The sequence below is a fragment of the Felis catus genome, chromosome B1 (assembly GCF_018350175.1).
Source record: "Felis catus isolate Fca126 chromosome B1, F.catus_Fca126_mat1.0, whole genome shotgun sequence".
NCBI lineage: Eukaryota > Metazoa > Chordata > Mammalia > Carnivora > Felidae > Felis > Felis catus.
This window is the reverse complement of record NC_058371.1, coordinates 27,793,188-27,915,083: the sequence shown is the minus strand read 5'-3', so window position 1 is coordinate 27,915,083 and position 121,896 is coordinate 27,793,188. Positions and strand designations below refer to the sequence as shown.

The window sequence follows — 121,896 nt, the reverse complement described above, 5'->3', positions numbered from 1 at the left end:
TTTTTAAAAAAGAGGTCACTTGAGGCTTAATGCCCCCCAATAAATCTATAGATACCTTATGGAGCAGTAGAATTCTTTTCTATTCAAGTTAGTGCAAACAATTCTGGTGTTTTCTGTATCCAGAAGAGTTTCCATTTAAGGACTGTAGCACACTTGAACATATGCTATGGACATGTTGCTGTTCAGTCTGTGAACCACCAGCTCACTTCTCTAAACTGAAGCAGGTGTATGGGTCCTCCTCCCAACCATCTTGAAAAGAGTAGGTAAAATTCCTGGAGAAGTAAAGGATTCCATCCCAAATGGTCACCATTAACACCTTTCTTGTTTTGTTCTGCAGTATTCATCCTCGAAAGCACAATGGTTGAGGGAACATGATAGAGATAGCTGACCAGTGGTGGTGGTAATCGTGGTGGTGGGAGTGATAGGTTCTTATCTCATAGACTCCTAGCTTCTGGGGGAAAGATCACATTTGAGGAAGCCTTTCTCGGCTTCCACAAGCCCCAGTAACTGAGTTAAGTGCTAGTCCCCTAATTTTCTCTTGGGAGTACAAATATTCATCCTTGATGACATTAACAGGCAACTAGGATTGTTCTTCACGTTAGAAGGATCTATCTACTTCTTTTGCTTCCATGGTCACAGAATCCTATGAGATTATGCTCCGTTGATTTTTCCATGAGATCCACAATGTTACTAGCAAGAAAAGACTCACTGCCCTAAGGACTATTTTTGGTCTACCAATGTTGTCTGGAGGCACTTGAGACCATAACAACACTGTTTCCACTGTATTTCAAAGACTACCTGCAGAATTCTTTGGGATGCTTCCTAAAAATGCCAATTTGTGGGCCAGAGCCCAGGACTCTGAAATTTTATCAAGCACACTGAAGATTTCCTAAGAAAATGAAAGCTTGAAAATAACTGTCTGAAAAAGGTAGAATGTCAGGGGTTTTCTTAATCAGTTTGCCAAGTGAATCCTAAACATGAGTTCATGTTATATCCTTTAATGTCCTCTACATATCTTTATAAAACAGTTAATCTGGGGGCGCCTGGGTGGCGCAGTCGGTTAAGCGTCCGACTTCAGCCAGGTTACGATCTCGCGGTCCGTGAGTTCGAGCCCCGCGTCGGGCTCTGGGCTGATGGCTCAGAGCCTGGAGCCTGTTTCCGATTCTGTGTCTCCCTCTCTCTCTGCCCCTCCCTCGTTCATGCTCTCTCTCTCTCTCTCTCTCTCTCTCCCAAAAATAAATAAAAGTTGGAAAAAAAATGTTTTAAAAAAAAAAAAAAACAGTTAATCTGTGTTACCTTACATGGTTTCAAAAGTTATTCAGATGGCTTCTTACCCTCCAAAGTTGACTCACAAAGACTGGGATGGGGGTGAGCGGAAGCGAGAGCTGCTGTCGGTTGAGCAGCCGGTATGTACCTGGTGCTTTAAATATCTGATTTCATCCTCTCCACAGTTTTATAAATTTGCAATTACTCACTCTTACAGATCAAGTCAGAGAAATTTCAGGGGAGTATTTAGTTATTATTTTTTTTTTGTTAATGTTTATTTATTTGTTTTGAGAGAGAGAGAGCATGTGCAAGCAGGGAAGGGGCAGAGAGAGATAGAGAGAGAGAGAGAATCCCAGGGAGATTTTGCACTGTCAGTGCACAGCTCGACGCAGGGCTCAACCCCATGAGCACGAGATCATGACTTCAGCCAAAATCAAGAGTTGGACACTTAGCCAACTGAGCCATCCAGGAACCCCTAGTTTTAGTTTTTAAAAAATGTTATCATGGGGGTGTCTGGGCGGCTCAGTCGATTGAGTGAGTGACTTCGGCTCAGGTCATGATGTGGCAGTGTGTGAGTTTGAGCCCTGCGTCGGGCCCTGTGCTGACAGCTCGGAGCCTGGAGCCTGCTTCAGATTCTGTCTCCCTCTTTCTGTCCCTCCCCTGCTCATGCTCTGTCTCTCTCTCTCAAAGATAAATAAAAACCCTAAAAAAATGTAAAAAATGTTATTATGGAAAAATTGAATACATACAAAGTAGTCAGAATAGTATGATGAATTCCCCTGTACCATCAACTACCTTAAAAAATGAACATATGGTCAATGCTGTTTTGTCTATACTCCCCATCCTCTTTCCCCTACCTCCTATATTATTTTTCACCAAATTATTTTGAAGAATATGCCAGACATAATTTCATCTTTAATATTTTAGTATTTTTCTAAAAGGATCATTAAAAATGACATAACCACAGTGCATTTATCAAACCTAAAAAACAATTCTTTAACATCATACACCTAGTCAGTGTTCAAATTTCCAATTGTCTCATCAATGTCATTTATTTTATAGTTTGTTTGAATCAGGACCCAAATCAGGTCTACACATTCCTGTTGCTGTGTCTCAGAGATGATTTAAGAAACTGCCTCTTATCATTTAGATCTCAGCTCAAACGGTAGCTTCTCAGAACCCTTCCTGGACATCCTATTTATTATAGCACTTCACGTTGTTTTCTCGGTCTTTTTAAAAAATTGAACTATAATTAACATGCAATGTTATATTAGTTTCAGACGTACAACATATTGATTCAAGAATTCTATCCTCAGTGCTCACCATGATAGGTGTTGTAACCATCTGCCACCAAAGAACTTCATTACAGTATTATTGACTATATTCCCTATGCTGTACTTTTCATCTCTGTGACTTTTTAATTTTATAACTGGAAACCTCTTAATCCCCTTTATTTCACCCATTCCCCCAATCACCCCCCTCTGGAACCATCACTTTGCTTTCTGTATTTAAGAGTCTGGTTTTGTGTGTGTGTGCATTACTCTGTTTTGTTCTTGAATGCATGTATTGTTTTTCTGAACTATACATTACGTGTTGTTTGTCTCTCCCACCAGAGTGTAAGTTAGTACAACTTTAATGTTTTGTTCACCACTCTCTAGGACTGTACATGGCAAATGATGTGATCTCAAATAACAGCAATTCTCCTGTCAAGGTAATTCATGACCTCTACATTGCATAATCCAAAAGTTGCTTTGTGATTCAACAACAGTAAATACTGGTGATCTTTCTCTTTCTCTCAGCTACCATATAACTATTCTCCTGGCTTTTCTCATACCTCACCAGAGGCGACTTTTCAGACTCTTTCTAGGATCTTCTGCCCAGAGTCCAAATGATAGTGTTCTCTTAGTTTTAGTCCTGGGCCTCCTTCTTTGGCATATCTAAATTCTCTCCATATGCATCATACCTTTTCCTGTGACAATAAATACCATCTTAATTTTGATAACATAACTACCAAATTTACTTTAGCTTTGAAATGCAGACTTGTATATTCAAGTGTCTGTTTGACAGGTCTATCTGGATGCTTTATAGTCCCTGAAAACAACATGGTCAGAACAGAATTTTCTATCACCTTTATTATTCCAGTCTCATTCTGTCCCATCCCAAGTCTCCACTGTTCTGCCTCCTCTTGTTCCAGTCTTCCCCTAATTTACTTTGCTTCAGTTATATTGAACTTGTTTGCCTCTCCTACCCCCTGAATTTTGTTTTATTCACTACTGTATCCCCAGTGCCTAGAACAGTGCCTGGCAGGTCCTGTTAGGTACTGGTGGATGATCAGTATGTAAAGTTATTGGCTGAATTAATGACTATTCCTCAAAACAAAAATCTAGGGCTTGTGCACCCACTGTTCCCTAAGCCCTGAAGGACCTTCCCCTGACCTTTGTATGGCTGGTTCTTTCTCTTTCAGGTCTCAAACTTCAAAATCACTTCCTCAGCAAGAAAATGCCTCCCTAAAGTCACCTCCCAGTCTCTATTGTAATATCCTGTGTTACTTTAACCAATGCATTTATCACTGTCTATTATCTTTGTTTACTAATTATTTAATGTTGTTTGTTCTATCCCACTTCAGTGTAAGGTCCATGAATACTGGGACTTTGCCCATATCCTCCATGCCTAAAACAGTGCCTGGCATTTGTTGAATGAATGAATGAGAGAAAGCCAGGCCTGTCAGACCTCAAAGATAATGCTCCAGCACTCTTAGAACTGTTTTCTCTGACTGGTTCTTTATTTTTTTTATTTATTTAAAAAAAAATTTTTTTTTTCAACGTTTATTTATTTTTGGGACAGAGAGAGACAGAGCATGAACGGGGGAGGGGCAGAGAGAGAGGGAGACACAGAATCGGCAACAGGCTCCAGGCTCTGAGCCATCAGCCCAGAGCCCGACGCGGGGCTCAAACTCACGGACCGCGAGATCGTGACCTGGCTGAAGTCGGACGCTTAACCGACTGCGCCACCCAGGCGCCCCTCTGACTGGTTCTTTAGGTGGTAGTTTCTTCTCCTGATATTCTGTAAATTCCTACTGCCTCCACGTACAAGAAAATAGGTAGAGCTCCTGAGCTTCTGAACCACACAACATATTTCCATGCTACCTTTCACCCCAATCTTCGCAAACAGTAGTCGGACGCGAGTCATATGCCAGGCTCCATGTTAGGTGCTGAGGACAAAAAGTTTTCTAATGCACAGTCACTTCCCTCAGGGAGCTTATGAAGGTTTCCGAAATGCATAACCTAACTACACTTCTAAGATTTCGTGTTGGTTTCAATCTCTCTAACCACTACACTTTCGCGCGGAACCATTCTGAGCCGCAGATCAAACACAACAGGGAGGGGCCCAAATTTCGGCCCCGCCCACAATATCCGGCGCCCCGCCCAGGCCCCGCCCCCCGGATGGTCCGTCCTTCCCTTGGCCCCGCCCCCAGCCGCTTTAAGCTTTAGGGGCGGGGCCCGCGGCGTCCACTCGTGTTCCAACGCGCGACGCAGTGGCAGTGACGTAACACTTGCGCACGGACCTTCTCTGCGGCTCTGCAGACCTTCTCTTCGCCGCCGTCCCAGGTGCTGGGTGTCGTCGCGTAGCGGCAAGTTCCGCAATCAGGGTTCCGGCCCGCGAGCGCCTGGCAGCCGTCCGCTTTTTTCACCGGAGCCATGGCCGCAGCCGGCGGGCCAGAAGCTACTGGACGCTCTCTCCTTCTCAGCCTCCTCTTGCTTCTGCTGATCACTGGCCCTGCCCTCGCCTGGAACGACCCTGGTGAGTGCTGTCCTCACCCGCCCCTTTCTGTTGAATTCACCTAGCGTTCAGAGGCCCAGCGGGCGACCATTTCCGTTCGCCGCCGTTTGGGCCATTCTATTCTAATTTCTCATTTCCATCTTCTTTCCTAGTCGTCTGCGTCCTACCTGGCCTCTTTGCTTTTCCCAGAAGTCCTGTGGGACTGATGGGGACAGTTGGGGAGTGGGCGGGGCGGAACGACTCTATATTTAAAGATCTCCTTTCTCCCTTTCCTGGACTCCCAGAATTTGTCTACCTTCTCCTTCCTCGGACAGATCTCCTTTCTCCCTTTCCTGGACTCCCAGAATTTGTCTACCTTCTCCTTCCTCGGACAACAGCCCTCATCTCTAAGACTTAACTGGAAAGCTCGATACTCACTTGCTCATTTTGCTTTGTTGTTACGACTGTCTGATGTAATCTTCGCTGCCTGTTGTCATGGCTGCCTGTTGCTGTGGCTGACAGTTGCTACAGCACCGGTAGTCTGTGAGTCACACTTAGTGGACAGGGATGTAAACCTTGCAGGTAGGTTAGCAGAATCACAGACATGTGAGCGGAACTCATGCTTCTTAATCTGACCACTACAGTGAAGTTTATTTTGTTACGTCAGCTTTTCCCATTGTTTTTCACCGAACACTAGAATTTAAAAAACATTATTTTTTGTGTGTCATGGTATATGATAAATACTTTCTGAGAAAGGACTTTTTTTTTTAAATTACTATGGTATTAGAATTTTCTGAAGAATTTTTGTGGGATAAGTAATATTCCGGGTAATTTATACATAAACATACAGATTTCCATTTAATGATGCATGCTGTTAAATTGTAATTATGTAAGAAATAATTTTTAAACAGTTGAAACATTTTTGGTTTGGGGAATGAAGATGTTACAGCATTAAAAGTTTCAATATTGCATTTGTGACTTAGGCGATAGGAAATGCCTATGTTTCTTAAGCAACAGATTTATTTTTGTAATTTCCTATTTGATTCCTAAATGCTACAATGAGAGAGAAGGTGCTTGACTTTGAGTGTGGATGTTTGAATGTGGATGTTTTATTAGTAATAAAAGCCATGTTAGGTTTAAATGTCCATGTAATTTCCTTATGTATTTCTGGAAAGTTGTATATAAAGATCACACTTTGGTCAGAATTATAATTTAAAAACTGGATTGAAACATTAGTTGAACTTCAGTTCTTAAGTAAAAAAAAAGTTTTCAGATGAAGAATCCGGGGAATTAAAAAAAAAAAAAAAGGGACCAAATTTAAATTAATGGTGAACTGCTTCTTGGAAATCTTAGTCTACCTATTCTATACACTATTGTTCTGGAACAAAAAGCACCAAAATATTTTGCAGAGTAAACACAATTGATATTTATAAATTCTATTTTACCTTAAGTTTACTTTGAGGAATTGTTTTATGAAAGTATTTTATTGGGTTAAGTTTTATCAAGCCCTTTAGTAAAGCAATAATCACTCCCTCATTTTGTGTGTGTGTGTGTGTGTGTGTGTGTGTGTGTGTGTGTGTATACACATATATATATTTGGCTTTGGATGCACTTACTTTGTCTTTAGCTAACATAGAGCAGTAATTTGTCTGGAAAAAATTGTACACCCATTCTAAAGAGATTACCTAAGACTTTTCAAAATTCTTTATGGAATTATTTTATATTTAAGTCCCTTTTCTAAGCATTGGGAATATAGCAGTTAACAAAACTGAGTGTCTTCACCCCAAGGAGTTTACATCTATTGAGGAGAAATAGACAGTAAACAGACTGGTAAGTAGCTTGTCATATGGTGAAAAGTGGTATGGACAATGATAACACAGGGTAAGGAAGATAGGGTGTGCAGGTAGAAGTGGAATTTTTAAAATATGCATTGGTCAGGGAAGAAGCCACTGTTAAGGTGACATTTGATCAGAAACCTGAAGGGAGAGGAGGCATAAATGACCTGCTGTGAATTGTACTTTAAAGGCTCATTCTGTTCACTCTGTGGAGAACAGACTGTAGGAGGTCCAGGGAAGCTGGGAGGCCAGTGAAGAGGCTGCTGGTACAGTGAGTTCCAAGAGTAGTGATGGTTTGGCCAGAGGAGAGGCAGTGGCGTTGGTGAGACTGGTTGGATTCTCACCTATTTAGAAGGTGGAGCTGACATGATATTCTGATGCATTAGATGTAGGGGTGAGAGAAGGCAAGGTTTTTGCCTGAGTGGCTAGGAGTGTGGAGTTACTATTTCCTGAGATGTGGAAGACTGTGAGAGAAGCATGTTTGGGGGACGTTGGTTTTGTTCATCTTAAATTTGAGACCGGTAGGTGGATTTTGTTGTGAGTCTGGACTTCCGGGAGCTCCCTGTGACCGTTGACTGATACAACTAGTGGACGATGGGTATTAGCTTTTTGTACTTGGACCTTGTCCCAGTTCGGTGTGGTATAACAAAATACCATGACTGGGTTGCTTAAACAACAAGCATTTATTTCTTGTTTTCTGGGGGCTGGGAAGTCGAAGATCAGGGTGCCAGCATGTTTGGTGTTTGGTTTCTTGGTTTGCAGATGGCTGTTTTGTTGTTATGGCAGAGAAAGAGAGGGCTGTGGTCTTTTTCTCTTCTTATAAGGGTCTAATCCTATCATGAGGGACTTCATCCTCAAGCCCTCATCTGAAACTAATCACTTTCCAAAGGCCCTGCCTCCAATATTGTGACATTGGGATTAGGGCTTCAACATAGGAATTTTTAGGGCCACAAAACCTAGTGAGCTTTAGGATGTCTAGGGAGGAAAGATGCTGTAGGGTTATGGTAATGATACCCCATGTGTATATAGCTCCTTAAACATCTCAAAAATATTTATTGTACCCAATCATCTATGATGTGTCAGGTACTCTGCTGGATAATGATAGTAAATCATATCTAAGCTTCGCCGTCTATTTTAAGGTTGATAAATCTAAGATTCATGACCAATTTTAAAGTTGATATTCTTAATTTTACAAGTGAAGAAATTTCTGTACAGATAAATTAAGTGACTTGGCCAAAGTCATATAGCAAGTTGGTGTTGGGAATTTAGTTTGGTGTTCTTTGCTTATCTCAACCCTGCTACAATAATTTCAAGTTATTGTTATTCCTGGTATTTATTTTATTTTATGTTATTTTATTTTTTTCTGTTATTTAGTTTATCTTGTGACTTTTTAAAATTTTAAAAATTTTTTTATTTTGGAGACAGCACATGTGCCAGTAGGGGAGAAGGGCAGAGGCAAAGAGAGAGAATCTCAAGCAGCCTTCATGCTCAGCAAAGAGCCTGATGCAGAGCTTGATCCCACTACCCTGGGATCATGACCTGGGTGGAAATCAAGAGTCTGATGCTCAACTGATTGGGTCACCCAGGTGCCCCGCCATATGACTTTTTAAACCATTCAGTAATTTCATTGTTATAGTTTTAAGGTATGAGGTAATAGTTTGGGGTTAATATAGCACATAGCATATTTTATTTTAATATAATTCTTGGAAATTTTAGGTCTTTAGTCCATATGGAATTAAGTTTTTATACAGCTGTAGGTGGAGTTTCTTCTAGCTGCATAGTTATGTTGGTGTCATTTATTAAGGAAGGCCCCCCCCTTTTTTTTACTAAATTAAAAAGCCCACTTTATCTTATATTGAATTCCCATGTATATCTAGATTTATTTCTAAAAAAATTTTTTTAATGTTTATTCATTTTTGAGGGAGACAGAGCGCGAGTGGAGGAGGGGCAGAGAGAGGCTGAGGCACAGATCTGAAGCAGGCTCCAGGCTCTGAGCTGTCAGCATAGAGCCCAATGCGGGGCTCTAACTCACCAACCATGAGATCATGACCTGAGCTGAAGTCGGGCACTTAACCGACTGAGTCACCCAGGCACCCTTGTCTGGATTAATTTCTAGACTTTCTTTTGTTTCGTAGTTCCCTGGCCTGTTTCTGTTCCAATTCCATACTATATTTTTTTTTTTGAGAGAGAGAGCGAGAACACATGCACGTGGTGGAGGGGCAGAAGGGGAGAGAGAGAATCTTAAGCAGGCTCCACACCCAGTGTGGAGCCTCAGGCAAAGCTCGATAGCACCACCCTGAAGAGTCTGAACACTGAGCCACCCAGGTACCCCTTCATACTATCTTTTTAAAAAAAAATTTTTTTTTTAATGTTTATTTATTTTTGAGAGAGATAGAGAGAGAGGGACAGAGCACAAGCAGGGGAGGGTCAGAGAGACACAGAAACTGAAGCAGGCTCCAGGCTCTGAGCTGTCAGCACAGAGCCTGACGCAGGGCCCGAACTCATGAACTGTGACATCATGACCTAAGCTGAAGTTGGACGCTTAACCGACTGAGCCACCCAGATGCCCCCATACTATCTTTTATTATATTATTATTTTTAATAATATTATAAATTTAATATAAGTATATTAAATTAATATATAATTTAATATAAATGTATTAAATATAATATAAATATAATATATATTTATTAAATAATATACTATTAAATAATAGAAATATAAATATATAAATTTAATATAAATATATTAAATATAATATATTAAATTAATATTATTTTTAATATTCATATAAGTAGTATTATTTAATATTAACATCAACATTAAATTAATATTACTTATTAATATTTATCAATATTTATCTATATATCATTAATATTAATATTAAATTAATATTTAACATTATTTTAATAATATAATTTTATAAATATATTAAATTAATACATAATATAATATAAATATATTAAATATAATATAAATATAACATATATTTGTTAAATAATATAATATCAACAATATACTATTAAATAATAGAAATATAAATATATAAATTTAATATAAATATATTAAATATAATATAATATATTAAATTAATATTATTTTTAATATTCATATAAGTAGTATTATTTAATATTAACATCAACATTAAATTAATATTACTTATTAATATTTATCAATATTTATCTATATATCATTAATATTAATATTAAATTAATATTTAACATTATTTTAATAATATAATTTTATAAATAAATTAATACATAATATAATATAAATATATTAAATATAATATAAATATAACATATATTTGTTAAATAATATAATATCAACAATATACTATTAAATAATAGAAATATAAATATATAAATTTAATATAAATATATTAAATATAATATAAACATAATATATATTTATTAAATAATATAATATCAACAACATACTATTAAATAATAGAAATATAAATATATAAATTTAATATAAATATATTAAATATAAATATAATATAAATTCATTAAATAATATAATATTAATACTATAATATTAAATAATATAAATACAAATATAAATTTAATAGAAATATATTAAATATAATAGAAATATATTAAATTAATATATAAATTAATATAAATAATAACTATTATATATTATTATTTTATATTATATTATTTTATATACTTTTAAATGTTTATTTATTTATTTATTTTTGAAAGAGAGAGAGGACACAAGCAGAGGAGGGGCAGAGAGAGATAGGGAGACACAGAATCTGAAGCAGCCTCCAGGCTCTGTGCTGTCCGTACAGGACCCGATACAGGGCTCGAACTCATGAACTGAGAGATCATGACCTGAGTTGAAGTCGGACGCTTAACCGACTTAGCCACCCAGGCACCCCTATAGTAATTTTACAGTAAGTTTATTATCTGGTAAAGCAATTCTTTTTTAAACATTTTTTGGCTATTTATAGATGTTAGTTTTTTCATAGGACCTTTAACATATTTCTTCCCAGTTCCAAAAATCCCAATTGGGTTCCTGGTTGGAAGTGTATTAGGTCTTATTATATATGCATTTAAAAAAGTATATAGATCACATATTGATCCTAAATTTATTTCCAGATATTTTATGTATGTATGTAGCTTGGCACTAATTTCAGATAGGCTTCTCATTTTCTTTTTTTTATTTAAAAATATATTTTTTTAATGTTTATTTTTGAGAGAGGGAGAGACAGTGTGAGTGGGGGAGAGGCAGAGAGAGAGGGAGACACAGAATCTGAAGCAGGCTCCAGGCTCTGAGCTGTCAGCACAGAGCCGGATGTGGGGCTTGAACCCACAAACCGTGAGATCATGACCTGAGCTGAAGTTGGACACTTAACTAACTGAGCCACCCAGGCACTCCTAGGCTTCCCATTTTCATTTCTAATTGAGTATTATACTTAAAGAAAAACCTGTTGACTTTTGATAGTTGATAAAATATCTAGCTGTTTTATCAAATTCTCTTATTACAACATGATTGTCTTTTGGGAAGTTTTCTTGGATTTTGTAGGTCCAGAAACTCTAAATAAAATGTTACTTGTTTTCCTGTGTGTACCAAGTGCGATAGACACTATTGGACGATTAATCAGAAGCTGTTGTCTACCTTCTCCTTGTCTACCTCCATGTAAACACTAGAAAAGCCAAATACTTATTTTACTAGAATTACTTGATACTAAGTCATTCTAGTCCGACTATTGGAGGAATTCTGGGAAGGATCTATCTGTTTATTTATATCTATCTCTATGTCTTTTAGTTTTTTAATGTTTTATTTATTTTTGAGAGAGAGGGAGAGAGAGAGAGAGAGACAGACAGACAGAGCATGAGCCAAGGAGGGGCAGAGAGATTGGGAAACACAGAATCCAAAACAGGCTCCAGGCTCTGAGCTGTCAGCACAGAGCCTGAAGAGGCCCGAACCACAAACTGGGTGGTCATGACCTGAGCTGAATGAAGTTGGACCCTTAACCAACTGAGCCACCCAGGCACCCCTGGGGAAGATATTTTAAATTGTGATGGCAAGTTAATCAATCTTTGTATATTCCTTGTTTCCTTTCAATTCCATATTTAAGGTTGAAATATTTCCATGTAATTTTAGGCATCATGACAGGCCACCACTAATTCTTCAATATACTCTTCCCCTTTTTAAAAAAGGAACTTTTCCCCACAAGGTAAAAATAACATTACCCCTGGCAAAATTAATCTTAAATTTTTAATGTCAACTAATTATCTATTCCATATTCAGATATCACATTTGTGCCCAAAATGTCTAAACTAGTTGGTTCAAACCAAGACCCAATCCAGGTCTGTGCATCACATTTGATTGTATTCTTCTTTAAGTCTTTTTAAATGTAGAAATCCTTTTTTTTATGCTGCTGCTTTGGTGAAGGGCTTGGGCCTATTGTCCTTTAGAATATCCTACCTTCTAGATTCTGTTTTTTCGTGGCATTGTTTTAGCTTACTTTTTTTCTTCCTTGTATTTCTTGTAGACTGAATGTTAATTCCTAAGGATTGATAAAATTCATGTTAAATACTTTCAGGGATTACATCATAGTAGATTCTTTAATATCAATTTGTTCTACCATTATTGATGCTAAGATTACTAGTGGGTTAAAAGTGGCATTATTTCTCCCTTGTGAAGTTATATTTTTCCAGAAAGCACTCTAGCACCATACCAATATCTGGTCTTTTAATGATTTTAAAACCAATAAATCCTTGTCTGAATCTGTTTCTTTAGGGGTTATAAAATGATGTTTTTTTTTTCTAATTCTGTCATTTCATCTGCATTTATTAGCTGTCATTCTTCAATAAGGGTGAGATTTCCATTATCACTTGAGGCTATTTCAGATTACAGTTCCTGGTGGAAAGTCAGAATAGAAATTTAATTTTTAATCTTTAATTACCAATTTTCAGGGGAAAGGAGGTAGGTAGAAACTTTTAGTGATAAATGAGTTTTTTGCATTCTTTTTGAGCATTATTATGGACTTTGGATTTTCATAGATTGAATATAACTTGATCAATTGCAGTCTTTATCTTGCTGGTCAGTCTTTTGCTTTTGGTGTCTTAATGATCATAAACATACTCTGTTGTGCTTTTGTACAGTATTTTTTTTGTTGTATGTTTTATGGTGTAAGTTTTTAGCCATTGTTGGTTAACTTTTGTCCATGGTGTCCAATGATTAATTTTTCTAATCATGTGCCAATACTATACTGTTTATATTACTATAGATTTAATAATATATTTCAGTATATATAGTTTAAATTTCCTTTCTTGTTACTGGTTTTCAGCTGTCTTTTCATATTGATTTTATATGTTAATATGTATTTTATGTTATTATATTTCTTTTTTTTTAAGTTTATCTATTTTGAGACAGCACATGCATGCATGCACTAGTGGGGAGGGGTGCAGAGAGAGAGAGTGAGAGAGAGAGAGAGAGAGATCCCAAGCAGACTCCGTACTGTCAGCACGGAGCCTGACTCGGGGCTGTGTCCCACTAACTGTGAGATAATGACCTGGGCAGAAATCAAAGAGTTGCACACCCAACCGACTGAGCTACCCAGGCGCCACTATGTCATTGTATTTCTAATTTTATTGCATTTTGGTGAGAGAGTGTGGCTGATAAATCTCAGCTTAGTCGCATTTATTAAGTTCTTTTTTTGGTAAATAAGTATAAATAAGATCTGTATCTGCTGATATGAGGGAATGTCCATGATGTCTGGTTAAGTGGAAAAACCATGTGAAGAATAATGTGGGCTGTATGTTTCAGTTTTTATAAAAATAAACTAACAAAAATCAAAACAACTCCTGTATCTGTGTCTGGGTAAGCAAGAAAAAAGTACTTACTAGGTTGTTAATCAGTTAAGAGAAAGAAAGAAATCTTCATGATCCTTTCTGAGCACATTTCCTTTCCTGGAGGTAGTTACTTTCCTGATTTTTGAATGATTACTTTTTTTTACTCCAGTTTTTCTCCTCATGTATGTGGTAAAACCCTAAAAGTTTATGAAAAACTGACTAGCTCATTTCTTAGCGGTGTAAAAAAAAGGTCTCTGGCTTCAGGTTTCCTGAGATTTTAAGCGCCCCTTCTGGAGAAATCAGTGGGGAAAATCATGGGAAACATAGGACTCACTATAATTAAGGTATCTGTCGAAGACTGTAGTGGTCCGATATTGAACACTGGGCAGAAATATGGTCAGAAGGAGTAGGTTGTTCTCGGTCTTTTACTTCTAAGTTTCCCATGGTCTATCTGTTGCACTCAGGAATAGGTTAAAGCCAGAATGCTTCTGTGGGGTGACATGAGTGTCCTCAACTGAGCCCAGTTAGCAGGACATGGTGGGGAAGAGGAGGAACTTGATCAGCTTGAGGTCAAGACAGACCACATACAGATAAAAACCAAAGCCGGGTCCACCTGGACGTTGTTTCCTTAGGTTTAAAAGAGATGGTATGATAGCAGCAGGGAATTTTCCTGGCAGCCCTCCTGTCGGCTTTTGAGCAGTACTCTTCCAGTGTGGACTTGCTGCCCTCTGCCTGGCCATGGTTGTCATATTGCTGTCTTCATTCCTCGTTCTCCTTGGGATTTCCTTTGTCCCTTTGTATGCCATTACTTTTTCTTTAGTCCTCTGGGTTTTATGTCTTTCTCTTTGTTTTATTTTTTTCTCTTGGTGGTGAATATCTTTCATTGTCTTACTGAGAATTGATACCTACAAGGTATATATTTTGAAACTTTGCAGATGTCTGAAAATTCCACCCTCTTGCTTGAGTGACAATCTAGAATTCTATACCCACGTACTTTCGAAAGTATTTCCTGTGACAGGAATTTTATTAGGATGACCCTTTCTATGTTTGACAGGATATTTACTACCTGTTCATCTGTATTCTTCCTGTTTCAGACAGAATATTATTGCGGGATGTAAAAGCTCTTACCCTCCACCACGACCGCTATACCACTTCCCGTAGGCTGGATCCGATCCCACAGTTGAAATGTGTTGGAGGCACAGCTGGATGTGATTCTTATACCCCAAAAGTCATACAATGTCAGAACAAAGGTTGGGATGGTTATGATGTACAGGTAATATTTATTATGTTGATGGAAGTCTAGTTGGAATTTTTAGTCAAGTATTTATGGGGATATTGTTCAGTATTTTGGGGAAGTTCATGTAAAAAATCTCAAGTTAAATATATAAATATAAATCAGTTATTTTCTGGAAGAACATCCTCCAAAGAACACTGATTTTAAAGCCTGGAAATATTCATTGTAATTTTCATCCATAAATTTCTTCTAAGACATTAGTAAATGTCCAAAACTTTATACACTTGGGGTGGGGACAGAGAATCTCTGCTGGTTATCATTTTACTGTCATTCCTCAAAAAATACCAACCTACTTTTGAGAAATGACGTTAATATGATCAGGAATTGTAGACGATTAGGAATGTAAAATGGTGCAGATGCTTTAGAAAACTGCCAGGCACTCAAAAGGTTAAACATAGAGTTACCAAATGCCCCAATCATTCTACTTCTAGGTATATACTCAAAAGAATTAAAAACATGTATCCACACAAAAATGTGTACATAAATGTTTGTAGCAGTATTATTCATAATAGCCAAAAAGTAGAAATATCCTAAATGTCTGTCATTGATGAGTGAATAAACAAAATGTGGTATAGCCATACAATAGAATATTACTAAGCCATAAAAAAGAATAAAGTACAGATACATGCTACAATATACGTGAAAACTTGATGCTAGATGAAAGAAGCCAGTTACATATTGTCTGATCAGACATTCATATGAAATGTCCAGGATAGGGAAATCCATAAAGACAGATTGGTAGTTGCCCAGGGCTGGAAAATTTGGGAGGAAATAAGGAGTGACTGCTAATGAATATGAGATTTCTTTTTGCAGTGTTGAAAATATGCTAAAATTGATTGTGGCGATGGTTGCACAACTACAAATGTACTAAAAACCATCAAAATGGGTGAACGTATAGTATATGAGTTGTATCTCAATAAAGGTGTTCTAAAAAATAAAACAGCTTATCTGAAATTTGAGAGAGGAAGATAATTTGGCCAAAAACTTACAGAAAGGCAGAAAAACAAATCAGATCTATTTTAGTTTGTGTCTCTTTAAATGTTGCTAAAAGAGGCATATTACCTATTTAGCTCAATATATAATTACGGAATTTAAACTAAATTTAGACTTTTTTTTTAAGGTGGAAATATTTAAGGCTAGTGTGAACTCTTTTTGCATTTTTCTAAATATCTTAAAATTTAAGAGATGCGTTGCCTGACTGCCTCAGGTGGCAGAGCATGTGATTCTTGATCTTGGGGTTCTGAACACAGGCTGGGCATAGAGATTACTTAAAAAAGATGTTTAAAAAAATTTTTTTTAATGTTTATTTATTTTTGAGAGAGAAAGAGAGAGATAGAGTGCAAGCTGGGGAGGGGCAGAGAGAGAGAGAGAGAGACACAGAACCTGAAGCACGCTCCAGGCTCCGAGCTGTCAGCACAGAGCCTGACGCGGGGCTTGAACTCACCAACTGTGAGATCATGACCCGAGCTGAAGCCACACACTCAACCGACTGAGCCATCCAGATGCCCCAAAAAATGTTTTTTAAGAGATTACTTACAGGATTGGACCCTGAAAAGTTAGTCTGTGTTAGTCTGTCTATTATAAGATTTGTGTAGAAGGTTTAAAAAAAAATTTTTTTTAATGTTTATTTGAGAGAAACAAGAGTTTGAATGGGGTAGGAGCATAGAGAGAGGGAGACACAGAGTCTGAAGCAGGCTCCAGGCTCTGAGCTGTCAGCACAGAGTCTGACACAGAACTCTTACTCATGAACTGTGAGATCATGACCTGAGCCAAAGTTGGACGCTTAAGTGACTGAGCCATCCAAGCTCCCCTGTGTAGAAAGTTTTTTTCGCCAGGTTATGTACTATTTCTGATGCTATACGTAGTTACCAGATATTCATGGATGATGCTGATTTTTGAGCCCTAACCTTTAAAGAACCTCTATTTTTATTTTTTATTTTTAAAGTTTTTATTTATTTATTTTGAGGGGGAGAGAGAGGGAATGAGCAGGAAAGGGGCAGAGAGAGAGAGAATCCCAAACAGGCTCTGCATGGGTCTCTGCACAGGATTTGAACCCACAAACTGCAAGATGTGACCTGAGCTGGAATCCAAGAGTTGGGTGCTCAACTGACTAAGCCACCCAGGTGCCCCAAGAACCCCTATTTTTAAAGTAAACATCTTGAACTACAGTAGCAAAAGTTGACATTTAAAATTTTGCTTAACGTTTATAAATTGTGGTATACTTAATATGTACAAAAGAATTCCTCATGTGTATATGTAAGGAACAAGGAATAGTAATAAAATGTACACTCAGGTACCTCCTACCTAGCTTTAAACCCTGTAGGTTGCCTTCTCCCCAACACCGAAGTACTCATTGTTCTGAATTTTGTTTATCATTCCCCAACTTCATTTTGCCTTATTGAGACAACTGTATAACCCAAATAGTATTTATTAAAAAAAATTTGATTCTCATAATCTATTTCTGTTTTTCTTCACAGTGGGAATGTAAGACTGATTTAGACATTGCGTATAAATTTGGAAAAACTGTAGTGAGCTGTGAAGGCTATGAATCCTCTGAAGACCAATATGTACTAAGAGGTTCCTGTGGCTTGGAGTATAATTTAGATTACACAGAACTTGGCCTGAAGAAACTGAGAGAGTCTGGAAAAAACTATGGCTTTAACTCTTTCTCTGATTATTATAACAAGCTGTATTCCTCAGATTCCTGTGGCATCAGTGGATTGATTACCGTCATAGTACTACTTGCTATTGCTTTTGGAGTTTATAAATTGTTCCTTAGTGATGGTCAAGATTCTCCTCCCCCATATTCTGAGTATCCTCCGTATTCCCATCGTTACCAGAGATTCAGCAACTCTGCAGGACCCCCTCCCGCAGGCTTTAAGTCTGACTTCACAGGTATGTTTCCCTAGGTAATGGCAATAAGTAGGGTAGATGTGAGGTAGTGAATCTCGTGCTGGTTTCTGAAATAGAAACATAGTGGCATTGGGAGACCAAAGCAGATCTGTGTTCTCATATTTTACTTTTTCAACTTCTTTTACCTATTTTTCTGCGTAAAGATAATTGCAACCGCTATTTTAAGGTGGCATGGTTAAATTATAAATCATCTTAATCAGAAGAACTTGATCAGATTTGGCAATAAGCATTTACCTTGAACGCCATCTCATACCATACGCAAAAATCTATTCATTAAATATAGATCTCAGTATAAAAGGTAAAACATAGGTTTCCAGAAAACATGAAAGTATTTGTCATGACCGTGGGATGGGCAAAAATGTCTTTGGAATGCAAAAAGTTCCAGCCAGAAAGACAAGATGGATAAATTCGACTTTATTTAAATTGAGAACATTTAGCCATCAAAAGACAACATTAACAGAGTGAAAAGGCAAGCCACAGGCTGGGAGAAAATATTTGTAAAACATTATTTCCAACAAAGGGTGTGTATCTAGAATATGTAAAGAACTCTCCCACAAGTCTCAGGAAAGGCAGACAATCCAATTTTTAAAATGGACAAGAGAGTTGAACAGCCATTTTATAATAAAAGAAGATATCCAGATGTCTAGTAACAATATGAAAAGGTGCCTAGCATCATTAGTCTTCAAGAAAATGCAAATTAAAACCACATTGAGTTCATTATTAACCACCGTGTAACCACCATAAGAGCTAACATTAAAAAGGCACAGTATCAAGTAATGGCAACTGCAACTTGATGGTAGGAGTTAAAATAGAAAACACTTTGGAAAACTGTCACTGTCTAAAATCAAACATTCACCTCCCCTGTGACCCAGCAGCTACATTCCTTGATACATACCTAAGGGAAATGCATGCATTTGTACAAAAAAAGATACGCACGGAATATTTATAACAGTTTTATTCACAATAGCCAAAAACTGGAAAAAGAATGTCCATAAACATAAGAATGGGACAAATTGTGGTTATTTTCACACAATGGAATACTGTAGATTGGTTTTAAAAAACAAAAACAAAAACAAAACCAGATGTGTGCAATAGTGGGGGTTGCCTCTCACCGACATAATGATGTGCCAGACACAGATGAGTACCTAGTAAATGATTACATTTAGAAGTTCAGGAATGGGTAAGACCAAAGTATAGTGAGAGAAGTCGGGGTAATACTATCTCTGATGTGGGCGGGTATCTATTGGGAATTGTCATGAGGGAGCCTTTTGGGGTGCTAGAGATGTTTTGTTGATGTGGGTTGTGGTTACATGCATGGGTACATATGTACAAATTTCTTATGCTATACAAGTGAGATTAGCACACTCTCCTCTATGTTATACATCAATTTAAAAAAAACTTCCTCTGAGTAGAGGATGCTTTTTTGGTTTAAGACCTGACTTCCCAATCAATACAAATATCTTTGCTGTCTCCACTTGGATTCCTGCATCAGGCACCCAAGTACAGCTATCACATGAAGCTTTCATAGATGTTCATAATGCAGAAAGGAAGGACCTCCGACAAGTGGGGTCGTCTTGCAGTAGCTGATCCTGAGCAGGGCAAATATGACTTTTCAGAAGGGGACCCTCCTCCCTTCTAAGATACATCCCTTTTTTCCACGTCTATGGGAAAGGCACTCCTTAGTTATAAATCGGTATTTTATGAATATACTTTTTGAATACAACTTGTTTATGAGTTGAGGGCTGAGTATTAGCAATAGACAGTACAGGTGAAGTAATTGAAATGTCATGTTATTTTTGGTGTTGTAGGTCATGTTTTGTTTACGTGAGGGTATATAATAAATCCTTTTTATTTCTAGGACCACCTGGTGCAACTTCTGGTTTTGGCAGTGCTTTCACAGGACAACAAGGATATGACAATTCAGGACCTGGGTTCTGGACTGGCTTGGGAACTGGAGGAATACTAGGATATTTGTTTGGCAGCAATCGGTAGGCTTTGCATTGATCTCACTTGCTCTTAAATTCCACTTTTCTTTGGAAGCTTCTTTGTTTTACTTGCAGTTGGAGTGGATTTGGTTTTGTTGAGGAAAATAAATAATGGTGACATTACCGTATTAAATCAGAGTCTCTGCTATATGGGCTTTCATCAATACTGTATATGCTACTTTCTTTCATTGTGTCTTCTTCCGATGTCATCCTTATAGATACTATGAGATAGGAAAAAGACTGTTTACTTAACATCTGAGAAAATGAGAAGATAGGAAAGAACATCGTGCTTGAGGAACAGTTAGCGGTCAGGTTTGGTAGGGAATGATAGAAGCAAGGCTGGACAGGGCTTGGAGCCAGATTTTGGGATGTCTTCAGTGTTATTGGTAGCTTAATTTTAGATTTATCTGACTGTGACTTCTGAAAGAGTCTCTTCTCCCTGTCACTCTCTGCCCCCCCCCCCCCCCCCGCCCACCATGGCAATGACCATACAATATCAGAGAAACAAAATAGTATCTATTTCATGTTATACCAGAACAGTGAGGAAAAACACTTGATAAAGATTTTTTTTCTGAGAGTTTAGCAACAGAGTATTTAAAACTGGTCACAAGAAAATGCCTGACACGCTTTTATGTCTTCATAGAGCAGCCACACCCTTTTCTGACTCGTGGTATTACCCATCTCCTCCTCCTTCGTCCTCCAGCATGTGGAATAGCCGTGCCTACTCGCCACTTCGTGGAGCCTCGGGTAGCTATTCGGCATACGCAGGCTCAGAGACGAGAACCAGAACAGCATCAGGTGAGAGCGAAAACATGGAGCTTCGTATCTTGTGGCAGTGGAGTATAGAAGTAGTTTTGGAACTTAGGAAGATGATGAACTGAGGGCACCTGGGGGGCTCACTCAGTTAAGTGTCCGACTCTTGATTTCAGCTCAGGTCCCGATCTCGTGGTTCGTGAATTCGAGCCCCGCATCGGGCTCTGCACTTATAGCACTGAGCCTGCTTGGGATTCCGTCTTTCCCTCTTTCTCTGCTCCCCACTGCCCCCTTCAAAAATAAATAAATAAGGGCGCCTGGGTGGCTCAGTCGATTAAGCAGTTAAGTGTCTGACTTCGCCTCAGGTCATGATCTCACAGTTCGTGGGTTCGAACCCTGTGTGGGGCAGGCTCTGTGCTGACAGCTTGGAGCCTGGAGCTGGCTTCAGATTCTGTGTCTCCCTCTCTCACTCTGCCCTTTCTCCTGCTTATGCTCTGTCTCTTTCTCTCAAAAATAAATAAACACGAAAAAAATTTAAAAATAAATAAATAAAAAAAATACATTAAAAAAGATAACTGTGTATTAGTAATCATAGTTTTATTTGGCATACCCATCAGAAATATTAATAGCACAGTTAGCTGAGAGAGAATATAGTTTAGATTCATTCTTTCCTCTCACCTCTAAACATACTTTAAAAATCAAGTAGGGATTTGGTTTAGACTTACTTCCAACATTAACCAACCAGGGCTTGACCTTCAACCTTCCTGAGCATTGGTTTCTACATGTGTTTAATTCTGTGACCTTTAGAGTTCTTCTTAAATTCTAAAATGAGATTTTCTATATACTGAATATTCAGCAAAACTCAATAAAAATGTATTAATTGAAGTATGGTGGTAATGTTTAGTTCTATTGTTAAGAGGAAATTTTGTAAAAATCAAGGATATAATGTAAAAAGTAAAAAAATAACTATTTGTTTTTAAACATCTAGCTAATTAGCAGAGAATGGGAGGTAATGGGTCATGAAGTAGATTGCTGTGGATTGGATTCATCTTCAGCAGGGGGAAGTTCTAGAAGAGAGATGAATTCTTGATATTGACAGAAAACTGCATTTAAATATGTTTTGAAGTGTAACAGTGAATTTCTCATAGTACTGGTGTGAATATAAATTGATACAATCACTTTGAAAAACCATGAGCATACTCTAGCCCCAGCAATTTCACTCTCAGACGTATAGCAACAGAAATGCACACATTCATACACTGAAAGATAAGTATGAGAATGCTCATAGCATCTTTAATCCTTTTTTCTTTCTTTTTTCTTTTTTTTTTTTGAGAAAGAGAGTGTGTATGTGTGTGCACATGCACTCAAGAAGGGGAAGGTCAGAGAGAGAGGAAGAGAGAGAATCTTTAGCAGGTTCCATGCCTAGCATGGAGCTAGATCTCATGATTGTGAGATCATGACCTGAGCTGAAATCCAGAGTTGGATTTCATAACCAACTGAGCCACTCAGGCACCCTGCATATTTACTCCTAGTAGCCTCCAAGTGGAAGAAACCCACGTATCCAAGAGCAGTGAACTGGTTGAATAAATGGAGTTATGTCCATACGATGGAATGCTGTGTAACAGGGCGAGTGAATAAACAGCTGTATGCAATAATGTGGATAGCTCTTCCAAATATAAATAAGAAAAGAAAGAAGCCAGACACAAAGGACCGTATATAAATATGATTACAACATTCATATTTTATAAATATACATGTTTAAAAACAAGCAAAGCTAACCTATGGAGTTAGATGTTAAGGTGGTAGTTATTTTTGGGGAGAAAAAAGGGGAGGTAGTGATTGGGAGGATATATAAAAATATCGCTTACATAAACCAAAACACAATAATAGAACACTCATTCTTATTGGAAACAAAAATTGTAAAAAAACCCCATAAATATCAACTAGAAGTGTATGGGACTTATATGAAGAAAATCATCAAACATTAAATAATCTTAAGGAAAACCTGAAAAAAAATGGACTTTCCAGGTGGGAACACTTGTCATCTGTAACCCGTTAGCATGTGTGCGTGTACCTGTGTGTGGGGGTAATGAAGTTAACGTTTACTATTGAGAGCCTGAAACTTGCCCCCACGTTATTTCTGTTTGTCGCCGGCGTGGTGACAGGTGGCAGGGCGTGGCTGGCTCCATAGGCTTCTCTGCTTTTTGGCTTAGGTTTTAAGTATTGCCCATACCACGTTGCCTTAATTGCTCACGTTGCCTTAATCATGGAACACATCTTCTTTTGTTTCCCTACTACAAGTGATTTGCAGCAGCCTTGAGGTCTGGATGACCAACTAGGAGGGCTGTTATGGGGGGCGAAGCATTGTCTGCATAGCCCTGCTCCCCACTCCCTCCCTCCCATCTCTCTTACTCATTTGTTAACAATAGATGTGTTACTGTTGTAATTTGATAAACAATGCCAGTGCAGTTTTGAAAATGAATATAAATTTTACTCTTCTCATTTTAGGATATGGTGGTACCAGAAGACGATAAGAAAGTAAAAAGTTGAAGTCAAATGTTGGATGCAAAATTTCTGACTTTTCATCAGTTTCTTAAAAAAAAAAAAGTGCTACCTGCTAACAACTGGGGAAAGGGGAATATGCAAAAGTTCTGTAGTTTTTTTTGTCCTGTATTGCTTTTTGTGTTCTGTTACTTGATATATGAGAAAATGCTTATGTAGAGAACTGTATGCTAGTGTAATATGCAGTTGTGTTTTATGGTTTCTGAGAGTGATGAATACCATGGAAAGCTGAAAATGTATTTAATTTCTAAAACCTGTGATGCCATTAAGACTGAGGCTTTCTTACCATTAGATCCTGCATACATAAAACGTCAATCTTAAGTGGTTTTAGTATATGCGTCATTACTTTATACAAACGATAATAATCTATTTGGTATTTACTGTTTGGTGTTTGCTCTGATAACATTTAAACAAAGCTTTTGACTACCAATTATACTTATCTGTGTTCTGATCACTTTTGAGCTCAGGAGCTTTGAACCCTTCAGTGGTGGTGGGGTTCTAATAAGTGAGAATGACCTTTTTTGGGAAAAGGTAGAAAATGAGTATCTAGAAAGTTGTTGTGAATGAATTTGTGCTGACAAAAATGCTTGAAACCTCCATATTCATTCCTTAGGAAGTAAAATTTAAATGTTTCAGCAAAGGTCTTTTAATAGCAGAAGCATGCCGTTCTCTGTGAATCTCCAATATTGTAGCAGTCTGTTTCAGTCTTACATTAACATGACAGGAAGAGTAAAAACAAAGGGTTTAATTTTTATTCTTTCTACCAGCCTTGACACAAATTGGTATTAACTTTTTTTTTTATCCTTCTTCCCAAAGGAAAAGGGGTCTCCCTAATTTCCCCTGGGAGTCTTGCCTTAGCTTCCAGTCACTTGGTGTTTTCAAAAAAGGAATTCAGACATAGTGTGGAAGGAGGCCTCTGCTAAAAAATGACTTTAAAAAAAAAAAAAAAGAAATCTCCAAGTCTCTCAACTCTCAAAGATTGCACCATTTGTCTCAGTTAAACTCTGCAACCCGAGAGTCCCATTTTTACCTCTTAGGAATCATTTAAAAACAAACCTGTGTTTATTCTTTAAAATGTGATTTAGGGGCCAGTTGAAAGAGTATTGTGAACAGAACTGCCCTCTCATCAGTAAAACTTGGTAGAAATCTTAATTCATGTCACACAAGAAACAGTTTTTATTTACGTATATTGTGCTAAATCCTTACCCCATTTCCTCTCAGTAAAGGGAGATGGAATAAAAGAAAATCCAGCTTATTGCCTTTTTCCCCAGTTGCTAAGTGTTTTGGGTTTTAATTTACCTTTTGCTACAGGGGTCTATAATCTTGAATCCAGGTATGTTTTACTTGGAGAGCAAAGTAAAAAGAAAGTTGTTAATTTAAAACTGCTGTGGATTGTCCCAGTGATAGTGATCTGCATATTAAATTTCCTTTTTTTTAACAAAGTGATTTAAAAACAATTTTTTTAATGTTTATTTTTGAGAGAGAGAGAGACAGGACGCAAGCAGGGGAGGGGCAGAGAGAGAGGGAGACACAGAATCCGAAGCAGGCTCCAGGTTCTGAGCAATTTCCGTGAGATTGCGACCCAAGTTAAAGTTGGACGCTGATTGAGCCACCCAGGCGCCGTGATTTTTTTTTTTTTTAATTGAAATACAGTTGCCACACAATGTTATGTTAGTTTCAGGCCAAATTTCAATTTTTGGATACATTATTTCAGGTCATTGGAATTTTAAGAAAATGATGAGTGAATATAGAGTTGACTAAATTGGTGACTTTAGATTACTCTTAGCACGAGGGATGTTCTTTTTATTATTATTATTAAAAAAAAGTCCTTTTTAAGTTTATTTTGAGAGAGCAGAGGAGGGGCAGAGAGGGAGAGAGAATCTCAGGCAGGCTCGTGCTGTCAGCGCGGAGCCCGATGCAAGGTTGAACTCATGAACTGTGAGATCATGACCTGAGCTAAAATCAAGAGTCAGACACTTAACCAACTGAGCCACCCAGGCGCCCCACGAGGGGTGGTTTTCTTGGAGGCTCTTTCAAAGACTGCTTGGAGGGAAAGAGGGGAAAGAAACTGGGCATATAGGGCTCAAGATCCTCAGCTCCCAACCCCCACTAGGGTGCTTCTCCTTTATTGTTGTATGTTTAGACATCTTTGTTATTTGTGGAAAAGATTCTGAGGTATCGCCACCAAATCTAAGACAGAATAAAAGACAGTACAACTAACTGGGTCTCTTTAGTGTGTTGATGGCCCACAGTAGGGGATGGCACCAAGGGAAAGAAAGGTACTGAAGTTGGGAGCTTGGTGGACCTGCTTGGGTGGGCATGAAAAGGAGAAAGGAGAGGTGAAAGGGGGCTTTACAGTTTTCCTCACATGAGGGTTCAGCAGAACTTCAGGTGTTAGGATACGATTTCTGGTATTTTAACCAGTTAGGTGTGTTTCTGTAGTTTCATGAATGCTTCTCTCTGAAACTCCTGATCTTTTAGATTCTGACCCCTATCCTCCAAGACTGGGTTAAACTTATCTACTGTTCTTCCATAATACATTGTATATACACTTTTACCATTGAATTTAGTACATTTCATTGTAATGATCTCAAGTGTAGATCTTTCTACTACTCTGAGCTCTTTAGGAAAGAGGGCCAAAAATTACTTCTTCCTGCCCCTTGCAGCTAGGGCATGGTCATGTGACTAAATTCTGTCAATATTTCTGTCCTATGTTCCCTCCAGGTCTTTGGAGAGAATGGCACAAAGACCTCAGGACAATTAAGAGCCTATTCCCAGCAGTGATAGGGTAGTTCAAGATTTCATGGAGGTATTGGTGAGTGTCTGGTGGTACTTCCCAGGGACCCTATAACTGGATGATTGCTGTGGTATGTCTTGGCTGGTTTGTGTGCTGCCTGGATGCCCATGTCTGAAAACCTGCCTCTTCCTAAGCCTGGTTTTCCAGGCTTCCCATGGGTTTTTTGAGCTATTTAATATAAATGCTAATAAGTTCCTTTTCTGCCCAATTTAGTAGAGTCATTTTCTGTTTGCTACTAAGGACCTTGTGTGTATGGTGAATCTCCTAAGATTCTTTAACTGTAAGCAACAGATACTGGCTAATTGTAATAAAACATTGTGGTTGACTCCCAACTCCTGTTCGTCCCTGTTGGTTTGTTCTCTAAACCAGTGGTTCTTAAACTTGAAGAAGCATCAGAATCACTAGAGGGCTTTAAATACAGATTGCTTGGCCCTACCCTCAGAGTGTCTGATTTAGAAGGTGTGAAGATGAGTTTTATGTGTCACCTTGGCTAGGTTATAATTATCACTTATTCAAACACTATTCAAGGTGTTGCTGTGGGGATACTTTGTCGATGTGATTAACATGTACAATCAGTTGATTTTTAAGTAAAGGAGATTATCCTTGGGGATATGGGTGGGCCTGATCCAATCCGTTGAAAGGCCTTGGGAGCAGAACTAAGGTTTCCTGAAAGAAGAAATTCTTCCTGTGGATAGCAGTTCAGCTCAAGAGGTAACATCCGCCCTTCCTGATGGCTTACTCTATGGACTTTGGACTTGCTTAACTAGCCCTAACAATCGTGTTAGCCAATTTCTTCTAATACATCTCTTCCATATACATCTGCTGCTGGTTCTGTTTCTCTGATTGAACCCAGAAGTGATTCTAAACAGAACCTTGAGGATGAGTTTTGAAAATTGGTTCTGGGTTTTCTGGAATATGGTCTCTAATCTGATTAATTGAAAGACATTAGTGACTGTTTCCAGTGTTCAAGAGGGTACTAGTAGTCCATGGAGTGTTGTGGCAATGGAGACACACAAAGTACCACATTTTGGTAACACCTAAAAAGCAAGATTCTGGGTGACCATCCCTTAGGACATTTTAGTCTAACATGGAGTGTAAGGGGACTGGCTGGTTGCTCCTAACTGAGCTGGACAAAGTAGAAAAAGAAAAAGATGAGCTCAGTGCTTCAAATTCCTAGCTGAAGCTTCACATTAATGACCTGAAAACTTTCTTTTTGTATTTTCTCTGAAAGAAACCATTACGTCCTTAGCTACAGGGCTGAGATTTCTGAAAACCAAATCCAGAATCTTATCCTGCAAGTGGGTGAATTACAACACAAATGACTTCCCAACCTCAAGGAATGTCTGCTGTTACAGTGAGAGCATTGAGTGGGAAAGAATGGGAGCCTGAATAGTGGAATGGGGACGTATGGGAAGATCCCAGTAAAGTTGGGGCCATTGAACCCCTAAGGTCTGCTGTTTCTTTCTTACCAGCAGAAGTAGCCCTTCAACTCTTGTCTGAGAACATTAATCCTACTTTGTCTGAAACACCTGATATGGCCTCTCTAGAGTTGTTCCTTGCAAGGCATTACCGCTTCTCCTCAGGATTCCACCACCCTACTCTGCTTCTAGAACCCACAAGTAGACTCCTGTCCCAGCAGTTACCAAAGGGTAAAGTACAAAGTATAATCCATGAGGTGCATTACACGCCAAAAGAACTGCGTAATTTTTCCAATCTATACAGATGGAAATCTGGGGTCTATGTGGGAATGGATCTTAAGGTTGTAAGATAATTGTAGATAAATATAAAGTTGAATCAGGCCAAATTTATTGATATGGGCCCACTAAACAGATTCTGGATTTAGTATTTTAGTTCAAGGGATTTGAAAGGGCTCTAACAGCTTGGCTAGTTGGCTGAAACATGGACTCAAAAATGGCCCACACTAAAGTCAGACTGCCACAACTGCTTTGGTAGGCATATTGTAGAGGAAGGGATCTGGAGGCTTAATGGGATTGGAATGTTAGGGTAGATTTATCATGTTAAGACCTACTCACCCACCCTGGGAGAGTCCAGAGGAAGACACCTTTCAGAATTTTACTTTAGAAATGAATTTGGGTGTGGGGCCCCAGCATCCTTGAGCACAGTGGTAGCTCTTTGTAGTTCAGAAAATACAGTGAGAACTGCTTCCATCAAACTGGGGTCCCTAAATGCAATGAGGTTAATGTGATCCCAGGATAGGAGGGGCCAAGTGGCGACACTTAGTTGCCAAAGACAACATGGCCTGGTTATGGTAATAAACAGCAGAGTCAGAGTAACATTTGCCTTAACTCACAGAGACCTAGGGTGTTGGTGTTGATTATGGCGTACCTAGAAAAGAAAAGGTGAGTGGTCTACTAAATCCTTGCTTGATCTGTGTAAATGGAAGCGTTCTAGATTGAGCAGAAGCCTACCTCTGCTACACTGCCAAAACTTTTATTAATCTTTTCCCCAAGGACTTGTTTCCCCTGAAGGACCTATGGCTATTTACTAGGGAGGCTGTACACTGGGGAAAGGGAAACAATCATCCTTTGGGGATTACTGGATACTGTCTTTGAGTTGACACTAATTGTAGGAGGTCCAAAATGCTACTCTGGTCCACCAGCCAGAGCAGGGGTCCATGAAGGTCAGGTGATTAATGGAGTTTTAGCTTAGATCTCTGTCTCAGTGAGTCCCGTGGGTCCCCAAATGTATGAATCCTATGATCATTTCCCCAGCTCTGGAATGCATAGCTGGAACAGACCTACTCAGTAACTGGCAGTCTTCACATTGGTTCCCTGACCTGTGGCGTGAGGAGTGTTACAGTAAGAAAGACGCACATGGAAGCTACAGAACTGCCTCTACCTACAAAATGGAAAACCGGTGGTGGCTGCAATATGGACACTGGATTAAAGGGGCCAAGAGGATGTGTGGGGACCCCTCCTGGAAGGAAAAACATCTAAGTGAGAAATGCCAGTGGCTAGGAATAGAGTGGAAATGAGGAAATGAAATGGGCACAGAAAGCCCGTAGAATAATGAGTTTGATGTGTGTTATGAGTTGAATTGTGTTTCCCCAAATTTCATTTATTGAAACCCTAACCCCCAGTACCTCAGAATGTGGCCTTAATTGGAAATAGGGTTGTTGCAGATGTAATTAGTTAAATTAAGATGAGGTTATACTGGATTAGGTGAGCCTCTAGTCCAATATGACTTGTGTCATCATAAAAAGGAGAAAGTTGGGCACAGTGTTGTATACACGGGAAGAATGCCATGTGATGACTGCAGTTATGGTGCCATAAGCCAAGGAACACCAGAGATTGCCAGCAAAGCACCAGAAGCCAGGAGAGAGGCCTGGGACTGATTCTTCTCTGGTGCCTTCGGACGGGGCATGGCCCTGCCCATACCTTGATCTCAGGCTTGTAGCCTGTAGAACTAGTAGAACTATGAGACAAACTCCTATTGTTTAAGGAAAAAAAAAAAAAAAAAAAAAAAAAGAAAAGTAAACCAAAGAAAAACCACATTTCTGGATGGACTGCAGAGCTTAGTGCCACCATCAAGGACTTGAAGGATTCAGGGCTGGGAATTCCTATCACATTCCTATTCAACTCTCATACTGGCCTGTGCAGAAAACAGATGGCTCTTGGAGAATAATAGTGAATTATCATATTTTTAATTAGGTGGTGACTCCAGTTGCAACTGCTGTTCCAGATGTGTGGTTTTTTGTTTTTTGTTTTTTTTTAATTATGTTTAAATCCAAGTTAGTTAACATACAGTGTAATAATGGTTTCAGGAGTAGAATTTAGTGATTCGTCCCTTACATATAACACCCAGTGCTCATCCCAACAAGTGCCCTCCTTAGTACCCATCACCCATTTAGCCCATCCCCCCACCCAACTCCCCTCCAGCAACCCTCAGTTTGTTCTCTGTATTTAAAAGTCTCTTATGGTTTGCCTCCCTCTCTGTTTTTCAGATGTGCTTTCATTACTTGAGTACATTAATACATTTCCTGGTACCTAATATGCAGCACTTGATCTGGCAAATACTTTTCCTTGATACCTTGATAGTGACCACCAGAAGCAATTTGCATGGCCAGCAAGACACTTCCACTGTCCTACCTCCAAAGTATATCAACTCTCCAGCCCCATGTCATAAACCTTTCCCTTCCACAAGACACCACATTAGTCCACGAGAATGATGATATTACGCTGATTGGACCTGGTAAGTAAGAAGTAGCAACGATTCAAGACATTTTAGTAAGAGATGTGGGTGTCAGAGGGTGGCAAATAAATCTGACAGTGAAATTTCTGGAGGTCCATTGGTGGGCACAGCTGTTGGTTGGTCTCTCTCATTTGTTGGCTGTATGAGGGCAGGAGTTATTTTGGGGGATATTCCTGTTTTGTTCATGGCTATATCTTCAGTGCCTAGAATAGTAGATAGAATCCTAGCAGGAAATAGATGGATTTAATAAAGGGATTATTTACAAAGTTGTGGGCAAATGTAGGGAAACCACAAGAGTGGTATAACACAACAGGGTAAGTAACAATTGGACTGTTGCCCTCCTAGGGCTGAAGAACTTTTGAGTAAAGAGTACAAAGAGGCTCAGTGCCCCTTGTCATCACTGAGTAGCGGCAACCCAGTTTTTCCTTGGGAGTTTGGATGAATTACCCAAGTCAATATAGTGATCGTTTCCTTTGCCTGTTTGTTCAGTAGCATAAGGAGTCCAAACCGGCCAGAGTTCAGCTCCAGGTATCCAATTCACCACGATAGTGTTTCCTGGTAGAAGCATTCCTTTCTCAGGCACCAGAGCTCCCAGATCCCTGGATTAGTACCATCTTGTGAACTTTCTCAGATTTGCTCTCCTGTCCTCTTTTACTTGGTTGGTGTCTCACCCACAGCAGGTGATTCCACTTTGAGACGGGAATGAAGCCCATTACTGCTAGGTATGGAATATGGCTTCCTGAATGGCTGCAAAGGGCCAGTTCATGGAACTCAGAAGTTCAGAGAATTAGCTCGATGGTGGACGGTCCTTTCTGAACAGACACACCTACACGTACACACACACAAAGCATTTTTTTGGTCTAATACAAATGTTCACAAAAGAGCAACCTGGGCAGTGGAGGCTCTTACATGACATTTTCTGTGGCTATTACTCAGCCTCTTTCTTCAGCAAGCCTTATTCTTGCTCAAACGGTTTATGAACAAAATGGTGGTGGGGGTGAAGGGTACGTACAGACTTAGTGACAGAGGCTTTCGCTCACCAAAATTCATCTGGCTACAGCCGCTGCTGAGTGCCTGCTCTCCAAAAGCAGAGACCAGCACTGAGCTCTGGATATGGTACCGTTTCCTGGGGGACCAGCCAGCCACCTGGTGGCATATTGATTACATTAGACCACCTGTCATGGTTTGTTGTCATTGGAATAGGCATTTACTCTGGGTTTGGGCTCGCCTTTGCCACTCAAAATGCTTCTTGGAAAAACCACAATACGTGGGCTTACAGGACGCTGTATTAAATATCACAGCAGTCCACCCTGCGTTGTTTCTAAGGAACTCGTTTTATAGTGAATGAAGGGCAACAATGGAACTAATAGAGGCCTCTGTCCTCTCCTGGATCCAGAAGTAGTACATCCCCATGATCTTGTTAGCTCAATGATGCCTTCAGGCAAATGTCTTTTCATATTTTGTTCAGCATTGCTAGTTTCCCTGCGTGATAAGATTGCTCCAAATCGTCTATTGTTCAATTACTGGGAAGGGGACTCCCCCTACTTTACATATCTGAAGACAGCTCTATCTTTGACCAAGGTAAAATCCCAAACACGTTCAATTATGTTTTACTTTACCTAATTTTTAGGTTCCTCTGCCATGTGCTCATCATTCTAGGTCTGATAATATTTTTTCCCCCAGCACAGTCTTTTCTAGTTTTCTTCTAATACCAGAGGAGAAAAGACAACACTTTTTCTCTTGACCTTGAAGTGTTCACTATTAAGAATGCTTATTAAGCTAAATTATTCACTTTATTTTATTTAAAAATTTAAAAATGTATTATTATTTTTAAGGTTTATTTTTGGGAGAGAGAGAGAGAAAAAGAGTGCATGAGCTGGGGGGGGCGGACAGAGAGAGGGGGAGACAGAGGACGCAAAGTGGCCTCCTTGTTGACAGCAGAGAGCCCCATGCGGGGCTTGAACTCAGGAATTGTGAGATCATGACCTGAGCTGAAGTCGGCTGCTTAACTGACTGAGCCACCCAGGCGCCCCTATTTTTATTTTTTTGAGAGAGAGACAGAGAGAGCCAGCTGGGGAGGGACAGAGGGAGAGGGAGAGAATCCATAGTCTGTATGGAGCCCAACACAGGGCATGATCCCACAACTGTGAGATCATGACCCGAGCCAAAATTGAGTCAGTCACTTAACTGAGCCACCCAGGTGCCCCTAAGCTAAATTATTTAAATAAATTTATATTTATTTAGATTAAATTAATTTGCAATGACTAATTTTAGATTATAATCATTGGGTATATATATATATATACTATATATACATATATAGAATATATATAGTATATATACCTATATATAGTATATACACATATACATATAATATTATATATATTATATACATATATAATATAATAAATAAATAATATATTATATTTTATTATTATGTTTATACATATAATAAATACATAATACATTATAAATATATATATAAATATATATATATATATATATATATATATATATATATATATATATATAGAAACAAAAAGTAGAGGCACCTGGAGGGCTCAGTTGGTTGAGTGTCTGACTCTTGATTTTATCTCAGGTCATGATCCCAGGGTCATGGGACTGAACCACGTATAGGACTGTGCGCAGAGCATAGAGCTTGCTTAAGATTCTCCCTCTTTCTCTCTCTCTCTCTCCCTCTGCCCTTCCCCTGTTCTCTCTCTCTTAAAAAAAAAAGAAATAAAAGTAATACAAATTCTTTGTAAAACATTCAGTTTAGAAGGATATAAAGAGAAAAGCAAAAGAAGTCTGCATCTGCCCTTCCTCCCCTCCGGTCCTGTCAATGTGGCCTCTCTACTCAGAAGTAAGCTGGGTTTTGTTATTGTTCTAGAAATAATACATGACACCAACAATTTTCCCCCTTAAATAATAGATCTATTTTCTTTTAACAGCTGCATGGTATTCCATCATATGGATATAGCATAATTTAATCTGTTCATTATTTTTCTTTTTATTTTTTTTCATGTTTATTTATTTTTGAAGGAGAGATAGAGCATGAGCAGGGGTGGGGAGCAGAGAGAGCGGGAGACACAGAATCTGAGCAATCTCCAGGCTCTGAGCTGTCACCACAGAGCCCAATGTGGGGCTTTAACCCACGGACTGGGAGATCATGACCTGCGCCGAAGTCGGATGCCCAGCCGACTGAGCCACCCAGATGCCTCTGTCCATTCCTTTATTTTTAAATGTTTACCATGTCTTAAAATTTTTTTCTATTTTCAACAATGCAATAATGAACATACAGAGATATCTTTAGCAAAATGTTTAACTGTCACTCTGTAAAGAGAGGGTGGACCCCCACTCAAACAACAGAATCACTTCTTATTGTAGTTTAGATCATATATATATATATATATTTACACATACATACATATGTATATGTTTAGATTTGTAAGACATGTTTATTTTTTTTTTTAATTTTTTTTTTAATGTTTATTTATTTTTGAGACAGAGAGAGAACATGAACAGGGGAGGGGCAGAGAGAGAGGAAGACACAGAATCTGAAATGGGCTCCAGGCTCTGAGCTGTCAGCACAGAGCCCGACACGGGGCTTGAACTCACAGACCGTGAGATCATGACCTGAGCCGAAGTCAGACGCTTAACTGACTGAGCCACCCAGGCGCCCCTGTAAGGCATGTTTCTAGAGTGATACTATCCATGCTTAAATGCGGGATCCAGACTGAACTTAGGAATTGGGTATAAGAGGAGCTGCTATTTATTTTTTTTTTTAATTTTTTTTAACATTTATTTATTTTTGAGACAGGGAGAGACAGCATGAACGGGGCAGGGTCAGAAAGAGAGGGAGACACAGAATCTGAAACAGGTTCCAGGCTCTGAGCTGTCAGCACAGAGCCTGACGTGGGGCTCGAACTCACGGACCGCGAGATCATGACCTGAGCCGAAGTCAGATGCTTAACTGACTGAGTCACCCAGGCGCCCCGAGGAGCTGCTATTTAAACATGGCTTTCTGTCTTTCTGCATGAGTGGATAAAGTGAGTCACTCTGAAGCAGATCTTCTTTGTTCTAGGATTCTCTTTGTGGCTTTTCTTAAGTAAATAAATATAGGGTAAGTAAGCAGGCCATTGCTCTTGAGGAAGCATATAATAGGACTTCAAAAAGTGGCTTGATGAAAGCTAATTCTTTTAATATTTCTTAATATGTAGAGACCAAAGGTTGCTTAAGAGGAACTAATTTTCTTGGAGACCAAGGTGACTATTGAAAAATAATGTAGCAATATTTTTGCCCCTCTCTTTTGGAATTCCTCACGAATCGTAACTCCTAGATGATTAGAGATAGGTCTTATTACCGAGGTAGAGAAGAATGAATTTAGACTGGGGATTCTGGCTTACTATGAAATTCTAGATGGTCTTGGGGGAAATCTGGTTCTGAGTTAACTTAGTGGCTATATCTGGAGCTAGAATTGCCCAGATCTTACAACAGGACACAAGGAGTGTACTCTGGAATGAATGACTAAAGGTGTGGGTCTAAACCAGAGAGCTGTAAACTGGGAAGTCTAGGAGTAGGGCACTACTTTGGCCTCCACAGGAATAGGGACTGAAAAGGACAGTGGAAAAGAATACATCAGACTGGACGGTTTTCAGAATGTGGCAATAACAGTAGCTGATAATCCGGGCAGCTGGTGTATGGATCAGATTTTCCAGATTGCTCTCCAGAAGCATTTAAGAAATACGTTCAGCCACTCTGGACAATGTCCTTGGGATTCTTGAATAAGTGGGGTTGGAGGGAAGAAACAGGGTCTCTTAAAAGGTTTTATGCCTCCAGCCAATCTAAAATATCAGAGGGGCACCTGGCTGACTCAGTCGGTAGAGCATGTGACTCTTGATCTCGGGGTCGTGAGTTTGAACTCCACGTTGGGCATAGAGATTACTTTAAAAAATCTAAAATATTGAGTTTCTGGCCCAGTTGAATTAGGAAAAAATAAGAGATGCGACCATACCTGTTCCTCAAGTGGATTAAATAAATCACGTACAAAGTTCAGGGGATATATTACTTCCTTGATGTGAATGAACATTTTATTATTGTAGCCTTTTTGGTAGCTACATCTCTCTGCTACTTCATATTCAGCTTATGGAAAGGATAAGAAAAAATGCCATTCTGTTTCACATGAACTGCAGGCAAGAGATTTGCCATGATTCTGCACTTACGCAATTGACTTAAAAAACAAAACCCAAAAACTAAATTCAGGAATTTCTAGTTAGATTCATTAAACTTCATAATCTTTTTTTTTTTTTAAATGGAAGACAAGAAAACATTTGTGTCGTGGATGTCACTACAAATACTACTAATTTGTATACTTACACTCACTAGTCCTGGTACTTTAACCAATCAAAGGGTTTCAGGATTCTCGCTTTATGGAAAATTATGGAGAGCTTTGCAAAGCAATACCAGATTTTATCTTCCCTCAGACAGAGTTGCTCAAGGTGTCTCCTAATAAAAAAAGTTGTTATAAAGTAGCCTGTCCTGGCAACAAAGAGAGCCCATAATTTCAAAATGTGTATTTCTCATCGACATTGGTTGCCACTTTCTGGCTTTTTCTAAATTCATTTTTTTCTTTCATCACTAGAGGGCAATAATGCTCCATTAATCAAAGTATAGTGGGCAGTGAAATCTTTTTTAGTTAGTTTCTCTTACTTGTAATATTTAGCGGGTTGTTTATGCTGTTATAGACCTATTAGATAGATTATTTATTTCCTCCCAGACTGTTACCAGAATATAAGGGTTGCTTATATTAGAGCTGTTTTTCATACATGATGTCTCTGACGTACTGTTAGAACCAATGCGGTCTGCTGTCATTTGGTCTCACATTTTCACTTATATAGGACTTAACTCTTTTCTCTGTGTAAAAATATATCCCGATTCTGATGATTTTTAATCTTTTCCACTATTGCCACGCAGGTTTAAGCTACCATTCTCTGCCACCTCAATGAGGCCTATGCTAACTACTTGTATCAGTCAGGCTAGGCCGTTCTACCGTGACAATGCCAGAATCTTACTTGCTTAATCAACACATAGCTAACACTAAGCGTCTTATGTAGGTTGGGAGGGCTTCTGCTCGTTAGTTACTCAGGGATTCTGGCTGATAAGCTTCCACTTGGCATGTTCTGCAAATGCAGCATATGGAAGGGCACGTGGGGAATCACACACCGTTCTTAGAGCTTCTGTTTAGAAAATGCCACGTGCCATTTTTGCTCTTCATTGGCCAAAGTGAATCACGTGGCTACACTTAATGTTAATATGGTAGGGAAGTACCATCCTAGCATAGGCTGGAAATGAAAGACCAAGTATATTTGGTGATCAGTCATAATAAAGCCAAACTGCTCTATTTAAAATTTGCACATCCTGGAGTGCCTTGGGTGGCCCAGTGGGTTTGACTCCAGCTCAGGCCATGATATCAGTTTGTGGGTTCAAGCCCCACCTTGGGCTCTGCACTGACAGCTCAGATTCTGTGTCTTCCTCTTTCTCTCTGCCCCTCCCCTGCTTGTGCTCTCCCTCAAATATAAATAAATAAACATTAAAAAAAAAAATTTCTGCTGGTGCAGCCACTCTGGAAAACAGTATGGAGGTTCCTCAAAAAACTAAAAACAGAACTACCCTACGACCCAGAAATTGCACTACTAGGCATTTATCCACAGGATACGGATGTGCTGTTTCGAAGGGACACACGCACCCCCCATGTTTATAGCAGCACTATCAACAATAGCCAAAGTATGGAAAGAGCCCAAATGTCCATCGATGGATGAATGGATAAAGATGTGGTATACATATACAATGGAGTATTACTCGGCTATCAAAGCGAATGAAATCTTGCCATTTGCAACTACGTGGATGGAACTGGAGGATATTATGCTAAGTGAAATGAGTCAGAGAAAGACAAATATCATATGACTTCACTCATATGAAGACTTTAAGAGACAAAACAGATGAACATAAGGGAAGGGAAACAAAAATAACATAAAAACAGGGAGGGGGACAAAACATAAGACACTCATAAATATGGAGAACAAACTGAGGGTTACTGGAGGGATTGTGGGAGGGGGATGGGCTAAATGGGTAAGGGGCATGAAGGAATTTACTCCTGAAATCACTGTTGCTCTATATGCTAATTTGGATGTAAGTTAAAAAAAAAAATAAAAATAAAACAAGTTAATAAAAAAACAAAATTTCTACATCCCTATTTTTGGTCTAGGATTTTGCACCTTCCTTGCCTTGTTGCATGTTTCCTAATAGCATGTATCATTTTTTAACTTATTAGAAAATTTTCCTTCTTAGCTAAGTAGAAGTTATGCATTCAATTTCTATTACCTTTAACTTTCATCTTGATTTCAGAAAGTCTGAAATTGGGGCACCTGGCTGCCTCAATCAGAAGAGCATATGACTTTTGATCTTGGGGTTGAATTTGTTTGTTTATTTAAATTTACATCCAAATTATTGGCAACTGTAAATGGGATCGATTCCTTGATTTCTCTGTCTGTCACTTCATTGTTGGTGTATAGAAATGCAACCGATTTCTGTGCGTTGATTTTATACCCTGAAAATTTGCTGAACTCATGAATCAATTCTAGCAGTTTTTTTGTGGAATCTTTTGGGTTTTCCACATAGAGTATCGTGTCATCTGCGAAGAGTGGAAGTGTGACCTCCTCCTGGCCAATTTGGATGCCTTTTATTTCTTTGTGTGGTCTGATTGCAGAGGCTAAGACTTCCAATACTGTTGAATAACAGTGGCGAGAGTGGACATCCCTGTCTCGTTCCTGACCTTAGGGGGGAAGCTCTCAGTTTTTCCCCATTGAAGATGATATTAGTGCGGGGTCGTTCATATATGGCTTTTATGATCTCAAGGTATGCTCCTTCTATCCCTACTTTCTTGAGGGTTTTTATCAAGAAAGGATGCTGTATTTTGTCAAATGCTTTCTCTGCATCTATTGAGAGGATCGTATCATTCTTGTCCTTTCTTTTATGATGAATCACGTTAGTTATTTTGCGGATATTGAACCAGCCCTGCATCCCAGGTATAAATCCTGCTTGGTCGTGGTGAATAATTTTTTTAATGTATTGTTGGATCTGGTTGGCTAATATCTTGTTGAGGATTTCTGCATCCATGTTCATCAGGGAAATTGGTCTATAGTTCTCCTTTTTAGTGGGGTCTCTGGTTTTGGGATCAAGGTAATGCTGGCTTCATAGAAAGAGTTTGGAAGTTTTCCTTCCGTTTCTATTTTTTGGAACAGTTTCAAGAGAATAGGTGTTAACTCTTTCTTAAATGTTTGGTAGAATTCCCCTGGAAAGCCATCTGGCCCTGGACTCTTGTTTTTTGGCAGATTTTTGATTACTAATTTGATTTCCTTACTGGTGATCGGTCTGTTCAAATTTTCTGTTTCTTCCTGCTTCAGTTTTGGTAGTGTATATGTTTCTCGGAATTTGTCCATTTCTTCCAGATTGCCCATTTTATTGACATATAATTGCTCATAATATTCTCTTAGTATTGTTTTTATTTCTGCTGTGTTGGTTGTGATCTCTCCTCTTTCATTCTTGATTTTATTTCTTTGGGTCCTTTCCTTTTTCTTTTTGATTAAACTGGCTAGTGGTTTATCAATTTTGTTAATTCTTCCAAAGAACCAGCTTCTGGTTTCATTGATCTGTTCTACTGTTTTTTTTTGGTTTCAATAGCATTAATTTCTGCTCTAATCCTTATCATTTCCTGTCTTCTGCTGGTTTTGGGTTTTATTTGCTGTTCTTTTTCTGGCTCCTTAAGGCGTAAGGTTAGGTTGTGTATCTGAGATCTTTCTTCCTTCTTTAGGAAGGCCTGGATTGCTATATACTTTCCTCTTAATGACCGCCTTTGCTGCGTCCCAGAGGTTTCGTGTTGTGGTGTTATCATTTTCATTGACTTTCATATACTTTTTATTTTCCTCTTTAATTGCTTGGTTAGCCCATTCATTCTTCAGTAGGATGTGCTTCAGTCTCCAAGTATTTGTTACGTTTCCAAATTTTTTCTTGTGGTTGATTTTGAGTTTCATAGCATTGTGGTCTGAAAATATGCACGGTATGATCTCAATCTTTTTGTGCTTGCTGAGGGCTGATTTGTGTCCCAGTATATGGTCTATTCTGGAGAATGTTCCATGTGCATTGGAGAAGAATGTATATTCTGCTGCTTTAGGATGAAATGTTCTGAATATATCTGTGAAGTCCATCTGGTCCAGTGTGTCATTCAAAGCCATTGTTTCCTTGTTGATTTTTTGATTAGATGATCTGTCCATTGCTGTGAATGGGGTGTTGAAGTCTCCTACTATTATGGTATTACAATCAATGAGTTTCTTTATGTTTGTGATTAATTGATTTATATATTTGGGTGCTCCCACATTTGGCGCATAAATGTTTATAATTGTTAGGTCTTCTTGGTGGATAGACCCTTGATTATGATATAATGCCCTTCTGCATCTCTTGATACCGTCTTTATTTTAAAGTCTAGATTGTGTGATGTAAGTATGAGAAAGCTACTCCAGCATTCCTCTGTTGACCATTAGCATGATACATGGTTCTCCATCCCCTTATTTTAAATCTGAAGGTGTCTTTAGGTCTAAAGTGGGTCTCTTGTAAACAGCATATAGATGCATCTTGTTTTCTTATCCATTCTCTTACCCCATGTCTTTTGATTGTAGCATTGAGTCCATTGATGTTTAGAGTGAGTACTGAAAGATATGAATTTATCACCATTATGATGCTTGTAGAGTTGGAGTTCTGGTGGTGTTCTCTGGTCCTTTCTAATCTTTGTTGTTTTTGGTATATATATTTTCATCTTTTCTCCCCTCAGAGAGTCCCCTTTAAAATTTCTTGCAGGGCTGGTTTAGTGGTCACAAACTCCTTTAATTTTTGTTTTTCTGGGAAACTTTTTATCTCCTATTTTGAATGACAGGCCTGCTGGATAAAGAATTCTTGGCTGCATATTTTTCTGATTCAGCACATTGAATATATCCTGCCACTCCTTTCTGGCCTGCCAAGTTTCTGTGGATAGGTCTGCTGCAAACCTGATGTATCTTCCCTTGTAGGTTAAGGACTTTTTTCCCTTGCTGCTTTCATGATTCTCTCCTTGACTGAGTATTTTGTGAATTTGACTACGATATGCCTTGTTGATGGTCAGTTTTTGTTGAATCTAATGGGGGTCCTCTGTGCTTCCCGGATTTTGATGTCTGTGTCTTTCCCCAGGTTAGGAAAGTTTTCTGCTATGATTTGCTCACATAACCCTTCTACCCCTACTTCTCTCTCTTCCTCTTCTGGGACCTCGATGATTCTGATGTTGTTCCTTTTTAGAGTCACTGATTTCTCTCAGTCTTAAATCGTGCTCTTTTGCCTTAATCTCCCTCTTTTTTTCTGCTTCATTATTCTCTATAAGTTTGTCCTCTATTTCACTGATTCTCTGTTCTGCCTCATCCATCCTTGCTGCTGCAGCATCTATCTGTGATTGCAGCTCAGGTATAGCATTTTTTATTTCATTATGGCTATTTTTTTTACTTCTTTTGTCTCTGCAGAAAGGGATTCTAATCTATTTTTGACTCCAGCTAGTATTCTTATTGTCGTCATTTTAAATTCTGGTTCAGACATCTTGCTTGTATCTGTGTTGATTAAATCCCTGGCTGTCGTTCCTTCGTGCTCTTTCTTTTGGGGTGAATTCCTTTGTTTTGTCATTTTGAAGGGAGAAAAGGAATTAATGAGGTAGAAAAATTGAAATTAATATTTTTAACATTTATTTATTATTGAGAGACAGAGAGACACAGAGTGTGAGCAGGGCAGGGGGCAGAGAGAGAGGGAGACACAGAATCCGAAGCAGGCTCCAGGCTCTGAGCTGTCAGCACAGAACCCGATGCGGGGCTCAAACTCACAAACTGTGAGATCATGACCTGAGCTGAAGTCTGTCGCCTAACCAACTGAGCCACCCAGGTGCCCCGAAAAATTGAAATTAAAAAAAAAAATTAAAATTAAAAAATATTAAAATTAAGAATTAAAAACACACCCACACACAAAAATTGAATAGATGATGCTAGATTCTAGGTGTGTTTTGGTCTGGGTGTTGAAAGTGGTTTGACAGATTAGAGAAAAAAAAGGGGGGAGGGAAGAAAAAAAATTGTTCGAGAAGTTGAAAAAATGAATACACTGAAGTAGACTAAAATGAGATGGTGGGTAAAATAGACTTGAAAAAATACACACAAAAGTAAAGAATATAGTAGAGAAAAATTAAAGACAAATATTTTTAATAAAAATTAAAAATACATATGATTTTTCTTTTTCTGTATTTAAGGAAAAAGAAAAGAAATGAAAAAGAGAAAAAATTAAAAAAAGAAATCGTTTAAAAATTTGAAAAAGTAAATACACTAGTAGACTAAAGTAAAATGATGGAAGTAAAATAGAATTTGAAAAAATTTACATAAAAGCAAAAAATATAGTAAAAATTAAATAAAAATATTTTTAATAGAAATTGAAATAAAAATGAAGTTTTTCTCTTTCTGCATTTAAGAAAAAAAAAGAAAAAAAAAGAAAAAAGGAAATTGAAAATTTGAAAAGGTGAGTACACTGAAGTAGACTAAAATAAAACGATGGAAGTAAAATAGAACTTGAAAAAATTTACACAAAAGTAAAAAATATAGTAATAAAAATTAAAGAAAAATAGTTTTAATAAAAATTGAAAATAAAAATGAATTTTTTCTTTCTGTATTGAAGAAAAAGAAAAGTGTAAAAGAGAAAAAGAAAAAAAAAGAAAGAAAACTGAATAGATGGACCTGCTAACAGACTGAAGTAGGTCTGAAATTGCTTCGTTTTCCCCTAGAAGTCAGTGTATGTAGCGCTTTATAGTCCATAAACTAAGCCAGCGGTGAGACTTGTGTTCTTGAAGAGCGAAGTTGGCCCAGTTGGGCGGGGCTCGGTGTAATGGCTCTGCTCTCCACTAGATGGCGCTGCTAGCCTACTGGGATGGAGTGTTTCAGCGCTCAAAGGTGCGTATGCGCATACGCATGGGCGGAGCGGTGGAAAATGGCACCACCCAGCCACCCAGTCTATTCTCCCGGATCAGCAGTCGCGCACAGGTCCTCCGTCTTCAGCTCTCGTCCACTCCCTGCTTTTCCACTCTCCGTGACCAGGCCCCAGGCAGTACCTCTCTCCTGAGTTTTGCCTCAGATGCGGCTGTTTTCCCCGGCCCTTACTTCCGAAGGACTGCGGCTTTGACCCGTTCCGCCCCTCTGCGGGAGGGTCTCACCGAGCAATGGCCAAACGAGCAATGGCTGAATGTCGGTTGCACCCAGGAACGCTTGCTGGACCCTGCTTCTGCCGGTGCCCCGAGACTACGGCCAGGTGCCAGCCCGCCCCAGAAAAGTTCACGAGACAGTGTAGCTGCAGCGTTTCAGGGATGATGGAAAATCACAACACACACCTGGCACCAGGCTTCACCCTTAAAGACCTTGTTCCAGCACCAGCGAATGTGGCCGCCTTCCGGGGTCTGTTGGGACCCGGTGGCTTCAACGGTCTTTACCAAGTGTCCTTCCAGCAGTGGAACCGCTTTTCCCCGTGTGGCCCGAGAACCTCCCGGACCCCACTCTGTTCCTGGGGATTCGTCCCTCCCACCAGAGCACCGCCAGGTATGGAGCTGCGGAGTTGCAGCCTTTGCCCTCCCCTTGTTTACAGTCTTAATGGAATTTAAACCCTCTCCTTTCTCCTTTCTCCCTTTTTAGCTTAGTCCCTGCGGCTGTTTCCAATTTTCTATGTTTTCTCCAGCTGCTTTTGGGAAGGGGTGCTTTTCCTGTATTCCCTCCCCCCCAAGTCTCTGTCCTCTCTCTGCTTGCAAAAGCACCTCCCTTCCTGTTCCTTCTTGCTCCCCAAGTTCACCTCTCTGCACCACATACCTGCTGAATTCTGTGGTTCAGGTTGTGCAGATTGTGGTGTTAATCCTCCAGTCACTTTTCTAGGTGTGTAGGATGGTTTAGTTTTGGTCTGGCTATATTTCATGGATGTGAGAGACACAAAAAACTTCCATGCTGTTCCACCATCTTGGCTCCTCCCCCCCTTTTTTTAATGCTTATTTATTTTGAAAGAGAGAGAGAGAGAATCTGAAAGAGCAGACCTAGGCCAGCTGACTAGTGACTATGTCCCTGACATGGCCGCAGAAAGAAGTTCCCGCTCAAACCTCAGACCACGCCTCCTCCTCTTGAGTAACTTATGTTTTCTAAGAAAGCAGGCTACCGATTGATGCATTCTTCCGAAGTCTGAGGTGGGAGGAAGGGGAGTGTGAGAGGCGTGGAAAGTGTGAGTAGAAGAGGGAGGGCTTCTCTCAGGTAGGGGCCAGAGGCAGGAGCCCTCAACCCTGTCCAGGCTTAGAATGACCTGGGAGCATTTTACCCTTCCCCAAACCAATTAATCAGAGTCTCTGGGGATGGTGTTTGGTGCTAGGTATTTATATAGCACAGCAAGGCTGACAGCCAATGGTTCATAGGTGACCAGTGAGAAACGTTCTGTATAGACTGAGGCCAAACATGTTAGAGATCCTCAGACACAGTGGTTCTTAAACTTCAGGTGCATCAGAATCTCCTGGAAGACTTGTTCAAACACAGATTGCTGAGCCCCACCCCCGGAGTTTCTGATTCAGTAGGTCTGTGACCATCAGGCCCAACATTTGCATTTTTAACAAGTTCCAGGTGACGCTGATAATTGCTGATCTGGGACCACACTTTGGCAGCCAATCGGCTGAGTCCACGACCCTTCCCCAGCCAATCGGCTAAGGCCATGATCCCTATAAAACCTTTGTGCTTTTGAAACTCGCTCTTTTTCTCTCTGGTATCTCACCGCTGCATCGGTGCAGGTAGGGGATTGAGCTCGAGCTAGCTCGACTAAAGGCTCTTTGCTTTTGCATCGGACTCGGCTCCCTGGTGGTCTTTGGGGATCACGAATTCTGGGCATAACAAATCCTAAGCAGGTTCTGTGCTGTCAATGAAGAGCCCAACATGGGGCTGGATCCCATGAACCATGAGATCAAGTCTGAGCTGAAATCAAGAGTTGGGACGCCCAACTGACTGAGCCACCCACGTGCCCCATGGGGTTGTGAGTTTGAGCCCTACATTGGGTGTAGAGATTATGTAAATAAATAAAACTTTTTTAAAAAGTTTGAAATTAATCAATATTATCAATCTTCTCCAGAACTATGTATATAAAGAATCTTAAGTCACTCCTAATAATGTTATACCTAGTTAGTATTCTAGTTGTACAATGTTTTGTTCCTCTGAGAATTTGTCACTGATTATTGTTTTATGTGGTAGATTACTTAGTCAAGTTTCTCCAGAGAAACAGAAACAGTAAGATATGTATATATAAATACATGATATAAATATACACATACATATATATGTATATATATGTGTGTGTGTATATATATATATATATGTCTGTATATATGTGTCTATATCTATGTATCTTTTACTATTGCATATATTTTGAGGACACAGATTTCTCATAGCTTCCAGTTTTGGGGCTTAAGGATTTTTTTTTTTTCCTGCTTGAAATATTGAGGAAATGAGGAATTGGCTCCTTATGAAGAATTGGCTCACACAATTATGAGAAATTGGCCCACACAGTTATGGACGCTGAGAAGTCCCAAGATCTGTCTGCAAGCTGAAGACCCAGGAAAGCCAATCTGAATCTGAAAGCCTGAGCGCCAAGGGAGCAGATGGCTTAAATCTCAGTCTGAGGGCTGGAAAAGATGAGATGGGATGTCCCAACTCAAGCAAGCAAGCAGGAAGCAAAAAGGGGCAAATTCCTGTTTCCTTTGCTCTGTTGTATTCAGGCCTTCAATGGATTGGGTGATGCCTACCCGCACTGGGGAAGGCAGTCTATCTTCAAATGATAATCTCATCCAGAAACACCCTCACAGACACACCCAGAAATAATGATTAATCTGGGCACCCCATGGCCAGTGATGTTGATGCATAAAATTAACCACCATATATGTCAATGCTGTTTAGATTTATCCACATTTGACCACATGTTTCTTTTTTTTAAGTTTTTAAATTTATTTTGAGAGCGAGAGCATGAGCAAAAGTAAGTGCACGAGTGAGGGAGGAGCAGAGAGAGAGAGAGAGAGAGAGGGAGAGGGAGAGAATCACAAGCAGGTTCTGCTCTATCATCACAGAGCCCAACGAGATCTAGAGTCAGACGCTCAACCTGTTGAGCCACCCAGGTGCCCCCACATTTTGCATTTTACTTCTTTCCTCTAGCTGCTTTTCCTTTTCTCTAAATTATATCCTTTGGAATTCCTTTCTGTTAGTCAAAGTTTCGCAGAGGTCAACTCTCTCATTCTTCGTTTGCCTTAAACTGTCTTCCATTTGCCCTCACTCTTTTTGAAAAAAAGTTTTTTTTGATGTTTATTTATTTTTGAGAGAGAGAGAGAGCACAAGCAGGGGACGGGCAGAGAGAGACACATACAGAAACCAAAGCAGACTCCAGGCTCTGAGCTGTCAACACAGAGCCCGACATGGGGCTCAAACTTGGGAGATCATGACCTGAGCTGAAGTTGGATGCTTAACTGACTGAGCCACCCAGGCACCCCCATTTTACCCTCATTCTTTATGGATAATTTAGCTTCTTTATATGTATGGAATTCTAGGTGACAATTATTTATTTCACTTTGGAGATATTTTATGCTTTTGTTTCTATTGTTGAGAAATCTGCTCTTTGTCATTCTTTTGTAGGTATTCTTTTTCTTGGTGTTTAAAATATTTTGTCTTGGTGTTTTGCAATTTATAATGTGATGAGGTATTGAGATTTATTTCTGTATTAACTGTTTGGTACTTTTTGTGTGTTCCTGATTCTGAGGATTTCATGTGTTTCATTAATTCTAGAAAATTCTTAGCCATCTCTCTGAATATTTTCTCTCACATCTATTTTTTTCTCAAATTCCTATTAGACATATGTATATCTTCTCATTTTAACCTCTGTGTCTCTTAAACTCTCTTTAATATTATATGTCTTCTATCTCTATTACAGTTTGAGTAATTTTCTTAGCTCTGTATTCAATTTCCTTCTTCATCTGTGTCTAATCTGCTGCCTAATTTGACTAATGGGTTTTTAGTTTCAGCGATTACATTTTCATTTCTAGAAGTTTTTTCCATAGTCTTCTGTTATATTTTGATTCCTTTCTGAAATGTCATTAATGATTTTATAGTCTTCATTTGATAAATTATTCAATTATCTGAAGTTCTGAGGGCCTAATTTCCCTCCACCTGCACTTTCTTTATTACATACTTGTTACCTCTGTTGTCTCTTGCTCATGTTGGATTATTAAGTACTCAGTTGTGTTATTTTGTATTATGAGTTACTCTTTAGAAGGGCTTTTTTGTGGGAATAGTGGTGAGTGTGGTGAGGGAGCATAAGTCAGGCTGAGGGCAAAGTACAAGCCAGCCTACCTACCTCCCCTCCCCCAGGAGGGATATGGTGTGATATTCCTTGGACACTCCCGGCTACCCAAAACCAGGAAAGGACAAAAACACAAATGGTTAAACTGGTAGAGGCTCCATCAGTTTGCAAATATCTTAGTAAATGATAAGAAAAAGGCAATCTTATCGATAGTGTAATATCTAGAAACCTATAGACTCAGTTTTCTAGATCCCCAACATCACCCTCCCCTCCATAGTGATGTGGGGAACAAGGCAAGAAGGAAATGGCAGATAAAATTGAATTTCCTTCTTATCTTCAGCCCATTGACAAATACTTGATGCAGGCAGAGTAAAACATTTCTCCAGGAACTCCCTGATGTCTTAATGTTAAGATAGCTAGAGGGAAAAACAACCTTAGCTTGACAATAGCTAGGCCTCCAGTATCCTGGGAGTCTTCTTTATCATATGAAAATCCCTTTGGAAACTTCCCCTGGACTTTACCTCCCCAATTCCATACTATATAACCAGTCACTCTTCACAACCCTAGTGAAGCTCTTTTTTGCTCACCGGTCCTGTTCCTGTGCTTTAATAAAATCATTTTTTTGGTACCAAAGACAACTTCAAGAATTCTTTCTTGGCCGTCAGCTCTGAACCCCCCATCACCTCAAAATCTCGTCAAGTGTGTGTCCCTTTTGTGTAGTTTTCTCCTGCCAGGTGCTCCAGTGATGTCACCTAATCATCCTAGGAGTGATTTATGTGTTAATTTTGGCTTGAGAATTTCTGGATTCTCATAACATTGATCCACAATTGAGTTTCCAATGAGGAAACTCCTTTTGTCTCCCCCTACTTAAAATCTAGGCCAAAAGAGGCAAGCTTCCTCATCATCTCCTTATGCTGGTAGAGAGAGATTTTCTAGTCCACCCTGAATTGTGTTTTATGTGGGACAGGGGAGGGAGAGTAGGTGGGGCTCAGTTTCAACTCCCTATTTGAGAGTCTCAAAACCTTTTACTCACCAAGTGCACATTAAAACCCAATTCTCTAGATTAGTCAAAGTGGAAATAAAGCCCATCAATCCAGATTAGCTGTCACATCAGCTCAATCATATAATACTCTGGTTTTTAGCAACCTCTTCCTTTCTGGCCTTTGGGAATTTCTATTACTTTCCTATGAGCTTAGCTATGCATTCAAAAAGATATTTCATCTGGCGTTCCTCTTTGTTAATGGTGGGAGGTGTTTTCAGAATATTGAGTCTGTCCTACTAATAAAACTAGAAAATTTCAGTATTCTATTAATCTATCAAAGGACTCCATATCACTCATCACAGACTGATTTGCGTCAAGAGCACACATTCACACGGATGCATGGTACATACCACACATGTACTTCTGCATGTGCTCTCTCTCTCTCTTTCTTCTGTTTTTTTATTCTCTTAACCCTATGGAAAGCTCAGCAGATTATTAATCATAAGCAATACAGCATAACTGAGCTTATCAAATCTGCATATCCTGAACTTAAGAAGTCTGTTGCCAAATAGACTCACTATTAGTATCTATGTGTAACTTTATCCTTTAGAGGGTCTAAGTGAAATAGAAGTTTGAATGGTGAGAAAACTATATGGAATCATTGCGAGCTTTTTACTTTACTTCCCCATTTATCATCAACAGAAACTTTATGGGAAGTACATGCAGTGGTTAATTCCTGTGCAGTGAAAGCCCGTGTTTGAATCTAGCTTTTGCCAGTCTATGACATTGAGCAACTTGCTTGACCTCTTTCTGCTTCAGCTTTCACATCTGTGAGATGTGAGTGTTAAATGTGAGCACTGAGTGAGTGAGTATATATATCAGCATAGTGCTTAGCATACAGAAAGATCTCAATAATATGTTGGTTATTACTATTACTATTATTATTATTATTATTATTTATCTTTATGCTTGAAAAAACTCAAGCCCCTTCAAAAAAACTCTGAGAGCCTGTGTATTAGGCTGAACTATATGAAATTGCCATGGTTGTAGGTCAAAAAGCATCAAAGATTGGTAATTTCATAAGGTTTGTTTCAGAGTATGAATCTGATTTGAAGTCGTTAGAGGAAGAAATGTCAGCAGGAAGAAATTTTGACAACAGAAATACAGATGAGGGCTCCTTCTCTGGGGACATACAGAAAAGTCCCCAGGTGTTGAATTGTGCGCATTTGAATTCCCCATTGGCTGGGCATTTCTTCAATTTTCATTTAGTTACTCAATTTTAACTTTGCCTAATTTAGATAAAGTTTTACCAGAAAGTTGCAAGAAAGCTACATATTTCAGTGTATTGAATGGGTCTATGTATCTGAAATAAAAGATCCCATTTTGGAAGCCATAGTTAAGAGAAGTAGCTGGCCAGCTTGTTAGTTGGCTAGGCACCTCGTTAGAGCTCCTAAGGTGTCCTGCTGAGTGATTAGGGGAAAGAATTGAGAGTGAATTTACATACTTCTAGATCTGATCTTCTTGTTAACTGTGGATGGCTGATTAGTAACTGTGGAGAAAATAAAGGTCCTGTTGGGTGGCCCACAGGGAGTAATGCATAATTAGAAACAGCATCCCTTGCCAAACAGAGAGCTGATGCTGTAGGCTTGATGAATAACCTCCTGACACTAGGAGTTGGAATTTAGCCTAATTCCTGTCACTTTCTCCTGTAATTTGACTGTGTGATTCACTGACAAGAGAAACAGCTCTGCGGAGGTAAACCCACAGGAGAGCCTCTCAAATGCTGTCTGACTCCTTTTAAATTCACTCCTCTCTTAGAGATCAGTGATTATGTAACCTCTCTGACTCCGTTTTTATGACTAAAGTAAATTAGAAAATTAGCGACAATTAAATTGGCTATGGGAGAGGCTTGAAATATATGGCCTGTCAAGACATAGTATATTCTGTAGCACTTAATATGATCTCCAGACTTGGGCTCTTCTACTTCCTTGGCTGGCAGGATTTTGTTTTGTTCCCACCCTAAAACTGAATGGCAGCTGAATGTTGACTCAAAGCATAAAGGGGGTGTTACCACCACTCCAAGCCTGTCAGAACTTTTAGATGATAGTTTCTCTTAAGTTGTTATTAAAAAAAATTATATAAGTAATCCGTGATAACTTCTGTAATAAAGATAAGTGAAAGAGAACAATGAAACCAGATCACCCATGATCACTCAGAAATCGCCATATTAACACCTGGGTATAGAGTAAGACTCAGAGTGGAAAGAAGAATGAGTCCAGGGAAGATACGGAGAAATAGGCATTTCATGGAGGAAAAGGCATTTTCTTAGTGTACTAGAAGGAAAACGATGATAGTACTTGCAAATGGGAGATTGGTGGCTGAAACATGAGACTTGGCATGGTGGGTTCTGTATTCTTCATGAAGTATGAGGAATGGTCACCAGCTGAGGGGCAGAAGGGAAGGAGGAAGTCAGAGTTTGACTGGAGTGGAGAGGTATGCAATAGTAATGGAAAATGGAAGAGGGCTTTCGTAGAGAATATTAGGAATATTTCTGGCATGGTTGTGTAAATCTGACATTGTTCACTATGAATTTGACTTGTTACCATTCTGCCTAGTTGGGTATTTTTCTCCAGCAATAACTAATGTTCCAGGTTGAGGCACAGAGAAGGTAGGTGATATTGGATCCATGCATAGCTAGGGTTTAATTTGGAAGGAGAAGGTCAAGAAATGGAAGGTATTTGCAAGACAGCAAATGTGGCATTAGGCACTGGTATTGAAGTTGGATGAGGAGGGTTGTGCTGGGTACAATGAAAGTAGAGATGTCAACGTGTTGGGGACATTGATGACAACTGGGAGGGGAGGAACTTGAGAAAGTGATGTGAAAGGAAATGTTAGCATAGGAGATTGGGATTTTTCAATTAGTGCTGTTTCCTCCCTCCCTCCCTGCCTTCCTTCCTTTCTTCCTTTCTTCCTGGGAAGCTCAGTGGAAGAGAAGGTATCTTCAGCTGGGGTGATTGGAAAGGCTCAACTGAGGTAAGACTTGAGATGGCCTTGGAAAGATTTGTATGCGCAAAGAGGCTGAAAGTTATGTGGATCTATAATTTTGGTGAATTGCACAAAATGGAAATTCACAACACTTCTGTTTCCTTGCAACGAATAGCTTTCCTCAGTCATTGCTGATGCCATTTAATTAAAGATGAACTAGTATGTTATGTCAGGGAGGCTAGTGTGTATGTGTGTGTGTGTGTGTGTGTGTGTGTGTGTGTACAGACTCTCAACATTTTAACTCCATGACTTTATTTTGTCATTTTATCAGGTGTTATGCCTTTAGGGGACTGAGTCATTCTAGGCAAATCTAAGAGAATGATTGATAAATTATAAATTCCTACTAGTTAAGTTTCAAGACAAGAAAGTTCCTGAGGGCTGATGAGCACATTCTTCCCAGCAGGAGTCTATTTACTTTTCTTCTCTCTCACGGTCTCTCTCCCTATCTGGGCATTTATTTATGTTTTGCAATATTTCTTGAGGGCTTACTATGTTCCAAGGCTCATGACATGTTCTTTACTTTCATTAGCTCATTGAAGCCTCCCAACAAGTCAATGAGGCAGGCTTTATTATCCCCATTTTTTACATAGGAAACTGAGACTCAGGGGGATTAAGTTTTGTGCTCTCACTCACCTAGCTGGTGGAGCTGGGCATCCCATTGAATCTATGGACTGACCACAGCTTCCATAACAATACTGTGGCACACAGAGACACACAGACACACGCATACACACACTTTAAAAATTGAGGTAAAATTCACCTAACAAATTCACCATTTTAACCGTTTTCAGGTATACAGTTCAGTGGCTTTAAGTACATTCACAAGGAGGTGCAAGCATCATTATTAATTCTGAACAGTTTCATCACTCCAAAAAAACCCCCCTACCCATTAAGGAGTCACTTCCCACTTTCCTTTCCCATCAGCCGCTGGCAACCCCTAACTGGCTTTCTGTCTCTGTGGGTTTTCCTATTCTGGACATTTCATATAAATGGAATCATATAATATGTGGTCTTTTGTGTCTGGCTTCTTTCATTAGTTTTCAGGGCTCATCATGTTGTAGCATGTATCAGTACTTCATACCTTCTTATGCCTGAATAATATTCCAATGTATGGATATACTACATTTTGTTTATCCGTTCATTAATTAATGATATTTGAGCTGTTTCAATTTTGTTTCCAACTTTTGGCTATTATGAATAATGCTGCTATGAGCATTCATGTACAATTTTTATTTCAATATACGTTTATTTTTGTTTTTAAAAAAATTTTAAATGTTCATTTATGTTTGAGATAGCATGAGTGGGGGAGGGGCAGAGAAAGAGGGAGACACAGAATCCAAAGAAGGCTCCAGGCTCTGAGGTGTTAGCACAGAGCCCAATGCAGGGCTTAAACTCAAGAACTGTGAGATCATGACCTGAGCTGAAGTCTGATGCCTAACCGACTGAGCCACCGAGGCACCCCAACATACATTTTTTTTTTAAAGTTTATTTATTTTGAGAGAGAGCACTAGTGGGGAGGGTCAGAGAGAGGGAGAGAGAGAAAATTCCAAGCAGGCTCTGCACTGTCAGTACAGAGCCCAACGCAGGGCTCAAACCCATGAACCATGAGATCATGACCTGAGTCAAAGTCAAGAGTCAGATGTTTAACCAACTGAGCTACCCAGGTGCCCCTGAACATACATTTTTAATTCTCTTAGGTATATACTTAGGAGTAGAATTGCTGGGTAGTGTGGTAATTCGATGTCTCATTTTTTGAAGAACTGCCAAACTTACCCCAGTGGCTGCCCCATTTTATATTACTACCAGCAATATATAAGGAGTCCACTTTCTCTGCATTGTTGCCAAAACTTGCCATTTTCCATTTTAAAAAATTTACAGCTATCTTAATGGGTATAAATAGTATCTCATTGTGGTTTTGATTTGCATTTCCTGAGTAATGATACTGGAGTTTTCATTTCATTATTGTATTTTATTTTTTAACTCCAAAGTTTTTATTTGGCTCCTTTTTATAATTTCTGGCTGTTATTGATATTTTCTATCTGGTAAGGTATCATTCTCATGGTTTCCTTTACATCTTGTACATTGTTTCCTTTGCTGATTTAAGTATATTTAAAATAGTTAATAAAAAGTTTTTGTCTAGTAAGCCCAATGCCTGTCCTCAGGGACGGTTTCTATTAATTTCCTTATTTCCTGTTTTTTGACTTAAAAAATGTTCATTTTGAGAGACAGAGTGAGTGAGTGGAGGAGGGACAAAGAGAGGGAGAGAGAGAATCCCAAGAAGGCTCCATGCTGTCAGCGCAGAGCCTCACATGGGGCTCGATCTCATGACTCTGAGATCATGACCTGAGCTGAAATCAAGAGTTGGAGGCTCAACCAACTGAGCCACCCAAGCGCCCTCTATTTTTTTGACTTACTTCTTTTCATGCCTTGTAATTTGTACTGAAAGCTGAACATTTTGTTTTTTGTTTTTGTTTTTGTTTTTTTTTTAAAGCTGAACATTTTGAATGTTAGAACATGGCAATTTCATTTGTCAGATTCTCCCCCACTATTCTCCCTATTCTCCCCTAGGGTACTTTGTTGCTGCTTGTTGTAGTTGTTGTTTGTGTAGTGACTTTTCTGAACTAATTTTATAGAGTCTGTATTCTTCATCATGCATGGTTACTGAAATCTCTGCTCTGTTAGTTTAGTGGTCAGTCAGTGATTCTACAGAGATGTCTTTAAATGCCTAGAACCTGAACAAAAATCTGTTATTCTTTGGAGATGGGCTCTGTGTGTGTGTTGGGCATGCCTTCAACGCTCAGCCAGTAGTTTACAACTCTGCTTTAGCCTTCATCTCCTGCCTGTGCAGAGCCTGAACATCAGCCAGAGGTGAGAGCTTGGAGCTATCTCAGGTCTTTTTTGAGCATGTGTTCAGTCCTGAGCATGTGTATGGCCTTTTAGATTCTTAGGAATATATGGGACCTTTTCAAAGCCCTTATTTCTCCAAAGCATTTTATATCCTAGCCTTTGCTCCCAAGATTTTCAGTTTGTCTATTGTTCATTCAAAATTTTATCATTTGCTCTAGGTGGCATCAGCTAATATGTTTTCATTTCAATGTTTTTAACAAACACTGCGCCCTCCCCCCCACCCCAACTCTCCCCCCTCTAAATAGCTGTCTCAGCCCTGGGAAAGTTCTCACTGCTGTGAAATAGTGGCAAGCCCTTTGATCTAGTACTTCGGGGCACCACCAGACTGGTCAAAATAAACATCCACAATCTTTAAGAATAAGATCTGCCCTCCTCCCTCCAGTACTAGGTGCCTGCACTGGGAATGTGGGCTGTTGTCCTTAAGGCTGTTGCCCAGCTGGGGTAGAGGATGGGGCCGGGGTAAGTTACAAACACCACAATGCATTCTTTCCAGGATTCAGCTGTTTTTTCCTTGATTAAACACCCCCTATTTGCGATATACTGATTAAATTCCAGCATTCTGAAAAAGTGGATTCTGACAAATTTTGCCAGTTTCTTCATTGCTTTTATGGAGAGATGGGCTTTTAGATTTCCCTTCTTTGCCATTTTTACTGATGTCGTTCAGTAATTGAATCCTTTGGTATATTGCCTCTTTCATGAAACTAGATTAATATCAGATGTTTACTTGATCTGTAAAGTCAGAGTCAGGATTCGGATGACTTGGGGGATTCTGTCACTGAATTGTGGGAGCTTGGCCATTCCTTTATTATACATTTCCCCAGCCCAGGAAGGAACCGCTATTCCTTAAAAACAAGATGGGCACATTCTTAACGTTCCACTCCTTTTCCAAATGTTCTGCAGATTACAACTCAACCAATGATGAATGTGCATCATTAGTATGTGATGAATACTCCAGTTATCTTTGTATGATGCCCTTCTATGGGCCAGGGAAGAAATATTTTTGCACACTCCAAGACTGGGGCATTTCAGTTGATAACTACTGTCATCCATTTTTTTTGTTAAAGTTTGCTAGATGAGTTTTCAGAATACGACGTTTTCTGACTCTGTTTTAAATTTTGTGTGCTGGTAGTTTCAACTCAGCTTTCTTCTTTCTCTCAGCATTTTACTTTGGAAAAATGCCAATATATTATAAAACAAAATGTTTTAAAATCATATGACCCCCCTCAGCTTCAGTGGTTATGTCTACTTTGGCCAATGGTGCTTCATCTGTTACCACCCTCAAGATTACTTAGGCATCACATTTCATCTGGAAATATTTCAGTGGATGTCACTAAAGGACAAGGACTCATTTTAGAAAACAAAACCCCCAACATGGGGTGGTGGTCTTTTAAAGTGCAGGTACTCGGGGCGCCTGGGTGGCTTAGTCGGTTAAGTGTTTGACTTTGGCTCAGGTTATGATCTCATGGTTCATGAGTTCGAGCCCTGCTTTGGGGTCTGTGCTGATGACACTGAGCCTGGAGCCTGCTTCAGATCCTCTGTCTCCCTCTCTCTGCCCCTCCCACACTTGTGCTCTGTCTCTCTCAAAAATAAACAAACATTAAAAAAAAAAAAAAAAGAGAGAGAGAACCCTGAGGTCTAGCTTTACACTTTGCTGGTTTTGTGAGCGCTAATCCTCCAGTCAGCATCTTTGAGCCTCAGCTACCTCATTTGTTAAAAGGGAATGATGTAGGGTGTCTGGATGGTTCAGTCAGTTGAGCGTCTGACTCTTGATTTCATATCAGGTATGATCTCATGGTTCTTGGGATCCAGACCCATGGTGGGCTCCATGCTGCACAGAGCCTGCTTGGGATTCTGTCTCTCCTCTCTCTGTTCCTCCCTTGCTAGCGATCTCTCTCTCTCTCTCAAAATAAATGAACAAACAAATAAAGGAATAAAACAAGTAAAATAATAAATAAATACTTAAAAAATGGAATGATGATGCTTCTCTTGGAATGGGGGGTGTAGAGAGAGAGAGAGACCTAATGTAAAGCACTGCACAGTGTCTGACAGGTAGTAAGTCCTTAGTAGGTGGCCACTATAATAATATGAATTGTTTTTAGCTGACTCTGAGCGAGGAAAACTCTAATAGCATAAAATCTAGAGCCAGGAGAAGGGGAACCTGAAGTAGCAAACTACATTAAGAGAGGAAAAAGCTGAGAAGTAGGCATCTGAGAAGATATTTGGGTTACTTGGATCCCATGTAGATGCCATCTGAATTGGGCGAGGGCGTTCCCAGATTCCTCCCTTTGCTGTTTTATCATAGTAGCAGCATCTATTTTATTGCCTGCATTCTCCTGGGGAAGTTTCCCACTAATATCTAGGTAGTTCTGCTCAGTTATGATCTTTCCATAATCTTGTGAAAACTTTTTTCAGAGACCATTTCCTTCAAAGATCAAGATGGATTTGGACTTAAATCACCGAGACCTAGGGGTGTATATATGCTTTACACCGGTAAATTTGTAATTTTTCGTCTATGTGGATTTTTACCTCAATTTCCAAATCAAGCAGGAAAATTGGGCCCTTAAAGCTGGGAGCCTAGTATTCAGCCAGAGAAGTTCTTCCTTTCTGCATGCCTGGGAAGCTGATCAGAACTTCAGTCCCCTCTGTTTCACTCTGCTTGTTAAAGATGGCAAAACAAGAACGTAGAATAAATGATTCACCTCAGTCATTCATGAGGAGAGTTGGGATGAAATCTCTCAGCCTCTGAATTCACTGAATTGGCACGAAGATCCATTTCTGTCTCTGTGCTTCCTTTGGCAGTGGGGTATACAGAGCCGTGCCAGCTGGGACGTTGCCCATCTTCCTTCTCTATCTCCCTTTGGCATTTGGACAAAAATCCTTGTACGTATACAACTATTTAGCTCTGGGAGTGATTTTATGGGCTATGTGTTTATCCTGGAATTTAGTTTGCAGGGTGGATACCAATGGTATGCATATGATTATCCAAGTTGATGGTGGACTGATCAATTCATTTAACAAAGTGTCTGTGTGACAGGTATTAAGCTAGGTGCTGGTGTGAGAACCAAGTATGAAAACATCACCTTAATTTGAATTGAAACTAGAGGTGGAAGGCAGTAGGTTTTTTCCTGGTTGCTTAAATAGTCTAGGAGATTGTGTGGATTCAATAGTACAGACATGTCTGAACTTGGACTCTCTAAATGATTGTATCTATACCCTTCATAGGCCTAATTGCTGCTACCTGTTGGCTGGTTTTCAACATATGGATATCAACATGCCTTCCTGGACCACAGTAAATAAACAAGACACTGTTACTCTTGATGAAGAGTTCCTGAGAAGTGGTTTTACATGTAGATTACTGGGACTCTCAGATACAACGGATGGCAGGGTGTCATCATAGACTGAGTTTTTACGTTGGGCAAGGGATGAATCACTCTGATCTCATCACTGGAATTTACTTTTTACCTTTCTTAAATTTAGCTCTACAAAAATTTCCTTCTCATCAACTATGGGTTCTGTTTCAATAACAAGCTCTTGCAGTCCTTCAATAACAACAAGTCTCTGCATTGTGAGAAGGTCTTGTAGTTAGACTTTCTTTGCTGATGCGTGCAAGGAAAGCTTCAACATTGCTATTCTTTGAAAAGTGTGGTAGAGATTTCTAGTACTAAGTAATCTCCAGGTTTCTTCCCCCTGTGGACATGTGAGAGGAATCCTTTTCCTTGCCCCTTGCACGTGACTAGTTCTGGCCAATGGGATATGAGTAAAAGCGATGTGTGATTTTCCAGCTGAAGCATTTATCTGTTAGTGTGAGACACTCTATTGCTAAGATATGTGTCTAGGAGCAGACTTTATGGGTTGTGTTGCTATGTATGTCTTCAACTTTATTATATAATGTCTGTTTTGCTTGCAATAATTTATACTTTGGCCAAGGTGATAAGAAAGAACCCCATTTATCCACATCATTACTCAATTTGTAAATAATTAACAAAATTTTGCAGTCTATTGGCTATACAGTGGTCTGTTTTTGGTATAAAATTGCATTTCCACGATTAGTAGTGAAACTGACAATCCTTTCATATATTTACTGGCCATTTGGGCTTCATTTTCTTTGGACCGTTCCTTTCTGTAGGGATCATGCCTCATTTATAATTTCTTTAAGTATTCTCTCTATATCTTGGTAACTGTGCACATTCAGAATCTTGCTTTCACAAGAATGACGTCAGAAAACTTGCAGCTAGTGTTCAGCGTATAACCTAGATTCTTCCAATTGGACGGGCCCATCTAAGGCTTAATTTACAAGGGAGAAATGTGAGTGGTATCTTTAGGGTAACAGTAGCTGCTGTATCAATCTCATTCTCGGCACTGAAACGATAATACATTTACTTCTCACTTATTATCAAAGTCTGATGTGGGAGTTCCTGGTGGAGCAGCCTTCCATGTGGTCTCTCAGGGACTTAGGCAGTGGAAGAGGTGAGAGAGGACGATCTAAGGAGGTTTTTACAGACTTTTCCTGGAGACGGTACCCTTCTTGTCTACCTACATTCTATTGGCCACAATTCAGGCACATGCCACACCTAACAGCAACAGAAATATAATCTAGTCATGAATTTTGGTGAATGCACAGTAGTTCTGCTCCATGGTGCAATGATCTTTTGATTAGTGTGGTGACAGTTGGCTGGTTTCTTGGGGGAAAGCGATAGTGGAGTTTTTTAAATCTCAGAGCAGTGTGGCAATGGTACTTCAACAGAAGACTCCACAACGTAGTTGTGTGTTCTTCCTGCTCAAGTAGCTTCAGCACTTGGCCTTCTGTCCCTCCTAGGAATTCTGCTGGCTGTCTACTATCCTTCAGCAAGGCCCTTGACTGCTTGGACTAGCCTGTGTGGATTTCATGAATTGTAGATAAGAATCCTGAGTGTTGTAGTTTCTTACTGTCTTTTGCTTATTTGTATTTATCTTTGAGATGGGGACTCAGAGAGTATCTCTACTGAAATAAGTAATAGAGTTTACTTCTTTCTGCACAGTAGCCTGTATGCCTTACTTGTGTTAATAACAAACCTATGGCCACGTGTGCAAAATCTTGTTCACAATGGACCCATTTTGTAAGTTTCAAGCCCAAAGACACCTAAACTAAACTAAATAAGAACCTCCCTAAATTAAATGAGAGCAAGGTAAATATTTCTAATTCTTTTTTTCTTTTTCATAATTCTTCTGAAGTTGAGGTAGGACCGTCTCATTTGGAATCTCAGCATTGCCACTAATGGTGAGAGGTGGTGTTGAGAGTGCAATCCTAACCCTTGATGGGGTGCTGGCCTCTCTGCTTCCCTCCCTGTCGGGAGTCCTTCAGGCTGGGTAGGGAGGCTGTGACAAATAGCTGGGAATCTGGTTGTGTGATCTTAGAAATCAACCAGGTAGAGAATCAAGACAGACTAAGAGATCATGATTAATCCTTTATAGATTCATGGCTAATGAGAGAGGCAAGAATTGAGAAGTTTTAGGGTAGTGTGCAAATCCCCTGATAATTGAGCCTCTTCAAATACCAGTTTCTCCACTTTTTGGTTCATATTGGACTTAAATGATATCCAAGGGCGACCAGTTTAATAATGCCACTATCTAATTCTTTCAGTTTAAAATTAGCTAGGTCTCAATTTCATCATACGTAAAAATGAAGGGTTTCTTCCAGTTGCCATTTGATTTGATTTCATTAGCAGATTTTCACTGATTATTATTTTTAGTTGCTTTCAATATTCTCCACCAGATGGCTCTAGTCTCTCAATGCAAACTCCTATCCACAGTCTCCTTTTGAGCCAGACTTGTTTTTGTGGGTTATTGTTCTCTACATGCTCAGCATGCTCAACTTCTACTCTTCTCCAAGTTAGGAGAAAAAAATAAAAAAAATTATTTATTTTGAGAGAGATAGAGGGAGAGAGTGCACGTGCCTGTGCACGCGAGTTGCGGGGGGCAGTCGGAGAGAGAAAATCCCAAGTAGGTTCCTGGCTGTCAGGATGGAGCCCATTGTTGGGCTCCATCCCATGAACTGTTAGATCATGATCAGAGCTGAAACCAAGAGTCGGACACTTAAACGACTGAGCCATCTAGGCGACCCTCTTCTCCAAGTTTTTAAACAAAACCACTTAATAGGTTTGAAAGCAGCTTCTTCTTCCTATATTCCATAGCACATTACTCTCCTTGCTTAAACCGTAGATCAAGACTTAAAGAATAATCTGATAGATACCAAGCTATTCTCTACCATAATCCCTACAGTGGGTTGTAGCCAAGCCTATTGGGCCACACCTGAAGCTGGCCCATGGGTACTGTTGGAAATAGAGTGCAGATATAGGCAACCAGGCAGCCAAAGTGTCCCCATATGGTTTAGGAAGCTCCTATGAAAGTCAGTGACTTATTCTGGGTTCTTCTATCTTGGTGGATTCCTTATTCTACTTGACCTGACGAAACCACTCAATCCTGGGGCCTCACACAGAGTGTGAGGAATTAGGAAGGCAACAGAAAGTGTTCTACTCATCTGTACCTTTATTCTTGTGTATATTCTTTTCATTGCCTGTCAGTTAGTTGGGTAGCAAACAGATGTGAAAGCAACCTTAAGGCCAGTCTGAATCATCTTTCTGCAAATTGTTGAATTCAGATCCAGCTCAATCTCTAATTCAATTCCGTTTCCTAAAAATAATCCTGACATCATAGATATATCTGTATATATATATGTGTAATAAGTGATTGGAAAATTGAGTTTTATGCTGGTATGGTACTCAGTTTGGAACAATGAAAAGACTCATTTTTCCATCCCTGGGTTATGCTGTATTTGAAGATCTAGATCCATTAGGGGTAAGGTTAGTTGGCAGAAGAATGTTGGGGAGTAGAAGAGAAGGAAGAGGTTGGAGACTTGGCATATGCATTTATTCATTCAGCAGATATTTGTCACTGACATGCACCAGCCACTTTTCTAGATATTGGGTAGATAGTAGCAAGTAGGCTTGGCAAGGATCCTCCTCGTATAGAATTGATGTTCTTCTGAGGGACGCAGAAAACCGACACATACTCAGTAAATCCATTGGTTTCAGAGAGTCATCAGTGCTATGAAGAAGACATATGATAGGGCTGTGGGACACAGGAATGAGGTGTGATTTGAGCTGAGGGACTGGAAGCTTGAGAGGCAGTGGCTAAGCTCCCCCAGGGCTAGAAAGAGGACTGTGAGTTCCACAAACAGGGAAGAGCCAAACTTATCTGAATTCAGCATCTCAGCGATGGAAAGACCTACAAAGTCAATGGCTGCTAGACTGTCTGAATACTGGTTATTAAGGGATTCTCCCTCATGGTTGAACTCAGCATGGAGGAGCGAATAAAACTGCCTACCCTTGAATACATGTAGTATGTATATCCTGGATTGGGAGCCAAGCAGTGTATATCACCTTGGGGTGATGATCAGGAACTTCTGATTATTTGGATCCTATAAGCTTCATATAATAGACACTAGACTTTTCATCACCTTTGGAAAGTAAGCTCTAATTAGATTTAATTAAAAAAAAAAAGGCATTTCTTATATCCCCAACATATATAAGTTGGTTCTTATAGCCCCAGAACCAACTACACATGTGTTACCTATAATTGCCTGCCTTGTTTTTCCTATGAGAACATCAGTGCCTTGAGGTCAGGCACTTGACCTCATACACAGAAAGTTCTGGTGACTTGAAATCTAACATTCGGTAGCCATTTCAACAACAAAAAAAGCTTTTTTAAAAAGTTTATTTATTTATTTTGAGAAAGAGAGAGAGAGGCAGAGAGAGAGGGAGAGAGAGAATCCCAGGCAGGTTCCACGCTGCCAGTGCAGAGCCAGACATGGGGTTCGAACCCATGAACCATGAGATCGTGACCTGGGCTGAAATCAAGAGTCAGACACTTAACCAACTGAGCCACCCAGGTGCCCCCCAAATCTTTTTTTAAAACTTAATTAAATATACTGATGAGTGTGGAGAGAGCTGTGTGGGCATCATTTGGCTTGTCCAGGCCGGGACAAGTAAATGGTTAGATCTGGAGGGGTGCATAAACCTCCTTTTGGCTGTTGCCATTGCTTGGGGATGCTCATTTTCCTCAAGGCCTCTGTTACCTGGGCCTGTCCTGTACTTCATGTGTCTGTGACCTGGAAGGAGCTACAGGCAGTGAGGTGTAGGCAGAGGCTTCTGTGACCCAGAAAACGCCGGCCCCTAGTTCTTGTGGGCTGAGTGACACATCCTGGACGGTTATACCGAAGGGGCTGGATCCCGCACCAGGAAGCAGGCTCCTGTGAGGTGCTGGCTCATGAAGGGCCAGAAGGTGCCAAGAAACCTGCAAGGAAAGTGACGTTGCATCTGCTGTGGGCGCATGATGCATCTGCCAGAGTCCACGCCTGCCACCTGTTTCTGTGCGCTCCACTGACTGGGGCGGGGGGTGGGGACCTGGGGAAGCAAATGCAAATGCGAGTTTATGAGGCGACTAGGTTGCCAGGAGCCAGCCCACTGAGCTCCTTCTCTCTTTCTCTCGAACATCTTGGCTTCAACGGAAGGCGCTGTGTCAAAATAGTAGATTCTGTGCCGGTCCCGTGATGGCACGCCAGGTTTTTGAGTGGGCAGGTGTTGTTAGCTGTTGGAGCTAGTTGCTAAGGTTTGAACCCAAACCGGGAAAAGGTGGGAGTGGAGCAGGCAGAGTGGGAGAGGGAGAGCAGCTGCAGGGGGAGGAGGTGAGTCAGCGGAAAGAGCCTCCTCCTTCCTTGCCTGCCCACACCTCTGGCACTGGAACCCGGAGGCCAACCTCCCGTCCTGCCCCTGCCAGCGCTTGACAGCCCGGACCTACCCTGGGTTTGCCTGGGCTGCTGAGATGTTCTTCCGTGTGCTTAGACACTTGGCCCTGCCACGGCTTGGAGGTGTAGATGGAGCATTCCCGAACCCCCCCTTTTCTGGGAGCTCCTCCTTCCCTACAATCTGTATAAAGGAAACCTCAAACCAAAGCTTAGCTGGCTCCCTTGCTTGGACAGAGCCGTCCCTTTGCCTTTTAGCTCTGGGCTCCGTGTAGGGAACATAGTGACCCCATGAGCGCCTGTTTCCTACTTGATGTCCTCTGTCTCCTTGAGAAGTGATTGTCACTCACTGGGAGTCATTTAGCCCCCTTTCCACCGGAGAACAAGTTTTAGTGGGCCCCCAGCAGAGCTAAAAATATTGTCATAACAAGGCTGTGCGTGGGGTCCGCTCTCATTTCTGTAACGCTCTTTCCAAAAGAACGAAAATTGGAGAGACCAAGTTTGGACTGCAGGGAGCATGGGGGTTTCTCCTATCTGAATTCTAGAGGGGGTGGCATTAGCTCTGTGACCTTGAATCTCTGGGTGTCTGTTTCTCTGGTTGTAAAATGACCAGGTTTGTAAAAGGTGAAGTGATGACCATGATGGCTTCCATTTTTGAATTGCACGGCTCTTTCCTAGCAAGTGGGGCCGGCACTAGCTCACATGGAGCTTGCTGTCCATGACTTAGGAGAGGTCACCAAGTTTGCTGCTGTGGGTATGGCCCTAGCATGTCTGGCCTGGGGATTGTGTTTCTGGCCCCGGAGGCTGAGGAGATTGACCAAGATGACAAAAGCCAGAGGTATCCTCTACCTCTAATGTCAACTGAAATATTCATATAAATCCCCCTGAAACGACTCATTATTTTTTTCCCTTTTCAGAGGTCTTTGAGTTAGAGAAAAATAATTTGGGCAATTTGCTGGTTTTTTTTTTTCATTATTATAGTAAAAAACATTGAGAACCCATTTTGAGCTAGAAATACAGACAGAAAACAGATCATGGTTTTCTTTTAACAATGTTTTTCCTCTTAATGTTACAGAGCTGGATCCTGCTGGTGAAAGGCCGAAGGTCCTGGGGAGATGTGGTGGTGGTGGTGGGGTGGTACTGAAGTTTTCAGGTTCTAAGGCTTGAGGAAGTTCAAAATATTCAAATTTTGGGGCGTCTGGGTGGCTCAGTCGGTTAAGCATCTGACTTTGGCTCAGGTCATGATCTTGTAGTTCATGAGTTCCAGCCCTGTGGCAGGCTCTGTGCTGACTGCTTGGAACCTGGAGCCTGCTTCAGATTCTGTCTCCCCCTCTCTCTCTGCCCCTCCCCTGCTCACACACACTCTCTCTTTCAAAAATAAACATTAAAAAAATTTTTTAAAAAATTCAAGTTTTCACAGTACCAACTACAGTAGCTTCCCACAATTCCCAATTCAACCCACAGCAACAAAATTTAGTAGTCCCTCAAAAGAAGAGGTGAATATATTTTTTGCCTGATGTTCACAGAGGTACACAGTAGATTTTTTGTTTATCTGGACTGAAGTCAAGGAGTGTGTTTGAGATTTGAATGAGTGTCACTTCACCAGTCTTTGATTTTCCTTTTCGACATCGAGTAGTTGGTTTTGCTGAGTGGTAACTGGTGTGGTAATGGAACTGGCTAGCAAAGAAAACAGATATATATATATTTTTAAATGCTTAATGTTCATTTATTTATTTTGAGAGAGAGAGAGAGAGAGAGAGAGAGAGAGAGAGAGAGAGAATCTTAAACAGGTTCCACACTCAGTGCAGAGCCTGACTAGGAGATCAATCTCACAACCACTAGATCATGACTTGAGCCGAAATCAAGAGTTGGATGTTTAAGTGACTGAGCCACCCAAGTGCCCCCCAAAACAGATAGTTTTAAATAATTTTAGCCATGAGGTGCCTGGGTGGCTCAGTCGGTTAAGTATCTGACTTTGGTTCAGGTCATGATATTGTGGTTCATGGACTCAAACCCGAGTCCAGCTCTGCACTGACAGCTTGGAGCCTGCTTGGGATTCTCTCTCTCTCCCCGTCTGTCTGCCCACTCCCCCTGACTTACGCTTTCTCTCTTTCTCAAAATAAATTCATAAACTTAAAAAAAATTGTAGTTGTAATTTGATTATTGCAAGGAAAATGCTAAGTAATCTGTGATACCTATTGTGGTACATCTCTGCGCTGTATCTTTTTGGCCTCCTACCATCAAAATGACCTCATGATCTTTAAAAGAATGCAAGCCTACTCCAGGCCTACTAAGTAGATTTTTTTTTTTTATGGTTTGGATTTGCTTTTTATTTTCTTTTTTTCTTTCTTTTTTTTTTAACATTTATTTATTTTTGAGACAGAGAGAGAGAGAGAGAGAGAGAGAGAGAGAGCGAGCATGAACAGGGGAGGGTCAGAGAAAGAGGGAGACACAGAATCTGAAACAGGCTCCAGGCTCTGAGCTGTCAGCACAGAGCCCGACGCGGGGCTCGAACCTACGGACCGTGAGATCATGACCTGAGCCGAAGTCGGACGCTTAACCGACTGAGCCACCCAGGCGCCCCTATTTTATTTTTTTCTAAATAGAAGTTTTAAAATAAGTTTTTTCAGGTGATGTGTATTAAAGAAACACTGACGGATTCTGCTGTGAAGTTGTGCACTGTTAAATGTCATTATGCTATTTATTTTATCTCGATTTTCTGTGTGCTACACCTGCTGATTTAACTTGACTGGATGACTTTTGGAAGGCGACTTCATCTCATGTCATGTTTAGCACGTACTAGTCCATTCATCTGTGAGATTTAAATCAAAATGTGTAATTTGTGACACGAAGGTTTTGCACACTCAGGGATTTTGGGGGCAGCTACTGGTTCTGGGAAGGAGGATATGAGGAGGGGAAGGAGAGGTGAGGCTTGATGGCTCTAGATGCATTTACACATTGTGCTGCTTTTCTTGGAGCGCATCTGGTACACGGGATTCCTCTTCTCCGGGCACTGTGGGTCATAGGTGTTTTGACACCAGATAAAGGGTCTGTTCGGTGAGGAAATCCTTGAACTCTCAGATGCTGTGTGGGACCCTAAGAGGGTGGCAGTCATGCGTTGTCGGGACATCAAAGGGGAGACACCACGGCTGCACAGGGAAACTGTAAGTCAGATGGAGAGGCAAAGCTTGTGGCCTCCAAAGGAGCAGCGGACTCAGCAGCTTTAGCCACCACACTGTTCCCTAGTCCACTGGCAGAATGAGACCCTAATTACTCACAACATGAGAGTACCTGGTTTGAGACTGACAATGGAAGCTACCTCCCAAGTGGATGGTGGAAAGTTAAAGATGACCGAGTGGCAATTCCTGAGTTCCTGGCTCCAGCTTTCGTCAAGCATTTCCATCAGGAAACCCATATGGGCCGGACAGCTCTCCAGACCATGTGGAGCCGACGTTTCTCCATCCCCCGACTCTCCAGCGTAGCCTGAGCAGTGTGCGAGGAATGTGTGATGTGTGTCTGGAATAACCCACATCAGGGGCCCAAGGCCGCCCTCGGGGTACAGGGTGTCCGGGGAGCGCCGGTTCAAAATATGATGGTGGACTTCACTGCAGTCACCCAGGGCTCGGGGCTGTGAATAGCTGTTGGTCTTTGCACTTTCTCTCGGGCTGGGTGGCAGCCTTCCCTACTTGCACAAGAAAAGGTACATGAAGTGGCCCGACTTCTTGTAAAAGAAATCACTTCTTGACTTGGGATCCATCTCACTCTAGGATCAGATAACGGGCCAGTGTTCATGGCTGAGGTGGTGTGGCTGGGGGAAAGGGGTTAAAGGTTACCTAGAAGTTACACATGGCACACATGGCACACCAACCCCAGAGCTCCGGAAAGGTGGAACGAATGAAGGAACCCTGAAGCTGCAATTAAGTAAACTATATCAGGAAGCCCGCTTACACCGGGACCAGGTATTGCCAATCACCTTGTTAAGAATCAGGTGTAGCCCCACTAAGCAGATGGGGTTCTTCCCTTATGAAATACTTTATGGGCACCCTCCCCCCATTATCAAGGGCATAAGGGTGGGATCTAAATGAGATAGGCAGTCTAACTCTAAGGCAACAGATGTGGGCCCTCGGCTCTACCCTAACCACTGTATACCACTGGGTTAGGGAGTGATTACCTGTGAGTCTGACCACAGGTGCTCACCCTTTAAACCAGGGGATGCTGTATGGGTGAAGGAATGGAATGTCCAACCCCTAAAACCCCTCTGGAGGGGTCCGTTCACTGTCATTTTGTCCATCCCTACTGCAGTAATGGTAGCTAAAGGGGTCCCTGGATTCACCACAGCAGAGTGAAGCCGGTATCTCGAAACTGGGAGTGCATTCCTGATCCATCAACGCCGTGCAAGCTGACCATACAGAAGAAGCAGTCTGCAAATCCAGAGGCTCTGGGAGACTGCAGCCCTGCTTTGGTCACTCCGGAAGCTGACTAATCCACGCATGGCAGAATCTTGAGGAATCGATGGTCCGCTGGAACAAATCGACTGTCCTTATTTTCTGTATGTTTCCTTACTGTGATGCACTGTCACCCCTTGTGTCTCACTGTTGTGATTCTTGCTCTACTTTTTGCCATAGGGTTGGCAGAGGCCACTCTGGCCGGATGGCAGTGTGGTGAGAGGTTTCTGCTAGCACTCACCTTCCTTTTATGGATAGGATGCTTCGTTGGTCTTGGTTGCTTCTAACCTGGACCCTTCCGGTAGCCGTAGATTCCTCATCACGTGACCCATGTATTCGTATAACCAGGTCAGGCCAGGGAGTCACTTGGACCTTACTATACCATATCCACTTCTCTTGCCAAGGAAAAGTCCTGGGGACCAGCAGACACAGTAAGACCACCTATTCTATCTGCCAACAGGAGAGTCAAAACGCTTTGACCCACAGTACTCCCCAGTGAAGATTGATTAGAAGTCCAATCCTACCAAGAGTTGGGGAGGGGGGGGCTTTGTCAGATGGACAGAAATCACCCAAAACGACCGGTGTCAACGCTGTTTGACATATATGCAGTTATAGGTATTGGCCCAGAGGCATCTGTCCTATGAAAAAAGTGGGCACTTGTCATAGAGGACCCAAGGACTCTTGATACACCATGCAGAGGCTTAGATTGGGAGTGGGAATACCGACTCAATGACAAATACATGTGTGAAGAAAACTGTTTATGTACCTATACACCTGAGTTTTTATGCCTCAGCTGGAGCTGTTTCATGGGCTACTTGGAAAAAAGAAGGCACAACAGTGCTCCTTCAGAAGGGGGCTGCTACATCAGGGTGTCAATCAAAGGCCTGTTACCCTGTTAATTTTGCCATAGTTAACCCAGGAGATTCCAAATGGCAATGAGGCACCAGAATTGGCATGCAGATCCATGGGTGAGGCAGAGACCCAGGGACTGTGTGCTACATTTCAATTTTTTGAAAATATTTATTTTTGAGACAGAGAGAGACAGAGCATGAACGGGGGAGGGTCAAAGAGAGAGGGAAACACAGAATCTGAAACAGGCTCCAGGCTCTGAGCTGTCAGCACAGAGCCCGACGCGGGGCTCGAACTCGTGGACCGTGAGATCATGACCTGAGCCAAAGTCGGATGCTTAACCGACTGAGCCACCCAGGCGCCCCGGGACTATGCTACATTTCAAGAGAGTCACTACTGTCCATCCAACCACATCCCTTCCACTCCTTCTGTGAAGAAATAAGAAGTAGCTCCCTCCTGGGTCCATGGGTTTGAGCCCTGCGTTGGGCTCTGTGCTGATGGCTTAGAGCCTAGAGCCTGCTTTGGAGTCTGTGTCTCTCTCTCTCTCTGCCCCTCCCTGACTAGTTCTCTCTCTCTCTTTCTCTCTCTCTCAAAAATAAATAAACATAAAAAAAAAAAAAAAACAAGTAGCTCCCCTCCCATTTCAGTCATAGCAAGTAACTTGTTTCTAGCCCTAGAAGAGACTATAGCCCAGATTCTTAAGGTCTCTTCTTGCTACGTATGTGGGGGAACCACCATTGGGGATCAATGGCATGGGAGGCTAGAGGATTAGATGCCTGCGAACCTTATAATGAAACAGAAAACCCTAGTCCTACTACCAGGGTTTGGGTTGTCAAAACCTCAATTATTGGGAAAAACTGCCTTGCCCAGTGGGGAAGAAAGTTCACCATCTCTTTTGGAAGCTTAATGTGCCTAGGCCAGAGATTTTTAACTCAACCACCCAGGAAACCCAATGGTGGGGGTTCCCATATCTTCTTGAGCCAAATCCCCACCCCTTTTCTAACTTCTCTTTTCTCTGAGAGGACTGGGACAATGTCAATGCAGCCATCAAATGGCAGGCCTTAAGTGGACTATACTGGATATGTGGAAGGACAGCCTATACAGTACTTCCCTCAGGCTGGTCAGGGTCATGTGTACTGGGACCTCTTCATCCATCTTTCTTCCTGATCCCACCTTCCAGAGGGGAACATTTGGGAGTCCAAGCGTATGGGGACAGGGAGACTCAAAGGAAACGACGTGTCCTACAAATTGGCAATTGGAAAGATGATGAATGGCCTCCTGAGCATATAATCCAATCTGTGGCCCTGCCACCTGGGCAGACGATGGGTCCTGGGGCTGCCGCATTCCCATTTACATGCTAAACCGCATAATCAGACTGCAAGCAGTTGTAGAAATTATAACCGATGAAACTGCCAGAGTTCTTAACTTACTAGCCAATCAGCAAACCAAACTGCAATACTGTCTGTCAAAATCGCTTGGCCTTAGATTACTTGCTTGCTTCTGAGGGAGGAGTTTGTAGAACTGAACAACCACGCCACCAGGTAGGTGATGAAGGAAAAGTCATAGAGGAGATCACAGATGGAATGAGAAAGGTCGCTCATGTCCCAGTCCAGATCTGGAAAGGTTGGAACCCCGGGGAAGTATTTAGAGGACAGTTTTCAACTCTTGGGGGATTCAAAACCCTCATAGGTATTATCCTCTTAATTCTGGGAGTTTATTTAATCCTATCTTGCCTAGCTCCCCTGGTTATATAGTCTGTCTCCAGCCTCATTGAAATAATGGTCAAAAGGAAAACAGCCGCTGATATGATGATGTTATGGAAATGTAAACCTCTAAACCAAGATGATGCTCTCTGACCCAAAATAGGGGGTCCAAGCATCAAAGGGCAGGATATGATAGAGCTCAACTGAAAGGAATGTGGCGAAAACCTCAAATCAAGGGAGGGCAACTTGGCTATGTGCGCATTCACGACCTTCCTCACAAGTCTGTAACATAGACCGCCCATTCAGAAAGCAGGTTACCATATATGGGAGACAAAGGAGCAAAAATTGTACAAAAGGCAACACCCTGCTACACTGGGGGCTCAGCCTTTTCGGTCTTAGCCCACTGAGCCCCTGCAGGCACAGATAAAGCTGCTTCCTGAAAAGAAAAACCTCGGTGTCCCCACTTTGTGTGTGTGACTGGCTGCTACAAAATGGCCTCCTTGTGTTTGTTGGAGGTCCAAGGGGAAGGAAGGTGTAGGACTTCTTCCAGTTTTCTCCTCCACCTCCGATTTTTCTGTTAAACCTAGTTCATGTTATGGATAAGTAGAAACCATGACAATTATATGAGGCAATTTTATGTGATATATAAAAATAGATTATCTAGATATTATATGTTATAAATGTCTAGATTATATTCTATAGTTTCCTATTTATTTTTTTATTTAAATTTTTTTAAATGTTTATTTTTTTGAGAGAGAGAGTGCAAGTGGGGGAGGGGCAGAGAGAGAGGGAGACACAGAATTTGAAACAGGCTCCAGGCTCCAAGATGTCAGCACAGAACCCGACGTGGGGCTCGAACTCACAGACTGCGGGATCATGACCTGAGCTGAAGTCGGACGTTCACCAGACTGAGCCACCCAGGCACTCTGTTTCCTATTTATATTAATAGAAATAATATGTTAATACACTACATATTTATGTCTACATATAATAGATATTATATAAAATTATTTTTCTAGAATTAATAACATTATAGCATGTATTATATAATTACATAATATCTATATATTATATATGCGAGTCTATCTATAAATCTATCTACCTACATACCTATCCCCAGAGTTTCTTTTTTTTTTTTAATGCTTATTTTTGAGACAGAGAGAGAGAGACAGAGCATGAGTGTGGAGGGGGCAGAGAGAAAGGGACACAAAGAATCCAAAGCAGGCTCCAGGCTCTGTGCTGAGAGCACAGGGTCAGATGCGGGGCTTGAACTCATGAACTGCAAGATCACGACCCAAGCTGAAGTCAGAGGCTTAACAGACTGAACCAGGTGCCCCTCTCCAAACAGCTTTAATTCCTTACTACCGTCTGTTTTCCCTTTCCATGACTAAGAGATGGCCAGAGGGCAGAAATAGTATTCCTACTTCATAAATAGGAAAATGTAGGTTAGAGAATCCAGGAGATTTCTTCCAAAGATTGCAACATGTGAATGGTAGAAACAGGAATAAGACCTTGTGTGTGTTCCATAGTTGTTTGTGACTATATGGCCTCTCAGTCTCCTGCTGTGGCGGCCTTAGTCATGCTGGGCTTGCTCTTCAGGTGTCAGATTGATGTGTTTTGTTGGCTTGTCTCAAAGATGAGGCCTACCATTGAGGTCACCGTAAGTAGCTTCTGAGAGGTAAGGATGTCAGAGGTGGAGCTGAAAATTGATGGGAGTATCAGCAACCCAAGATACTTGGAGAGATTTTATGGTGTTACGAATGTGGAGATGATGTTTGCTTTTGACATCTGCTAACATTCCCTTCCTTGCTCCTCTCTATCTCCCAGAAGCCTGTCTTCTCAGGTTCCCAATGCCTCGCTGCTGTCCCCTGGCTATTTACCCTTCCCTTCACCCCTTTCCTGCTGCTATGGAAGTAGCTATTCAAGAGATGCCTTTCTTCTAAAAGGTTGATTCTTGGTCTACATTAGCCATTAAAATCATAATATACATTGGATCAAACCTCTAAGCATCTGATGCACTGATGTTTGGGCACTGATTTTTTTTTTTTTTAAGTTTATTTACTTGTTTTGAGAGATATAGAGACAGTGCAAGTGGGGGAGGAGCAGAGAGAGGGAGAGAGAGAGAGAATTCAAAACAAGCTCTGCACTGGCAGCACAGAGACTGACTTGGGTCTCAAACTCACAAAACTGAGATCATGACCTGAGCCAAAACCAGAGTCAGATGCTTAACTGACTGAGCCATCCAGGTGCCCCTGGGCACTGATGTTTCTAAAGTCAACACATATGCTGCTATACATTTACTCTCTGTTTCCCCTTCCCTATTCCATCTGGATAATGGTAAAGTCAAGAAGAGGAAGGCATTGACAGCTAATTTTCTCCCAATATTTGTTCTCTCCTTCTGTAGTAATAGAACTCCTGATTTTTTGGTTAGCATATGGCTGTCTGGAATAAATACTGCCTTTGGCCTTGGGTATGGCCTTGTGACTAAATTCTAGCCAAAAGAATGTTGATGGAAATATTGTACAGTAGATTTTGAGACCCTTTTTTCATCTTCTTGCCTGGAAGGAAGAGGCTGCCATCTTGGACCATGAGGTCAAGCAATGAGCTAGAAGGAGCCTGGCTTCCTGTCACTGTGAAGCAATCTAATGAAGTTTGGGTTGCTTGCCTGGATTTGTTGCCTCTGTTAACATTTTTTAAAACTTTTGTATATATCTTTGTTGATTACTCCAATCTAATTTCTAACAAATAGAGTGCAATCTGACAGCTGCCTGTATAGATTGCTTCTAACCCAGGCCAATTACATAGGGCCCTGGGAGAATGATCTTCCACCATTTCCCAGACTTTGGTTCCTTCTAGGCTGATGGTATGCAGAACAGAGAGAGGGTGTGGATGGGTAATTACATGATTTATTCCCTGATTGACCAGTAGCAGGAGCAATAAATCAACAGCCCCAGAAATCTCACTTCTGCCTTTAGTTCACGAATCAGAGCCTTCATGTTCATTCTTTACCCAAAGTACAAGTTCCCCCCAACTCTTCTTTTGACCTTCCCACTCCAAGATGGGGCCAGTTAGTCTGCATGTGGCCAATTACTGTTTTCTTCTTTGGAATGTGTTCTTTTCTTACCATAAAACCACTTCCAAAAGGAGGGAGATGCACCACCAGGTCAATTAGCAGTGGGCATATGGGGCTCAGACTTGGATATTATTCTGACTTCTGAAGGCACAGATGCAAAGCATCCCACAGTTCTGCTTTTTATCTTTTCCTTTTCCTCACCCCCTGTCTCTTGCTACAAGGTCTGGCTGTTCTGTTCAAATTTCTTTTAAATTTACTAATTTAACCCAATTTATTTCTGCTGGCTACCTTGATGCCTTTTTCTTTTCCTATGAAAAGGATTCCCTTCTAAACTCTCCCTCTGATTAACATTGATGTTTCAGCTTGGGGCCACCTGCTCCCCCATTTACCCCTTCTACCCCATTGCTATCCACTTTCTAGGTGAGCCATTTAAAATGAGCTTTAGCACCCCAGTGTGCTCTCAGTGTATTTAAGGGCAATGAAAACAGCTTTGAAAAGATATAGGCCCTTGCATAATACTCGAGTATGCCCAGAAATACCCCCATCTGTTATTCCCTATTTTCAAAGGTTTAGATGTCAGAAGAAGGAAAGAGGTCAAGGAGAGGAAGCTGGAATTGGAGGGCATGAGAAGCAGCCTAGAACTCTGAAGAGTGGTTCTGAAGTAGAATAGTGGAGTTTATTCCAACAAAAGAAAATAAAGCTCTATTTCCCCCTAAGTATAACTCACATGGAATATTTTTAATGTTTATTTTTTTATTTTAGAGAGAGAGAGAGAGTGAGCAGGGGAGGAGCAGAGAGAGAGAGGGAGACAAGAATCTGAAGTAGTTTCCAAGCTCTGAGCTGTCAGCACAGAGTTCAATGTAGGGCTCGAACCCATGAACTGCGAGATCATGACCTGAGCTGAAGTCGATCGCTTCACCGACTGAGCCCCCCAGGCGCCCCTCCCATGGAATTTTATACACGAAAATAAAGGGAACTCCAGCCCACTCTGCAGTGATAGTTGCATACTGCATTTGCTGCAACTGTTAACGTTTTTCACAGGCAAGTGAAATGCATATTCTTACATGCTGAACTACTCACATTTCTCCAGGGGTTTCTTTGTTAGTATGTTTATCTTTGTGAAGGCTTTTTGTTCACTTTGATTGTGAATAAGCTCCATTTTTTCCCTATCTTTCTACTCTTGATTTGCATATGAGTTTCAGCCAGGAAAACATCTATGAAAACATTAATATTATTTGCCAAGATTGATTTCTTGGTCCCTGAACCACAGTCTGACCTGCATCAAGGACATACTTTACATTTTTTTTGTTCTGCCTTTGAATGGTTTAGCTGTTTCTGAAACATTCCCCGGGCTGGCTCTCTGTCCCCATTTCATGTTTCTAGAGATATGTGGATATCTGTGTCATTTGTTTTAGATTGTATGACCATGAGCATGACTCGTGATTTCACATCTGTCCTATGGCCATTCCAGTGGCTTAAACAGAACCTTCAGGGAAAGACCTGTGTGGAATTTTTATCTTTGTCACATCCCGAACAAGGTGCTACTAATGCTCTCCAAAAGGCTCATCGTAAAGCTGCCTTTTAGACAATGGCCTTGTTTTGGCTACTGCTTCTCTGCTTTTGAAACTACTTTTGGGTCATGCAGGAAATTTCGGAGAGCACAGGAACTTCTCTGAGTGGTGAGCCAGGACTAAGCTCAAGTCCGCTTGACCCCAGTGTTTTTGATCTCTCAGCTTAGTTGTTGTAGAAAATTCTGAACCACAGGAACTTTTTTTTTTTTAAGTTTTATTTATTTAAGTAATCTGCACACCTAAAGGGGGATCGAACTCACAACCTGAGATCGAATCACATGCTCTTCCAACTGAGCCAGCCAGGTGCCCCTGAACCACAGGAACTTTATAGCGAAAATTAACAATTTCCTCAATACGAAGCCCTTCAGATTTACCTCTGATCTATGTACCTACACCAGCGATTAAACTGCTGTTAAGAGATGTGAATGTATAATTTTGTGTTCTAATATTTTCCTTAAGATTTTTATTCTAATTTATTTGTATCAACATTACATTCATCTTGATGTTCATATAATTCATATAATGTGGCTTTATTGATAAGCCATTTTGTTTTTCGTTATGCTTTTTAAATTGTTTTACGGTTTTAGTTTCAATTAATGGGTCTTTTGGCCTTTAGAAACAAAAGCCTTGAAATGATCGTTTGGCCTCAAGGAACAAGCTGAGAGTTAACAACTTAGCCTTGCCTGCTGAAGGATCTTGTAGACCTGAAAAATTTATTCTAAGCTAGAGAGCTGTTAACAAGCAGTTAAAAAGCAGTTTAAGACATTAAAAGCAAACAACAGAACAAAAAAACTAGCAATCATTCCTTAAGTCAACGCAGCTATGTTGAGTTCAGGTTTCATTATTTCATATTCAAATCCAGTAATAGTACATACCCACACAATATACACATTTTACAACTTGTAATTATCCTGTACATGCAATTTATAATCAGCTCTTTTCATTTCACATCAAACCCATAGAGGTTTTAAAGTCATTATTCTAAGTGGGTAATAGAATAGTGAGAAGCTATTGCAGATAAAGTTGTGGTCCGCACTTCTGTCTATATAATTAAAAAAAATCCTGTTGCGTTATTTCCTGGAGTCAGGATCAAAAGGTAATATATTTCACGATGCCTAATGTTATTGCTACTTTCCTTTCCAGAGGACAGTGATGTCAGCAAAGTATGAGTTCATGTTTTTCCACCGTTTTGACAGTACTGGATGTTACCATCAAAACATTTTCCGAGTTTGGCTTACTAAATGTAGAATGATAACTCTACTCAGCGTTTAAACATGGTAACTACTGCTGTTGGATAGTGAATTAAATGACCCAAGTTTCCCTTAAAAAAATCTTTCATTCACTCTGAATAATTTGTAAAAAGAGCACATAGCTTTTCTCTGTGTGACCTAGGCTGGTATCAGTAATGCAACCCAAAATTAAGATATTGCGACATGAATATCCACTGTGTAGCAATGAATACCTTCATAGTTTTTTGTTTGTTTGTTTGTTTTTTAATTGAAACAGCGTAGTTGACATATAATATTATACTAGTTTCAGGTGTACTTTCATACTGTTTTTATTCCTGTCAGGTTGTGGGGGAGTAAAGCCTCCGATTGAACACTAGAGGGCGCTCGTGGCTGCTGAATAGCCCTGCCTAATCTTCGCATTCGTTTTTCTTCAGCATCCTCTCAGGCAAACTGACAAGGGCACCAGGGCACGCGGCCTAGTAAATGCCGCTTCATTTCCCCGGCTTGATAGTCTCAGGCTCTTGGATATGTAAGGGGATGTTTACTCTTTGGAGATTTGTTTGCTTTTTCTTCTGGTAGTGCACGACTTGGTTGGTTTTAAGAACAAAGATATTAAGAGTTTTCAGTGGAGGATACACTGATGCTCAAATAAAATCCCAGGTGGAGTTTGCTCAAACAAAGCCTCTGCAGAGGGATCTGGGCTTCGAACCCACTCAGCAAGGATGGTTCTAGCGCATGCGAATTGAAGTCAGACGTTGGCGTTCGGAGGTCTTAACTGGTGCTTTGGAATGGAATGGGAACTGGTCTGGGAGGGGACCAAAGGAAGGCTAAGGAGGCAACGAAGGAATAGACGCGTGGCCCCCTGGGATGGATGGAAACGAGGGAAAAGGAAATAGCTTTGAGCTCCTGGCTTGCATTGATCATCCTACAGGAAGAGAGGAAGCAACGTGGCCCTTAATTATTTTGCTTTTATCAAAATAATGAGAACTGTTTTTTTTCCCCTGAAAGTAGGTAGCCTCTTTGTGTGAGGAGCTCAGAAGACGTGATCTCATTAGCCCTATGGGCAGCTGTGTGAGGATAACTCTCTTAGTGCCGCCTGGTTTCCTGGGCAGGAATTGAGGCCTCAAGAGGGGAGGGCAGTGGGGCTGGAGGGAAGAGGGGTCGTGTTTGTATCCTGTGTAGCCCCGTGACCGTGATTCTGTGGGGTCTTACTGGACTGCCATACCGGGCTGGGGAAAGGCTCAGGAGCACCCCCTTCCCCTACAACGCAGGCCTTTTCCAGAGACTTCCTCTTACAGTGTTCTGTCTCAATTTTTCTTGGACTGGTCTTCCAATAAATTCAGGTTTCTCCTATGTTAAAAACAAACAAAACCCCTCAAATCACTCTTCCCTCCACTTGCCATACCCTGGAGCAAATTTCCTGCCTTTATCTTTCTTTCCATCATCAAGAAAGATGAATCTTTTATAACAGTAAGAGATTTGAAACAACCCCGACTATCCTAGCTGTTTACATAAATTTTGGTTTAGGCCAAAGGTGGATTTTTACCCCCCAAATTAAAAACAACATTTGAAAACAACTTAATTACATAAGAAAATTCTCCAGATATAATATAAATGAAACAATTAGGTGTATAAAACTTGCATATAAAGTATGATTCCAAATAAAAAATACAAACTTCCCTAATACATGTATAGAAAAATGTCTGGAGGGAACTGTCCCAAGGTGTTAATGGTGGTTATCCCTGGACTGGGAGTATGGGAAATTGAAATTTTCTTCTTTATATATTCTTAAAATTAGGAAAGTAACATGACTTTTTATAATCAGAAAAAGGGCTAATATTTTTATTTGTCTTGTTTTTTTTCTACATCCTCTGATTACCTCCTTAACTAATGCTTGAATTTTACTTTCTATCCCCCCATCTCTCCAGGGTCACAATGATCATTTGATTACTTATTCAGTCCCCCCCCCCCCCCCTCAACTTCAATCTACTCCAGTGGAGATCACATCTACCTTCCTCCCCATCTGCTAGACATTTCCAGCTGGGTGTCTACCAGGACCTCAATCTCAGAATGTCCAAAATGGAATTAACATTCTTTATTTACTTGTCTCCGTCCTTCCCCAGTTTTCTCTCCCCACCTAAATTTCCTTCTCGTTTTTAAGTTTCTCTTGATGACATTACCTTGCTCCCATAAACCTGGAATTGAAATAGCAGGTCTAGTCTGACTAATTCCTCTTCCTGGTTCCCTTCCCCCACCCATTTAGTTGCTAGTCTTCAGAATCCTATTTCTGTAATACCTCTTTCATCAAGTTCTTTGTTGTTGTTGTTTTCATTGTGCCTCATCTAGATCGGATACTCTCTGGCTGATACCTGGGGCATTTTGATAATATGATAGAGGGAACCCATCCTGACTTAGCCGGGTTAGGGCGCGTGGAGGTGGTCAAGGGGGGGTGGGGAGCTGTTGGTTCTGCATATATAGATGTGAGGTGTAGGAGTGGTGATATTTCCAGTCACAGGCAGCTTTACTGTGGAGGTACACTACACAGAGGGAGGGAACATTCTGTGTTTCACTGGAAGGATGAGAGACTGTGGTGGAAATTTCCTTTGCAATTAGTGCTAAAGCCATTGGTTGTAGAGTCTGCATCTTGGGATAAGTATACATTCCCATTTTCCTGTCAAGAAGTGAGAAGAAATCAGAGGGAATTGTGGACAATTATAAACATTTCTGGAGACTTGGAAATATCAAGGGCAAGGATTCCTAGGAAAATCAGCCCAATCCTAGGACAGGCGATGCATGTCTTTTAATTGTAGTAAACCCAGTGCCTGACTCTTAATAGGCACTTCATCAAAATGTAATGAATAAATGAATGAATAAACAAACAGGAAGTTGGATCTATGTACAATGGAAAGTATGGTCACCTTTATTTTAGAGTCTATATCTCTATTAATACAGCCCAAGACCACAGTAATGCTTGTGGGTGCCACGATACATTTGTGACTGACCCTGATCTTGGTATAGACTGGTGGTCCTCAAACTGGGGTATACTTCTGTATCACTTGTGACATTTAAAAAGTGTTCAGGGGCGCCTGGGTGGCTCAGTTGGTTAAGCGTACAACTTCAGTTCAGGTCATGATCTAACTGCTCGTGAGTCTGAGCCCCGCGTTGGGCTCTGTGCTGACAGCTCAGAGCCTGGAGTCTGCTTCGGATTCTGTGACTTCCTTTCTCTCTCTGCTCCTCCCCTGTTCATGCTCTGTCTCTCTCTGTCTCTCAAAAAAATAAGTGAGTGTTTAAAAAAACAAAGTGTTCAGATATCTGGGCCTACTGAATCAGAATCCACTGAATGAATGCTGGGGGCTCAGGATTTTATATCCTATTGGGTTCCTCTGTTTAAAATCCTGCTGTGGCCTGAGCACTGACAGTTTTCATAAGCATTGCTGTGATGTCATATTTCCTTCCTAGGTTTTTGTAGTTCAAGTTTTTGCTAAATTCTGTCTTGTCAGTTTTGGCTCATTGCTTTTACCCATCAACATCTTTTTGATCATGGTTCTGTTATTCATGATATTAGCGATTTTCCCCTAGATTTGTGTCACATGCAAATTTAGATAAGCTTGCCTTATTTTTCTTCGTGCACGTTATTGAAAAACATATTCAACATAAAAGTGTTAGGATTGAAATGGATTCATCAATTAACACCTAGAAATAAAATAAGCTTAAATTTCTTTAACAACAATCCCCCCCCCCCCCGTTCACAAATGCATTTAATGCATTTTAGAGGGAAATAATACCAGGACACAGACAGGAGACTTCATTCTCATTTCCAGCTCTGGTAATAAATATCTCTGTGACCTCGGGCAAGTCACTTACTCTTTTAGGGTCTAACTTTTTTTTTTTTTTTTTTAAATTTTTTTTTTTAGGGTCTAACTTTGTAGGAAACCCACAGGGAGAACAATGAGTGCTCTGAACTAACCCGAGTCCTCTCCTGTTTTTCTCTCTGGACCTGCCCCCAGTTCCATTGATTCTTCCTAGAGTCTCAGTCTGGTGTGGCCCCTGCTATCACCATCCCTGCTGCCCAGGGCATAATTTTCCTGCTCTCAGGCCGAGTATAGATAGATCGCCTGTTCCATTAGACCAGCCTGGTTAGATAGACATTTTTCAAGATGACTTTTCTAACGGATAAAAACAAATAGCTCTAAGAAAATAGCCAGGAAACTATATAGACAGAGAAATGGGAGGCACTATTTACTCATCAAGGATTTGTTGGGTGTTTCTGATGCATCAATCATTGTTCCGGGTCCCAGGGATAGAGCAGCGAGGCTGATGAACCTCGCTGTTCTATAGGGAGGGAGACAGAAACACATCATCAGATATATGAGGTGGTAAAGATACTTTGGAGAGAAGTAACATCTGATAAAGGGGATGGGGAGGGCGGGTGGGGATTACTACTTTATATAGGGTGTTAAAGGATGGATGGCCTCTCTACTAAGGTGACGTATAAGCAAGGACCTGGAGGATGCCGAGGAATGTTGTAGGGAGAGCAAAGGCCTTGAGGCAGGAACATGCCAGCAAGGTCTAGGAACAGTAAGGAGGCTTGGGAAGGGGAAGGTGAATAACTTGGTGGGAGATGAGATAGAAGAGGCAGCAGAGGGACCACGCTAGGCCTTGTTGTCCATGGTAGAGACTTTGGATTTTACTGGATGAAATACGAAGCCATTAGACAGTCTTTGAAATGAGAAGTAACATGATCTGACTTGGGTTTTTTTTTAAAGGTTTAAAAAAATGTTTTTTAATGTTTATTTTTGAGAGAGAGAGAAAGACAGAGTGTGAGTGGGGGAGGGGCAGAGAGAGAGGGAGACGCAGAATCTGAAGAAGGCTCCAGGCTCTGAGCTGTCAGCTCAGAGCCCAATGCGGGGCTTGAACCCACCAACTGTGAGATCATGACCTGAGCTGAAGTCGGACACTTAACTGACTGAGCCACCCAGGTGCCCCTGACTTCAGGTTTTAAAGGAATATTCCAGCTGCTGTGCAGTCAATAGACTGTACTGGGCAAGTGTGGAAGAAGGGAGACCAGTTGGGTCAGGGTGGGGGTGACGAGGTGGTGAAATTGGGAATGTCAGAGAACCTGGAAGGTCAGCCAGCAGGATGTGTGGGGTGGGGGGGGGGTTGAATGTAGGGTGTGTGTGTGTGTATGTGTGTGTGTGTATGTGGAGTGGGGAGAGATGGGAATCAAGGGAGAGGAGAGACTCCAAGGATTGTTCATCTGAGCAACTGAATGGCAGGGTTGCCATTAGTTGAGAAGAGAAGACTTGGGGGTGGGGAACATGGATTTGATTTTGGACATGTTAAGTGTGAGATGACTTTTCAACATCTGAATGAGTCAGGGAGTTGTTTGGAAAATAGAAACCATTCTATTTTCTTAAAAATTTTTCGTCTTAATGTTTATTCATTTTTGAGAGAGAGAGAGAGAGCAAGTGAGCGAGCGAGCAGGGCAGGGGCAGAGAGAGAGGGAGACACAGAATCCAAAACAGGCCCCAGGCTTTGAGCTGTCAGCATAGAGTCCGATGCCGGGCTTTAACTGACGAACCGTAGGACCATGACCAGAGCTGAAGTTGGATGCTTAACCGACTGAGCCACCTAGGCACCCCGAAACCATTCTATTTTCTATGTCAAGGAGGATTATTATCTTGAAAAGGGGTGCTTCAAGACTAAACTTACATGTCTCCATATCCCCAGGTCCTGAGCTCTGTCCTTGGCCCCTGCATATCCTGTCTGTCTCCTTTATTTTGCATAAATATCCTCACTCACTACTTGCTAGGGTTGGTCTTCCCTTTGGAAAAGCCTGACTTTCTTCAGCCGTGATTTTCATGAACTAGTTTCTATCATAAGCATTGGTGGCGTAGGCTGGGCCAAGCTGATGGCTGATGGAAGATTCCGGGGCTTTTTCTTAATTCAGAACTGGAGTCTCTGCCTCTCTGCCAAGTTCTCATTTCCACGTACAGGGTTATTGTGTCGCTACCTCATTTGCAGAGTGGAGATGACTAAGATACCATGGGCTGGGTATCTTTCCAGAAGTAACCACTTCCCCAGGTTTCCTGTGGTGACTCAGAAAAGTGTCCCCCTCATCTCTCCACCCCCTTCCATTGCCCACAAGAGCCCGAACACTGCACGTTTCCAATAGAAAACCTCTTTAAACAAAGTCACAGTCTCAAGAAGAGGAGATTTATTCCATTCATGTTCCTTTCTGCAAGTTAGGGAATAAATTGTCACATGGTATCCCAAGATTCTGAGTATCAAGGGTCATAACACAAACATTTAAGAAAAAAGGGAAAGAAAATAAAAAGGAAAGCCAAAAGCAGGGAACGTAATTTCTGACCTTGATTCTAGGGAGGATGCTATAGTTAGAACTATAACATTCTTATTTTAGAGGATGCCTGAGACATCCGCGGAGCCATTTCTCTGTCTCGGGTCAAGTTGGGACTTTTTTGGGGCATTTTTGGAGCAGTTTTTGACATTTCATCCCCATCCCTTTTCAGTTTAATTCCTTTTATTTTCCCTGATGGTGTTCATGAACAGTTGATTGCTTAAGGATGGGCTTGCTGACTAAGGAGGAAAAATAAAGGCAGGAGACCAATGACAACAGGGCATTTCAAAAGCTGTTAATAGCAAATAATCAGTGCTGTTGGTAAACCCTCGGGTTAAACAGATTAGAGCAGACCTGCTTCAGCCTCTGGCCCCCACCACCCCCACCCCATTCTCTCTGTAGAGTTTTTGCAGTAGTGTTGGCATTTTCCTCACAGATCTCACCCCCACCCCCCTCAAAGGATGAAAGCTCTGGGTTCTCTAGTGTGTGATTATAAAGGGCAAAGAGACTTCTAGGTAATCCCAGAGGTGTATTCCTTCATTTAGAGGGGCTTCCTTCAGGGGGAGAGCCTATACTTGAGAAATCGAGAACCAGGTAGAGAAGCTGTGTTAATGCTCTGTGTTGGTTTACTATCTGTGGACCCCAAACCATGCTTTTTGGGTACCAACCTGAGAGTGAGAGTTTGAGGCTCCATGCACCTTGAGACTGAGAAGAAGGCTCAGCAAGGAGGCGGAGGGAATGTTTGCTCTCTACCCCTGAACTTTGCAGGAAGCCTTGACGTTTTCCTCCCGTAACTGCCCAGAGTCTTCTGTCTTCATGCCCGTTTGCTCAGACTCATCATTCTAGTTATTTTTACCAGGACAGCACACGCTCCTCCCAGACGGCGGTTTGGGATTCAGAGAGACACAGTGGCCCCACGGTGACGGGTCCGTCCTGGCGTGGGGAGAGGCACGACGGACCGTGTGACTCACTCCAAGGGTTTCCATCATCTGCGCGGCGGCCAGCCCATCCATTATCTGTGGTTTGTCTCATCCTTCCCAAGCCTATTAGCTCATCTCTTCTTGCCAAGTTGACTTTTGATTTTTCTTCCTTTGTTCAGGCCCCCGGACAGTCTGCCACATTACCTTGTTATGGGCTCGTTGTCCCATACGGTGCCATTTGCAGATACTATTAACATGCCATTTACACTCTCCTGGATCACTAATAAAAATGTTAAATGACTCAGAACCTGACACTGTGCTTTTGCCATCTGCAGCCTGTTGACATTTGTCATTACCACAGTGTATGGCCTTTGAAGGCAGAAATCAGACCCTACATTGGTAACAGTCAAAACTAGACCCATTTGAACCTGGCTTTTAGCATTTGCAGTGATAAACATCCCCATTAACCAAGATCATTAGAGGCATTCACCCACAGCGGTGGCTTGTGGGGCACCCAAGTAGCGGATCAGGGTGGGGAGTAGGGACAGAGAGAGTGAAGATGGGCTGATGTTGCCACATCGGAGATTCAGGGAGCTCAGTCTCTGAGTTCCCGAAGCTGCAAGCGCCTGCCGGCGATGTGTCGCCCCTGGGTTCGGGTACACGGGAAGGGAGTGCCCGCACAGGGCTAGCTCACCTGGGTTGTTGGGTGTGCAAAGCAGAGTTTTTTGGTCTGGATTATTGGCCGCCCTGTCTGCTGTGACGGCGTTGACACTTTAGCACACCTACACAGATTTACAGAATACTAATTACCTTATTTGCTTGGCTGATTTATTAAATCAGCTTTTAGAAACTTTTAGAATTAGCAGCTGCACATATCATTTTGGGGAATAGTTTCCTAGAAAATCAGTAGCACAGGCAAGAAGAAGGTGAAACATCAGCCTTTATGAACTTTCATTAAATTTTTCAATTTTGTGGTTTGACTTTTTTAATGTTATTCTGGTTACTTAAAAATTTTATTTTTGAATCTTCTCAAATATTCACTACTTTCCTCATTTATTAGCTTGATTTTAGTTCTTTAAAAATTTTTAAAAGATCTTAACGTTTCTTTATTTTTGAGAGACAGAGATAGAGGATGAGTGGAGGAGGAGCAGAGAGAGAGGGAGACACAGAATCTAAAGCAGGTTCCAGGCTCCAAGCTGTTGGCACAGAGCCCGACACAGGGCTCGAACTCAGGAACCGTGAGATTGTGACCTGAGCTGAGGTGGGACGCTTAACTGACTGAGCCACCCAGGCGCCCACTGATTTTATTTCTTGATAGGAAATTATGTTTATTTTAGTTTTTGTTTTCTGGAAAATTTACATTATTCTGTGTGTGTGTGTGTGTGTGTGTTTGTGTTTAAGTCTGGACTGTACACACCGGTAAAGCACAATCTTACAAGTTTTCATATATTGTCCATTTTTGGTGTGGGTTATTCTTTTTTCCATCGCGGCTTGAGTGATCCTTTCAAGGTCTGTGCTGCAGCCGTTATTTTCCAGGAGGATTGAAATTTCACTTCAAAAGGTCCTAGTTTGATTTCTACCCTTTTAACATTCTCTAAGATGGATTCTTCTGTTTTTGATCAGAGAAAGAAACGAGACATGGGCATAAATGACACATGTGTAAGGGGCAAAGGAATAAGCGACATCACGCTGGGGCCGACGCTGTGGCAGTGAGCCAGTCCCTGCCCCAGGAGATGCTGACAAACCATCGTTGTCACAGAGAGTGTTGCAGTGGGAAGGAGAAGTCACAGACATTCTGTAGTCAAGTGCCTGTTGATTCAGAGCACTAGGATTTGGCACGTCTGTGTTGGAGCCCTGAGAGCAATTTTATTTTATTTTTAAATTTTTATTTTATTTTTAAAGTTTATTTATTTAGGGGACTGGGGAGAGAGGGGAAGTGAGAGAGGGAGAGGAATCCCAAGCAGGCTCCGCTCTGTCAGCGCAGAGTCCTACGTGGGGCTCGAACCCATGAACCGTGAGATCATGACCTGAGCCGAGATCAGAGTTGGATGCTTAACCGACTGAGCCACCCAGGTGCCCTGAGATAAGAAACTTTTAGAATTAGCAGCTGCACATATCATTTTCTGGAATAGTTTCCTAGAAAAGCAGTAGCACAGGCAGCAAGAAGGTGAAACATCAGCCTTTATGAACTTTCAGCCATTTGTTTAACTATGATTGATTGTGTCAGATGCTGAATTAGATGCTTTGCTTGCATTAATAATACTAACTATGATTATCTGAATAACTTTTGAGAATAATGTTCTCAATAATCCTGCCATCAACCAAATAGCTTAGAGAGGCTAAGTAATGAAAGCTTTCCAAGATCACACAGCTTGTAAGTGGAAGAGCTAGAAATCATCCTATCTGATCCCCAGTGCTGGGCTCTTAACTATTGCTCTAAATGTTAGCGGTGCAGACATGAACTGAATGGTGCCCGTCCTTAAGAGTCTTATAAATCGCATGGAAGGAGGTGGGATTCACGTAAGCACATTTAAACAAGTGCTAGGTGCTATGATGGAAGCAAGCACAGGGACCACTGGGGTACAAAGGAGGGCATGTTCGATTCTATGTAATAGGGATATTGAACCAAGATCAATGGAAGGGATGATGAGCTGAGTCTTGAAAGATGAGTTGATCAGAAATTTCCCTCAGACCAACTTTCTATAATTTTTTGGACTCCTGAGTCGCCAGCTGAATCTTGAATTCAATTTAACTTTCAGGACAATGCCTTTAATTCAACAGGTATTTATTGAACACCTGCTACCCGAAAAGCGCCTCGTTAGAAGTCAAGCTGGAATACAAACAAAATATAAGACTTCATCTCAGCTGTGTGGTAGATAATGTGAGAAAATGAGGGGTGTAGACACACATCACTCTGGCAATTTGGAGCAGGGGGAGGTGGGCATTGGTGGGTATCTCGTGGAAACCTCCATGGAGAAGGCAGGCTTGGTGTTCCTGAAACAAGAGGGGCTGGAATTGGTGAAGTGATGTTATTCCTGGCACGGGGGTTGGGGTGGGGGGAGGCATGAGCAAAGGCTCCGAGTTGTGACTGAGCACGCTGGACTCGGAGAGGAGAGCTTGTCTGAAGCAGGGGATTCTGATATTGTTAATAGGGGATGAGCAATGTGAATGGGGGGGGTGGTGGAACCTGCTTTGGGAAATTCTTTCCTGATGGCAGGCTGAGGATGTTGCCTTTTCTAACGCTGAATTGCCCTCCAGAGCTCTTTCACTCCCCACTCAGCCTGTGATGGACCGGCCTCCTGCACCCCTCCCACTGCTATGTGGGGACCGGCAGCTCCCTGCTAGCCAGATTGCCTTGTCACTGTCTTTTTGCCAATTCCAGTGGGGCTTCACCTTCTGGTGCTGATACATTTAAGATCATAAGTCTTTGCAGCTCAAGGACTGACTTTGAAGGGTCTCCCAGCTTTATACAGTGGCCTCAGATGGCGTCCTGGTCGCCGTTGTTACGTGCTCCCCTCTCTCTAAGGACGTGTGCTCTGTGTACTTTGCACCTGGTTAATCACCGGCTGTAAGCCTGTGAATCTGTGAATTCCTGATGGTGGTCTCTCGGCACCTCTGTTATACTGGAAAGTAGGTAGCTTTTCCTACTGGCGGGAGTTGCTCTGAACATCAAGTTTTTGGAAGTCACTTATCTGCAAGTTTGTGGTATTTCCTCTTACTCTTCATACATAATTCGAAGTATTTGTCTATCACAGAGCTCATTATTATTATATAGTAGTAAGTCTTTTATATGACCACACTTTCACCCCTCCTTTCCCCAGAGGTCTCAAAGTCTCCTCTGAAAGTGACTTTTGGTAGAGGATGGTGGGGGGTGGGGGGTGGGGTGGGTGGAAAAGCAGGAGATAGTCTTAGGCAGTGATGTGGGAAGTGGTTTTTGTCTTCCTGCTGGTCCAATCTTACACTTTCGGATGAGTTTGCTAAACACAAGTTCAGTGGCCTACTGGACAATGTCCTGTTCTGGGCACGGTGGGTGATGTCAGTGTGTGTAAACGAAATCTGTCTTAACCTACCGTAAGACAAAAACCAAATCATGTTAATAAGGCAGTGTAGGGGATTGAATGGTGGTCCCCCCAAAGATATGCCCACCTTCTAATCCCTAGAACCTGTGAGTGTTACCTAATGAGGCAAAAAGGAATTGACACATGTAGTTAAGGATATTGAGATGAGGCAATCATCCTGGATTATCCAGGTGGGCCCTAAACCCAGAGACAAGTGTCCTTGTAAGACAAAGGCACACATTTGAGACAGACACAGAGGACAAGGCCATGTGAAGACAGAGGTGAGATTGGAGAGATGTAGCTATAATCCGAGGAATGGTGGCAGTCACCAGAAACTGGGAAAAGCAGGAATGAAAGGAGCGTCGCTTTGAAAGCTCCTTAATTTGGACTTGTGGCCTCCAGAACTACAAGAATCCATTTGTATTGTTTTAAGCCACCAAATTTGTGGTGATTTGTTACAGAAGCCGCAAGAGACTGATGCAGGCAGAGTTTAGGAAGTACTACAGAGGCACCTGGGTGGCTCAGTCGTTTAAGCGGCTGACTCTTGATCTTAGGTCATGCTCTCGCTGTTTGCAGGTTTGAGCCCCAAGTCGGGCTCTGCGCCAATAGTGCGGAGCCTGCTTGGAATTCTCTCTCTCTCTCTCTCTCTCTCTCTCTGCCCCTCTCCCACATGTGCTTTCTCTCTCAGAATATATAAATAAACTTTAAAGAAAAGAAAATACTATAACAGAGTATAAAAACATGTTACAGTAGTTCTATTATTTCAGGCGCCCAAATATTTATTATATTAGACATAATATATTCATGCCACTGAGTTCGACATAACACATTTTTTTCCCCCTGCAAGTTATATTATCCTGAGTTTCAACAAATAACAAACATTTGTTTTTGGCCTTTGACGGCTTAAGATGTAGGGCCTTCAAAGCAATGTTTTCTTGATATGATTTGGGCCTCAAAAATCACAGCTGTTGGGGTGGCCAGCTTTTTATAAGCCTTAACATTCAGGACGCGTGTGTTACTTGAAGAACACCATTGTGTCTTCTGTGGTAGAGAGAAGACTCTTGGGCTGTGAAAATGGTCTCTGGTTGAGTGACTTCATGCTCAGAAGGAATGTGTGTGACTGAAGGAGAGGAAGAAGATGCCTTCCTTTTTAAAAGGAGAGACAAAGACACTTGTCAAGCTGAGGGCTGATATATAAATAAATAAATAAATAAATATATATATATATATATATATATATTTTTTTTTTTTCTGGATCGTATGGTGATTCTATTTTTTTTAATTTTTAATTTAATTAATTAATTAATTTTTAAAATTTACATCCAAGTTAGTTAGCATATTGTGCAACAATGATTTCAGGAGTAGATTCCTTAGTGCCCCTTACCCATTTAGCCCATACCCCCTCCCACAACCCCTTCAGTAACCCTCAGTTTGTTCTCCATATTTAAGAGTCTCTTCTGTTTTGTCCTCCTCCCTGTTTTTATATTATTTTTGTTTCCCTTCCCTTATGTTCATCTGTTTTGCCTCTTAAAGTCCTCATATGAGTGAAGTCATATGATATCTATCTTTCTCTGACTCATTTCACTTAGCATAATACCCTCCAGTTCCATCCACGTAGTTGCAAATGGCAAGATTTCATTCTTTTTGATTGCCGAGTAATACTGCATTGTATATATATACCACATCCTCTTTGTCCATTCATCCATCAGTAGACATTTGGGCTCTTTCCATATGTTGGCTATTGTTGATAGTGCTGCTATAAACGTTGGGGTGCATGTGTCCCTTCGAAATAGCATACCTGTATCCCTTGGATAAATACCTAGTCGTGCAATTGCTGGGTCGTAGGGTAGTTCTATTTTTACTTTTTTGAGGAACCTCCATACTATTTTCCAGAGTGGCTGCACCAGCTTGCATTCCCACCAATGATGCAAAAGAGATCCTCTTTCTCTGCATCCTTGCCAACATCTGTTGTTGCCTGAGTTGTTAATGCTAGTCATTCTGACAGGTGTGAGGTGGTATCTCATTGTGGTTTTGATTTGTATTTCCCTGATGATGAGTGATGTTGAGCATTTTTTCATGTGTCTGTTAGCCATCTGGGTGTCTTCTTTGGAGAAGTGTCTATTCATGTCTTTTGCCCATTTCTTCACTGGATGATTTGTTTTTTGCGTGTTGAGTTTGATAAGTTCTTTATAGATTTTGGATACTAACCCTTTATCTGATATGTCGTTTGCAAATATCTTCTCCCATTCTGTCAGTTGCCTTTTAGTTTTGATGATTGTTTCCTTTGCTGTGCAGAAGATTTTTATTTTGGTGAGGTCCCAGTAGTTCATTTTTGCTTTTGTTTCCCTTGCCTCCAGAGATGTGTTGAGTAAGAAGTTGCTGCGGCCAAGATCAAAGAGGTTTTTGCCTGCTTTCTCCTCAAGGATTTTGATGGCTTCCTGTCTTACATTGAGGTTTTTCATCCATTTTGAGTTTCTTTTTGTGTATGGGGTAAGAAAGTGGTACAGGTTCATTCTTCTGCATATCACTGTCCAGTTTTCCCAGCACCACTTGCTGAAGAGACTGTCTTTATTCCATTGGATATTCTTTTCTGCTTTGTCAAAGATTAGTTGACCATACGTTTGTGGGTCCATTTCTGGGTTCTCTATTCTGTTCCATTGATCTGAGTGTCTGTTCTTGTGCCAGTACCACTGTCTTGATGATTACAGCTTTGTAGTATAGCTTGAAGTCTGGGATTGTGATGCCTCCTGCTTTGGTTTTCTTTTTCAAGATTGCTTTGGCTATTTGGGGTCTTTTCTGGTTCCATACAAATTTTAGGATTATTTGTTTTAGCTCTGTGGAGAATGCCTGTGTTATTTTGATAGGTATTGCATTGAATATATAGATTGCTTTGGGTAGGATCGAATTTTAACAATATTTATTCTTCCTATCCAGGAGCATGGAATCTTTTTCCAATTTTTTGTGTCTTCTTCAATTTCTTTCATAAGTTTTCTATAGTTTTCAGTGTATAGATTTTTCACCTCTTTGGTTAAATTTATTCCTAGGTAGTTTATGGTTTTTTGTGCAATTGTAAATGGGATCGATTCCTTGATTTCTTTTTCTCTTGCTTCATTGTTGGTGTATAGGAATGCAACCAATTTCTGTGCATTGATTTCATATCCTGCAACTTTGCTGAATTCATGGATCAATTCTAGCAGTTTTCTGGCGGCATCTTTTGGGTTTTCCATATAGAGTATCATGTCATCTGTGAAGAGTGAAAGTTTGACCTCCTCCTGGCCAATTTGGATGCCTTTTATTTCTTTGTGTGGTCTGATTGCAGAGGCTAAGACTTCCAATACTATGTTGAATAACAGTGGTGAGAGCAGATATCCCTGTCTTGTTCCTGACCTTAGGGGGAAAGCTCTCAGTTTTTCCCCACTGAAGATGATACTAGCGCTGGGCTGTTCATATATGGCTTTATGATCTCGAGGTATGCTCCTTCTATCCCTACTTTCTTGAGGGTTTTTATCAAGAAAGGATGATGTATTTTGTCAAATGCGTTCTCTGCACCTATTGAGAGGATCTTATGGTTCTTGTCCTTTCTTTTATTGATGTGATGAATCATTTTAATTGTTCTGCGGATATTGAACCAGCCCTGAATCCCAGATTTAAATCCCACTTGGTCGTGGTGAGTAACAATTTTAATGTATTGTTGGATCTGCTTGGCTGATATCTTGTTGAGGATTTTTGCATCCATGTTCACTAGGGAAATTGGTCTATAGTTCTCCTTTTTAGTGGGGTCTCTGTCTGGTTTTGGGATCAAGGTAATGCTGGCTTCATAGAATGAGTTTGGAAGTTTTCCTTCCATTTCTATTTTTTTGGAAGAGCTTCAAGAGAATAGGTGTTAACTCTTCCTTTTTTTTCCCCCTAACCATGAGTCTTTATTAAATTATGGATAAGTCATTCACAATTGTAAAGAACGACCAAAGAAGATAGTAATGAAGGTTATTTAATAAAAATTTAAAGTTAGAACATACTAGAATGTAGTAACCAAGCAAGATGCTTTGGGCCTGGGTTCTGGTCGTACCGTATTGACTGTAACAGCATTCCAGCCCCAATCATGGCTGCAAAGGTTGCACCAATTTTCACCCAAGATCCTCTCATCATGAAGTTCATAAGCACAAAAGTTCTGCTCACTGCCAGGGTGGACAAAGCTGTTAAACCAATACTTCCTGCTAAGTACATATAGGTAGAATGAATACTGTCCTTCACATACTGAGGCCAAATTACAGCCTTTTCAATAGCTCCAATCTCATTAGACATTCCCAAGCCATAGTAGCACAATGCTCCAAGACCAACAGCAGCCCCTCCAGCAATAAACCATCTTCCCATCTGATCAATTTTGAATATGTTTTCCATTGATGGTTCCACCGCTGCCTCCTTAAATTCTTGGACAGTTTTCCCATGCCTGATCCCAACTCTTGTCTTGATGGCATATTCCCTGATGGGTGTTAAGAGCTGTTGATGCTTCGCGGTGGAATTCTTCACAACAGGGGAGGCCTTGGTGAAAGCTGGTTGGAAAACCCTGGAAGGTAGTGTCCGGAGACATACAGGTTTTGCGGCCAGCATGGTGGTGTACCAGGTTACAAGCAGATCTGAAATGCTCAGTCCCTGGTCGCCTCAACCATGCAGTTACCCTTCCAGGCTGGTGAAACGAAAACACCTCCCTGCCCCTCCACCTGCTCCTTACTCAACTCTTCCTTAAGTGTTTGGTAGAATTCCCCTGGAAAGCCATCTGGCCCTGGACTCTTGTTTTTTGGCAGATTTTTGATTACTAATTTGATTTCCTTACTGATGATCGGTCTGTTCAAATTTTCTGTTTCTTCCTGCTTCAGTTTTGGTAGTGTATATGTTTCTCGGAATTTGTCCATTTCTTCCAGATTGCCCATTTTATTGACATATAATTGCTCATAATATTCTCTTAGTATTGTTTTTATTTCTGCTGTGTTGGTTGTGATCTCTCCTCTTTCATTCTTGATTTTATTTCTTTGGGTCCTTTCCTTTTTCCTTTTGATCAAACTGGCTAGTGGTTTGTCGATTTTGTTGATTCTTTCAAAGAACCAGCTTCTGGTTTCATTGATCTGTTCTACTGTTTTTTGGGTTTCAACAGCATTAATAATTTCTGCTCTAATCTTTATTATTTCCTGTCTTCTGCTGGTTTGGTTTTTATTTGCTGCTCTTTTTCTAGCTCTTTAAGGCATAAGGTTAGGTTGTGTATCTGAGATCTTTCTTCCTTCTTTAGGAAGGCCTGGTTTGCTATACACTTTCCTCTTATGACCGCCTTTGCTGTGTCCCAGAGGTTTTGTGTTGCGGTGTTATCATTTTCATTGGCTTCCATATACTTTTTAATTTCCTTTTTAATTGCTTGGTTAGCCCATTCATTCTTTAGTAGGATGTGCTTCAGTCTCCAAGTATTTGTTACCTTTCCAAATTTTTTCTTTTGGTTGATTTCGAGTTTCATAGCGTTGTGGTCTGAAAATATGCACAGTATGATCTCAATCTTTTTGTACTTGCTGAGGGCTGATTTGTGTTTCAGTATGTGGTCTATTCTGGAGAACATTCCATGTGCACTGGAAAAGAATGTACATTCTGCTGATTTAGGATGAAATGTTCTGAATATATCTGTGAAGTCCATCTGGTCCAGTGTGTCTTCAAAGCCATTGTTTCCTTGTTGATTTTTTGATGAGATGATCTGTCCATTGCTGTGAATGGGGTGTTGAAGTCTCCTACTATTATGGTATTACTATCAATGAGTTTCTTTATGTTTGTGATTAATTGATTTATATATTTGGGTGCTCCCACATTTGGCACATAAATGTTTACAATTGTTAGGTCTTTTTGGTGGATAGACCCTTGATTATGATATAATGCCCTTCTGCATCTCTTGATACAGTCTTTATTTTAAAGTCTAGATTGTCTGATATAAATATGGCTACTCTGGCTTTCCTTTGTTGACCATTAGTATGATAGATGGTTCTCTATCCCCTTACTTTCAATCTGAAGGTGTCTTTAGGTCTCAAGTGGGTCTCTTGTAAACAGCATATAGATGGATATTGTTTTCTTATCCATTCTGTTACCCTATGTATTTTGATTGGAACATTGAGTCCATTGATGTTTCAAGTGAGTACTGAAAGATACGAATTTATTGCCATTATGTTGCTTGTAGTGTGGGAGTTTCTGGTGGTGTTCTCTGGTTGTTTCTAATCTTTGTTGATTTTGGTCTTTTTTTTTTTTCCCCTTCTTTTCTCCCCTCAGAGAGTTCCCCCTTAAAATTTCTTGCAGGGCTGGTTTAGTGGTCACAAACTCCTTTAATTTTTGTGTGTCTGGGAAACTTTTTATCTCTCCTATTATGAATGACAGCCTTGCCGGATGAAGAATTCTTGGCTGCATATTTTCTGATTCAGCACATTGAATATATCCTGCCACTCCTTTCTGGTCTGCCAAGTTTTTGTGGATAGTTGCCACGAACCTGATCTGCTTTCTCTTGTAGGTTAAGGGCTTTTTTTCCCTTGCTGCTTTCATGATTCTCTCCTTGCCTGAGTATTTTGTGAATTTGACTATGATATACCATGTTGATGGTTGAGTTTTGTTGAATCTAATGGGAGTCCTCTGTGCTTCCTGGATTTTTTTTTTTTTTATAATTTTTTTTTTCAACGTTTATTTATTTTTGGGACAGAGAGAGACAGAGCATGAACGGGGGAGGGGCAGAGAGAGAGGGAGACACAGAATCGGAAACAGGCTCCAGGCTCCGAGCCATCAGCCCAGAGCCTGACGCGGGGCTCAAACTCCCGGACCGCGAGATCGTGACCTGGCTGAAGTTGGACGCTTAACCGACTGTGCCACCCAGGCGCCCCAGTGCTCCCTGGATTTTGATGTCTGTGTCTTTCTCCAGGTTAGGAAAGTTTTCTGCTATGATTTCCTCACATAAATTTTGTACCCCTTTTTCTCTCTCTTCTTTTTCTGGCACCCCTATGATTCTGATGTTATTCCTTTTTAATGAGTCACTGAGTTCTCTTATTTTTATTTTGTGCTCATTTTGCCCTAGTCTCCTTTTTTTTCTGCTTCATTGTTCACCGTAAGTTTGTCTTCGCTGATTCTCTGCCACCATGGCATCCATTCAAAATTGCACCTCAGTTATAGATTTTTTGATTTCATCCTGAGTAGTTTTTACTTCTCTTATCTCTGCAGAAAAGGATTGTAATCTCTTTTCAACCCCAGTTAGTATTCTTATTATTGTGATTCTAAATTCTGGTTCAGACATGCTTGTATCTGTGTTGATTAATTCCTTGGCTGTCATTTCTTCCTGTTCTTTCTTTTGGGGTGAATTCCTTTGCTTCATCATTTTGGAGGAAGTGAAGGAATTAATAAAGTAAAAAAATTAAAATTAAAAAATTAAAAACACCGAAATCAAAAAAAGAATGCTAGATCCTAGATGTGTTTTGGTCTGGTTGTTGAAAGAAACTTGATAGATTAGAGGAAAAAGGGAAAGATAAGAAAAGAAAAAAGGAAAAAGGGAAAAAAGGAAAAAAAGGAAAATGTTTGAAAATTTGAAAAAATGAATACAATAAAATATCATGAAATGATGAAACTAAAATAGAATTTAAAAAATTTACAAAAAATATAGTAGAAAAAATGAAGAAAAATCTTTTCAATAAAAATGGAAAATAAAAATAGATTTTTTTCTCTTTCTGTATTCAAGAATAAGAAAAAAAAATTGAACGAAAGGACCAGTGAACAGGAAGAAGTATGGTAGAAATTGCATCTGGTTTCCCGTGGAAGTCAAGCTACGGAGCACTTTATAGTCCATAAACTAAGCAGGCGGAGAGTCTTGAGTTTGTCAAGAGCGCTGTTGGCCCAGTTGGGTGGGGCTTAGTGTAATGGCCCTGTTCTCCACTAGATGGTGTTGCTTAGCTTACTGGGGTGGATTGCTGTGGTGCATGTAGGCATGTATGCGCGTGCGCGGGAGGGGCAAAAATGGCGTCACCCAGCTACCAGTCTCTAGTATGAAAACTCTGCTCTCCACAACTGGCAATCAAGCACCCCTCCTTTGTCTCCGACTTCCGTCCACTCCCCGCTTCTACTCTTTCTGTGACCAAGCCCTCACGTTGCCAGGCAGCACCTCCTCCTGAGTTTTATTTCAAATGGGGCTGTGTTTCCCGACCCCTCACTTCTGAGGGACTGCGGCTTTGACCCGCTCAGATCCTCTGCGGGAGGGTCTCACTGAGCAATGGCCAGATGCCGGCTGCACCCAGGAACGTTTGAGGAACCGTGCTGCTGCTGATGCCCAGAGACGGCGGCTGGGTGCCAGCCCGCCCCAGAAAAAGATCTTGCGATCATGTAGCAGCAGTGTTTCAGGGACTGTGGAAAATCACAACACGCATCTGGCGCCAGGCTTCATCCTTAACATTCTTGTTCCAACACCAGCGAATGTCATTGTTCTCCGGGGTCCACTGACACCTTTGACTGTGGGGTGTCACAGCCTCTACCAAATGTCCTCCCAGCAGCGGAACCACCACTCCCTGTGTGGCCGGAGGACTTCACTCTGCTCCTGGGGATTCGCCCTTCCCACCAGAGCACCACCAGGTATTGAGCTGTGGAGTTTCAGACTCTGTCCTCCCCGTTTATAGAGTCTTAATGGAATTTAAACCCTCCCCTTTCTCCTTTCTCCCTTTTTAGTTCAGTCCCTGTGGCTGTTATCACTTTTCCACTTTTTCTCCAGCTGCTTTTTTTTGGGGGGAGGGTGTTTTCCCATACTTCATGCCCCCCCCCCCCCCGCCACCTCCCTCCTCTCTCTACAAGCAAAAGCACCTCCCTGCCCTCTGTGGCTTCTCGGCTTCTCTCTCCCCAGTTCATCTCTCTGTGCCGCGTACCTGCCAAGTTCAGGTTGTGCAGATTTTTGTGTTAATCCTCAAATCAGTTTTCTAGGCATGCAGGATGGTTTAGTGTTGATCTGGTGGCATTTCAGGGAGAGAGATGCAAAAAAACCTTCCATGCTGTCTGTCATCTTGACCCCTCTTCCCTAAAAGCCAAATAATCTGATTAAAAAATGAGCAAAGGACCAAAATGGAGATTTTGCCAAAAAACATAACCAAATGCCCAACAGGCACATGAAAAGGTGCTCAACATCACTAATCATTGGGGAAAAGCAAATAAAAAACACAATGAGATATCACCTCACACCTGTTAGGATGTCTATTATCAAAAGACATGAGAACCAGCGCTGGCAAGGATGTGGAGAAAGGGTTCCCTTATGCACTGTTGGTGGTAATGTAAACTGATACAATCACTGTGGAAAAGAGTATGGAGGTTCCTCAAAAAATTAAAAATACAACTACCTTATGATCCAGAAATCCCACCTTTGGGTGTATGTCCAAAGGGGATTGAATTGTTATCTTGAAGAGACATACTACTGTGTTCATTGCAGCAGTATTCATGATAGCCAAGGCATGGAAATAACCTTAGTGTCCATTAACAGGTGAATGGATAAGGAAAATGTGATCTATCTATCTATCTAGATATATAATGGAATATTATTTCGCCACAAAAAAGGAAATACTGCCATTTGTGACAACATGGATGAAACTGGAGAATATTATACTAAGTGAAATAAGCCAGACAGAGAAAGACAAATACTGCATGGTATCACTAATGTGTGAAGCCTAATTAAAAAAAAAAAATGAATGAATGAATGAATGAATGAATGGAAGTCAAACGTACAGAAACAGAGGAGAATGGTGGTTGCCAGGGACCCGGAGGATCTAATGTGTAACATGGTGATTAAAGGTAATAATGCTATATTATATAAGTGAAATTTGCTAAGACAGCAGAACTTAAGTGTTGCCATCAAAAAAAAAAAGGTAAATTTTTGAGATGATAGGTGTGTTAATTAACTCCGGTGGGAATACTTTCACAATGTATATCAAATAATCGTATTGTACACCTACAATATATTACAATTATTTATCACTTATAGCTCAGTATAGTTGAGGACAAAAAGGACCTAGTGTTGAATTGGGACTTGTCATATGGGAGCTCTGAGCAGAAACATGGATGTTAGAGACCAGGGATTGTCTGAAAGAGAGGAGAGATGCCAAGGACCCGAAAGAGCCCTCTTCTAGAACATTGCAGCAGTTTTGCATGTAGGCTTGTGTATTATTGTGGTATATGAACTGCTATTACAAAATTCAAAATGGATAATGACTGCAACACAGAAGTTTGTTTCTTCCTCTGTGTGGTCCCAAACAGGTGTTCCTGGTCTCCAGGAAGCTTTCTTCCAGGCGGTGACTAAGGGACACAGGCTCCTCCATCAAGGCCCTGCCACATTTAACACATGGCTCCCCACGTGCCCGTGCTGGGCTCCCTGAAGCTAATGAAGGGGGAAGAAAGTGTGGAGAGGAAGCACTAGGACTTTAATGACCTCAGCCCAGAGTGGCACACACCAGTTCTGCTCCTGCTCTGCATTCGTGGAGATTGGACACTGTACCCCACTGCACACGAGGAAGCTGGAAGTGTAGCTTTGGCCCAGTGGCCATGTCCCAGTCATAACTCCACATCCACTGTGAGGAGAGGTGTGAGTTGAGGTGGAGGCTTAGCTTCCCTGCCAGAGGCTCGTGGGTGAGGTTTTCTCAGAGACCACATTATAGGGTTTCTTAAAGAGATCCACTGCCAGATGCCCCTTTCATTTACTATAGCATTGGTTTAAGTTTTTCTCTTTTCAGTTTATTTGATTTTTGAGGGGGGGGGGCAGAGAGAGAGAGAGAGAGAGAGAGAGAGAGAGAGAGAGAGAATCCCAAGCAGACTCGGCATTGTCACTGCATCAAACTCATGAACTCACGATGCTGGCCTCGAACTCACGAACCATGAGACCATGACCTGAGTTGAAGTCAGTTAACCAACTGAGCCACTCAGGTGCCCCACTATAGCACTGGTTTAAACTGGCCAGTCTGTGGAGCAGGGCTGGTGGCAAAGGCTTGCACAGTTATACTTCTGAGTGGTTGGTGGAGGTTGGAGAGTGTGGGAATAACAGGTTGAGAACTCTCCCTCAGAGGCCTCCCCTGAACCATCTGTTTCCATTCCTTGGCTTAGCAACCCAAACTGGTCTTGTTCTGGGTCCAGATTCTCAGGTACCTGGGAACATTTCTCTGGAGTGTTGTGGGTAATTAGAATCCATGACTTTGTAGGGCCATGGGAGCCATTTTTGTCCTCTGCTCTTTTTGCTCCTCAACCTAACCCCTTACCCCGGGGTCCTCAGGAGGGAGTAGGTAAGAGAAAGCCTGCCATGTTACATCTGAAAGGTGCCTGTGCCCCTGCAGTAGGGCATCGATGGTCCACAGGAGAACAAAGGATAAAAGATAAGATGGGCAGATAAACACGAACGGCTGTTGAAGAGGTGCTAACTATGAGTGTTATTGAAAACATTTTCAATGATGTTGAAAATAGCCTCAGGTTTTAGAAAAAAAATATTTAATTTTGCATTTACTGGGTGCCCTTTTTTTTTTATTAGAAAAGTAATATATGGATAACAGTTTAATGCTGCTCCCTGCAGTGCTAATTTGTTACAGTGCTGTGTGTCTCTGGAATATTTTTCTAAAATAGATGTGTGTGTGTATGTATGTAAAATAATCACTTACAGAAAACACTATATAATATATATATTTAATATAAAAATTCCATTCTCTGAGTGTTATTAAAAGATGGAAGCAACATTATAAGCTTCAAAAGAAACCAAAAAATATAACTTTGAATCAACTTTACATAAAATTAGAGAAGATTATGAGTACCAATTCTAATTTATGGGAAGTCTCAGTAAAGTGTATCTTGTTGAGGGGAGTCTTTTGAAAATTCAAGTGTGGGTTGCTCTGTTGTCTTGGTGAGGTAAACTCCAGAAGATTGGAGTATCTTACATTTTCTTAACCACAGAGTACAGTGAACAAAGGCCTCTGTTAGATACGAGCCAGCCGGGGCAGAGGTCCCGTTTGAATTTAAAACTAGATGTGCTTTGGAGCACCTGGGTGACCCAGTCGGTTAAGCATCTGACTCTTGATTTCGGCTCAGGTCATGATCTCAAGGTTTGTGGGTTTGAGCCCCGCTTCAGGCTCTGTCCTGACAGCGTGGAGTCTGCTTGGGATTCTCTCTCTCTTTCCCTCTCTCTCTGCCCTTCCCCCACTCGTGCTGTCTTGCATGTGCTCTCTCTCTTTCAGAATAAATAAATAAACATTAAAAAAACCCCAAACCAAAAACGAGATGTGCTTTGTTTCTTGTCATCATGGTTGCAGTTCCTTCCTTCATGCTTGCTGACATCCAAGGGGAAAAAGCAAAATGCTTTCTTTTTTTTTTAAATGTTTATTTATTTTGAGAGAGAGAGTGAGCAAGCACATGTGCTCATGCGCAAACAGGGGGGGAGGGGCAGAGAGACAGAGAGAGAGAGAGACAGAGACAGAGAGACAGAGAATTGCAAGTAGGTTCCTCGCTGTCAGTGTAGAGCCCGACGCAAGGCTCAGTTCCACACACTGTGAGATCGTGACCTGAGCCAACATCAAGAGTCAGATGCTCAATCGACTGAGCTGCCCAGGAGCCCCCGAATGCTTTCTAAGTCATTCTATTTTGTAACTATATACTTTAAAAATTTTACTTCATGGGAAAGTAATGTTTTAACTGGAAAGCTTATGATAACCAAAGATGCTAAAAAATGTGTTGGCTGTAGAAAACTGTAGTCATTTACTTAAGCCATAAATTGTTTGTGTAGAAAATTGAATTTGCTTCCTTAAGCTGTATAGGAACTCCTCAATCCTATGTTAATTAACTCACCACGCTCATAATGAATTCACCAGTTTTATGTTAATTGACTTTCCACTAGATACACTGTGTGTATCTCTTGTTAGTCAGAAAGCAACCGATTCTAATCTAGTTTTCTCCCTGTAGGCCTGTTTGGAATAATGGGTGCCTCCTGTGAATTTGGACCCAAACCTGGTGCAGTTTAATTCTGACACAGTGCGCTGTCAGCCAATGAGAGCTAACTCTTCAGACTCTACTTTCTTCTCTATATACATCAGTTTTTATACTTAAGCCAATGGTCATTAATGCACCACTCTGCAAATATTTTCAGCCAACGGCTGCTCTATCACTCTATCTTGAGTTGAGTGTATTTTGTAACGCGTGTTGTTTACTTGCTCTCTCTGCCAATTATTTTGTGTTCGGGTGAATTGTCTTGACTCACAACAGTTGTCAAAAGTGTATTAGTGATGGTGCTGGTCTGCCATGAACTAAATGAGAGCATCATGGTGGATGTTAAAGTTTGAGTTCTGTGGTGCCTGGAGTTTATTCAAGCATATAATTGAGGAAGCAGGGGATAAGTTCAATAAGCAGTTAGAGATCGGTGGACACCCTTTTTCATTATAGTTGACAGCATAAAAATTATGACAACTTGAGAATGATTGGTGGCACTTGGAGGTCAACAGAAACTGGTCAGGTTGGAGAAAGACCCATTTTGACTTCAGAGCTTTTGAAGGGAATAATCTGTGATTGCCAGTGGACAGTTCTGGGCACACAGTCTAACCTAGATGATGCCATAACAACCTTGTGAGCTGTTAAGGATTCAATGTTCCAAATTCCAGGAATATGGTCCCCACCCCCACTACCTCTGCCAAGTAAAAGGCACATGTTATATTATTGCTCATGGTTGAAAAATTAGGTGTAGAGTGCAGGAAAAGCAAAAATACAGATCTCTATGTACTCTTTTCCAGTTCCATTCTATTACTGTTAGCATTTCAGAAAATTTTTACACGTATGTCTATGTATACATGAATATAAATGGTGGTAAACTTCAGGCCATACCAGGTGGTAGGAAAGGTAATTAATATTTTTTTTTTCTATAACAGAAACTAATTCTATTAAAATTTTTTTTTTTAATTTTAGAGAGAGGAAGAGGGAGAGAGAGAATCCCAAGAAGGTTCCACACTCATCACAGAGCCTGATGCCAGGTGTGTGGGGCAGGGGCTTGGTCCCACAACCCTGGGATCATGACCTGAGCCAAAATCAAGAGGCAAGATTTGGATGCTCAAATGACTGAGCCACTCATGGGCCCCGAAACTAATTCTATTTTTAAGCTACCATTGGGAGGTATGAACCTAAGTATAGACATTTCAGGGTTTACTCTTCCGTTTCCTGGAGTTGTGACTAAGCTTTGCGGGTTTGGTGGGCAGAGGAAGGTGGAGAGCCAAGGTATTGGGTGTGGACAAAGCATGTGTTCCTTGGTCACCTACCACCCTGCATCGTGCAGTTCTTGTTCCTGTTTGGTATCTAGTCACTGGCCCGCGTAGACAGCTATGGCAGCCTCTCTCATTCTGGCTTCCACAGCTCTGAGATCTGGCCTCTCAGCTACTTCTGGGTCCCTTTTGGGTAATTCAGAAACATGTGATTCTTCCCATTCCTTTGTGGGTGTTACACAAGGGGACATTTGCCATGTCTCAGGGCTACCCCACTTGGCTGTCTCTGCTCTTCTGCCCCCAAGTCATGGGGGACTCTGGCATGCTTGCCACCTCCCTGGGAGCCCCCTTCCCTGAAGTGACATCTCACTCTTCTTTGCTCTCAGGTCTCCTAGCTTCTCTGGGATTTCTGTCATAACCTGCCTGGGCCGGAGCACTGTGGGGAAGGGCAGCAGTGGCAGGGCACAGGGCCCTTTTTTTAGAGATCTGACAGCATTTAGCTCACTGTTCTCAACTGGTCCGTGGAATCTTCATTTAGTCTGAGAGTAAGCAAAAATGGCACCAGCCGAGCATACATTCTTCCAAATCTGTGTTTTCTGGCATAAAACGATGTGCATCTCACAAGCTCAGCTTCTTCAAACTTAAAAGCCTTGGCTTTTGAACCCCTCAAAGCTGTTTATTATTTCTGCCAAGAGTATCAAAAGCCTATTTAAAAACTCTCAAGAGCCAGGAACTGATGTCTTTGTTCTGTGTAGAGGATTGTAACTGGTGTCTAAGCAGTGGACAGGTCACAGAGTAACAGGAAGTATTGGGAGCAAAGATCATACCTCCAGTAAGATAGTATGCCATTTGTCTATCCTTTGCAAAAAATACTCATGGGGTCAATATTCATCTTTCTGCACCTTGGCGAGTTTTTGTTTAATTGTATTTTTCAGAGATATTTCCATATTAGGGTATGTAGACCAAACTCATTCTTTTGAATATCTGCTTGCAATTATTTTGTATGGCTGTGTCATAATGTGTTCAAATGGCATTTTCTTATCTCTTTTATGGTATGTTTGCTTGTTATTAAAAAGAATGCTCCAGTGGGGTATCACCACCCAGGCCCCTTTCCGAAGGAGATTTAAATCCACATTGTGTCCTGAGGTCTTTTTTTTCCCTTTCAGCATTGAGCTGACTGGTTCTTAAGAGCTTCCCCACAGAGAAGAATGCTGTGCTTCTGGGCTCTCTGGGCTCCCCTGGAAGGGGTTAAGCCTCTTGTGTAAACAGTTTCTACAAAGAGTAAATTTTTGCTTGACAGTTTTGGGTGTTGGTAATTTTTCTTTTTCTTTCTTTCTTTTTAAATATTTACTTATTTTGAGAGAAAGAGAGCAGGGGAGGGAGGGAGGGAGGGAGGGAGGGAGAGAGAGAGAGAGAGAGAGAGAGAGAGAGAGAATCCCAAGTAGGTTCCATGCTGTCAGTGTAGAGCCCAACGTGGGGCTTGAACCCATGAACTATGAGATCATGACCTGAGCTGAAACCAATTGTTAGACACTTAACTGACAGCCACCCAGGTGCCCCTGGGTGTTGGTATTTCTTTCTTTCTTTCTTTCTTTCTTTCTTTCTTTCTTTCTTTCTTTCTTTCTTTCTTTCTTTCTTTCTTTCTTTCTTTCTTTCTTTCTTTCTTTCTATGTTTATTTGTGAGAAAGACAGAGCATGAGTGGGAGAGGGGCAGAGAGAGAAGGAAACACAGACTCTGAAACAGGCTCCAGGCTCTGAGCTGTCAGCACAGAGTGCGACACGGGGCTCGAACCCATGAACCACAGGATCATGACCTGAGGCAAAGTCAGATGCTTAACTGACTGAGTCACCCAGGTGCCCCATGGGTGTTGGTATTTCTGAAGAAAGAAACATCTGTCTCCCCAGGATGACTTTGGCCAAGTGTTAGCCTGGACCTTGGAGAAGCTCATGTATCTTGATGCTGACCCAGGGCCTGAATCTGCGGAAAAGGCTTGTGTAAAGTGGCAGCATCTCAAGGCACCGTGCTGGACGCAGCATTTCTCTGAACCTTCAGTGGAACATGGTGATCACCTTCTGATGGTCTTCTCTAAGACAGCCCCACTTTTGGTAGAGAGTTAGGATAACAGCCTGGTGATTGTAGTACTCAGAATAGTTGAGTCATTCCACCGTGTCCTCCGGGAGGGGGGGGGGTGGTGGTGGAAATAATTGGCCAAATCAACCTCAATCTGGGATAGAGGCTTTTAATATCAGACTTAGGCAACTATAGTAAGCCTTTTTGAATTCCAGATGACAAAGTCAGGTTCAATGGCAGAAATACAGAGCTCTGAAACATGCTTAACAAGATGAAAAAAAATTGGGAATTCCCTTAGGAAAAATGATTTCTGGGCTATGTTACTGACATTTTGGGTTCTAGTGATGCTGACTCTGTAGCAAGTGGGGAGATACTACCTTAACGTTGAAAAGACTTTTATTTTTAAATTTAAAAATGTTCCCTCATGCACGCATATAAAATTTATTGGGTATATTTGTTGGATATATGCTCCGTGAGAGAGCCTATGTTAGGCCTACATGTTCCTTCACCTCACCCATCCCCGTTAGTATGCCCATAAAACCCTAATACTTCCTTATTTTTAGCCTCTTATGTCCCATCCTCCTGTCTTCCAAGCTGCTATTAACATTAATATGACACTGTTAGGTCAGGAGGGGACAAAGCATGGAGCATGCTTCCTGCTCTGCACTCCACACCTATCTCTTGCTCTCATCAGGCTATCCGAGAATCACCTCCTTGGACATGGAGGTGACACATTCTACCCCCAAATATAGGAAGGGAGATGTTGCCAACAGGGAGGGAGAGGACTTGCCCTAAGACAGTAGAGACTGATGTGTGTAGAATTCTTAGCATGGTGCGTGACCCATGATACACACTCCACATATGTTGCTGTTTGATTACTGGTTTTGTCTCTAGGTTGATGTAAGTTTGACCAGTGAGGGCAAACTCACCTCCTTACTTCCTATTGGCTACTCTCTTAATATGTGAAAGGTCCCAGAGGATCTTTTTCAGAAGAGAAGCTGTGTCAGAGCAGCTCAAGATTAAATTTAATGCAGCTGTTTATCAGACAAATGAGATCGAAGAGAAGGATGGCTTTGTATAAAAGGGACATGTCATATTCTCCTCTCCTTCTCCCTGACCTTTCTAGCTAAGAGAAAACCAGTTACTGTAATTACCTACAGTAGCTGAACTTTAATTCACTTAGGGGCCCCCATGTGTAATAGACTGAAAGGATCATGTACAAATAGCTCAACTTCAAATTTGGATTCGTATCTAAACTTGCAACTAAGAGATTCTGTCTCCAGATTTGCACACAGAAAACGTGCTCTACTCTTGGGTTAGTCAATAAATTAACTTTCCTTTTCCACCAATTGCTAGTTAAAGACATTCTTACCTGCTTTTATTTGCCAGTTCTCCCAATTTTTACCCAGAGTCTCTCAGCACGACCTGAGTTGGCCCTTGTTCCTACAAATGAGAAGTTCAGTAGAACTGGAAGCAGTCAGGAGCAAAATGCCAGCCTCTCTCCTTGGATGTAGGATACTGATGGCAATTAACATATGGTCTACTGTTTTTACCTGTATGAGTCTGCTCCGGCTGCCATAACAAAATATCCCAGGCTGTGTGGCTTCACCAATGAACATTTATTATTTCACAGTTCTGGAGGCTGGAAGTCCAAAATCAAGGTGCTGGCAAGGTTGATTTCTGGTGAACCTGTCTTCCTGGCTTGCAGATGGATATCTTCTTGCTGTGTCCTCATATGGCCTTTCTTCTGTGTACTCATGAGGAGAGAGTAGTCTCCGGTGTCTCTTTCTCTTCTCAGAAGGACACCAGTCCTATTGGATTAGAGTCCCACCCTTATCTCCAAATACAGTCACAGTGGGGATTAGGGCTTCAACATATGAATTTTGGGGGGCACAATTTTATAATACTACCAAAGCCTTCCAAATTTAGACTGGCATATATGTCAGTGATTTCTTTTACCAGATATATTGATTTGCTATTGCTGCATAGTAACTACTCCCAAGCTCAGTGGCTTAAAACAATAATTTGTTAGCTGTCATGTGTCTGTGCATCAGCTGGGGTTTAGCTGGTCTGCTCCTCACTCTGCTTCAGGCTTTGGTAGCTGGGGAAGCTTAACGCCAGATGCCTGTCATCCTCGTCCTCAGGCTAGCAGGCTAGCCCAGGCTTGTTCTGCTTGTGGTGAAGGCAGAGTCATCACTGCACGAGGCCCAGGCCCTGCTTGTGACTCACCTACTAACATCCCATTGGCCAAAGCAAACCATATGGTCAAGCCCAAAGTCAAGGTATGGGAAAATAGGTTCTACTTTTAGAGGGCTGCAGAGTTACATAGCAAAGGGTGTGGATTCAGGGAGGGATGAAAATTGAGACTCATCACAGAACCTTACCAGTGTGTCCTTTTGGCCACAATTATTCCCATTCCTCCCCATGCAAAATATGCTCACCTTTATCTCAAACTTTCATAGATGGGAGATAGGCTGAGAAATTTGCTAAGTCAACAAAAGGAGTATATTTTCCAATGTCCTCTTCAAAAGTGTCCATGAAAATGATGGGAAAAGGAAGGACATTGCAGAAGGTAAAACCAATAGGCATGGAGAATAGTTGATGAGGAGTTACTTTAGGGAACAGAACTAGGACAAGGAAGAACCATTCTTTACTCCCAGAATGGGGAAGACCTGGTAACACTTGACCAGGAAATTTCAATGTGACTGCTCTGTGCCTATAGTTCTTCACTATTTCAGAACAAAAGTGAATTGCAGTTACCCTGTTTCACCATTGTGTATTAGGAGTATTAAGGTAGGTAAATAATTTTTGAGTCCACAAGTTTCTGAATCAAGAGGAGTCACATCCAAACTTGATATAGATCATAAGACCCTAGACTTCAAGTCTGAAGCCATGGTGTGATAAGACTTTGAGGTTCTTGAGATGAGAAAAAGAAGTTTGGTGAGCTCATGTTCTGTTCTACCTCCCTCTATGTAGTTTCACTTTTGCATTTATATAGAGTGTAATGATTTTCACAAGGATTTATTGATTTTGCAAAGGAATAGATAATTCCACTTATCCTTTTGTTATTATTTGTTGATTTTATTAAATTGTGTCCAGGAGTGCCTGGGTGGTTCAGTTGGTTGAGTATCCGCCTTTTGATTTTGGCTCCAGTCATGATCCCAGGATTGTGGGGTCAAGCCCCATGTCAGGCTCTATGCTGAGGATGGAGTTTGCTTAATATTCTCTCTCTCTCTCCCTTGCTCCCTCCCTTTCTCCCTCTCTCTCCCCCTCTGATTCTCTCCCCCACTTGTGTGCTCTTTCACACTCTAAAAATAAAAGTTAAAAAATTAAATTGTGTCTATATAATTAAGACGGTAAACTTTTATTTTATGGAATATTGTTGAGCTTTTTCAGACATTGAACATGGTCAGTGTTTAAACATTATCTTACACAAAGTCGCTTATATCCTGTGCATACATATGAGTACATATACATGCATATTATTTAATTGATTATTAAAGTCATCAACTTGTTTAAAAAAAGAAAAAGAAGTGTTGGTAAAAAGTACTACTTAACATTGCAGGAAACTGCATCTATCTTAAGTATATTTTTTTCTATTATGTGAGTACACAAGGGATTCTTTTTCTAGAGTCCCATCCTTTGGTATCTGTGTTGGGGAAGAATTGTAAGCAATAGTAATACTGTCCCTACACTTGCCTGATGCCCAAACAGGTAATTTGCTGATTAAAAAAAATTGTTGAATTTTGTTTTTAAAATATCAGTCTCAACTAAGGAGTGATACCTTATTTTTTAAAAATGGTTACTATACGGGGCGCCTGGGTGGCTCAGTCGGTTAAGCGTCCGACTTCAGCCAGGTCACGATCTCACGGTCTGTGAGTTCGAGCCCCGCATCAGGCTCTGGGTTGATGGCTCAGAGCCTGGAGCCTGTTTCCGATTCTGTGTCTCCCTCTCTCTGCCCCTCCCTCATTCATGCTCTGTCTCTCTCTGTCCCAAAAATAAATAAACGTTGAAAAAAAAATTTAAAAATGGTTACTATGAAATATTTCTTAAAAAAAATTTAATTCCAGAATAGTTAATATCCAGTGTTCTATTAGTTTCAGGTGTACAATAATCTTAGCTTTTCCATAAAGTATTAGGAGAGGGTCTCATCAATCTCTTATTGATCCCAGGGTAAACACTATATCCTGATTTTCCTTTGGAATTAGGATTGTGAGAAGATGAGTAGCCAGAGAAAACTCTAGGGGGACGTGGTTGGGTGATAATATCCTGCTGCAAAAGTTATGTTGGGTACTGTCCTGATAATAATAGCTAATATTTTTGAGCATGAACCATGTGTTGAAGTTCTAAGCATTTCACATATTAGCTTAGCAACTCTATGAGGCAGGTCCTATTTTGCCCCAATGTTTCAGGTAGGGAAAACAGAACACAGAGATTTAAAAAAAAAACTTATCTAAGGTCTCTGAGCTAATAAGTGACAGAGTTGGGATTTGAATCCAAGCAGATTGATTTTAGATTCACAAGTTAAAAAAAAATGTTTACTTATGAGAGAGAGAGAGAGAGAGAGAGAGAGAGAGAGAGAGAGAGAGAGAGAAAAGCATGGAGCCTGATGTGGGGCTCAAACTCAGGAACTGTGAGATCATGACCTGAGCCGAAACCAAGAATCAGACACTTAACTGACTGAGCCACCCAGGCGCCCCAGATTCACACTTTTAACCATGATGCTATTTTGTGCTGATGATTCAGGAAAATTCCCTGCATCTGAAATAGATTCACTATAAGAAACAGAGGACAATTTTAGAAAATAACTTCTCCGTTTTTACAAAAATACATGAGGGAACATTTCCTCTGAGAATCAGGAGTAGGCTCTTATGGGAAGATAATGTGGAAAATCCACAGCAAGAAAATTCTGCCATAAAATTACATATAAGAGCTAAAAGGTGTCAGGGTGGAGGGAATGAATAGAATACTTGAAGCCGTGAAAAATGGACTTCTTATAGTAGAGGGCAAATTTGAGAACTAGTTCAAAGACATAGCTTCAAAGAATAAAAGATTGAAAACGGTAAGCTAAAAGTTGGATGGCGTGTCACAGAGATCCAAATTCTTTGAATAATAATTGTTTCTGAAAGGGGAAAAACAACAAAAAGACAATAGCGTAATCAGAAATAAAGCAGAAAAATATCTTTATCCAATGAGAAGTTTTAGTTTAAAAATGAACAAAATTGACGACAAGAGATCATATTAATTATCTGTTGCTGTATAACATACTATTCCCATATTTAGCAGTTGAAAACAACAAACATTCATTATCTCACTTAGTTTCTTAAGGTCAGGAATCTGGGAGTGACTCAGCTGGTTGATTCTAGGATTAGTCAAGCCGTCAATCGGAGCAGCAGTCATCTGGAGGTAAAGTTCTAAATTGATAATCAAATTATTCAACAAGCATACTGGCAAAATCTTAAGAGTGAGCAAGGGAAAGAGTCAAACATACATAGATGATAAACATAAACAATAATTTGGAAATAATTTTGAAAGAAATAATCCACATGGTTAAGAATAAAAAAAATGATGAGGTTTATGTAATTGGAAAATAAGTAATAAAAACACAGACTAATGAAGCCTGGAAGGTGTAGAGAAAGAAAGAAACAATGTGCTGATGGTATAATAGCTGATTTACATTGCTCTGCTTTTTATGTACAAATTTATTGTTAGGATTTTTGGACTGTAAGTGACAGAAACAACTCAGATAAATTTAAGCAAAGGAATTTACTGGTTTAACAGAAGAGTTCAAAGTATGGATCTGGCTCTACTTATGGCTGAGTTTGGGGGGGCTTCAGTGTTGTCATCTGGACTCAATCCTCTGTTTTTGTCTCTGTCTCTCTCTTGCTCTTTATTGTTTTCCTTCAGTTAACACAAAGGTACCCTCTACCTTTGTGATTCCAAAGATAGCCAACACCTAGGCTCCAGGCCAGCTCAAGGTGTACATCTTTAGAACTAGTGATGTCGGAGGCAAGACGGCACCTCTTTCTCTGTAACACCATCCAAAGGCAGGGGGATGAGTCATCGCAGCCTGGGTTATCGGCTCTTTCAAGAGGAGAGTGGGTCAAGAGAGGGTACTCAAAAGTTAAAAATGAGGGGAAGGCAAATAAAGGGGGCAATGGTCCCTACAAATAATGGTACCAACTTTTCCTGGTTTTACTACAAGCCAGGTACATGCCACTTATATTATTTCAGTAAAACCTCACAATATATTTTTGAGGTAGTATTATCCTCATTTTACAGGGGAGGAAATTAAGGCTAAGGTTTTGCAACCAGTGAATTACAGATACTCATTTCAAACTCATGTCTGTCTAACTCTAGAGTGTGAACTTAAGAAGGAAGAGGGGAAGTCACACAATTCTGCCATCTAAGCAGGAGCAAACATCTTGGTGTATCTCTCTCCAGATCTCTCTTAATTATGGCTTTCTATTGCTAGTCTTTTTATAATTGTTAGGCTTTACTGCTAGATTGAACTGGACAGTCAAAGTGGGATTGTTTTTAATGTAAATAGCAATATTTCTGTAAATTCAAAGAATTTCCTTTCATCTTTTTGTTAGGGATTTTTCCCCCTTCCTTTTAAAAAGCTTTTTTTCTAATAAACTTTTTTTTTAAACTGAGATAAGCTCATTTTCACCTGTTAATCTTTGCTTATGCCAATGTGTTTTTTGTTAATAATTTTTAGTATGAAATATACATAAAAAGAGAATATAACAAAATGGTTTAAAGAATAGTAATGAACACTTATATACCCATAATACATATTAAAAAGAATGTTTTCAGAATCCTTGAAGCTATATATCCTTCTCTTCAGAGATAACCATGAACTTGACTTTGGGTTAATATTTCTGTTGTTTTTCTTTCTAGTTTCACTACATATTACATTAATTGTGTGACTGTGGAAAGTCCCTTGACTGCTCTGGGCTTTAGTTCCCTCATTTGTAAATTGGGCATAATGAGAGTATCTACCTCATAGAATTGTTACAAAGGTTAAATGAGTTCATGTAATATACTCAGATTAGTGCTTGGCACAGAGTACCCACTAAATAAAATAACTGGCTATTATTATGATTAATTCTTTAAATTATTTTTAAAGTTTATTTACCCATTTTGAGAGAGAGAAAGAGAGAGAGAGGAGAAGAGAAGAGACAGACAGACAAGGGGCAGAGAGAGAGGAAGAGAATGCCAAGCAGGCTCTGTACTGTCAGTGTATGCAGAGCCTGACGTGATGCTTAAACCCATGAAATAAATGAGAGATCATGACCTGAGCCGAGATCAAGAGTGTACTGAACCATCCAGGCAACCCTGATATGATTAATTCTTAAACAATATACTATTTATATGTTTGTTTTGCTTGTTTTTGAGCTTTATAAAAATGGAATCCTACTGTACATATTCTCCTGTGATGTGCTTTTCTGGCTCAATTCTGTTTTTAAGAGATTTATACATACTGATATAAATAAACAGTTCTTTGTTTTTGCTGCTTTGTAGAATTCCATTGTGTAAATACACCCCCATTTATTTATCTGTTATACTCTTGATGGATATTTGGGATGTTTATTCATTTTCTTGCCATTATACACTATGCCTTTATGTATAGTCTTATACACATTTCCTAGCATACACATGCTACAGTTTCTCTAGGTAATATGCTTCAGAATGTAATTACAGGATTATAGAATAGGTACATTTCTCTATCTTCCATGACTCTATCTTTCTTTTATTTTCCAGCTCTTTGTCTGTCTATGATGCATTATGGATAATTCCTTCAAAACAACTATAGCAGATACTGTCAATATCCCATCTCTATATATCCCCTTACTGTTACCACATCAGTGCATGTGTGCCTGGCTTCTAACTGCCAATATCTGAATTTCTTTGCTCTGTTTTTCAGAACCCACTTTGCCATTCATGTGGCAGGTCAGACATGTCTGACTATGTCTTCATGGGAACAATCATTGATAGACTCATGAATACCCCAGTTTCCTTCTCATTGGGTGAAATAACTCTGAGGTATGTGTTCTACGTTGACTTCCAGAGCACCGTTAGTGGTAGTAAGTTCCAGCTGTCCACAGTGGTAAACTGGCTTGATGATATATCCTTTTTTTCCCTTTATTTTTTTTAAGTTTATTATTTATTTTGAGAGAGACAGAGACAGTGCAAGTGGGGGAGGGGCAGAGAGAGAGGGGGAGAGAGAGAGAGAATCCCAAGAAGTCTTTATGCTGTCAGCACAAAGCACCATGTGGGGCTCGAAATTATGAAACCACGAGATCATGACCTGAGCCTAAACTAAGGGTCAGATGCTTAAGTGACAGAGCCACCCAAGTGCCCCAGTGATATGTCCTTAGTTGGTTGCTTTGCCTTCTCTGTTTCATTTACTTATGTCTTTACTGGTGTTTCTTTCATCTCTTATATAAATTATTTGCATTTAAATCCTTGTTACTCAGGGTTGACTTCAAGGGGAACTCTAATTAAGATATGTCTTCCAGTTCACTAATTCTCTCTTCAGCTGGTCTAGTCTGCTGTTTAACTTTTCATTAAGTTTCTAATTTTAATTATTTTATTTTAATTTCTAGAAGTTTTATTTGTTTTCTTTGTAAATCTGCTTCACCAACTTTGATAGTCTCTGATTCCCTTTAATCTTTCAATTTCTCCTTATCTATCTCTTTTTAAAATTGAACATTCGTATTTTATAGTGCATATTTGATAATTCCAACATTATCATTCTGATAATGTTTTCTTTGCCATTCTTTGTGGTTTGTTGTTTCTGCCAACTCTTACTCATGCTGGTTTCTTTCCTGTTATTTTTAGTGACTTTTGATTGGCTGAGGACACTACCTACCTGAGACTACTTTAAATTCTATTTTTGGCTTGAGGTTTTCTGAGTTATACAGGTTGTTTGCATTCTGACTCCAAACTCTCGTAAGTGTAGATTTATCCCTAAGAATTCTTAGGGGTGAATTCTCCCTTTTTTCTTTTCCCTTCCCTTCCCTTCCCTCTTCCCTTCCCTTCTCTTCTTTCTTTCCTTCCTTCCTTTCTTCTTTCCGTCTTCCCTTCCTCCCCTCTCTCCTCCCTCCTTTCCTTTCCTTTCCTTTCCTTTCCTTTCCTTTCCTTTCCTTTCCTTTCCTTTTCCTTTTCCTTTTCCTTTCCCTTCCTTTCCTTTCCTTTCCTTTCCTTTCCTTTCCTTTCCTTTCCTTTCCTTTCCTTTCCTTTCCTCCCTTTTTTCCTTCCCTCCCTTCCTTCTTTTCTTCTTTCTTTCTTCCTTTTTTCCTTCCTTCCTCCTTTCTTCCCTCCTCCTCCCCTTCCTTCCTTCCTTCCTTCCTTCCTTCCTTCCTTCCTTCCTTCCTTCCTTCCTTCCTTCCTTCCTTCCTTCCTTCCTTCTTCAGCTTCACCTAGACCCAAGATTGAGATAATAAAGTATCCTATTGACATGCACTATGGGTGGTTCTTTCTAAGTCATCCACTTAGAAAAGGATGTTTGCCCTCATGGGTTCCTGTTTTAAAATATGAATATCTTTAATTCAACTTCCCACCCTGGTAATCTTAGACCCCAAAAGTAGTCCCTAGATTCACAACTATTTACTTTGCTGATTTGAGTTTCCTTACTTTTCTGGCTTCCAGAGAATAGTATTACTTTCTTGCTAGCTCATTCATGTGTTTAAAAAGTGTTTTTTTTGTTTCATTTTATTATTTTTTATGGATTCATTTTTTAAAAAAAAATTTTTTTTTTTCAACGTTTATTTATTTTTGGGACAGAGAGAGACAGAGCATGAACGGGGGAGGGGCAGAGAGAGAGGGAGACACAGAACCGGAAGCAGGCTCCAGGCTCTGAGCCATCAGCCCAGAGCCCGACGCGGGGCTCGAACTCACGGACCACGAGATCGTGACCTGGCTGAAGTCGGACGCTTAACCGACTGCGCCACCCAGGCGCCCCTGGATTCAACCATTTTTAGTATACTGTGCTGGCAGAATTTTCTCCAAACACTTGATTCACAATGTTGCCATTTAAAGCAACATGGTTTTTGGGGCGCCTGGGTGGCTCAGTCGGTTAAGCGTCCGACTTCAGCCAGGTCAGGATCTCACGGTCTGTGAGTTCGAGCCCCGCGTCAGGCTCTGGGCTGATGGCTCGGAGCCTGGAGCCTGTTTCCGATTCTGTGTCTCCCTCTCTCTCTGCCTCTCCCCCGTTCATGCTCTGTCTCTCTCTGTCCCAAAAATAAATAAAAACGTTGAAAAAAAAAGTTAAAGCAACATGGTTTTTAGGGCTTCTTTAATTTCCCCCCCACTTTACCCATCTATCCAAGAAGGATGTATACAGCTCAGTCCCTCTTTCTCTCTCTCTCTCTTAAATATGGGACATTTTTATTTTGAAGCCTATATTTGACAGTTCCAATAACAATTTCTTCAACAAATACTGATTGATACTGACCATGTGCTAGGGCTTCAGTGTGAATGGATCAGACGAAATCACCACCCTTGTGGTGCTCACATCCCAGAGGAGAGTGTAAGCTCAGGACTTCACTACTAGTATCCCATTGTTTCTAATGGGCACCTTTGTGATGTATAGTGTAAGCAGTTATGCAAGGTTGAGAAGTGTAGTAGGCAGTGTTTTGTATTTGGTTGCTGATATCTGCAAGTCAAAATAGGGAGAAATTGTGGTTTATTAATTTTTCTACTTGGTAAGGTAAATGATTGTATCTACGTCTGAAGATGCAAGGTAGACAGCAGATACATGTGGCTAAGCTGATTTTTGTGTATATAGAGGGGAAGAAGGATTGGGACTCTCATTTATGAAGCCTTATGTAAGTTGCTTTAGATATATGTTCTCATTTAATTCTTTTTTTTTTCTTAATATATGAAATTTATTGTCAAATTGGTTTCCATACAACACCCAGTGCTCATCCCAAAAGGTGCCCTCCTCCATACCCATCACCCGCCCTCTCCTCCCTCCCACCCCCCATCAACCCTCAGTTTGTTCTCAGTTTTTAACAGTCTCTTATGCTTTGGCTCTCTCCCACTCTAACCTCTTTTTTTTTTTTTCTTCCCCTCCCCCATGGGTTCCTGTTAAGTTTCTCAGGATCCACATAAGAGTGAAACCATATGGTATCTGTCTTTCTCTGTATGGCTTATTTCACTTAGCATCACACTCTCCAGTTCCATCCATGTTGTTACAAAAGGCCATATTTCATTTTTTCTCATTGCCACGTAGTATTCCATTGTGTATATAAACCACAATTTCTTTATCCATTCATCAGTGGATGGACATTTAGGCTCTTTCCATAATTTGGCTATTGTTGAGAGTGCTGCTATAAACATTGGGGTACAAGTGCCCCTATGCATCAGTACTCCTGTATCCCTTGGGTCAATTCCTAGCAGTGCTATTGCTGGGTCATAGGGTAGGTCTATTTTTAATCTTCTGAGGAACCTCCACACTGTTTTCCAGAGCGGCTGCACCAGTTTGCATTCCCACCAACAGTGCAAGAGGGTTCCCGTTTCTCCACATCCTCTCCAGCATCTATAGTCCCTGATTTGTTCATTTTGGCCACTCTGACTGGCGTGAGGTGATACCTGAGTGTGATTTTGATTTGTATTTCCCTGATAAGGAGTGATGCTGAACATCTTTTCATGTGCCTGTTGGCCATTGTTCTCATTTAATTCTAACCCCTTCCAAAGAATTTCTATGTGGTAGATATTATCTTTATTTTTTTCCTAATATTTTTTCCTAATGTTTTTTTCTGAATATTTTTTTTCCATTCTTCAATATAAATATATTTTATTTGCCGGGCACATCATTCCTCAGCCTAAAGATGACATTTTCTATCCTTCCCTATAATTAAGTGTAGCTATCACTAAGCTCTGACCAGTGGAGTTTAGAGTGGATGTTAAGTAGTAGCTTATGGGAAACTTCCCCAAGATGCAGCTGGTATACCTTTTACTCTTGCTTCTTAACCATTCTTCCATCCTGCTGCCTAGGATGTATATCCTGTTTAGAACCATGACAGTGAGGCTACACTCTAAAACAAATTGAGAATGGAAGGAGTTATGTCCCTGAGGACTTTTCAGCGTGGTCTCCATACCAGCCTTGGGCTGCGTATCTCTGGAACTCCTATACTAGAGAAGAATGAACTAACATCCTAATTAAGGTCTACTGCTATCTATTAAAAAAATTTCCTGGGGTGCCTGGGTGGCGCAGTCGGTTAAGCGTCCGACTTCAGCCAGGTCACGATCTCGCGGTCCGGGAGTTCGAGCCCCGCGTCGGGCTCTGGGCTGATGGCTCAGAGCCTGGAGCCTGTTTCTGATTCTGTGTCTCCCTCTCTCTCTGCCCCTCCCCCGTTCATGCTCTGTCTCTCTCTGTCCCAAAAATAAATAAACGTTGAAAAAAAAATAAAAAAAAATTTCCTCCTAAAGTTTGAACAGAGTAGTGCTTTACATTTATGTAACAATGGCTAAGTGCATGATATTTGGTATAAGGGCACTGCTGTGTTATATATACCAAGCCAAATTACTTAGTTGGTTTTTAGGGCTCCTTTAATTTCCCCCCACTTTACCCATCTATCCAAGGTCCCCCCTTCCCCCTCCCCCCCCCCCCCACTGTCGGTATCATACAGTTCTTCATTTAGGCTGGCCTCCCTACATCCCCTCATTCACACTGGTCTGATTTACACTTCTAGCCTCACTCTGAAGCACTAGGAGTTAAAGCATGAAAAAAAAAAATCATTGAAAGACTGAAGAATATTTCAAGCAAGCGCGCGCGACAGAGCTAGAGCTTGGATTTAAAGATGAACAGGAAATAAACATGAATGGAGAGGGGAAACAGGAGAAAAGGCAAGGCAGTTCTATCAATTTCCCATCCAGGGTGGGTCCCTAGGCAGTCTATTATGTCTTTCAGTAGTTAAATTTTATGTTTTAGGGAGGCCACTTTAACGTGATGAAAGACTGAATGGGTCCCTCCTTAACAGTAATGAAACCTTTCAAGACTTAAATTTGTCTTCATTAAGCCATTTCAAAGGTTATGAAGACAGTGCAGATTATTACTATAGGATATCCTTAAGTTTGCCCTTAAAATTAATTTCTTGCTAAAATGGACAACAGAGCAGTGCTAATATGAATTGCTGATTTAAAAATAAAATAGTTTTTTCATACCTTACTTCATTTGTATCTATCATTCTTGTTTTTGGCTTTAAATATTACTATAGACATTGGTAACTGAGGCTTTGGCTAGCTTTTTGAAATGTAGGGAATTATGGGGCACCTCGGTGTCTCAGTTGGTTGAGTGTCCAACTTCAGCTCAGGTTATGATCTTACGGTTTGTGGGTTCAAGTCCTGTGTCGGGTTTGAGCTGACAGTGTGGAGCCTGCTTTGTATTCTCTGTCTCCCTCTCTGCCCCTCCCCCACTCACTCTCTTGCTCTCAAAAATGAATAAACATTAAAAATATGTTTAAAAATGTTAATCTGAACAAAGTGATAATGGTTTCTTGCTTGCAGGACTTTTCACAGTCCTTGATATGGTGACATTGTGAGTCTTTAAGAGAAGAGTAGAATAGGCAGCCTTCCCAAACTTTGGTTCCAAGACCTGTTGTTAAGTGAGCATCTCACAAAAAAGAGTGCTCTGTGGAAAACCCTTGGGTCGCACCGAAACAGGTGACATAGAAGTCGTGGGCTGTGTTGTCATGAGGATTCAGGGGCTGTGTGACCGTGCTATCAATAATCTGACCTGTGAGGCTGCCATTATGAGGCACAGAATCATTTCACTTTTCAGCCCAAATAATCCATACATATCTTAGTCCAAGGACTAAGGTTATTTTATAGATAAAGGAACTGAGGCCCAGGGAGGTTAAGGAGCTTGGTCAGGGTTGTGCCCTCGTTAGCGGGGAGCTGATACTAGCCCTCAGTCCTCTGATTCTCAGAACCGACTGTACTGCCTCAGTAGGTGTGCTGGACTGTAGGGAACACTGTAATTTCAGCTAGTGGAATAGACATTGGTGAGTGAGCAGTGGGGATGGGCTGGTTCAATGTTTACAGGTTTATGGGGATATCTCCATTCCTTCGATCATGTCTTGGGGGACATAGCACAAATTTCTCACCATTCTGGTCGCTTGGGTCTGGATGAACTCCAGTTTGTCAATTTCCTGTTAAATCAGGGAACCCAGATCTAGTCCTGATTTTTCAAGTCTGCTTTGACCATTGCAGTGTGCACTGGGATACCTTTATTCTTACTTTGATCGCTATTGATAAACTATTCTTGAGTTAATGAAGACCAAGAACAAGATAATTATTTTTCTAGGATCCATACATCACTCTGGCTAATATTAAGCTTGTGGTTAACTCCAGTTCTGTTTGATGTGACTTACTGTCAAGTTTTCTCCTAAGTTTAAATTAATCAAGTAAGATTAATTTTTTCAGGCCTAAAAGTAGGTCTTTACATTAACCCTGTTTTATTTCATCTTGGTAGTTTTGGCTCAGTAATTTTGACTGTCAGGATTAATTTTGCTCATTTATTCTTGACTCATTTATTCTTCCAGTTCTTTCTTCTAGTGTGGCGATAATTGCAGTATGCAATTGTAGTATGCAGGCTTCTGATTTCTTTATTTCTCAACCCAACTATGCTTCTTTGTAAGAGGGAGGAGTGGAAACTGAGGAGCATTTATTTACTCCCTATTATTTGCAAGGTACTATGCCAGGAACATTATGCATATTTTATTATTTAATCCTCGTTAATAATTGTATATGATCATAACTTCCTCTTCTGTAAAAGGAGAATGAAAGTTCTCATCTCAAACAATTTTGGAGAATGAGTGAGATAATTTAGGTTATACACTGACTACAATGTCTGGCAGATAGTAGGCACTTGGTATTATTAGTTGTCTTCTGTCCCTCTTCCTTCATCTTCTCTTTGGACAGATACGGATCAGGACAGAAGACTGTGATATTCCGTTAAGGAGCCGTCTCTTGATGCCACAGAACCACCAGTCCACTCCTACTAGTATTGTTAGTCAATTTTCATACCATGTGAATATTATTTATGGCTACATTACAAATTACTCCCAGACTTGGCAGCTTAAAATGAGACATGTCTATTTTTTCCCTCATACTTTCTGTGGGTCATGAATCTAAGCACAGCTTACCCGGGTCCTGTGCTTTAGGATTTCTTACAAAGCTGGCAATCAAGGTGTTGACTAGGGTATATTCTAAAAAAATTTTTTTTTAACACTTATTTATTTTTGAGACAGAGAGCATGAATGGGGGAGGGTCAGAGAGAGAGGGAGACACAGAATCTGAAACAGGCTCCAGGCAGTCAGCACAGAGCCCGATGCGGGGCTCGAACTCACGGACCGCGAGATCATGACCTGAGCTGAAGTCGGACGCCTAACTGACTGAGCCACCCAGGCACTCCAGGGTATGTTCTAGTCTGAAAGGTTGGCTGGGAAGGAATCTTTTTCAAACTTACTCACGTGATATGAATCAGTTCCTGGAAGGTTGTTGGATTAAGGGCCTCAGTTTGTTTGTTTCTTTCCTTTTCTTTTCTTTTTAATCTTTATTTCTTTTTAATTTTTTTAATGTTTATTTATTTTTGAGAGAGAGAGAGAGAGACAGAGTGTGAGCAGGGGAGGGGCAGAGGGAAAGACACACACACAGAATCCAATCATGCTCCAGGATCCGAGCTGTTAGCACAGAGTCTGATGTGGGACTTGAATTCACAAACCATGAGATCATGACCTGAGCCAAAGTTGGATGCTTAACCACCTGAGCCACCTGGGTGCCCCAAGGGCCTGTTTCTTGTTGGCCTTCACGTGGAGGCCACCCGCAGTTCTTGGTTATGTGCACCCCTTCAGCTTGCTTCACCAGAACAAGCATATGGGAAGAATTAGAGAGTGTGAACAAGACAGAAGTCCTAGTACCACCCTGAAACTCTGGCACACAGGACCCTTGCCCTGGGTCTTGTGCTTTAAAGGGCTCCATGCTGGTCCTTCTTTGGTCCTTCTCCTCCTCCTGGAGGGAGGAGTCCTTGAGATCAAGAGGATATAACCACCTGAAACTTATATTTCTTACTTCTAGAACACATTTCTGGTATATGAGACTTCAGAATTTCCTGCCCAAGTGGTCTCAGGTCAACTTCCAAGGCTTGAGGACTCTTTCCTGGGTCTTTTCTTGCTGGGGTGGAGGATGCTGACTTTGCATGCACACTTGGGCCAAGGGATGGCTCAAATGTTGACTGTTTTAAGGCTAGATGGAGCTTTCACATGTGGCCTGGATTGTCTCCGTGTGTGCCCTGGGTTCCTTGTGGTGCAGGAAGGAATTGGAGATGGAAAAGAAGGGAGAGCGGGCCACTTTCAGGCATGGATTTCTGGGAATCTGAGGATTCTGGATTTAAGTATATTTGTTCAGGCAGAAGTATAGATGTTTTCACTAATGATGTTAGTTTGATATATAACTTTTAGACATTTAGATATATGATATATGTGGGCTTCCATTTGTACTCTTGGCCAAGGATCTGCAAATATTAGGGATGAGCTTGGTTCCACGACTGCATTAATAGTGCTGCTGCTTTAACATTTATGTCTGTGTGGGCTCATTGAGTCTAGATGAAGTGTTTGCAATTAAAAAAATGTTTATTTATTTTGAGAGAGAGAGAGCAAGTATGAGTGGGGGAAGGGAGAGAGAAAATCCCAAGCAGTCTCTGCCCTGTCAGTGCAGAGCCGGACCCCTGGGCTGGAACTCATGAACTGTGAGATCAAGACCTGAGCTGAAATGAAGAGTCAGACACTTAACTGACTGAACCACCCAGGTGCCCCTGAAGTGTTTGCAATTAAAAAAAAAAAAAGAAAATCAAGAAATAAAGCTGTATTTATAGATAAATGAAGTCTTATCTGGGACCTCAGTATATAAATATAGAGATACAGGATTATTCTGGCTGCCACAAGAATAAAAGCTCAGAACTCTGTTGACTCAGGGAGTTCCATCCCCACCCTGATCCCTCCCTCAGAGTGGCCTTGAGGCATAGCTTTGAACTCCAGGACTTCACAGACAGATTCAGTTTGAAAATTATGGCTTTATATTAGCTTCTTACACTGGTGTTGGGCGCACGTGTGTTCTGTGAACCTGCCTTGAAACGGTACTACATAATCAAACAAGTTTGGGAAAAGCAAGGCACTGTTAGACCTCTTTGACAGTCACAGGGCACAGCAAAGTGAAATTTCTTTCCCCCTCCCTAGCTTGTTCAGAAATAATGACATACAACATTGTGTAAATTTCAGGTATACAACGTGATGATTTGATATACACATATATTGTGATAACCACACAAGGTTATCACAATAACCACAGTAAGTGATGACCACAATAAGGTTAGTTAACACATCCATCATCTCACATAATTATCTATTTTTTTTTTATTGTGGTGAGAACTTTTTTTATTTTTTATTTTTTTATTTTTAATTTTTTTTAAATATGAAATTTATTGTCAAATTGGTTTCCATACAACACCCAGTGCATCCCAACAGGTGCCCTCCTCAATACCCATCATCCACCCTCCCCTCCCTCCCACCCCCTGTCAACCCTCAGTTCGTTCTCAGTTTTTTAAGAGTCTGTGGTGAGAACTTTTAAGATCTATTCTCTTAGCAACTTTCAAGTATACAATACAGTGTTGTTAACTAGAGTCATCATGCTGTAATTTGGATTTCCAGGACTTACTCATCTTGCAAGTGGACTTTGCACCCTATGACCACCTTCACCATCAATCTACTCTGTTTCTAGGAGTTTGTTTATAAGATATAATATAATATAATGTAATATAATATAATATAATATAATATAATATAATCATAAGGTATTTGTCTTTTTCTGTGTGACTTATTTCACTTAGCAAAATGCCCTCAAGGTTCATTCATGTTATCAAAATAGTAGGATTTCCTTCCTTTTTAAAATATTTCATTGGAGATCATGTACAACAGAGTGATTTGATATATGTATATATTGCAAAATTACCACATTAAGGTTAGTTAACACATGTATCACCTGACATAGTTATCTTTTTTTTTTTTTTGTGGTGAGAACTTTTAAGATCTATACACTTAGCAACTTTCAGATATACATATATATATTTTATTTATATATATATAGACTTTATCCATTTTATTTATTATATTTTATCTCTATACATTTATATCTATATGTTTATATCTATTATATATTTATATATATTTTATTTATCCACTTTATTATATTTTATCTATATATATTTATATCTATTATATATTTATACCTTTTATATATTTATCTATATTTTATTTTATCCATTTTATTTATCTGTTCATCCATCAACAGTTTGGTTGTTTCCATATCTTGTCTATTGTGAACAATGTTGCAGTGAACATGCAGATATTGCTTGGAGATAATGATTTTGTTTCCTTTGGATATATACCTGGAAATGAGATTGCTGGAACATATGGTAAATCTATTTTTAATTTTTTGTGGAACCTGTATACTGTTTTTCATAGTAACTGTACTAATTTACATTCCTACCTAGAGTGTACAATTCCACATATTATCTCTCGTCTTTTTGATATTAGCATTCTAACAGGTATGGGGTAGTATCTCATTGTGGTTTGGATTTGCATTTCCCTGATGATTAGTGATATTGAACTCCTTTTTATGTACTTGTTGGTTTTTTGTATATCTTCTCTAGAAAAATGTCTGTTGAGGTCCTTTGCCCGTTTTAAAATCAGATTATTATTTTTGCTGTTGAGTTATAGGAATTCCTTCTGTATTTTGGATATTATCTTCTTATCAGACATGTGGTCTGCAAAAATTTTCTCCCATTCCCAAGGTTTTCTTGTGATTTTGTTTCTTTTGTTGTGCAGGAGCTTTTTAGTTTTGTGTGGACCCACTTGTTTATTTTTGCTTTTGTTACCTGTGCTTTTGTTGTCAAATCCAAAAAAATCATTGCCGAGGGAGACACAGAATCTGAAGCAGGCTCCAGTCTC

General features: G+C 40.7%; 2 protein-coding genes and 1 long non-coding RNA gene across 4 annotated transcripts; 2 read left to right on the top strand and 1 right to left on the bottom strand.

Moving 5' to 3' along the window:
* The first annotated feature begins 4,791 nt into the window (after window positions 1–4,791).
* On the top strand, window positions 4,792–26,309 carry SARAF (store-operated calcium entry associated regulatory factor). 2 transcript variants are annotated; one of them, XM_006930599.5, is made up of 6 exons: window positions 4,792–5,067; window positions 14,768–14,946; window positions 17,445–17,862; window positions 19,739–19,868; window positions 20,569–20,663; window positions 23,127–26,309. In XM_006930599.5, exons 1-6 carry the CDS (start codon window positions 4,965–4,967, stop codon window positions 23,150–23,152), a joined length of 951 nt encoding a protein of 316 aa, XP_006930661.1. In that variant the 5' UTR covers window positions 4,792–4,964; the 3' UTR covers window positions 23,153–26,309. The 2 variants fall into 2 exon arrangements, with proteins under 2 accessions (XP_006930661.1, XP_003984696.1); XM_003984647.6 differs by having other exon boundaries at window positions 4,794–5,067; window positions 20,509–20,663.
* Window positions 26,310–42,622: 16,313 nt separating this feature from the next.
* On the top strand, window positions 42,623–61,390 carry LOC123384801. The gene is made up of 3 exons (XR_006596398.1): window positions 42,623–42,884; window positions 56,381–56,461; window positions 56,804–61,390. It is a non-coding gene; the product is annotated as an uncharacterized LOC123384801 (long non-coding RNA).
* A 29,166-nt stretch (window positions 61,391–90,556) lies between these two features.
* Window positions 90,557–91,189, bottom strand: LOC101093179 (growth hormone-inducible transmembrane protein-like). The gene has a single exon (XM_003984659.3). It carries the CDS (start codon window positions 91,172–91,174, stop codon window positions 90,572–90,574), a length of 603 nt encoding a protein of 200 aa, XP_003984708.2. The 5' UTR covers window positions 91,175–91,189; the 3' UTR covers window positions 90,557–90,571.
* Window positions 91,190–121,896: the final 30,707 nt, after the last annotated feature.

Coding starts and splice junctions, on each gene's coding strand:
- SARAF (XM_003984647.6), top strand. CDS start 4,965: ATGGCCGCAGCCGGCGGGCCAGAAGCTACTGGACGCTCTCTCCTTCTC. Junction 14,947..17,444: donor GGGATGGTTATGATGTACAG/GTAATATTTATT, acceptor TTTTCTTCACAG/TGGGAATGTAAGACTGATTT. Junction 20,664..23,126: donor GAGAACCAGAACAGCATCAG/GTGAGAGCGAAA, acceptor TTCTCATTTTAG/GATATGGTGGTACCAGAAGA.
- LOC101093179 (XM_003984659.3), bottom strand. CDS start 91,174: ATGCTGGCCGCAAAACCTGTATGTCTCCGGACACTACCTTCCAGGGTT.